Source organism: Zalophus californianus, chromosome 10 (assembly GCF_009762305.2).
Source record: "Zalophus californianus isolate mZalCal1 chromosome 10, mZalCal1.pri.v2, whole genome shotgun sequence".
Classification (NCBI taxonomy): domain Eukaryota; kingdom Metazoa; phylum Chordata; class Mammalia; order Carnivora; family Otariidae; genus Zalophus; species Zalophus californianus.
Window position 1 is genome coordinate 13,736,014 of NC_045604.1, and position 144,179 is coordinate 13,880,192.

General features: G+C 41.8%; 2 protein-coding genes across 4 annotated transcripts; both read right to left on the reverse strand.

Moving 5' to 3' along the window:
- Positions 1–7,510: 7,510 nt before the first annotated feature.
- Positions 7,511–89,917, reverse strand: TGFB2 (transforming growth factor beta 2). Of its 3 annotated transcripts, none has more exons than XM_027610640.2 (8): positions 88,966–89,917; positions 75,381–75,464; positions 39,375–39,538; positions 18,454–18,586; positions 18,221–18,331; positions 16,525–16,587; positions 15,178–15,331; positions 7,511–12,183 (listed from the first exon to the last, which is right to left on the reverse strand). In XM_027610640.2, the coding sequence occupies exons 1-8, from the start codon at positions 89,309–89,311 to the stop codon at positions 12,159–12,161; spliced, it is 1,080 nt and encodes a 359-aa protein (XP_027466441.1). In that variant the 5' UTR covers positions 89,312–89,917; the 3' UTR covers positions 7,511–12,158. The 3 variants fall into 3 exon arrangements, with proteins under 3 accessions (XP_027466441.1, XP_027466439.1, XP_027466440.1); XM_027610638.1 differs by having other exon boundaries at positions 16,525–16,702; positions 88,966–89,894; XM_027610639.1 differs by lacking the exon at positions 75,381–75,464 and having other exon boundaries at positions 16,525–16,702; positions 88,966–89,878.
- A 13,565-nt stretch (positions 89,918–103,482) lies between these two features.
- Positions 103,483–143,377, reverse strand: RRP15 (ribosomal RNA processing 15 homolog). Its single transcript, XM_027610641.2, has 5 exons — positions 143,203–143,377; positions 131,282–131,556; positions 128,721–128,818; positions 125,923–126,124; positions 103,483–104,965 (listed from the first exon to the last, which is right to left on the reverse strand). The coding sequence occupies exons 1-5, from the start codon at positions 143,342–143,344 to the stop codon at positions 104,822–104,824; spliced, it is 861 nt and encodes a 286-aa protein (XP_027466442.1). The 5' UTR covers positions 143,345–143,377; the 3' UTR covers positions 103,483–104,821.
- Positions 143,378–144,179: the final 802 nt, after the last annotated feature.

Genomic DNA, 144,179 nt, shown 5'->3' on the forward strand with positions numbered 1-144,179 from the left:
CTGTGACTGGAACCATCTGAAGCCTTCTTCACTCACATGTGTGACAGTTGATGTTGACTGTCGGCTAGGATCTCAGCTGAGGCTGTTGGCTGGAACATGTAAACATGGTCTGTCCGTGTGGTTTGGATTTCCTTACAGCGTGGTAACCAGTTTCCAAGAACAAGTTCCTGAAGAGAACCAGATAAAAGCTATGTTACCTTTTATGATCAAGCCTTGGATATCATGTAGTATCATCTCCATTACAGTCCCAAGTCCAGCCAGATCCAAGGGGACAAGACACGTACCCCACAAGGAATGGGAAGAGTATCCATTTCATGATGTAGAATGGGCATGTGGGATGGGATTTTTGGTGGCAGCCATTTTCAAAAACTATAATCCACCAGAGTCTGCCCTCTGACTACAATGATTCACATCCCTCCCAAAATGCCACTTACACTCAACCCCCTCCTTCAAAACTTCCATGTCTTGTGCCATAAGCATGAAGTCTAGGATTTTGTCATTTAAATAAAATCCAAATAGGGATGAAGCTCAGGTGAAAATCCTTAGGTACATCATCCTGATTACTGTTTCTCTTGAGCTGAAGACCTGTAAACTCAGCGCTCAGTGTAAGACAGGAAGAATATGTTTTCTTTCCCCAAAGGAGATAAGAGTTTCACAACTAAATAGGAAAGAGATTGGAGGCAACTTGATTAGGGTGTGGAAGATGAGAAGACGACCGTGATCCCATACCTTGGTCAGGTTTAAGGAGCATCCATGCCCCCACTTTCCCAGACAGTGAGTCTCATGTGGCAAACATGGGACCTGAACTGTGGAGAAACAAGGACTGAAGGAGATGTTTGAAGGGATTACCTAAGGCAGCATCGGTGGGTTCTATGAACTCAGCGTGAGTCAAGAAAAACAGGCAAGATCTTCCAATCCCTCTGAAAAAGGCACAGAAATGGGAGAGTCAGCTAACCACAAGAGACAGGGGATTGGGCTGGAGACAATGTAAAGCATGTCTTCCCGACAAACAAGAAGCACACAGCAGGTCGTCTGACCTCAGGAGCACATAGGGCCGGCACAGAGGGTACGGTGGGCCCGGGCCTGTTTGCCCTGAGATTCACTCCTCACTGTTCCCCTACTCTGTCCTCCGACACGGGGAGGCTAATCCTTACAGGTTGCACTTCTCTGATTCCTATCTCACCTGACTTCTTAACTGAGGGTGACCAGGGGAGCTGGAGACAGGACAGAGGGCAAGGGGAAGAAAGAATCTAGGCAACTTCCATCTACTTTGCCTCAGACATTTCCAGCAAGGTTTGTGTGCACGTCAAAGCTCCAGCCCCCAACAGGGAGGCCACTTTGACGCAGCCCCTGAGCTCCGGTAACATGGCTTCCTCGCTTGTCCGTCCGGCTTAGGGGTGGTACTAGCTTTCTGCTGTTGCTAGCCTTTGGGTTGCCCTAAAGGCCCCTGTGTGGTTCCTCATCCCTTCCATCCCCTGGTAACCAGTCCTGCATACCACATTTTTATTTCAAACACCAGTATTTCTTTCTATTTTCCTGTTTTGAACCTCCTCTGATGTAGAAGGCCATGTCCAAGATGCGTTATGATATGCTCCGGGGATCAGTGAAGAGAAACGAGTACCACGGACCAACTCCGTACCGCCTATAGGCCCCATAAGTCTCCACCGGGACCCGAACGCTACTCAGAACAGGGAAAAAGGAGGGGTGGGCAGAGCAAACCCAATGCTGAGGAATTAGCCAAAAGAAACAGCTTTTAAACTGAAGCGACATAGTTCTCTTCTCTTGGCAGGCTTAATTGTTCCGCTACTAGAACAGGATGAGAGGCTTTTAAGTGGATTCAGTCATAGAAATATAAAATTCCTTTCTTCATGTCTGAATACATAGTCTTAAAAAGGAACATCTACCATGTTAAGGATTTTAGATTTGCCCTATGTGCAATGGCAATGCTCTGAAGGGCTTTTAGCAGGGGCTGACATATTTCATCATTGCTTGAGAAAGATCCTCTTGCTGAACTGTGAAGAATGTTTCAGAGGGAACAAGATAAGAGACAGACAGACCTGTTTGTCTTTTTATAACAGCATAAATTGAGGGGGCCAGATGTGGCCTTCCTTAAGGATTTGAGCAATTTGGTCATAGAGGAGGACAACTGTATATACCCTCCAATAAATGTTCCTATTAATAAAGATGACAGTACAATTCCCTTTCTTTCATTGTCAAGTACAAATCCCAAAATAAATTTCTTTAAAGACTTGGAGGAAAATACTAAAAATATGGATGCAGAAAAGAAGCCATTAAACCCTGCTTTCCCACAGACCGAAGACTTCTGAGCATATGGGGAATGACATTACATTCCAAATGCAGTCGTCATTGGGGCCTATATAATAGACACAAATTAATGCAGAATTTGCTTTAAGAGGCCCTCTGGTTGAAGTAAATTTTGGAAATATTCTCACTTTTGCTACCGTGCACCTAGAGGGTCATTTTAGAAACTCATCACAGTTATTCACACTATTTAATAATTCTTCACTGCCTCATGAAACCCATGATAACTAACAAATGTTGAGGAAGTTTTTGTCACAATCAGAATTTCTCAATTATAGCAATATTGACATTCTTTGGCCATCTAATTCTTTATTGAGGGAGCCATCCCACACATCGTAGGGTGTTTAGTTGAATACTTGGCCTTTACGCACCAGACGCAAGTAAGACTTCCTGAATTGTAACAACCAAAAGTGTCTCCAGATCTTGTCAAATGTCCCAGGGGCATGAGAACAAAAGTGTTCCTGGCTCAGAATCCCTGGAACTGGGATTAGATGGGACAAGTTACCCATGGGGGCTATAAATCAAGAAACACACACTTGTAAGTCATAGTGATGATTTTGTAGATGATGGCATGGCGGGTAACAAAACTAAAGATAATGATAGTTTGGTTCATTCTAAGCTGTGAGCTCCTGGGGTGCAGAACTAGTTACTATGGACTTCCAAGGATTCTAGGTAGTGGAATGAACATCAGAAGCCCTGTTTGCTGGTCCTCCACCTGCTGAGATAACATTGTTCCAATCTTCCTTCATTACGAAAAGTTGTTTATCAATTCTTTTGTGTGAATTGGCAGAGTTGGGTTATCTCACGCTAGGGTTTATATCCCAGCCTTATCTCTGGTTGGCAAATGAAAGATTTTGTCCATTGACAGGCTCTGATGGAGAAAGCATTTTGGGAAGTCGAGGCTCTTCCTTCTCCTACACCTATCAAATCAAGCCAGAGAAGCGGCTGCTGATTCTGCCTCCATCAGAGATGGAAACCGTGTCTCTCAGTGCTAGCAACAGGGAAGGTGCAGTGTGAGAGCACATTCTAACATCTTCTTTCAGGTTTTCACTGGAGTGAAATCCCTGCTCCAACAGAATTTGCTGAGGGCAGAGTTTACTTATTTGGCCTGTTTTGTTCACTTATGTGAACCTAAAACCTAAAACAAAATCTGGTATGTAGGATAAGCTCAGTAATTATTTGTCAAATGAATGATGCTTCCTGCCCACGGGTACCAATCACAGAACACATGAGGGCAACCTACAAATCAGAAGAAAAAAAAATTACAAAGTACTTTGTAGATCAAAGCTTTTGTTTATTGAAGAAGGACATACTGAGAATGCTGATTTCCTGGGGCCCCAGACAGTGCCTCAGTAGCAGAGTTGGGGCTCTAACCCTGTCCCCGGCTTTTCCTCAATTTAACAAACGTTCATTACATTTCCATGAGCTAAATTTGTACTAGGTGCTGGAACACAAGATAAATAAGGACTGGTCAGAGGTAGGAAACACAAAATTGGGATGGCTCACTGTTCTGAGGGAGACCCCTGTGGGTGGGATGTGACCATTCTCCAAACCCAGCACAGCAGGACAAAGACAGAGAACAAAGAGCCACTTCTTCCAGTCACATCATTCAGGCAAGCAGCAGGTTGGCTTTTAAAAGGCTCCTACTGAAAGGCAAGAGCACCGTGGGATTCCTCCTTTGAATCTTCTGCTTGAAGTTAAGCCCAGTTGACCAATTTGTTCTGTATTTCTCACCACATTTGCTCGGTTGCTTTGGTATTACACACAGACATCAAGCTCTTGGACTAAATGTGAGCCGCACATGAAGTTAGGGCTCAGTGTCCCCCCTTCCCTTCCTGTCCCTTTCTTCCTTCCCCTTCTCTTGCGCCTTGAAGTGTTCCGTGGTATCATTCTTTCAGATCCCTGAACAAGAGTAAATAAATCAAAATCGATCCTAGCACCTCTGGGTTGCAACTGGTTCTTGTGTTACACCACTGACAATATTAAAATACACACACGCGCGCACACACACACACACACACACACACTTAGGGAAAAATCATACGGGAATAATTCCTCATTGTTGGCCACCAGAGGCTGTAACAAGTAGACAGTATTCAGGGGTATTGCCAGACCTCCTTGGGGCTCCATTATGCCTCCCATAGCAGTTTCTATCTACTTCACCTCTGTAGGAATCTGAACGTGGCCAGTGGTTTCTCGGAACCACAGGATATGAGCGACGGGAAGATGTACACACACATGGTGATGTGACATTTGATACTTCGCAAAATGAACCACCAACGCTTGATTTAAAGTTCTCAGTTTTCTGTACTGCTTAATTTAATTTTGCTTCAAATGAAGAAATTAGTGTTACACCCATATTTGAGGACAAGCCAAACTGCATGACTTCACATCGCCTTTAGAGCAGTATTGGATTACACAACTTCTTAGCTTGTTTGCTCCCAACATCCTGAGATTTGGAATTTTCTATATGATTCAGAATGGAGATTTGGGCCTAAGGAGAGGGTTTCCATCTCTGGGGCTGGCCAGACCTTTATGATGTCACCTGAGTAACACATCTGTGTTCTTTCAGTTGGGCTGGCATCTATAGGAGAAAAAAATCCTACTTTGGGGGAAAAGCCTGAGAGATTATATTGGGCCTTTTTCTTTACCACTAATTTCTTGCCTTGTTCTTTAATTATGCCTGTTCTCTCAGGCTGACTGATTTCCCTAGTTTTGATCACACAGTACAGAGTCTCCCTCAGTACATTCTGTTCCTTTCACTAGGTCTCTGCCCAATTACAGGAACACACTCATCTCTTCTCCAAACAGCCATTACTTGCTTGAAATAAAAAAACCAACTCAAAGTATTTCAGGGAAATAAAGACACCATCAGGAAAAAACCTAAAGCAATTCTTTCGTTTAAAAAAGGCCATTAAGAAGGCATTCTTTTTATAATTTCAGGTAATAACTTCAATAAGTTACTCGTATCTACTGGGACAATGATCAAATATGTATCTTAACAATTTCTCCAATCTCATAGGATCTAGTTTGATGTTTCAAAAGAGGTACAAAAATAACATTTCCTTTATTGTCTCTGACCTGGAATATTAGTGAAACCAGGGTCTTACTTTCCTGTTCAGCACGTAAAATGCAGTTGCAGAGATAAGGGGAGGAGAGAGAACAGAGCAACTGATTTAAACTGATTTAAAACTGATTTTAGCAGATTAGCAATGAAAGATGAAATCCAGTTGTAGCTAGAATTACAAGGTAACAGGCTTTGATAGAAACAAAAGCATGTGTTAGCTTCAAGCCCAGAGGCAGGTTTGCAGTGAAGCTCTTAAAATTTACAATGTCCTGGCTTTTCCCATTTTATGGGCCCATTCTAAGGCTCTGAATCTAATTTTGTATTTGTAATTTTGATTCTGTAAAAAAAAAAATATATATATATATATATACATGTATATATATATGTATATATACACATATATACATGTGTATATATATATATTACAAAAACACAACTCCTCCCTTCTGTGAGTTTCTGGAACCCAAAGCCTGGACATACCCATCTAAGGCCTCTAAGCAAAAGAAGCTCAGCACAACTTACTTACAGATAAAAAAAAGCAATGTCTTTCCAAGACCAGGAACTCAAATGAGCACAATGAGTGTTTTTTTGATTTGTTTCCCCCCTTGAACACAGCAGAAAAAGTTGTCACAGGTATATCGATGAAGATTTTTATGGACTGAAAACATTTAATACAATAATCCAACGACCCTAGAAGTGGGTTGTACTGTCCCACTTAGTGGCTTTGCTGGTACGTAACTATTGATTTTTATCAAGAGTTTTGTCGGTGGGGCTTGTGTAATATTTGCATTGTCATTACCATATTAGTCAATCAGTGCCAACTGTTAGGTTGAACCCTAAGGAACTGCCAACATACAAGAAATCATGACCTACAAAGCCAGTTTCAGAGGGTTTGGCCTAATATTATTCAACCGCATGTTAATTTCAAAAACAAAAGCTGGTCAGATAGCTGAGGGGAAGAGTTTAGACTTTGTTTCTAAAGAGAGCTGCTTCCAAATTCTACACTAGAGCTGTTGAATAAGAATAAGAAATAGAACTTCCAGTTTCTGGTTCTGCATATAAAGAGCTGGGAAGTGGCCACTTCATCTTAACAACTAGCGCTGTCAGCTGAACAAACCGAAAAATCAGTAAGTCTTCTTGGATCCCTAAGAGAAGAAACTTCAGCCTCCAGAACTGGAGAAAGAGACAGGCAAATACAGGCCATCACAACTTCCAAGACCAGAGACTCACAAGCAGGAACCAGTGCAGGAACCATTGCCGGGCTAGGAAAACCTGAAGCATAACTGACAAATTGCGGAAAGCTCAGTGCAAACAACTATGAGAGTTAAGAACTCTGGGGGGACCCAGTCACGCGGGGAGACACAATATGGTTAATATTTGCCTCCAGGAGCTTTACCACATTCACAGAGTAAATATTGGAGAACAATTTCGTAGTACATCCAGCAGGGAGAGGGGGCAAGGAGCCATTTTGAAACATACCCAAGTGCTCTGTTCTTAGCATGGTCCCCTCTCAGTGGACACTCATTAACCAAAGGCTAACTAGCTGGAGTATCAGAGCCTAACTGACCGAGGGAAGGGAAATACCAACTCCAGCCCACTCTAGCCATCCTGTGCCACCTAATGGTGATGGAGAAAAAAAAACTGAAAGGCTCTTGTGAAGTTCATAGTCCAGAGGCAGAGGCGTACTGAGACTGAGACCTCACCAGGAGACTATAGAGTGCTTCCCCTCCCACCTCAACACTAAGCTAGTAAGGCCTATTTGTAGCGGTTCCTTTTACCCAGTATGTCATCTACCAAGAAAAAAATTACAAGGCATACTAAAAGGCAAAAACACAATTTGAAGAGATGCAGCAAGCATCAGAATCAGATCTGGCAGGGATATTGAAATGACCAGATCGAGAATTTAAAACAATTTTGATTAAATGCTAAGGGCTCTAAAGGATAAAGTAGACAGCATGCAAGAACAGATAGATGGGCAATGTAAGCAGAGAGACAGAAATCCTAAGAAAGAACCAAAAAGCAATGCTAGAAAAACAGAACACAAAGTAACAAATGGAAGCCACATATGTAATTTTAAATTTTATGGTAATGGTATTACAAAAGTAAAAGAAACAGGTGAAATTAATTTTAATAATATACTTTATTTAATCCCATATATCCAAAATAGTATTATTCAGACATGTAATCAAGATCAAAAATTAATGAGACATTTTACATTCTTGTTTTGGTACTGTCTTTGAAATCTGATGGGTATTTTACACTTTGTTATATCTCAGTTCAGATTAGACATATTTCAACTGCTTGAAAGCCTACACCTAGAAGCTAGTGTACTTACTGGACAATGAAATTCTAGAACCTTCCCTTACAAACTGAGGGATCTTGGACACATGATTTAACCATTCTGCGTCTGCTCACTTCCCTGCAAAATGGAGCTATATAAAAAAACAAAAACCAAAACCCCTACATCATAAGGTAATACGTGAGGTTAAATAGGTTAACAGAGAACAGGAGCCGGTAGGTGCTCAGCAAACCACACAGTTCTGTCATCATCTTAGGAAGTAGGTCATTCAGCTAGCCACTTTGTCTCTTTTACTTTTAGTTGGTAGACATGAGCAAAGATTTACATGACCATCTCCCCCACTGTTTTAAACAACTTCTGGTCAGACATGTAACCAAAAGTTTAACAGATAGAATTACAGAATATTCTCAGAAATAACTGATGGCTTGATCCATTTATGAGAGAGTCTGGAGGGTTTACACATTAACTCTCAAGACGGGGAAGTATGGGCCCAGGTTACAGTCTGAATATAAACACCTCATTACAATAGAATTGCCAAGAAGCCAAAAACAGAACAAGTTGAGAAATATATTAAGACTACAGTTTACTGATCATCAACTATAGGCCAAACGCCAAGGGAAATACTTTTCATATGTAGATTCACTTAACCACAGGAACACAGAAACAAACGTGCAAACCCCTGTAAAGCAGGTAGTCTCTTCCTCACTTAAAACACAAAGAAACAAGGTTGAGGGTGGTTGACAAACTTGCTAAAGTTGATGTTAGGTGACTCTCTTCATTACCCTGCTACCCTCCATCTCTTACTCATCACATGAAGGTGATGCGGGCTGGGGTGATAGGCCTGGTACTGGCCACTCTGCAGAGAAGCAGAAAATAACTGTGTTCAAGTGAAAACACTTCCTTTAACTGTGAGTTGAGGATAGAAGAGATGAAACACAGATGATCATAGAAAAGGGACCATTTTCTATTCCACCTAAACACTTGCATCGATGGTTTGTTCCTATGTGAGGTTGCGACAATGGGCACAAACTGGTTTTTTTTTTTTTTTTTCGTCAGATAAAGCAAGACAACCAGTTCGAGCCACAGCTACTTTTTTATTAGTTCCATTTATTACGAGACTGGCAACTCACTTGCAAAGCCTGGTCTTGAAGGAAACGGCCAAAGCCCTTTGCGGGAATAAGGGTTTTTCGGTGCAGTGGGCCGGGGAAACGGAGAGGGTAGCTGTTCCCAACACCAACCCCAAGGAGCACGTGGCTCTTGTTATATCTGGCTGGCTCAGCAACTATCCAAGTTATGGGGCTACAGGGGATACTGTCTAGACCAGTTCTTTTGGCCCTGGGGTTGGCAGAACATAGAACCAGAAAGCCAAGGCATGGTTCAAACAACTCTCTGCATTTTTTCTGGTAGACAGTCAAGCTGGATGGAAACTAAATCTCAAACAATTACCAAATGGCAATAAACAAGAGAATAAAAAGACTGCACAGGGCTTTCTTCAGTCCTTGGTAGATACGTCCTGGCTCATGAGCTATAAAACATGACATTTCTGTAGTGAGTATCTTTGAGAATAAAAGCACAACCTTAAAGATGTAGGACTTTTCCAGCTCGAGATGATTCTCAGGGCAGTAGAGGTGTTCTCTAGTCTCAGTGATAATCCCGTGATAGGAAAAACACATCAACATACAATTGAAATAATTTATTTACCACTAGAGCACCACAAAACAGACATACATCATGTTTAAAATACAGCGTAATCAGTCATCAAAATACAAAACAGCTATTCTTATATTCCATTTTTTTTAAACCATGCCAACCATGAAATTGTACTGCTGCTTAACATATAAAAACCGCCGCCCCACCCCCCAACCCGTACACTAACATCTTCCCATTCCCTCCCACCTCCCTCCCTGCCCACGGCAATATTTACTTATGGGAAACAAAGACCTTACAGAACCCCCAAACTAAAAAAAAAGATTCAAGAGATCTTAAAATAAAGCATTTAAAATATTATCAGTGCATTCATGAGGAAAGACAAAATAATACAAAACAAAACGTCATTCTATCTGAGAGGAAAATACCTGCAGAAATAAAAGTGATTTACATAGAATTAATAGAAAATGGAAGGAAAAAAATCAACACACTCAATTTCTGGGATCGGGTCACACCCAACACGAGGGTCGTTTACTACCATGGCATCCCCTCTCTTGCTTTTCCAGTTTTCAAACCTGTGAATCCAATTTGTCATTTCATTAACGGCCAGGAAATGTCAGACAAGAAGTCTACTAGATCAAATAACTTCACTTGGATTCACACCTCGCCATGCTGCCCTTTAGGTGACACTGTAAATATTCCATTGTTTTGCCTATTAATTTTTCTCTTCAAGCTAAGGAAGAGACAACCGGTAAACTGACATCTCCTATCAACCTTGACGGAACGTTACCTTCTCTGCAACGATACGGCCAATCATTCATTTATTAAAGCAAGGTAAATTCTAGCCTCAGATCTAGAGAACTCTCATTCAGAGGGAAAAACAGAATTTTTTGATCATGGGCGTATTTGGCTTGTACCTCTAACAACCGTCAAAGAACATCTATGAAAACCTTAACTTTAGTGAAATCAACTAAGTGACTTACGCTGAGCGGGGCTTTTTTTTCTCCCTTAAAAAAAAAATCAACTAAAATGTCAATCTTTCCATTTCCCCCCGAAACACTAAAAACCTGATTAAAGGAGAAGATATATCCTATGAACTGTCTGATCTCTACAAACCGTAGAATTCTGTGAACATACCGATGAAACCAAGTTGGAGAAAGCTGTCTTCACCCAGCCACGAAGATTCTGAGTCTCAGTCAGATCCTGAGGCCCTTGCTAAAATGAAAATATTTCAGCTCAGTGATCTATACATCTATCATAGTCCCATTTTCCTAACATAGAAGATGGTTAACATCTGAATGGATTAGTAATGATGCTTAGAAGATGAAGGAAGACTAGTGAACTTGAGTCGATCCTTTTTATAAAAGGAAAACAAAAGGACAAGTGGACTCAGGTAGCTTATGTCATAATATTGGACAATGCACAAAGCACACGTGGAGCAAATACTCTAAAACACGTATTTGTACTGCAAGTCAAACTACAGCGGCCTTCCTCAAAGTCCTGGCCAGCTAAAGGAAACACACAGGTCTGAGTGATCATTAAAAAGAGCCCCAATTTAAGTCCAATCGAAATAATCATAGTTGACATTATTACAGAACATTAAAAATATGGTAAAAATTTACACATTACATGTAAAGTAGTTAACGTTCTGATTTAATAGTTTGCAAAAGAGATCTGCAGGTGTGTTTCCAATTATACTGGCTTCTCTCCCCATCTATTATAAGAATGTAGGTGTGGTTACATATACGGAAACGAAGAAAAACCTATAGCATAGCTACCCGGCAATACTTTAAGGTCTGAAGTTGGACCGGTACGTATCAAAACATTTCAACATGTCACTGGTTTACTAAACTGACAAAGAGCCATTTACAATTAAAAAGAAAAAAAAATCTTACAGACTTATTCTGACTGAAAGTTTCCTTTATTAACAGGCTTTTCAGTTTTGAACCTTACAAGAAGCTTCCTTGGGCAGTCGGCACATAGCATGTGTTTTCGGGGTCTTTATCTTACTGCAGACTTGCTTGGTCATATAATAACTCGCTTGGTTTTTCATCCCGTTAATATGACCTCTTCTTTCTCTGGCTCGTTTGAGTTCAAGTTCCTTAAGCCATCCATGAGTTCCTGGCAAAGTATTTGGTCTCCACTTTATACACCTGTTTTATTTTCCAAGGGCAATGAAATGTTCATTATATAGTAACACACAATAAATAACTCACTGTTAACTCTAAAGGTAAGAATGGGAAGGGTGCCTATTGCATAGCAATACAGAAAAATCAAGTGAGGCATGGGGTAGGAACGGTATGTACAGCAACTCCACTTAATGGGATTTTCCTGTTTGTTTGTTTTTTCCTTTCACATAATTAACACTAACAAATTCTTCCAGTGTTTATTTTTTTCTTAAAAAAAAAAAAGGTTTCGCTTCTTGTCTCTCTCACTTACAGAGCAGGTGAAATGTAGAATAAAGCCTTCAATTTGTTTTGTTTTGTTTTGTTTCAGATGCCAGTTTTAACAAACAGAACACAGACTTCCAAAGTGTTTGAACTAGTACCGCTTTTTTCAAAAATTTTTAACACTGTTGAAGCAAGGCTCTCTTATGTTTTCTTGTTACAAACATCGTCATTGTTCTTGCCGTTGTTCTCCTCCTGATCCTCCACCACGGGGTTATCATCTTGCCACTTTTCCAAGAATCTTAGCTGCATTTGCAAGACTTTACAATCATATTAGAGAGTTGTTCAATCTTGGGTGTTTTGCCGATGTAGTAGAGAATGGTTAGCGGTTCTAAATCCTGGGACACGCAGCAAGGAGAGGCAGATGCTTCTGGGTTTATGGTATTATATAGGCTGAGAACCTGAAAGGACATAGGAGAGGAAAGAGAACATAGGGGAAAAAAGGAGGGGGGGAGGGCAATTACTTTAAAAAGAACCATTCCATAGAGCCATAGTGTTACCTTATCCGTCAGCACTCAGGAGACAATTTAAACGAGTTTTGGTTTACAATTTCCTTCTCTTAACCCCCAATTATGGTCAACTTGATATGTGTTCCTAGTAATCACTGAATTCATCATTTTCCTACAGAATCCTTTCCTCCTGCATCGTAAACAAATGATTTTGTAAAGGCTCAGATTGCACAAAATCGCTCATTCAACAAAGTTTACAGTTTCCCCAATAATTCTGGACTTTGATCACTGCCTTGCTGCACACGCTTGCCAGGCCCTCAAAAAACTTGGTCCTCTTAGTATTTGCTCTGGTGTCTACACTTCCTTGTAACCGAGGGTCTATTTCCAATTCCCACCTAGGTTAGAGTTCCATTAAGCTCAGAGACTCTATGGACTTTGTTTCGACCTCATAGCCCGAACAAGGCAATATGAGACTGTTGTGCTCCGTGAAGAAGCGAATACACGGAGGAGTAGAAGAATCACTTCTCCAACTCCCATCAGAGCTTTAATCTACCCTTAGGTATAGAAAAAAAACACCTGTCTGCATGTGAAACCTCTCTGTGCTGTGTCTTTGTGGGCCAAATTAATGTCACCTACCTTTTCGCCTAAAAGAAAAAAGACATGAGTCTTTTCATTTCTTATTGTTTCATAAATACGATAAAACAGTAAGCAGTTAAGAGTTAATTAAGAATGACACTAGGGTGCCTGGGTGGCTCAGTGGGTTAAGCGTCCGCCTTCACCTCAGGTCATAATCCCAGCGTCCTAGGATCGAGTCCCGCATCGGCTCCTGGGGAGTCTGCTTCTCCCTCTGCCCCAGCCCCCTGCTCGCGCTCTCTCACACACACACTCTCTCTCAAAAATAAATAAATAAAAATCTTAAAGAAAAAAAGAATGACACTAAAAGCAAGCTCTCTTTTTAACTATTCACTTTCTTACATTTCGCTTAAGACCACGAGGGTAATAATAATCAACCCTCCATTAGATTCCATGTGGTAAATGGTGGTGTCTAAGTTGGAGGGCTTTAGCCAGTCCCACAGTGGAATGAAGAGAAAGTTTTAGAGTTAGTCCCATATCCTTAACTCCGTTTTATATCCAAGGGGGATGGGACTTTTACCAATGGAAGTATGTAGGTTCCCCAGTGATGATAAAGAGACATTTCCAAGGATGCCATTAATGTGTTAGTCAAACAGCAAGTGACCTTTTCCTCGAGATTCACTGCGATTTTTTCAGCCGAAGACAGAAGATCTGTTCAGTGCAGCAACACTGACTACTTTATTAAGCTACCTCTGGCTTCTTGGGTAACTGTCCAAACCACATATTTGTGACCATGACAGTTATTCTTCCTCTCTCCTTGAAAAACAAGCATGGTCTCAGCCTTCACACACTCCCTCTGTGTATCAGGGAGGGGAATTATATTTCTACTTGGCACTGGGGCCTTGCCCACATTATAGCTACTGTTGCCACAGACCAGTTGAAACAGCCTGGCCAGAGAGCTCAGACAAAGGGACAGGCATGAGCAAGTTTTCCTCACATGGCCAAGCACATGGTCAGCTGGGAGTGCCAAAATCTACAGGGGAGTTGGGAAAACAGCTGAAGGAAGGAGAATCCTATTTGTCAACTTAAAGCCTAGCATATGTAGGCATTTATAAATAAATAGACTTCATGTTCTACTAACACGTGATTTTTCATATGAATTAAAGAGGAATTTTATACTACAGATTGTCTAAAATAATTGATAACCCCCAAACTCTTGACTTGAGCCGAGTGCATTATGTGATCCTTTTGGCAGCAGATCCATTTTCCTACCCTGCAGTGAAGGCAATTTTTCTAATGCCTCTTTAATAAGGAGATTTACAGAGGCATAACCTCAATGTGTAGCCACATTTCAGGAATTAGACTCAGTAAGACAGAGCAAACGGAGGCCTTGGTTATAAAACAAGGAAGCCTGCGTTCCAAGTTTTGGTTTGTCACCAACTGTTTGATCCTGGGCAAGTCACCTACACGATCTAGACCCCAATTTCTTTAAGTAAAGTTAAATGTTTGGACAAGATAATTTATGGAGTCCTTTCCATCTCTAAAATCCTATATTATGAGGTACCAGGAAAAAGCATTAGGACAAGCATTATTACATAGAAAAAGTCTTTGCTGATCTGGGCTACTAACCCATGGCCTCCCACCTAGGACTGGCCCTCTGAATTAGCCTTCTAACCTCACTGAAGTAATTTGACAAATATTTAGATTCTTGTGTACTTTGGGTATATTAAAAAAGATGTGGAGATACTAATTTTCAAATCATTTTCTCTTATTTCATCTGTTTGCTCTTTATATCTACTCTTGAGCTTGGCATTGTTATTTTAAAGATCATTTTTTAACATAAACATTCTTTCTACTGACAAAAAATTGAGGTATTGAGGTTTAGAGAAGTCAAATGACTTTTTAATTGCCATCACTACTGAGTCACTATGCCAAAGCATCAACTGAGGTCCTCAAAGTTCTTTCCTCTATGACAGTCGTTGATGCAGATGATGACGGCTCCTTTTTTTAGATGGGGACCTGCGTCCCTTCACATCCAAGCTGTACATGACCCCAAGTGATATTTTGATTCCAAAAGATTTTTTATAGCTACTAATCCCTTACAATATAAAATAAAGGAAAAAATGAACAAAACGGTCTTCTGGTTGCTTATCATTGAATTGGGAAGGTAAAATCTACTTTTCAAACTGATCAGTGTTACTTCTGATTTCACCTACCCCCTACATTCTTGACCCCCCATTCAAAAGGATTTCTCCAGTACCCATTCATGTGTGATGATGAACGGGCACCAGGCTAATTAGAATCCACTGGACATGTTATCAGCAGGTACACGTTAGAGATCCCAAAATAGAAGAGATGGAGCCAAATACTTACCCTACTATGCTGAGTGTCTGAACTCCATAAATATGGGCACGCTCCGGCACAGAAGTTGGCATTGTACCCTTTAGGTTCATGTATCCATTTCCACCCAAGATCCCTCTTGAAATCAATGTAAAGTGGACGTAGGCAGCAATTATCCTGCACATTTCTGTTAGAAGAAAGAGTGGTGGAGCTTTTACAGCTGATTTCCCACCCACCCCCCATGCCTCATTCCAAGTCAGAAAAATGACTCCTTCACTCATGCAAACAGCATCCAATGAACAAGTATCATGGGCCAGGTTTGAATGGTTTTATAGTAATCTCAAATGACTTTCACGATGGAATGTCATGGTGACCTGCTGGACTACTTTCCATTATGAATTCTATACCCCGTGTCCCTTGGCTGTGACCTTGAAAGTCAAACCTTTCTCTTGAATGACTAGATAGAAGCAGAGAGGTGGCTGAAGAGACCAATCCCCCCTTTCCAACTAACACTGGACAGTTTTGCCAGTCAGCCTCGATTGCCCTTTCAAATACAAAATGAATGGAATACAACAGCCATTTTCAAAGAACCATCTAAGGCATTTGCCTTTGAGAACGAATCCATTATTTCATCTCCTGTCCCTAGACCTGGGAATGAGCCAGAGATCAAGACACGTGGAACTTCACTTCGTGCAACCACTGACTCTGGCGAGCAAAAAAAGCCTTTTTACTCATGAGCTCTTTGAGCACTTTATCAGTGAGAACCCCTTACTGCCCCATAACTCTCAAAATAAAGAAAGAACTTTCCTCTTATGAGGCTTGATAAGAAACCCCAGGAGAACACTCGTACTCTCCCCTCCATGAACTCTTTCAGGAGTGGGAAATAAATTTGTGTTGCCCTCACTTCTCTCAGATTCTGTAGCTAATGACACAATAAATAGCATTCTTCTTCTATTTCTCTCATCTCTGTGAAAAAGGGCATGGCCATGGGCACTCTACCGTGGGGCGGGAGGGTGAGGGCTTCATACAGATGGTGAGTCTTTCCAATTAAGGGTCCGCCATCATACGCTTCAAGTAACCTTATAATTGCTCTGGGGAGCAGGGAGCTCATTTTCTTCTTCAACCCCAAAGCACTTCAGAGGGATTTGGGAAAAAATTTTCTGACTTCACACTTGGTGTATTGCAAGGGGTTGAGGACTACCACACAGAAAAACTGTTTAAAGCCTCTGGGGAGAATGCTCTTAGGAGGTATGATGGCTCTCCTGTACTACACCTGGCCTTAAGCAACAAGTGGAATTTAGGTCAATTTGTAAGAAAAGACAAAGGCAGTGTTAAGAGTTAACAGATGTAATTACTTTGTTTTATTTTTATTTCCTTTACCTAAAACAATAGGCTGCATCCAAAGCACGCTTCTTCCGCCGGTTGGACTGTTGTGACTCAAGTCTGTAGGAGGGCAACAACATTAGCAGGAGATGTGGGGTCTTCCCACTGTTTTTTTTCCTAGTGGACTTTATAGTTTTCTGATCACCACTGGTATATGTGGAGGTGCCATCAATACCTTGAAAAAATGCATTTGGGTAACAAACATTTAGCTTTACCTTCATCAAATATAACCAGCCATTCTTTTTTCCTTTGTATCTTGTCACAAACAGCCGTGATGACCTCACAAGAGCATCATCAGCTGGCTACCGCCATTCCCCACAGAAATAGATATGGCACGAGGAGACAATCACAGGTGACAATGGACACTTCTCACTGAGGCTCTTGGCAGGAGGCAGTTCAGTGTCCAAGGCAGGCCTTGTTGGTTATGAAGGTCACTACAGAAGAAGACTTTGACCATAGTCCAAGGGCAACCTAGGTAGTTTAGTCAACCCTCAGTTCAGGCTGTGTTCAGCCCCTCAGTGACTGAAGGCACAGCAAAAGAACATGCCTTGTCCCTGCCAGTTCACTCTCTTCCTCAGACTCCTAAACTCAAAAGACTTTCCTCATGAACACAACCTGAGACTTACACGAAATTGCAGTGAATTAGGTTCAAGGGAAACAGAAGTCACCCTTACTTAATGCTATTTGGGGAAGCTGTGAAGAAAGGGCTTTTTCATTTATTTTATGGCATCCTCAACACTTTCCTGATTCCATCTGAGATTTAGAAACTCGAGCTCCCCAAAGCATGCTCAAGAGACTGACAGTTTAAGCACTTAATCTCCACACTCTAGAGAATCATGGCTAGGTTAGAGACTGAAAAAAATCTCTAGACCTCCGGGAGTATTTTTCCATGAGCAAGGGCCACCGTAGCCTTCTGCAAGTGGATGGAAGTCCTGGGTGGTGGTAGCTGGGGAGGGGAAATCAGCTCCCTGGCATGCTGGTGTGGAGCCGCTGTGGCACGAGCACATGGCAGCCATCCCTCTTTACCTCTCATCAGTCGAACTGGTTAGCTAATAAGAGAAGCAACTCCAACCCTTGGCATCTCCTCATTCTCCTTGACCTTTGGCTAATCACTAAGAGGTGAGCAGGAACAGGGAACAACTAAAGCCTCGTTATGTCTTTATAAATTATTCCAAAAGTCTGATCAGGCAGCCACTGGAAATACTGGGCACCAGCTGGAAATGGTGGAGTGTTCTGATACATGGGAGGTGAGGTAAGGAGGCTATGGTATGAGGGGCTTCCCAAGTGAAATATGGTTGTAGGCCTCCCGACATTGCGCCTGGGGCATTATCAATGGGTGTCCTTGAATGTATGCTATCTTCCGCTGTAATATCAGCATAGCTGGAAAGTTGGCTTGCTTGAATGAAGAATAAAGGGCTTACCTGACTAATAGTTTGGAAAGTTGATGAATCAGTCAGTTAGTACTGCCAAGTCATCACTGGGCAAGGAGCAGCGTAAACAGGGAACCAATTGCTTGGTCCCAATCCCTTCTGCCTTCATATATCTTTCTCCAACCTTATCTTTACCCAGACAATTACAACTCCCCAGCCTCACCCAATAATCCCCTCCTCACATGCAAACGGACTTCATCCCCCATGAGATCATGAATATAGACCCTTCCCTGCCCCACCTCATATGACCAAGTTTCAGTTACCTGCAAATCTTGCTTCTAGCTCTTCACTTTTATTGGGAATGATGTAATTATTAGATGGTACAAAGGTGCAGCAGGGACAGTGTAAACTTATTTTAAATCCCAGGTTTCTGTCTGGAAAACATTAAGTCAAGGAGGTCATTTGGATGTGTGACAATACCCTTAAATCTGCAATCAACTTACAGTAACGTGGGGTCACTGAGCATCTAGGGAGGAGGACAGAGGGCAGCTGTAACCTTTATGGTGGAGCCATTCATGGACGGCGTCAGTCACGTCAAAGGAAAGCCATTCGCCTTCTGCTCTCGTCTTGACGACTTTGCTGTCAATGTAGCGCTGGGTTGGAGACGTTAAATCTTTGGATTTGAGAATCTGGAGAAGGAGAGAGAGAGGGAACAAGCTCAGCTGGCATAAGGTCAGCATGACTAACCCAAAACCATTAACAGTATTCCAATTCATTATCTAAACTTAGCTCCACTCTGGTACACCCATGTATTGTCATCCCATAGCACGTGTGCATAAAAGCATAACACCAGGCCACATGCCATAAAAAACAGAGCTACTAAGTCAGCTGTGTGTTATGATAAAGGTGACAGGAACCATAAAGCCAAGTGTCTAAGAGAAAGTGACAGTAATTATTTTACTTTGCTGACATAAGCTTTGTAAGATTTCAGCCATAAATTCTATGCTATTAAGTTAACGGTTTTGTTGTTCTGCTTTTTAATCTGCGGAGCTGAGAGGTGGGGAGGGACAGGAGGAGGGGTCCAGAGGACCCATGCTCACCCTCTAAAGGTCCTGACTTATAAATCTCCTTCTAATATAGAGAAAAATGTCCCAACCCTGGTTCCTAAATCCACCCACATTACAATATGTGGCATGCCTCAGCTTTTGAGGTAAGTCTCTAGCTGGGGTTTTTAGTCTCCATGTGACTTGTTATGATTGATAGAGATATTCCATATCCCACAGACAAAGAATGAATTGGGGCAGGAGCAGTCTGGCATAGTGTGAGTGAGACTCTGAAAGCCAATCAGCCTGAACACTGAGACTTTAGAAGGATTCATTTAGTTCAAATATGTGAAGAGCAACTGCAGTAGGTTCTTGGGTTTCTATAGGAAGTGAACACTTCAGGTGGTTTTTAAAAATTCTGTCTGTCTTTAAATGAGAGTGTTTTATGAGCCAGTCAAACCAAGATCTCAAGTCTCCTAGAGCTCTATTAAATCCCTACCCAAACCTGTATCTTGCCTTCCCTCAGTACTCAGGGGCTTATACTGCCCTTCCCGACATTGAGTCTAACTATTCTGGGCTCGTTTCATACAAGTGGGCTGGTCTTTCCAACAAGTTCCTACGCTTCCCCAGGGCAGTGATCACGTCTTCAATTTGACGCCATTCCCAGGCACAGCACTCAATTTAATCAGTGTCGGTTAATGACTGAATATCTAGAAGCCTTACGTACTCTTCTTTCAACCCTGCAAAACAAAAATGCATAATCTTCCTGCTGATTTTAAAAGGACTTTTCTTCCATGTGCATACACGACTCGTTCAGATAATTCAGCAACAAATGCTTCCTAAAATATTTGGCATTAGGATAGACGTTTTTTCTGGATGAAGTAAGTTTAAGAAAGGAAAGAGATTCTCACAATGGAACTTTGGGGGGCCCTCAATGAATTTTAGACAAAACCTACTCTCCAGGTCTTGCCCCTGAGGGTCAGCACACCCCACTAAGTGAAGGCAAGCTAGAGGCAATCATGATTCTACCACAGGGGAGAGATGTTCTTGGTGAATTAAAGGAAGCCGGTAAACATGGCTTGAGGGCTGGGCGCACTGGGCTCTGGGCTTGGCACACATTATTTCATTTCATTTCATCCTCAAAACATTCCTGTAAAGTAGATTAATGAAACTTTAGTCTCGGGGAGGTTCAGTAACTCACTCAGTGCCTCGTGGTGAACACATAGGGAGAGAGGATTCAAGGCAAACCCCTAATTTCCCCATTTCAGTGCTGGATTTTGAAGCCAAAGAGTTATGGGGGTCAGATTTGAATCACAGTTCATCCTTACCCCCTTCCAGGTAACCAAAAACCATTCAGTGATAGAAGTAAAGATTTTTAAATAAGAATAAAATAAATGTTGGTACAAGATGGAAATATAACTTGTGGAATGTATACACAGTTAATGCTCATAAACCTGTAACTTTAAAGATACAGCTTCACAGCAGCCCAATCCTCTGGAAATAAAACCTTGCCTTGAAAACACTCCCAGTTGGACAAATAAGACACCATGTATCCAATTCATAATCAATGGTATAATTAACCTAACCTAGGATAAAAATTATAAAACAATGGTTGCGAAGTTTTCAGGCAGTTCCCTCTGCCTCGCTGCTTAAAAATTGGTAGCAAATCCAGAATGCATTTTTCTGATTTTAAATTTTTTCCCCTAGTGTACCTCCTATATTGATGCATTATTTCATAATGCTTTTATATTTGCTTTGCTCCTAATCAGCACAGTGTATGTCTTATTTATCTTCTTATCCCTAACACTTAGACATAATGTCTAGAACAAAACATTGCTTTCATTGTTGTATTAATTACATATTATATATATGTATATATAATATATCAAATGTCTATGATATCTATCTGTGATATAAATATCACTGAAGATACAGAATTTTTTTAATGACTGTATTGACCAAATGGGCAGAAAAAGCACATACCAGCAAATCTATGGAAATTTTTCACCTCAGAGAGAAGGGGTAAATTTAGATGATCTTGCTTTAAAAGCAGACCAAAAGGGAGCAAAAAGATTCTGAAACTTTTTTATTTCTTAAATCTCATCTTCTAATAAGTGCTTCCTCAGCCACAAAACACCAGTAGGTTCTAACAGTGGACAACTTCATATTCTCACCTGACTGATTGATTCTCTATGTCTTTTTGCTAGTTCAAGAACAAGCCCATTTAAACCACCCAAGAACGACAGCTAGTTAGTTGCACAATTCTGAAACAGAGAGGTGGCTTTGGTCTTGTGGGTTTGCTGTCTCAAACTTTATGGCCAAGGAGTTCTTAAACTCACTTGTTGCAATTGAACTCCATTCTTTCTTACCAAGTCCTCAGTGGAAACAGGAAACAGCTGCTTTCCATCACTCAAAGACTATCCTTCATATTCTTGGAGACTATTATTAAGTCCCCCTCAGCATGCCCACTCTCTCTCTCTAAGCTAAATAAACCCTGTTCCTTTAGCCCACATTTAGAGGGGCAATTTCCCAAACCTTTAATCACTTGGGCCACTAACTAGGATGAATGATGCTCTATAAAAGTACTCCTCCTACAGCTTCGTGGTGTTGTCTCAGAACTGCCTAGAAAACCTTCTAATCATATCTCAAAGCCTGAAGTCTTAACTTGAAAGGTAACTTCTTTCTAAGAATAGGCACAACCTCCCTATTCCCTGTTTATCTTCCATTTATCACCCACAAAAAATTAAACTGGAAGGGAAGAAAATCAACCCCCTGCTATTATCGATTAGGACTTCCTCCAATTCAAGAGTTTATACAGTCAGTCAACTTCCCACTCCATTTTAGCCTTTGCTGTCAACTTTCTCCAGTCTCCCAACAAGTGTATTGAACATGAACAGTCGTGGATATGCAGCTGTTTTTTTCCAGAGTCAGAGTCGCTTCTAAATTCCTCTACACATCATATCATGACAAAGATAGTTTAGTTGAAACTAGAAGCTCTCTTAACTTGCTTCCACTTAACTAGCCAGATTAATCGGTATTCTCCATTTGTTCTGTAATATATATTGGTTTATGCTGGGGTTCATTGCTGGAAAACTACTCTCTAGTATGTTTCGAGAACTTCTGGTCTTATCCGTTGAGTTGTATGCTTAGCAAATATCAACTGTATATGTTTCTCAACCTGTGTATGCTAGTTGGACTTGATATTGTAATTATCCAGGGGAATCAAATGGTCTAGAAATTATAAAATGTAGGCCCGATATTTAAGAGAGCTATTGCTTTTGTGAAAACCAAGTTGACTGCTTTGTAAAGTCTTCAGTACAAATTGCTTTAAAAACACTTAAAAAAAAAACAACAGTTTGGTGGTTCCTCAAAAAGGTAAACATAGAATTGCCATTTGATTCAGTGATTCCACTCCTAGGTATATAACCAAAAGAACTGAAAGCAGGGCTCAAACAGATACTTGCACCCCAATGTTCATAGCAACATTACTCACAATAGCTGAAAAGTGAAAACAACCCAAGTGTTCATCAATAGATACACAAACAATATAAATAAAATGTACTGTATACACATAACAGATTATTTAGCCATAAAAATGAATGAAATTCTGACACATTACAATATGGATGAATCTTGAAAACATTATGCTAAGTGAACTAAGCCAGACACCAAAGGACAAATAATATATGATTTCACTTCCATGAGGCCCCTAGAATAGGCAAATTCATAGAGATAGAAAGCAGAATAGAAGTCACTAGGGGTGGTAGGGAAGGAAAACGAGGAGTTGCTATTTAATGGGTGCAGAGTTTCTGTTTGGGCTGATGGGAAATTTCTGGAAATAGTGAGTGGTAGTGGTTGTATGACATTGTAAATGTACTTAACGCCACAGAATTATATACCTAAAAAGTGGTTAAAAGGTTAAATTTATGTATATTTCACCACAACAAACCCTTTTTCTAATTTCAGATGTCAGAGAGACAGCTATAGAAGAAATAACAACAGGAATAATATGATAACAACCTAGAAGGATCCCGGGGTGCCTCGGTGGCTCAGTTGGTTTAAGCATGCAACTCTTGATTTTGGCTCAGGTTGTGATCTCAGGATCATGAGATCGAGCCCCACATCAGGTTCCACGCTCAGCGTGGAGTCTGCTTGGGGTTCTCTCTCTCCCTCTCCCTCTGCTCCTCCCCCTGCTCACTCTCTAAATAAATAAATAAATAACTTAAAAAACAAAGAAACATCCCTAGAAGGATCCTCCACTCGGGCTGCTCAACAATTATCCTGAAATTTCTTCTTCAAAGAAATGAAAAACTAGAAATTTTAGATGATGCATAATGGATGTGGTTCATGCAAAAAATACAACATTGATTGGCAGTAGTCAGAGCCATAGAAAAGTCCTTGGCCTTTTATAAAACACTCAGCATGTAAAGAGTGTGTGTGTGTGTGTGTGTGTGTGTGTGTGTCTTTGCGTATGCATACGCATATACATATATATGTTTTGTTAAGATATTTATTCCCCTCTCTCACTCACTCACTCTCTCCTGTTTCTATAATCCCGTTTTGACTTTTTTCTTTAACAGATGAACAACTGTTTCTGATTGAATTAGAAAGGAGAGCTTCTAAATATATTGAAAATGAAATTTAGCTGCCCCTCGCTTAGCTACCACCCACAGTGGTATGAATGTTACCTTCATTACATTATTGATATACACACATTATCTATAATATGTGCAAAATACCCACATACCGCCTTTGGCAAGGCTCTAAACTCTTCACTGAATTACAAAACTCCCTACACAGAAGGATCCATTCATCTCTCTGCCACTGGAAAGCAGCCAATCAGGAGTGGATTGAGGCAAAAGTCACTGATGTTACCCAATAGTTCAGGGCAAAAAGAAAGAAAAAAAGAAAGAAATAGAAGACTAGATGCAAAATTACAGCCAGAGGAAATCTTAGGCTTAGAGGAATAATGTTGTAAATCAACTCAGGTTTGGCTTAGACCCCAAGGGCGATACGTACTCCTCTCCCATGAGACACTAGAAAGAGGTATAAGAAAGCATTAAGAATTCCATTTTACTTTGCATATTAAGACATCAACGGACCTAAAGGAGAACCAGGGGGCCAATTCAACCCAGACTTCTAATGCGAAGGTAAATTTAACAATAGGGCTGTAGAGAAAAACCCAACACCAGGTTAACTAGTTGTTTTTAAATGCATTTAATGTTTTTATTGTACTTAACATTTAAATGCATTTAAATGTTTGCGGTTACTGGCACAGAGTGATTAGTAAATGCTGAATTAAGCACCTACTCTGTGGGCCCTCCCTGAGCACTTTGTCTCAGATATGCTTTAACTTCCCTATCATGAAATATCAGTGTCAGAAAGGGACCAGAAGGCCATCGGCTTCAACCCATACGATTCATTCATTGACATCTCGGTCTCTGTCTGAAGACTTCTCGTAACAGCGGACTCAGGACTTCTTGAGAAAGGCCCTCTCACTTCTGAATAATTTGTATGTTGTAATCCTTTCTTCTCTTGGATGTAAACTCTCCAACTAGTTCTACTTAATAATATCATTGCTTCATATGCATACTATCATTTCCAGTTTTTCAAATATTTGCACATGTTCATGTTTTTTTTTGGTCTTCACAAAAACCCTGTGGAGTGGACATCATGGCCCTTATCATCTACAGTTTGCAGCCAAAGGGAAAGAAGCCTGAAATACGTACCTGCGTGACCACAGCCCTGTAGGAAAGGTCTGGACTAACATCCTGCCCTCTTCATTCCAGAGGAGAGGGGTTCCTCATATTGTGTTTTGTTCTCTGGAACAAGATATAAAATTCTCTTTCTTTTCTCTGTCAGGCCCCAATCATAGGAGGCACCTTCTCTCACCTGCCTCTTTCAGAACAAGGTTTGAGGAGCTTCACCATCCTTGTCAAGCCCCCCTTCGATGCTCCTCTTGTAATTACTTCCTCAACATACTCAGATGCAGTCTAGCAGGATGTGGAGAACATTACAGAATGTGCCACATGTGGAAAAGAGGGGCTGTGGCTTCCCTTGTTCTGGTCACTATTTTTAATGCAAACTATTTACTTTTGGCAGTAACCACATCACACCATTGAGTCATAGTAAACTTTTTATAAAATAAAACCTTTGTCCTGACACAAACCATTAAGTCAGATTTTCCATCCCAAATCCTTTCTGGAATGACATGGAATAAAGAGAAAGAAATGAAGGGAGGCAAAAAGGGAAGGGAAGGTGGTTTATCTAGCTGCGTGGTTCTCTAAATTCAGCCTGCGTTAGAAACATCTGGAGGGCTTATTACATAAGACACAGACTGCTGAGCCCTAACCCCCCAGACTTTCTGATCTAATAGGGATGAGACTGCGGCCCAAGAATCTGCACTTCTGACATATTCCTAGGTGATGCACAAACTGCTGGTCGACTCTGAGAACCACTGCTCCAGTCTATGTTTATGTAATTCATTCTCGAACCTAAATGCAAATTACGCATGATCTTTGTTAATTTTGAACTTCTTATTTGGCCCTGACCTTGGATTTTAGCCTTTTGGGAGCTCTCCGAATCCTGTTTGCTATCAACACATATGCTATTCTTCTTAGCCACATAGTACCAGCAACCGTGTGCTTCGTCAGGGTGACGGTACCAACGTTAAATCACCTAGGGCCAAAACCATACCCTCTAGCTGGATCCTTGGGTCCTTCTTTCCCGGGTGGCCCTGTTTCTTTGGTCAACACTCCATGGTTATGTTATATACAGCAGAAACAATATAGAACTTCCCTAGCGTGAGGTGTGAGGCCCAGTTTAGTCCAGGAGTCTTGTCCATTTTCGTCAAGTGACAATTCAATCCTGTCGTCCCTCAGGTTTCTTTGAAGAACCCCATAGGGCTTGCCAAGTGCCTCTGGAAATCGTTAATGTAGCAAAAATTCTCATAGGCTTGGAAGTCAGGCAAACAACAAAAACAAGCACTTACTGGATCTGTGATTTTCTTATCTATGAAATGGGCTAATAAAACCCACCTTCCATGGTTAAGAGAATTAAATAACACATGAGTAGGGAAAGCATCTATCACATTGCTGGTATTCAGGTGAACGTGAATTATTATTATAATTACGTTCCTTATCTAGTCAAAATCTTCCAGAGGCTTCTACTGTCTAGTGAATAAACTCCAGATCCTGCAGTTTAGTATTTAAGACACAACCTGCCACCAATCTATCATCTTAGACTCGCCTCTCATCCCGAGAAAACTAATCTAAACACTATCCCTAAAACATATTCCGTGTCCCAACTCTGTGTTTAGACTAGTATCCCTAACAGAATGTCTTCCCCACTCGCCCAGTTTTTACTTAAAAACAAAAACAAACTTAACAATAGCAAAAACCTTTCTATTCTTCAGCCCCACTTTTCAATGAAATGGTTACTTTCACTCTGAAATCCCTTTTCTTGTCCCAGTCTCCCAGCAATTACTGTGTGTGCCAAGCATTCAGCCCCTTGCACATAGTGGCCTCACGGGTAATCCTGCCTGTGCATAAATGTCCATTTCTTCCAAGGGAATAGCCAGCTCCTAAAAGAGAGAGGGAAACATGTACTTATTTACATCTCCATAATCCCTATACTCTAGTTTGCAGACACTGGAGGCTTCATTGATTTAATTTTAGAGAGTTGACTCTCCGGGTTGAAATCTTGCTACTATCAACATTTCCTCTCACACAAACAAACAGAGCACACTCCTGAAGGTGTTTCTTGGCTTCTCTGCAGGAGGAACAGGTGGTTCTCCAAAATATCACTTGCAGAACCAACCTATAGGTTCTGAAATATTTTATATGATCAGTTCATTGGTTTGGTTACTCATTCATTTGTTGAATAATTGCTGGGCATCTTATATATGCCTGAGTCCTCATTTATTCATCTGTTCCAATTTATTTTATAGCTCACTTCCTCCAGTTTAGTTCAACAGCTATTAAGCACTTGCTGTGAGCAAGGCTTTGCCCTTCTGTCCAGGACAATAAGAGGGTCCCTGTTCTTAAAACAGCGCACACTCTAGTAAGGGAACGAGGTCTCCCAACGATTGAAAGCCATGTATTCACAGGCCACAATGAGGCCACCGATGCAGCTTGACTGGGAGCAAGGAGATAACTATCAACAAAGTGAAAAGGTAACTAACGTCTGAAAGGTTGGCAAGAATAGTGGGCACTGTGAGAACACAGTCCAGATCATAGAGATGTGCTGGGTCATTACAAAAGGGGACAAATAAATGGAATCTTCCTTTCTCTGCAGGGCTCCTTCATCCATCCTAAGCACCGGAAGCTTGAACTTAGAGTTTGCTTGGTAAGTGTGTTAGACTCCCAGGGGCTGCCTGAACAGAGCACCACAAATTGGGTGGCTTAAAAGAGCAGAATGTACTCTCTGGGGTACATGGTTCTCGGGGCAAGAAGTCAGAAATCAAGGTGTTGGCTGGGCCATGTTCCTGGGAAGCCTCCCATGGGGGATCCTTCCTTGCCTCTCCCAGCACCTGGTGTTTTGCTGGTAATCTTTGGCATTCGTTGGCTGGAAGCTACGGCATTCTCCCTGCGTGTCTCTGTCTTTACATGGTCATCTTCCTATAAGGACACTGATCATACAGAATGAAGGGTCTACCCCCTACTGCAGTAGGACCTCATTTTGACTTAACAGATTGTATCTACAATAACTCCATTTCCAAGAAAGGTCACATTCTGAGGTCCTAGGGATTAGGATTTCAACATATCTTTTTTTGAGGGAACACAATTCATACTATCAAAATAGGTGTTCGTAGGTTACACTGGGTTGAGTATGTTCTAAATGCTCTGACCATGAAGTCCTTCAAAACAAAGGATGTTCTGGCTCTTTCTTATTCTTCCACAAAGTCTTTGCACAGTCCGTTCTTGGTAAATGCTTGTTGACTAAGAGACTTCATTAGAAAGGAACACACAATAAAGTGACAAAGAAGCCCTTAAACAATCCATCTTTTATACTATTAATTTGGTATTTTATGCACACACATCACAGAGATTATGTATGCGTGTGTGTTGTATGTATATGTTTGTGTGTGTGTGTATATATATATCATAGATATGTATATGACAAGGAGGACAGAAAGAATTATTAGTGTAAGCAACTTTATACTGGATTTTACCCTTTCTATTTAAAATATTTCACTGTGGAATGAAAATAAGGGAGAAAAAGCAAGAAGGGGAATTTTCAAGGAACAGAAAGCAGGGCTTTACGGAGAATCAGAAGTAGGCGAAATGGCTTTTCTTCCCCTGAGGCATAAATGTAGCTCTCTGTTCCTGCTCAACTGCAGCCTCCTCCAACAATGCTGGGTCACTCTGGGTGAGCTTAACACACCGACACACTGCCTGATTGTCCTTCAGAAGTGACTTAACAGACCCAATACTTATCTTGCTTCTCCCATTGGCCTGTGTTGTAATTGCCCTGGCTCCTTTGAAATTGCATCCCTCTAAGAGGCTGTAGTAATGTATCCCTCACGAGAGCTTTGAGAGAGCCTGCAGAGTAGACTCCCATGGAGTACGGATCAGCTTCAAAAGAAAGACACACATAAAAATACAGTCTCTCTGGAGCTCAGAGATCTACATTATTATGTCATTATATTAAGTCTTTCTCTTTATGGTACAGAGTTCCTGTATTAAACGTATCTGTGTGCAGTTAGGATAAAGCATGGCACATATAGATCTTTAATGACCTTTATGGAAATGTCACCAGATATATCTTCAAGCTACAAACACACACACACACACACACACACACACACACACACACACGAAAGCCTTTCCTCGGTGATGTCAGATGTCACAGCTCAAGGGCAGTCAGAAGACCATCATCTATAAATCACACAGCAGAGAAAAATATTCAACTGGGCAAAAGTCTCATCAGTACAGGCAAGAAAAGATGTGTGCAATACAACATTCAGTGACAACATCTGAAGGGAAACTAAGTCAAGACCTCAAGTCACGTCGGTCCTTGAGGCTGGACCGCACAGCCTAGTCCTATGAATTTTGATAATTCCAGTTGTTTCCTGCTATGGGGGGAAGGAGTCTCCCCAACAGGACTGCTGCAAGCTCTCTGGGGCCGTATCTTCTGATTTTCTTAATTGATCTCCCTTTCCAGTTCCACTCTGACCTGACACCAACACACTCATACTTGAAAACCACACTTCCAAGCCCCTTTCCTGCTTCCTGACTACCAATAACACATACGGCCGACATTACAATTGAAGGCCCTTCTTATATTCAGCTGAGAACTTTAATTTAGGGGGTGAGATTATAAAGCAATGAGTCGAAAAATAAAGTAATGAGCCTGGTTTTTCTGCAAATAAAGTTTATGGATTACCTAAGAATATCAGTTTCACGAATCTCTTATGTAATTTTTTTTTTTTTACCTACATCATTATTATCCACTTAACCAGTGCTAGCTCTGAATAAATCACAAAAAATGGGTAGATATATGTTTCTTTCTTTCTCAATAGTTAGACAGATACCTTTAAAACAAATATAGCAGAATTTCCAAATCCAAATAAAGGAAAAATATTTCTCAAAAGAGTCCCCTCGTGATATTGCATACTTATTTCACAACAGTTCCTCGTACTTGAATCTCATTTTGAAATGTTTCTTCAATTCCCTGGAAAATATTTGTTGAACGCCCACTATGCACCATGCACCGTTCGGGGAATCTGTCCCTAGGGGTGGAGGTGAGACTATAAACCAGATAGAGATGGGGCAGGAGATCAAGTACAGCAAAATGATGAGGGGTGAGAAGAGAAAGTGTGCAGTGGAGAGTAGGGGTAGGAAATGTTGGGAAGAGGGGCCCTGAGATGTTAGGGTAACCACGAAGGCCTCTCTAAGTGGGTGACATCTGAGGAAGTGCCTGAGCGAATGAAGAGAGTGGGAAGGACGATGTGGGAGGAGGGTACAGGGGCCTCAGTTTAGGTGGGAGTGAACGCAGGTGTCTGAGGTGTAGCCAGGAGGTCGGTGCAGGGGAGGCACCTGAATGAGGGCAGTCAGGCCGGGCGCTGGGGTGTTGGAGGGCTAGTGAGAAACAGGTCCAGGCACAGTAAGGACTTTGGCCTCTTGGCGAAGTGAGGTGAGAAGCCATCACAAGGCTTTGAACAGGGGATTTAGATCTGACCAATATCTCTTAGCAGGAATCACGCTTAACTACACACACTCTCTAAGGGAACTGGGGGTGGGGGGTGGGGGCGGTGGTGTAACAGCCAGACCAGCCAGGACGCCACTGCAAAAGCGAGAGGCAAAAATCCCTTGGACGAAGGTGTTAGCAGCAGAGATGAGAAGCGGCTGGATTTCAGATCTATCTTTTAACAACAGCGATCACGTAGGAAAATTAATTACTTTTCAATTTCCTCTTCACCAGAACTTTGGCAGCTTTCGAAAATTAACACCGCCTTTCAGAAGTTTGGATTTGTTTCCATTGAAGGAATTCGAAGTTATGTATTTGTAGGCTCTGAACACAGTTCTAGAAGAGAAGTTCCAAAAAAAATCTGAGCACTGTTGATATCAAGAAATAAACACACATCCTCCCTCGGAACCATTTTTTGCCCTGGTGGAGGTTGTTGAAGAGTTGGCAGACATGAATAGTATTTTTTATTTTTATTTTTTTAAGATTTTTATTTATTTATTTGACAGAGAGAGACAGCGAGAGAGGGAACACAAGCAGGGGGAGTGGGAGAGGGAGAAGCAGGCTTCCCGCTGAGCAGGGAGCCCGATGTGGGACTCCATCCCAGGACCCTGGGATCATGACCTGAGCCAAAGGCAGACCTTAACGACTAAGCCACCCAGGCGCCCCAATGGTATTTTTTAAAATGGAGCCTTATGAAAATCAATCCAGGAAGCATATATTTCACGCCTATTCATGTGGTGGTGAAGCAGGGAGAGGTAGTCACAGGGGCCGGGGACGAGGGAAAAAGACACCCCACTACGGTCAGTCACTCTATAATCATTTGAGAAGAAAAGCAAGACACATCACGGCCCCCAGCCCACCCCTGGTGCCCTGAGAGTTTTGATAAAGCAAATACACAGAGTGCCAAAACCACAGCTGCTCCTCACAACCCCACTCTGCCCCACTGGTACCAGGAAATCAGCCCAATGAGTCCTCGTCCAACCAGAGATGACTGACAAAATCAGAGTGGTTTTATAATCACAAGCCATCTCTAGGGGAAATATATACCATGTTCTGGATGATAAGAAAAACCCCAATAATAATGCACTCCCTATGCATCCAATGCGCGCCAAACCCTTCACATGCATTCTCCTCCCCGTGACTCATTAGACAAGAACCATTACCTCCATTTTATGATGAAAAACTGAGGCTCCGAGACATGAGTGATTTGTAAGACCAAAACGCTTATAAATAAGAAGAGGTGGAAGATGAACCCAAACAACCCCCTTCCCCACCCCTGCAAAGATTCTCTTCTTTCCTGCCTGGAGCTGCTCATCAGCAACTGAGTGAGACGGCCAAGAGCAGAACTGGTTGAAAATAGTATTTCAGGAGGCTCTGAAGCAACCTCCTGGGGCAGCCACCAAGAGCCTGACTCTGCAGCAATGGAGATGGGGTGAGTTCTCATTTTTAAGAGATTGTGAGCATATCATAAATTGAAGAGACTGTTTCTTACAAAATTCAGACTCAATGCTTTGGCAACTATAGTAAAAATAATGAGAGTAACCACTGAGTAGAAGTACATTGTGCTAGGCGTTTCCATGCATTCTCTCCTTGCTTTACAAAGTCCGGGCCAAGTAGGTGTTCTTACCCACATTTTACTGATGTGGAAATTGGCTCCGTGACGTGACTTCCTCAGACTCTCCAGAGGGGTAAAACCACACCTTGAACTGCCACCGGCCCCACTCCAGAGCCTGCGTTCTTCCTGCTAGTGTGGGCAAGTGATCCACAGCATGGCCCCTGGGGCCAGACTGCCTGGGTTCAAATTCTGCCTTTGCCATGGGCCTGGGCAAGTTGCTTAACTGCTCTGTGCCTCAGTCTCCTCCTTTGTAAAATGAAGATAAGAACCCACCTCAGATGGTTATTATAAGGATTGAATGAATCAATCTATATAAAACTTAAAATAGTGCCTAGGATACAGTGCACACTGTGTGTTAGTGACAATTATCAATATTGTTACACAATCATATCACACAAAAAGAACATGGAATTAGTTACTATTGTATGACTATCAACATTTCTTTGAATACAGTGGGGAAGGACTACTGTTCGCACGACTTTTGGGGTCCTGTCTGCTCACAGGGTTGACACTTAGTAACGTCATGACAATGCAAATGATAACGATCCAGTTTCCTTATGAGGGAAGCCTGTCATTCGATCATTTTGAAAAAACCTGAGATATTAGTAGCCTTGTGTAAACAAAGTGTTTATTACACATACCTCATGGCTTTTTTTTTTTTTTTTAAGTGGGTTACTCTACTGGGTGTCTCCAGTGTGGCACTGGAGAGAGGATCAGCATTAAGGGGATTGTATGCTGTAAAATTCTGCACAACAAGAGCACAGTATAACTTTTTTTTCAGTAGCACTTTTTGCAAGTCTCATTTAACAGACAGTTTTTTTGGCTGACCTCTTTTTCTTTTACACACCCTTGGGCAATATGAGAAGAGAAAACTGAACTCTGTGTGTGTGTGTGCGTGTGTGTGCGTGTATGCACACATGCACGTGCATGTGTTTGGGGTTCGGAAAAGGGGCAATTTTTATTAACCCTGTTAGTGCCATGCTCCCTATAGTGACAGGAACCTCACCCTTCATGTTACAGCATTAGAGTCCCTTCAAAAGCAGGCCTAGGCCATCAACCTTGAATTTTCACTCTAAAGCCTCAGGGGTGTGCATAGTTTAAAATCTTCTGCAGAGATTATAACATATACGTGTGATATCTATCTACATCTATCTATCTATATATATACATATATATATATTCTATCTATAGGGTTCAGAATTCCTCTGAAATCCACCTGAGCTTATTTCATTTTAGTGCATTTATCTTCTACTGACCAACAGGGGCCCATCAGCAGATTAAGTATTCTACCAAGCTGTCGGGCACAACACTAATGACCTCATACCAGTGCTGTGCAAGAAGATGACATTTTTCCTCTGATGTTTTATGATGTATGAACCCATGACATCACACTGTCTCCCAAGGAGTTATTTTGCATGATTTTATTAGTGGTCTGAAGCTAACAAATTGATCTTAAAAATAATCTGGCAACTGACTTTGGCAGGTAATTCTGTCGGGGGCTCTTCCTCTTTGAGGAATCAAAGCCTTTGAAGCCAAAATCTAGGAGATGACATGGAAGGAAGTGAACTAGGGTATGTTGAGTGCCCACTCTCCATCTGGCAGTTAGAGACATTGTTTCATTTCGCCTTTACAGTAAACATCAAGCTAATCGGGAATTATTAAGGAAACTCGGGTCACGATGCTCATGCCCTTGAACCCTCCACCATGTTGCCTCATAAAGGGTGAACAGGGAGCGCAGATGGAGTCATCAAATCCCAGGATGTTCGTGCACACATTGAAACACAATAAAAATAGTTCCAACATGATTAAATAAAAGGCTGTGCATATTAATTAACCAAACCTGCTCCGATCTCAATCCGATTTATTAAGATAGCCCTCCTGTAAATATTGTTGGGCTCAAGGGAATCTCTTGAGTCAGACAGATGGCTCTACCCAAGGAGACCAACCAAGATGGCAGGCTTCCCCCTGCCCCTAAATTCTCACAGCTCCCTTTCTAGAAGAAATGAATTCTGAGACATTTCTCTGGATCCTCCAACTTTTGCTTTAAGAGTACTTCGCGTATATGTCTACTAGTGGAAAGACTGTACTTTTGAGACATGGTGTCAAATAGCGGATTGTTATTTGAGGCCATGACATTTTGGGGTAGCTTGTTATTCAGTGAATAGATTGTCAGAACAGTCACAAAGGTACAAGTCTTATTATCCTAGAGGTGGTAAAGTTTGAAATGAGCAGTTAGTGTGAAAAGGGTGTGAGTTAGCGAGAGGAAGCTAGCAATATCTGAAAGCTCCAAGGTCCTCTGAAGTCAGGGTAGCTAATGTAAGTATGGGTTGGTGGTCTCATGGGGCCATGAAGTCATGACTCCCCTTAAATATGTTATTAATTTCTTGGGGCCTCATTTCTTCACTTGTAAAATTGGGAAATTACCCCAGCCCAAGATGGCAGGTGCCTTTGCTCATGTTGGTGATATTCATTTTGAAGAATATTTCTCTTCCCTATTCTCTCTCTCTCATAACTCTGGGCGTGATTTTAATCATAAATATAGGAGCAAGTTAATCAAAGAAAGATGTGTTCAAATTTCCAAATGAGCTGAGAGCTATTCTAAATATTGTAGGTTCGAAGGCATTCCCAGAGCACTGGCACTTTATCTGATCATATTCCAATAAAGGCTGCCTTTGGCATAAGGCTTTAAAAACATGGTAAGGGTCATTCCCATTTGGAAAAAGTTCAGTTTTTATCCTTTTTTTTTTCCCTCTTCTTTTCCTCACATATCAAAGGGCTTTATCCCTCTCATATTCCCTCCAGTATTGGTGTATATTTGAAGTCATTCCATGATCACACTAGTATATGTTATTTAGAGTCTGTCAACATCACAAAAGGACAGTGAGGCTTTATTTTACCACCATTCATCGAAGTTCTGACAGACTATTCTGTAGAAAGAGGAGAGCAGTGAGAACTCCCGAGTTTCCTCGCCAAGCTAAATGTGACTTCCATGGAAGCCTGGGCATCTTAATGCGCCCAGGCAAGGAGAATCAACAGATGCACAGCCCTGGACAAGATAAACTCTGAACTCACTCACAGAAAAGCTATCTTAGGCCCTTCCAGCCTGGTATTCTGACTCAAGAAAGAGTACCTATATACATCCTATGGGACAGAATGACCCCCAAACCCTGCCTGAAATCGGTGATTCCCAATGGAGAATGAAGAATGATCATATCCAAAGATCTGAGAGCCTCTGCAAACTACACCTGTCCAGAAGCAGTTCTTTTTTTCTCTAGGGAGAATCGGAATCTAGAGAGAGGTACTGAGGGCAGTCCTTATAAAAGTTCCCACGGGGCTTTCATACTTGGGGGAGCCCTGGTACCCACATATGAACTTGCGTGTGCACTCACATATACACACACACATTCTCCCCCTGCTTAAAACAAATGCCCTGAGGAATTCTGATAAGTTACCCATTCAGCCATCTGAACAGCCTGAGAACCTATTCATAGTCATCCTACCGTTCTTCTAGGGAGTAGAATGTCAATGGCGTGTCAAGTGATACAGTAATCAAAGAGCATCTAGAAACTTCAGAGGCTTTGTTCTTCTGTTCTTCTGAATAGTGGAGCTCTCCAAATAGCTAAAGATCTCCCCACTGAAGCACCAGGCCTTTTTTTCCCCCAAAATAAGATTTCAGCAATTTTGGACATGAAACTCTCTGAAATTTTATTGCATGTATTCAGTTTCCTGAATATAATTCAACCTCACCTTCATAATTCAAGGCTCTTATCATAAGCACCAATTTCCGTACTGGGGCTAGAAGAAGGAGTTGATTCCTGAAGGCTGCAAAGACCACCAAATGGCTGCTGAAGGCAAGTGGAAAGTCAGAGAACAAGCCAAAAATGGGACTCCAAATAAAGACACCATGGCAGATGTCAGGAACCAGGTGGGATGCCACAGCTATCAGGGCTGGGTTAGCTATAAATTGGGCAAGATTTAGAAAAAGCATCTACAACAAGCATTGTGTTCGTTCTGTGACCTGATTTTCCTGGCTAGCATCACCAAGGTGCATGGGCAGAATCCTCGAGTCTAACGCATCATCTGCTTCTGTCAAAGTGTCTACCTCCAGCCCTCCCCTTCTAATTCAGCACTTCTAATTTCTCGTGGTCCTAGAGATGACCAACCTGGTCACAAGTGAATAAGGGGCCAAAGGCTGCTTTTCTGCTAACTCAGCTGGGGGTGTGCTCTGTGTCTTCTGTGAGGGTGGTCAGGGGTCTCTGACGTCCTTCCTAGTCGTGTTTCAGAAGGTGAGACTGTTGCCTCACTGAGCTCCAGATTGATAAGGAGTTGTTGCCTTCCTTACTTTCCCTCTAAAAGTATCTTCCTCCAGGTTCCTGTGTTCAGTGACAGTGAATCAGCCCACGCTCACCCTCCTCATACAATATGCTTCCATCGTAGGCTGTACCTTTTCCAACTGGAGACTTCAAATCTGTGAGGATCTGGCTGCCCCAGCGATGGGAGAGCCGGTGCGGCAATAACCTCGGAGAAGGTACACAGCCACTAAGAAGTCAGTAAGGAAGAAGTCACTAAAGGTCCTCTAAATTACCAGCCTCGAGGGACACATCCTTTCCGGGCGATGAGAGGGTCTCCGAGAGTAAGGCAAGTGATCAGTAATTCTGCTATCATCAGAGGCCACCCCTTGGAGCACGGGGTCAGGGGCCTAAGAATAACAGTGACTTGGCAGCTTATCTTAGAGGCAACAAGACATAAGAAATCTTGTCTTCAATTGACTGAAGTCAGGCAGTTGAAAAGGAGCCAGGGAGAACAATCCATGATGCTCCTATCATCCATATACAGAGACATATAAAAGCAATTCAATTGAAAAAGAAGAAAAGAGAGAACACGGAATCATGGTTTTTTTGTTTGTTCGTTTTGTTTGTTTTTTAAGATTTTACTTATTCGCGCGTGAGAGAATGAGAGACAGAGGGCATAAGAGGGAGGAGGGAGCCCGATGTGGGACTCGATCCCGGGACTCCAGGATCATGACCTGAGCCGAAGGCAGTCGCTTAACCAACTGAGCCACCCAGGCGCCCACGGAATCATGTTTTTGTTTTTATTCTTTTTTTTTTAATTACCTTGAATTATATATCTGGCTACCTTTGATCTAGCTTCTTTTTCAGAGAACCCAGTTTTTGCTTTCCCTCCAGATATCAACCCACCCTCTGACTGGCCTAGTTCCTCTTATTTTTCTTCCATTCTGGCTGGTACTGAGGCAAAGAGGAAGGGAAAGCACAGGATGTGGTGAGGAGCGAGCACCTGGGAGTCACAACTGGATTGGTATGACCACCCTGCCACTTCCTAGCTGTGTGATCCTGGCCCAGTGACTTACTTTCTCTTTGACGCAGCGTCTTGCTCTGTGAAAAGGAGGAAGAACTCAGTAGTAGAAAGAATACCTTCAATGGGTGAATGCGGTCAAAAAGGTACAAACTTCCAGTAGTGAGACAGATAAGTCCTGGGGGTATGATGTACAGCATGGGGACCGTAGCTATAACAATGCTGTAGCGTATATTTGAAAGTTGCTCAGAGAGTACATCTTAAAAGTTCTCACCCCGGTGGGGGGGGGGGGGGATGCCTAAGTATGTGAAGTGATGGATGTTAACTGAACTTATCATGGTAAACATTTTGCAATATCTACATACCTCAAATCACTATGTTGTACACCTTAAACTAATATCATGTCATATTGCAATTATATTTCAGTCATTTTTGGAAAAGAAAAGAATACCTCATCATGCCAGCCTCACAGGATAGTTGTGAGTATTAATGGAGACAATACTTATAATACGCCTAACGAAGTCTCTGGTACCCAGGAAGCTGACGCAGGCGCTACTCTAGGTGGCCGAGAGCAATGGCTGCCCTCACGGTGCTCTCGGAACATGCATTGGGATCTGAGGTCCTCCAAGAAGAGGTCCTTGGGGATTCATTTTAATAAGTAAGAATTATTTTTTCATGAACACACAAGTAAACTGGAAGACTCTTTTCTCTTTTTATAACTTTTAAAACTTATTCTCTGTAATCTCATATACAACATTTATGAGTATGGTAATCCCCCATTCTCATAAAAAATACAAAGAAAATTCTCATCCAAATTGTCAACGTTTCCAAATGTTTAGAATCCAGAACAACCAGAAGTTTCTGCAAACAGATGTCAATTCCTTTCTTTTCCTCAAGTAAGCCCCCTTTTTATTCATATAGTCGCCCATGCCTCCTCCTTAGCATCGTGGTTCTCTTGGTGTTTTCTTGACACTTTTTAGTTTCCCTCCATACGCTCTCCCTGGAGGGCAAGCTTCTCCCAGTCTCCCCTCACCTCCAGTGTCTCCTGAGCACCATCTATGTGGTGCCCTCAACAAGCCCCTTCAAGGTTCTGGTTTTTTGTTTTTGTTTTTAAGATTTTATTTATTTATTTTTGTGAGAGAGAGAGAGAGAGAGAGAGAAAGAGAGAGGAGAGAGAGCATGAGCCAGGGGGAGGGGCAGAGGAAGAAGCAGCCTCCCTGCCCCACAGGGAGTCTGATGTGGGATTTGATCCCAGGACCCTGGGATCATGACCTGAGCTGAAGGCAGAGGCTTAACCCACTGAGCCACCCAGGCACCCCAAGGCTCTGTTTTTGCAAGGGTTGCTCCTCTGTCAAGAGTGATCATCCCTCATCCTGTTTTAACAGACGCTTCTTAAGGCCCTGCTCAGATGTCAACTCCCTGGTGAAATCTCTTCAACTCTGCTCTCTACACGCACCGTTCCTATGACGCGAAGACACACGTAAGTCACTCATGCACAGTTCTGCCTCCCTCCTCAGACTCAGGGCTTTCAGAGCAGTGCCTCAAAGTGTGTACGAATCGCCCAAAGGTCTTTTGAAAAATGTAGATTCTGCTCTACACTTTGTGAGTTCTGATTCAGTGAGTCTGGGATGGGGCCTGAGATGCTGCAGCTCCTGAAGCTTCTCGATAATGTGGATCTACTGCCCTGTAATCCACTTGAGAAGCTTTTAAGAACCTTTCTGAAATGTCAGTGATTTGGCACTTCATCATCATCATCATCATCATCATCATCTTTTAACCAGGCTGCCAGCAACTGTACTTAGGAAGATGAAAGAGACGTCAAGCCTGCCTGAAATAATGCAGGGCGGGGGCAGACAGGGAACGGGGGTGAGGGAAGCTGGACAGAGCAGGTAGAACCAGAAAAAGGAAAGGAGAGAGAATGCGGTTAGCGAAGAGGCAGGAGATAGCAAAGAGAGGACGAAAAAGGAGTGAAAACTACGGGGCGAGAGAAGACAATAGGAAAGCCCACATTGTCTGACTTTCCAGAGTGAGGGGGAGGACTTCTGGGTGCCATCCCTCCCAAGGGTGGGTACTCCAGCCATTTACGCCACCGGAGAAATGTGCTCAGAGCTTCCCCACTTCCTTCTAAAGCTTCTTCCTTCCTTCCTGATTGAGGAATGAGCTACCGATGGCAGAGTAATGACAAATGAGAGCCCCTCTCACGATTGTGAACGGACAGCATGGTTTCTATCAGCTCACAAAATTGATAATGGCAGAAAGTATTTTACTCTTAGACTTCAAACTGACTGTCCACCAAAACAACCACACAAAAGTTACCTGATACAGTTCGATCCGTTGTTCGGGCACTCTGGCTTTTGGGTTCTGCAAACGAAAGACTCTGAACTCTGCTTTCACCAAATTGGATGCATTCTTCTCCATCGCCGAGACGTCAAATCGGACAATTCTGAAGTAGGGTCTGTAGAAAGTGGGCGGGATGGCATCTGTAAAAAGTTAGGGTAATCATTGAAAATGATAAAACCCATTGTTCTCTCAAAAAAGACCGTGAGGCATGAGATCGTCTCAAGAAAACATCAGGGAAATATCTACAGAATGATTTCGTTTCCAAGGGCCAATTTAATACCATTAACAATTTAACCAGAGGGGGGGAAAATAAATAAACATGTGCATTTGGTTACAGGAGTCGCAGATTAATAGAGATTAACAAACCACTTCCAACTCCATTTGAGGGCACGCAGTTAACCCTATCCTTTGAAAGTTGACAAAGCAGTGGAAAATCCTAGACGGTTATGAATTGGAACAAGTTCGTGACAGTTGATGCCTAGAGAGAGCTGTCGGGCTTGCATACACTTTAATCAGATGTGCCAAGAAAATAGCTCCTAATGGCAAGCAGTTTGCCCATGTATTTTTTTTCCTTGAAGTTTTGGCATCAGAATACTCTACTCTATCCAGGTTCATGTATTGCATCTTTTTTGGCTTCAAGAGTTTGGTTTTTCATACACCTATGACCAAATACACCCTCTAGTGAAGTTAGGGTGAGAAAATCTGGATTAAAAAAAAACAAAAAACTACACCCACATACTGGTTATCCTGGCTAATGACGAGAAAGAGTCAGCCCCAACTCCCTCAGTTCGAAGCCCCGGAAAACACAAAGAGACAGATAGTACACAACAATTTCAAGGTCATGGGTTGCTAGAGGTTTGCTGTTATTTTGCAGTAATATGCCACCACCTTTGAATAAACACCTGAGCACCAACAAAACCAAAGCAGGTCATAATCCCAGCCACATGCTTCATATGTGGCACCCGTTTATTGAGCATGTACACTGGGCAGGCCACTTGTTCCAGATGTTTCTACAATTCTCCTCCCACATCTTCTGCAAACCTTCTTTCATTATTCTGGAATGCTCTGTCCAAATCGGGTAGCTCCAGTACTGTCTACCCTCTTCTCAGCTATGTAGCTTCATTACAACATAATCATTCACAGTTGTTTATGGCTTTTTACAAGTGTTTTTATTACTTCTGCATTATGTTTGTTTATTTTGTTTTCCCCCGTGAAATTTTAAGAATCTTGAGGGCAGAGACCAGATTTGCCAGGTCTTCCTTCCCCCTGCCCCCACCCCCCCCATCCCTAGGACAGGGCCCTGCACACATGGAATTCACCAAGGATCCACTGTTTGCATAGTTGGTCATCAATGGGAGGCTTGAAAGACTCGGCCATCTGGCTATTGGCAAGACTAACTTCTTATTAAATAAACAAGCCATGTTGCCGATCTTAAAATAGAAATAAATACCTTTCGTGATTTTTGGGGAAGCCCGTGCCCTGACAATGAGACTGGAAAAAAAAAAATGCTAGGAACACACCGCCATTCGCTGATCTTAAGAGCTCGGCAGTCTTTTCCCTCAAGGGGGCTTACCCCCATCCCACCCCTTTGTCCTGTGACTCTCAGAAGGCTGCTTCTGAGGAAGCGGTGAGTTCCTCCCAGCCACGCTCCGCACCCAGGGTGACTGCCTCGCAAACGACCGACCGACCGACTGTGTGAATGGAAGCTTTGTAGCTCGTGAGCCAGGCGTCTCCGAAACAAACAAACAAAATAAAAACCCCCAAAAATCTAAAGCATCCAGGTGTCAGAGAAAAGAAAGTATTCATGCAGACACAGTGATGGCCCAGTGCATTACGACTGTGAATGAGCCGGTGGACGGTTTTCAGGCAGACAAACATGCCTACAAGTAGCCAGGTTTCCCAGAGCCCCCTGAGCACTGCGATTGAAAAAGGTCGCTGCTAGGAAGAAATTGATCTTTCTCTCCTCTGGAACATGCCCAGCCCAGGTGATTGGACAAGCTGGTCCTGGCCTGACCAGCTCAGCTGCCAACAGGCCAGATGCCCAGGCAGAGAAGCTGGGGCAAGGCTGGAGCCAGGCTCTCTGGCTTCCTACATCCTAGAGTTTGGCCAGAACCTTCCGCAAGGCCTAGTGGCTGCATTCATCTTCACACGGCCTCCCCATTAGACAGCAGAAGCTTCAGACATGCTCTGAGAGAGCATCCTGCAAGAGCAAAGCTGATTCAGTGCATTTCCTGTCATTAGGCCGAGTAAACATCTCGTGAGCTGTTTGCCCCTCTTCATTCAGCAGAACCCCCACAGGCCAGTTCTCCTTCCCCAAACACCCATCTTTCACACCCACCCGCCCCAATCTCATCCTTCCATCGAGTTTGTAAATAAGTGCTCTTGAGATTTATTTTTATTCTCTTTTGTGTTTATGAAACTTTGAGTGATTTTTTTTTTTTCCCCTTTTCTGGTCTTCTGCCCAAACTCACTCTTTCTTTTTATGGCTGCTTCTGACCACGAGGTCAATTTTGTTTCCTCCTCTTCTAAGCAAATCGTCCAATGATCCTGTCCCAGGCTTTTGAGCTTGGAAGGGGCGTCTGCAAATATTTACAGGAGGAGCTTGACGCTCAAGTGCCACTGGGCTCTGCTCCCTACACACTGGCCAGCAGCCCTCCTCCCCTCTGGCGCCTCGAACCCATCGGCGAGCTCCATGTCAGGGTCCGATAACACAGACCCGCGTCTGGGAGCTTCTTGCTTTAGAAGCACAAGGAGTTCAGGCACGAAGGGAAAAGCCCACGGAGCAGCCTCTACCAGCAACTCTGCTTCGGTCTCGTCACCACAGTGCAGGGATCCGGCCAAGAGGAAGCCGCAGCCTCCCCCCACACCTCTGCTCCAGCACACCCGAGCAGCAGAGCCCTCCATAAAGACTGTTGACCAAAAAGAGCTGACGACCGCTTCCAAGGGCTGGTTGCAGCTATCCCCTGCTGTCATCTGCTTTGGGTCACCAGCCCCCTGCCTGGCGGAGGAACTTGAGCGACTCGGCAAATGTTTCTGCATTTGGCGTGGGGCGGGGGGGGGGGGGGGGGGGGGGGGCGGGAAGCGTCACAGCAAATTGCTCTGGCCTGGGCTGTGACCCTACCCTTACCTCATCAAAGCTTTGGGAGGCACGGTGCGGGGAGAGCCGACCGCAGCCCATCGACACCCAGCCGGGGATGAGGCCGGCTAGCTCCCCGGGCACAGGGCGCCAAAGCAGCAGGGTAGGTATTTAATGGCTTGTGCAGCCCTGATCCACCCCCTTAGCCTTGGAGGGATGGAGCTTTTTCCTCTGCCTTCTCCAAGAACTCATTTCCCCCGTTGGAATGGGAGTTCTCCCTCAAGTCCTCTGTAATTCCAATCCCAGCTCCTACTCCATCGCCAGGTGGTCAGGTACTTGGGCTCGACCTTTGCCAACTTATCCACACTCACATCCTCATTGGCTCCTGCCTCTCCATTTCTGACCCACTTTTTTTTTTTTTTTTGGTTTATTCAAATCGATTTTCCTGCAACGCTTTGGATCAGACCATCAGGCTGATTCCGTGCCTCGTCCCGTGCTCTCTCCTGTGGGCCTGCCTCTCAGGGAAAATCTTGCACATGGGAGATTCCAGAATGACATCAAGTGAGTGGTGTCCCCCTCTCCTCAATCCTGGCCACACCTCCCGGCTGAATCAGATTTGGGGGAATGGACAAGAGGGAAAAAAAAATGAGGAAATCTAAGTAGTTATCACCTTACAAAGTCAGTGAACAGAAAGCCTAATTATAGCAGTTAATCACAAGCTACTTTTATAAGCATTGTATACTGACTTGTTATCTGTTCCAATAATGTAATAATAGCTCATTGTATATTATCTTCTCCCAAAGTAAACACCTCCTGTCCAGGAATCTTTCCGTCCAGTTCTTTGGTTCTCCAGAGCCCGGGGCCCGCTGCAGGGACGTGTGCCCAGGGCAGTTACACAGAGTCCCTGTGCTCAGCAAAGCCTCATATTTGAGATTAATGTTCTACAGTCACCATCTTGAAATCCTTAATAATTTCATCTTTGAATTTAGGCTGTAGAAGGGAAGTCTGATGGGACAAATGAGACGTGTGCAGGGGGCATAAACCCTTGGCTCGTGAGCTATTGAATCTCTTGTTACCCGCGGGCCTTCCGAAGATTGGTCCTCAGCCCCCTAGCCCTGCCCCTCTGGTGCCCCCAGCCTCACCGGGGAGAGTCAGGGTCAGGCACACACCAGTGAAGTGTGTCAGAATGCATTTGGAGGGCAACTCTTGGCCACTCTTGATCCAGGTACCAAGCATGCTGCAGAGTTTGCAATCTTATGGGTTGTTGTGGCAGTCCCATGGGAAGGGAGATACCAGGCTCAACGTGGCATCAGTCTGGTGGCTGGAGGCAGGGGGCACCCAGCTACACAGTCCCAGGCTAGAGGGCAGGGCCCCCGGGGCCTGCGAGTCTGCTCCTACTCTGGGAGGGTCCCCATACCCAAGGGAACACGACATCAGAGCGCACGTGAAAACACCGCACCAGGTCAAGACAGAGGAGAGGGAAAGGAATCGTGGAACCAAAGGAAAGCATTTTGTATTTTAGAATCTTTGACAGTCTATGTTCCCTGCTTTTTAAACAAGAGGCCCCACGTTTTCATTTGGAAAAGCATCCCACACATTTTACAGCTAGCCCCACCCCAGTGAAATCTATAGGAGCTTAATGCCACGCGGGACCTGCAAGGCCATCTGAATTTTAATTCCAAATCATCCAGCGCTAGCTAATGGCAACAGTTTCTCCATCTATGCAATGATTTAAATAATTCCCTATATAATATGCACTGAATCATGTGGTCAGGATGGCATACCTAAGCGGATGGAACATTGGAGCACTGGTTTAGCACAGATTTCCCCTCAGAAAGGTCCCTTCCTGTCCCCCTTCCTATTCTGCAGCAAAGCCGCCAAGTGGTCCTCGGGCCTTCCTTGAATATCCTCAGGGAGAGACAACTCTCCTACCGCCTGACGAACTTAAATTAGAGGAGGAGACGGGAAGGAGCAGAAGCAGCTAAGTGTACTGGGGCAGTTTATAAACGACTCTATGAGTCAACCAAAGTTCTCTCAGGTTCCCCATCACTGGCCTTCAGCAATCTGCCTCAGAAAGGGGCCGAGAATTCTTTCTTCTCACCAGACTTCTCTGTGTCAAGCTATTCCACCTCCCACTACGATGCTCATAGTAGGACTACTTACCAAAAAAGGCAGCAAAAACCAAAACCTGAGGAAAGTCTGACAACATCACCAGTATGTGATGAGCTCTGACAAAGAATGTGGACTGGGGGACTGAAAGAAATACCCCCAAGAATGTGCAGAGCTCAGCCTTTAGGAAGGCAATGCTTCACTCATCCATCTGTTGCTTACTTCCTACTAGGTTTGTCTTCTTGCCTGAGGCATTCACCGTTCACCTGAACCTTAAATACAAGTTAGTATCCCTTCTTGGGCTCCTGGTGATTAGTGGATGTGTGGACCCTCCATAGCAGGGGTTCCCAAAGCGTGGGTGTGGGGTAGGGCTGGTCTGCATTTCATCGAACTCCTTGGGTGACTCGTACCTTCCCTAAACCTCAAGAACCACTGAAATAAAAGACAGAAGAAAAGAAATCCACAAAGACAGACAGCCAAAGGCGCTTATTAATATGCTTATCACCTGGCTCCATCCCAGACCTACTGGGTGAATTTCGGATGATTTTTTTTACAATCAGGTCTGATAGCATCTGCCCTAGACTATGGTCCAACCCCCTATGACAGACTTTTTTTTTTTTTTTTGAAAGCACTGATCGTCTTCCAATGGACTACTGAAGTTGACAATACTAATTATTTAATTAGTCTATTGCTTTTTTATTGTCCATCTCCTGCTGCTAGAATAGAAACTCCACGGAGGGATCTTTGTTTTGTTCAATTAAGTATCCAAAGTATCTAGGAAAGTACATAGAACATAGTAGTCATTCGATAAGTAGTTTTGAATGATTTTTTTTTAAAAGACAAAGGAGTATCTAAACTTTTTTTTTTAAGAAAGAAAGTTATTTATTGGAAGCATCTAAAATTGTGATCAGGCATTACACATAGAAAAAAGAGTAGGACCGAGAAAAGATGAAATTACAGCAACACGAGACTCTGATAGAGGAAAAATAGAATTTCCCCATGATTTGCACTAATTGTCTCCCTTGACTCCACATTTCAAACTAAAGACCTTTGAAAATATGAATGTCTGGGTCCCAGCCCCAGAGATTGTTTAATTAATTGGACTGAGAGTGCCTTTTCTAAGCTCCTCAGCTGATTCTCAAGCAGAGAGAATAGAGACAGTTCCTTAAGAAGGAACTGATAACACTTAGCTTGAAGAAGAGACAACTTAGAGACACCAGGGAGACTCCAAATATTCCAGGAGCTTGCATATGGGAAGTTCTTACTTTCTAAATGGGCCAAAGAGTCATATTTTGGCTCAATATAGCAATAATTTTTCTAATAATTTAGAAGAGTTTAAAAAAATGCACTGTCCTTCAAGGTTGGGAGTGCTCCCCTCACTGAAGAATTCATGTAGTTTTGAGATGAAAGATGCAGTGGGGTGTCCTGAATCGGGTTGAACTAGGTGGCTCACTTGGAGCTCATCTTTCTCGTTTTGATGTTCTCCATTCATGAAACCCCCCAAAAATGGTTTTCTCCCCTAAATCCCACATTAGATGATTGTCATTCACCACCTGCATGGGAATTACCTGGGCAGGGGAGCTTACTAATATGCTTATCACCTGGCCCCATCCCAGACCTACTGGGTGAATTTCAGATGATTCTGTTTTACACTCAGGCCTGATAGCGTGTGCCCTAGACTATGGTCCAACCACAACAACATTGGCAGGCTTCCCTTTCCATTACTCAGTGTCATGAACTAGCCAAGGATGAATTAAAAATGTCCATCCACCACCCACACCCTGAAAAAGAATGGCCTGGTGTCACTGCAGCTTCAGAATTCTACTTCATGACCCCCTCCCATTTTATACTAGCTTCATATACTTCATTTCTGCTCAGAGGGTGTTTTTCAACCCCATTTCACAGATAAAGATATTAAGAGCAAGGAGAGTGAACTAGCTCTTGGCTAAGGTCAAGGCGAGCCTGGCCCTTCAATCAAAAGCTCTGGCTTTTTACTATAATGCCTGCCTTCTGTGAAAAGGAGCCCCTTGAACAGAAGGCGTGAATATTATCCCGGGCAGAAATACTGACCCAGGCATTGGGACATTGTTGCAAAACCCAACACGAAGTGGCTTCTTCTCAACTAGGGATCAGCTTGACCTCGCCTTAAAGCTCAACAGAGTTCAGTGCAAGATCAAGTATTTTCACCAATACTCTTTTTTTTTCTTAAATGTTTCATTTATTTATTCATGAGAGGTAGAGAGACAGAGAGAGAGGCAGAGGCAGAGGGAGAAGCAGACTCCCCGCCTAGCAGGGAGCCCGATGCAGGACTTGATCCCAGGACCCTGGGATCACGACCCGAGCTGAAGGCAGACGCTCAACCATCTGAGCCACCCAGGTGCCCTTCACTGATACTCTTGGAAAGAATGACCCCGATTTGGACATCTGGGGCTTGTTCAGTGTGAATGTTTCCCCATGAGACGCACTTTGCCAACATCAGTATGGTCCAGAACCCTATGGCCCCCCCCACAGATGTGCCTGGTCGCCCTCGGCCCAGTGGCATCCATTGGCTCCTAGAATGAACAGAGCTAACTTCTCAGCTCCCACTCCAGAAATGACCACTTTTCATGCAGCTCTCCAGTAATTGGCATGGACTTTTGACATGCCTAATGAATGTAGCCGCCCCTTGTTCCTGCCATCCCCAGCTTTGAGGGAAATAGTTTGGGGTTCATTAGACATCCCCCAGAGTGCGGCAAGACAAGCAACCCACTGAACGGTTGGAGGGCAATAAACTAGCCTCTATTTGTGTGTGCAGAGACACAGCCAGCAAGAAACCAAGACAATTGTGTTTTGGGGTTTTCTGAAATTTGTCTTGGCACACGGGCTATGGATTTTATTTCACTACCACATCCCAAACACTGCTGACATTCAAGTCACAGCAATTTAACCCAAAATGACTGAGAAATAAACAGCGCATCAGCAGTGGTTTCTGATGTTCTCTCGGGCCATCCCTCCTATTAAATGTAACACTGCACCGGAGCATCTGCCATTGAAGGGGGGTGGGGTGGGGCGTCTCCAAGTCGGGGACAGTGTTGAACTTGACATGCTGTTGGCATCTGCAAGGCTAATTGTGTCAGCATCAGCTTATGTGACTTGGTCTTCAGCTCACTGCTATTCGAGACTGTGCATGCTGTCCGCAGGAGTTTCTGGGCCCCTTCCCGCACAGAGAAAATGCAGTAAAATAACAGTGGGGCCGGCCCCTGGCAGTTGGCTTTCTTGAATTGTGACAGACACGCGGTTTCTAGTGTCTGTTCCCAAGTTTCCATCGGGCTCATAAAACCCCACCTACATGGAAACACCTCTTCTGGCCCAATTCCTCTAACGTGTCTCCCTCATCACGCTCAGGGCTAGGTCGGCGATGTGTGTAGGGTGTGCTGGGTTTTAGCAGCACAATCTGTGGTTGTGGAAAGGGGCAGGCCAAGCCCTGCTGCTGAGAGACCAGTGGTTAACTGAGAGAGGGTCAAAGGCGGTGAGCGTGGTGAGGGTTCCCGGACCCACCTCTGTGGGCAGGTGTCCCCGTGAGGGTGGCATCTCCCTTTCCAATGCCCTCCCAGCAGAGGGGTCTTCTCATGATTGGAACAGGCAGCTGAAGGCACTCTTCTCTGTCACTGTCTCATTCTCTAAAGCACATAAAAGCTCTCTTGGCTTGGGTTTCTTTCTCTCTCCCCATTCTTATCTTCTCTCCTTCCTTTGCTCCATTTTCTCTCTCTGTTTCTACTCTCTTCTCTCCAATTTGTGCTTTAGTCTCTCTATGACATCTAATGGGGCAAAATAGTCATGATTCGGGTCCACTGATAGCATTTAAAGAGGCCATTGACCCCATGACATAGCTATCCATACAACTATTCTAGAATTCAGAACGGCTCCCAACAAGGTCAGTAGAAAAAAAGGCAATATGTGTTGATTTCGCTGACAAGTTAAACTTGAAAACTTAGGATGTCATCCTTAATCTCTTAATGGAGTAATGGACTAGAAGCACACTTCATTTTTAATCTCTTTTTACAGGTTGAGAAACTGAGGAGCAAAATCTTCCCAGGATTACACCAAACATTGCCAAAATAAGGCTTCAAATGCACAGTCTGAGACATTTCTCGCTCATCCCTGCAAAGAACGCATTCTTATCCCTACACTTCCAACAATCCCCCTTTCCAGAACCGATTGCACTTTCCCTGCAGCTCTAGAATGACTGGTGTGGATTTTCGACATGCTTAATGGGCATAGTGGCTCTTTACTGGGCTGAAAATCTTCCTCTAATCTTTCTGACATTATGGCAGTGATGCGTATAATGGCCAATGCGTGCCTGGTACTGTGAGCTTCTCCCTGTGTTTGCTGTAAGCTTCTTGCTTGTGGCCTAACTTCTTTGTCAGGCGATTGCCTAATCACTTGGAGGTACTGGGCTGATCTATAGCTCTGCCCTAAAGCTAAGCTACTAAGCAGCAAGGCACACCCTGCTAGGACTGCAAGCTATTTACCAACTTAACCAAGTGGCAGGGGCTATTATTATGAACGTATTAAATTCATGACTTGGGAGTGAGTAAAGACGAAGAGGAATGGATGGTCTGGATTATCCAGTTTGAGAGAAGGAGAGCAAATACAGCCCACATTCGGTCTCTCTGAAACTCTACACTGCACTTAGAATTGAGAGCACATCAAGGCATTGCCTGGCACCTAACAGGTGCTCTTCTCAGGGTTGTTGGCAACTAATTCCTCTTACTGCAGTTTTCTCTACAACAAGAGAAGACCCGATTATTGTCTCTTCCAGAACTCCTCAGTGACAGAGAACTCAAAATTCAGGTAGCGGGTCTCCTACAATGTCTGACAGCTCGGGGTTGCACAAAAGCTCTTCCCTATGCTGCGCTGAGATGGGCCAAGCTCTTCCCTACGCTGCGCTGAGATGGGCCAAGCTCTTCCCTACGCTGCGCTGAGATGGGCCAAGCTCTTCCCTACGCTGCGCTGAGATGGGCCAAGCTCTTCCCTATGTTGCGCTGAGATCGGCCTGCTTGCAGCCCTTCCCGCTGGGTCTAGTTCTGCAGCACGGGATGATTTACTCTCCCTCTGCTTGACCCTGCTCGGAAATTTGGAAACCAGTTCCTATGTCTCCCCACCCCTATTTTTTTCCTAAGCAAACATCCTTACTTCCTTTCATTATTTTTCAGGAAAGTCTTTTACTTTCGCGTTATCCTCTTTGCTCCAGTCTTAAAATCAGACCCTCAAGTCGGAACGTAATTCTCAAGGCAGAAGAGATGGCACTATGACCTCCCTGCCTGTGCAACTTATACTTTTTTTTATTAATGCAAACCAACAGTAAGTTATTCTCTCTCTTTTTTTCACCTTTGCACTCATATTTTCTATGTCTTTTGAATGCATATTACATTTCAAGTCTGAGGTCTTTTCCATGCAAACTATTTTACAGATGCTACTAGCCTATGTCTTATACCCCGAGGCTTTTTTGGGTGCAGATTTTATAATGATCAACCCCTATTCAAATGCCTCTACTTATGTGACTTCATTCCTCATTTCAGATACGCTGAGATGGATTTGCAATCTGATTTGGTAAGTGTGGACATTCATTTGTTAAATGATATTGCAGAGGACAGAATCTGAAAATCAGAAAGCCACTTAGTACATATTTCATTCAATCCCCTAGACTCCCAGATCATGAACCAAGTTTCTAAATTGTGTTTGGGTGACTACAGAACTGAATCCATACTACAACTTCTTCCTCTGAGCTGTTTCCACTCTGGCAGGCACCAGCGCGCACCGCTCATCTCCGTGGGGACAGACAAGTCCATGGGAAGGGGCCCCTAGCGCCGCGCAGTTACACACTGGTTCCCCAGTGAGGCTGCTCTTTGCCCAGCGGCACGCTTTCTAAGACAGATCAGCAGGCCAGCGGCATCCTACTGCCGGGCATCAAGGAAAATGGCCAACAGGACAAGGCTGAGGAAGTGTCCGGAACCCACCTCACCTCAGAATGCCTGTCCTCTATGAATCGACACTCTGAGGGTTAGTTTCCAAATACGCTTCCTTGAAAACCTGAATGAAAGGTCTGAATTGTTCTTTGTGATGACTGCTAGCCCTGAATCTCAAATGTAAAGATGGCAGGGAGGAAGAACTGCTTTGAAGGAATTTTTAGTTCGCAGATTTTTTTTTTTTAAGATTTTATTTATTTATTTGACAGAGACACAGCGAGAGAGGGAACGCAAGCAGGGGGAGTGGCAGAGGGAAAAGCAGACTCCCCGCGGAGCAGGGAGCCCGATGCGGGGCTCGATCCCAGGACCCTGGGACCATGACCTGAGCCGAAGGCAGACGCTTAAAGACCGAGCCACCTGGGCGCCCCAGCAGATATTCTTATTAGCATTTCAGGAGATGGTCATTCAGTACCTCGCAAAGAATATTCGAGTTTCAAAGGATGGTGCTTTCCTGGCGTTGGTAGATGTATTCAGTAAGGGTGTGTACTCTTCCCCCATCCTGTTTGTACTGGCAACACAACTATGGGCAATCAAGATATGGGACCATACAGGAATTATAGGAATCCAGATTAACTGTGGTGTGAACGTGTTCTGGAATGGAGCCGTGGGTGTTATGCCTGTTTTAAGAAATCATGTTCATTTGGGTGCTAAGCAAATTTCATTCAAGGTGGGGCCACCATTTGTGAGAGGAGAAAAAACAGTCTTTAAAGTAAGAATCTTCATGGCAGAACTAGACCACAGCTGAGTCCTTTAAAATGTGCGAATATGGTTAGCTTTATTAAGTATCCTAGAGCAAGCCCCATGGCTTAGCATCAGTCTCATGAGTTGGGTGTAGAGAGGCTATAAAATGTGTGCAACTTGATCTGCTCTTAGGGACACTGGGATAGACAGCAGCCAGGACATCCCAAAGAGTGATTCCAACCTGTCCCCCTTTCTCCTGTACCCCTGCAAAGACCGAAGGCGCTGAGATTTTGAGGCTAGACAGAATTCTTAAGAAAAAAAAGAGTTTCCCTTCTTTGGGAAAGTGTAAGCTCTGTCTTACGGCTCTCTCTAGTTTTTTCTCAGACACCTTCAGAAGTGTTTCGGACAAGGGGTCAAAACTCAGGTGGTTTCTGAAGCTTTGACTTCAGAAGCTCCATTTTCTCACGGGCCAGCATGCAGATGACACACGACAGATGCTTTTACTTAGTCCCAGAGAGTGGCTCTCCTGTACTTCCTCAAAAGCATTTCCTAAGTGCTCTTTCAAGAAGAGCTCTTTGAAGAAAGCCAGTGCTTTTTAAATGTGTTAGGATAGAAGCAAACAGAAGACCCGGAGAATCAGAGTGGTGTCTACCCAGGTACATAAGCAGAATCAAATAAGCAGCAGACAAAGGTAAAGAACAGCCTGGTGCACCTTAAAGTCAGCGGAATTACTTTTGCCAGGTTACGGTGACTGAATTATGCCTTTTTAGATGCCTCTTTCTTGCCATTTTGCATTGATCTCATTAGACTGTTTTTGGTTTTTTTTCTTTTTTAAATGATACGGAGGACCATCTCATGTTACATTTTTTAAAATGTTTTATGTTTAAAGATTTGATTTATTTGACAGAGACAGAGACAGCGAGAGAGGGAACACAAGCAGGGGGGAGTGGGAGAGGGAGAAGCAGGCTTCCTACCAAGCAGGGAGCCCGATGGAGGGCTCCATCCCAGGACCCTGGGATCATGACCCGAACCAAAGGCAGACGCTTAATGACTGAGCCACCCAGGCGCCCCTGTTTTTTTTTTTTTAATTGAGATATAATTGACATATAATATTCTATTCGTTTCAGCTGTTTCATCAGACCATTTTAAAAGGCTAGACAACATATCTGAAAGGCTTCCCTGTGTCAGAAAAGTGAGAAAATAGCCACTTCCATAATCTCATCTGAATACATCAATTTAGCTTTTGTGTGTACAAGTGAACGAAAGGTCATCAATGAAGAACATACACATTGTGCAGCAGAGCACCCACGGGGTACTGGCTTGAGTTCAGTCACTGCCAGAGGAGCTTGGACAAGGGGACTTGGTAATTCTTTTCAAGAGCTCTTAAACACCTTGAGAATTCTCTTTTAGCAGGGAGTGAGCTGTGTCTTTGCATTCGGCAGCCCTAGATCAGAGAAGGCTGCGAGGCAGCAAGAGCTCTGCTGACATCTGGTCTCTCCAATGAGCTCCTTGGTGAGTTCCCTTTTAGACCTTCCTGACCAGGATGCACATTGAACCAGCCCTGGGAGCACCTGCACTAGGAGGACAGATACTGGGCACACTAGTCCTGGGAGCACAGACACTGGGAGGTTGGGCTCTATGTCGGGGGAGGGGCCTTTGTAACTTCCACGAGCACAGGGCCTAAACCTGTTGCCTTCCCACTCCTGTGTCCTAGCTCCAGACCCAGGACAGGGCCACCCAGCACGTAATAGGTGTTTCAGCATCATAAGGCAGAAGGAAGAGCACTCTTTTCTGAAAAAGCTAAGTCCCGTGATGCCAATGAATGCTAATCACATCAGCACAGGATTTGGTGTTTCACGATACACTTTCGCATCTATTACATCATGGGAGCCGAATAACCTACAAACATTGTAACATGATTCCCAAACCACAATGGAGAGGCCGAATGGTTTTCTTTAAAGGGTTCTCCGGACTTCTTAGTGCCAATCTAATGCTCATCTCCTGACACCGGGCTCAGGAACTGCCTCCCCTGTATGATGTAAAGCAGCCACGGATACTAAAGAGAAGGGTCAGCAGGCTGAGAAGACTGATTTTGAGACCTCCATGATATTCCCACTTGACGAGATACAGCAGCATGGAAATAAACACGCTGTCCTTTCAGCTGCTCTGATGTCCCGTGCGAGGGGTTTGTCCTCACTGTTATTGGGAATAGCTACTCTCATGCCAAGAGCAGAAACACCTTCCCCTAAAAGCACAGCAAGCTGAGGGTGACAATGCAGAGACGGGACCAAGATGGAGAAAGGGACTGATGGTCCTTTCAGGCAGCCACCTCGGGGACCATGATCTACCATGACTGTGTACTTTAGGAATGACCTAGAAATGAGAGAGAGAGAAGCAGGGAGAGAGGCGGGTGCCCCAGTTTCAGCAGGAGAGGTACAATGTCTTTAGAACCTTCTGCTTTCTTCCGTGGTGGGGGAGGGAGAGCCTGGGCCACAGCACCTGCCTCGGTGGGCATAACAAAGAGTCAGAGGCGCTTTTCGACCATCAGCCTCAATGACGAGATCGTTTTGCGGTGTTCAAGGACAGTCCACGATGGCCTGGGAGTTTACAGCACTTTTAAATTTTCCCTCAGGATGTGGAGAACCAGCTGTAGCTGGGACATCTCTTCCCCCCAAGACGGCCTCACTGAGGTCATTCTGCTCGGACAGGCAATCGGTACAGCCCAAACACAGATGGACTTTTACAAATTCCAGCTGATCCCTTTGCTTTTTTTTTTTTAACCAACTGACCATACATTATGCTTTTATGAAGGAAGCTGGGGGGGGGGGCGGCTCAAAGAGGCAAACATGGCTTCTCCAGGGCTCTACTATAATTATACCCTGTGTTTAATCCCACACCCACTGTTCTGTGGGTGCACTGGGTCCTCTAACTATAGAGTCTAATCTTTTTTTTTTTTTTTTTTAAGATTTTATCTATTTGTCAGAGAGAGGGAGAGAGCACAAGCAGGGGGAGTGGAAGGCAGAGGGAGAAGCAGGCTTCCCACTGAGCAGGGAGCCCGATGTGGGGACTCGATCCCAGGACCCCGGGATCTAGACCTGAGCCAAAGGCAGACGCTTCACCGACTGAGCCACCCAGGCGCCCCTAAGAGTCCAATCTTGCCGAAGACAGAGAGGCATGGTTCTGCTCTCAGCGGGCCTTGCAGGCTCCATCCATTTCTAGGAAGAGTCACACTCATCAGGCGGGTCATCGGGGGGTGGGGTAACACGGACAGAGACGTGAACTCCATGGCATGTTCGGCGCCCTCAGATATCTCAGAGCAGGACGCCAGAACTGTGAAAGCGCTTCAGAGAGAGACACACAGAGAGAGAGAGAGAGAGAGAGCGAGAGAGACAGCCTGCACGGAGTCGGTGCTATTCTCACAGCCTTCCGCAACACCACCTTTTCTCGGAAGTCCGGGGCAGCGAAGGGAGGTGAAAAGGTCACATGGGAATGGGTCTTGGGCCGTGGCCACTCAGGCCATGAAGGGGTTTAAGGCGGACGATGCAGGAGGGGCTTTTCAGAAGGAGCCTGAGGAGGGCGGACGGAACAGTTTCCCCGCAGAGTCCTCACTGGGGCGGGTCAGCAAACTCTCCGGGCCTCAGTGCCCTCACGCCCAAGACAACATTGGGCTTGGACTCCACGCGTCCATCTAAGGCCGGGAGAGCTCCGGGCTCCTGCTGAGGTTCTGGGGCTTCAGGTTAGAAAGTACGGACTCCACTATAGCTTGGTGTCCTTTTCTAGCAGGTTTAGGTGCCATGGGTGCTAAGCAAGCCCCCTTCCATTCTTTTTTTTTTTTTAATCTACTACTTTAAAAAATTTTTGATTTAAATTCAATTTAGTTCACCTATATATAGTGTATTATTAGTTTCAGGGGTAGAATTTAGTGATTCATCAGTTGCATATAACGCCCAATGCTCATTCCATCAAGTGCCCTCCTTAATGCCCATCACCCAGTTACCCCATCCCCCCACCCACCTCCCCTCCAGCAACCCTGCTTGTTCCCTCCCGCTGAGTCTCTTATGGTTTGTCTCCCTCTCTGATTTTATCTTCTTCTATTTTTCCTTCCCTTCCCCTATGCCCACTTCCATTCTCAACCATCCTTTCCTCTCTCTTAACCTCCAACAGTGAAGTCTCCACAATCACTTTCAATCACCTCAAAGAAACAACCTCAGAGCGTTGTGTGCTGTGACCCCAACCTACCTTCCCAGCTTCGTGGGCACTCTGCCATCTCCCCTCCCTCCCAGTCTTGCCACAGTGGACTCTGCCCTAAGGGCACCCTGTCATTTCCAGACTTGCCAGGCACCGACACACCACCACACCCATGCCCCTGCCACATCTGGCAAACTTCTACTCATCCTGGGAAGCCCAGCCTTAGTGCCTCCTGTTTTCAGAAGAGTTTCCAGCAGAATCAATTTCTCCCTTCTTTGTGCCCCAATGGCACTTATGTATTATATAGGTATTATAGTCACCTCTCTACATGTTTACCTGATTGATGTGGGCAGCACCAGGGCAAGGACTCAGACTCATTTCTGTGTTTAAACTGTGGTAATGCTGGGACACCTGGGTGGCTCAGTCAGTTAAATGTCTGCCTTCAGCTTAGGTCATGGTCTCGGGGTCCTGGGATCGGGCCCCGAGTCAGGCTCCCTGCTCAGCGGCGAGTCTGCTTCTTCTCCTTCTCCTTCTGCCCCTCCCCACCGCTCATGCTCTCTTTCTCAAATAAATAAATAAAACTTAAATCTTTTAAAAAAATAAAAAAAATAAGATGTGATAATGCCAACTCTCGCCTCTAAGAATTGCTATTAAGGGTTAGATAAAATAATGAATATGAACATAATGAGCACCAACAAGTGTAAGGTTGTATTATAAATGACCGCTGGGAGCAGAATGGGGAAAGCTGCACCCACTCATGGAGACTGATGTCAATAAGACTCTTCTACCCAGGAACAAAGAAGAGGTCCCATATGTCAAAGCTGCAGAGTGCCTGAAACCCTGGGGATGGGAGCACACTTTCCTCTGCCTTATAGAATCAAACACACACACACACACACACACACACACAGAGCACAGTCCTTGGATTTACCTCTGTTACTCCATTTACAACTACTAGAATCCGAAACCAGTGGGCACACGTGAGCCTGATTCAGTAGCACATGTCTTAGAAAACCAGTCTTGGATCCACCGGATTTGCTGACCCACTGCATTACTCACATATAAACCAGGTGCAAAAGCAGATTTCAAGTGATTTTATTATTGAAAGTACCCACACTTACCTACAACTCACAAAGCACGTTCTTGAACATAATCTCATTGTTGAACCCAGTGGCAGTTCATATAAGTGCTGTCTTATTGACAGTGTCCACTCTGTGCCAGATCAGCCCCCTCTCCTCACAGCTCCCAGTACATACATGGAAGGACTGAGACTTACAGCACGCAAGTCACTTGTGCAGACAACAGAGGAGAGGGCTGGAAATTGCAAACCAAGTCTCTCTGTTCCCAAGTCCACACTCTTTCCATGGCCCCACGTCCCCTTCTGATAGAGGTTTGTTCTGTAGCACTTTAAGGACCAGGGGATGGAAAGTCCCAGAACAGCCCAAGCTCAGTATAGCCTTCTCTGGGTCAGAGCTATCCACAGCAGAAGCTGGTAATTTGGGAACAGTCTTATGACAGATTCAAGGAGAGAGGACAGAACCAGATGTCCTTTAAAATGCCACCACCCCGATGACCTAGACACTGTGCTGAAGCTTATCAAACGAGTCTGGTTCTAGCAGTTTGAATCTTCCATTTTCCTAAAGAGGACAGAGGGGAAGGAGTCAGACACATCAAGAGTTCAGAGACTGAACTTATAAAAAGCCTCATTTAGGTTTTGAAGGAGTCGCTGTGAGGTCTGAGCTACATACAGCTCCTTCCCACCAGCCGATGACACATTTGGTGTGTGATTTGCTAGCCCGTCATTCAATGCTATCCATTGTGATTAAGTGAGGAGACTTTTGATCTTACTCTTGACATGTGATTTTATTAAAACACTTCGGTAAAAACTCCCAAGCCTTATGGGTAAGGGGATGGACGGTTTATGCCAAGGACTATCATTTCTTAGTAAGAATTCCCATTTGTCCCTGAAACTGTGTTGCCTTGGGGAAGACCCTTTAACCTCTCTGTGCCTTGTCAACTTGTGACTGCTTCATGGGGCCCTAGTCAGGCTCAAATGTGATGATGTCCGTGAAAGCACTTTGTTTGATGCAAAGCAATAAACAAGCATCAGGTGGTACAGCTGTACTTAAACTTACTCTCAACTGTCCTTGAAGAACAGGCTATCCACACACCCCGGGAAGTCATTCAAGGATAACAAGCATTTGTTCACATTACCTTATCTAATCCCCCGGAAATAACTTTGGAGGTAGATCCCTCACTTTGCAGAAAAGGAAACTGAGGCTCAGGGCTTGGAAACAGAGAGTACTAATAAGTGATTATCAAACCCAAATCCTGACTCCTCACAGGTGCTCTTCCCATTACCACATCACCTCAAACCTGGGAAGGGTTTGTGGCAGATTTCAAGGCACCCTCAGGATGGTTATAGCCGATCCCTATGACATCAGTCCCATGAATGATACTTGCACGGGCCTCGGCATGCACCTGGGCAGCCCCACACACCTGTATCCAAGTCTGGTTTGTTCTCCCAGTTTCGGTGAGCAGCCTCACGGGTCACCCTCGCAGGTCACAGGTCAATGTAACCATCATTCTCAACAGATCTGAATTTTTCCTTCTGTCCCTTTTTGACCAGACCCTAGGGATGTGAATGGACTATCCATGGCCCCTGAGCTTACAGAGGAAGAAGAAGAAGGTGAAGCAAACACATGGTAAATCCACTACCCAGAAAGTCAGCCTCTCAAAATGGAAGGCACAAATAATAATACCAGCAGCCAAGAGCCTTCTCTGGATTCTGTCCTCTGTGCCTCTCCAGGCATCTATGAGGTAGATCCTATTTTCAATTCCATTTTGCAGATGAGGAGACTAAGGCTTAGGCAGATTACATACTGTATCACTGGTCGCACAGGTAATCAGGGATGGAACCAGAGGAGAAGTGTCTTACGAAGGACTGTGTGTAGTGCATCACTTCAGAATGCAACATCAGCCCAGACGACACACAATCCTGTTCATAATGCATAATGGAGTATCTAACGTACTTGCTTTTTCTCAGCTTCTCAAATATCCCACATACCTGCAATGCTTTTCCATCTCAGGTTATTCTAACACACACAGCAATGTTGATTATCTACACGAGGAAGATTGTAACTTTGAATCCTATAAACTAATGAATGACAAGATACAGTCATTAAAAATAAGAAAAGTACCCAATGATATTTAATTCTTTTTTTTTTTTTTAATGAATTAAGATGTTCTGGAAGTGGGGGGGGGGACTCCAGTGAATTACTTTATATTATTTAAATAAACTTTCTCTAGATCTCATCTCTACAGAACTGTCACACCACCACAAAATCCACCATGTGTGACAAAAACTCTGTGATGCCAAAATGAAGGAAAGGGTGGAGGGTAGACATTCTTGGTCATCTCACAATGTTCGGGAGGCTCCAGAATGTGGTACTTTTTCATCAGTATGTGTTGACTCTCTACCTTTTTAGGTGGGGAAATCCAAAGGCAACATTTCTTACTTGAAAATGCCTTTAATGGAAGGTTCTTCAGAAGCTTGTGGTTAATTTTGTTGCAATTTCTAACTCTTTGAAATCTGACTCATGGAACAGATCATCAAATTTTGTGAGTCCTCCAACATGTCGTTTTGTTAAAACTCTTCAGTAAAAAAACTCTCAAGCATCATAGCTAAAGGGATGAGCGGTTTATGCAAGGAACTCCCGAGTTGCCTACAAGGCCTATAGGAGCCAGTGACTCCCCTTTCCACAAGCCCACCTGCTTTCCCATCAAAAAGAAAAGGGCCCTCCAAAGGACAAAATTAACACTCTTGTTAGTGCATGTCAAAATATTCTTGTGTTTTTCTTTTTTTTTAAAGATTTTATTTGAGAGATAGAATGAGATAGAGAGAGAGCATGAGAGGGGGGGAGGGTCAGAGGGAGAAGCAGACTCCCTGCTGAGCAGGGAGCCCGATGTGGGACTCGATCCCGGGACTCCAGGATCATGACCTGAGCCGAAGGCAGTCGCTTAACCAACTGAGTCACCCAGGTGCCCTGTTCTTGTGTTTTTCTTAATGTAGATTTATATTTACAATAAATGATACATTTTTCAAAAAGACACATGCTTTACAGCCTTGCATTTTGGAACCTCCTAAAGTTCACTTACAAATCCCAGGAGGATTATACATTGAAAAAACAGGGATTTCAGATGCTAAGTGTGGGTTCATTTGTGCTCATGGTGTTCCAATTAAACCTCTGTTTACACCATAAATCCAGTTCTGCAGCTTTCCTATAATATCCAAGGGCAGAACCCAAAAGTTTAAGACTGTCATAGTTTTCTTTTCTCCTGGTTGAGACTTGCCTTTCCTTTTGCTTTTCATGCTTCCCTGTAACCCTTCTTTATCATCTAATGTTTAATTTAAAAACCCACTTATTTCCAAGACTCGAAAAGCAGTTTACAGTAGGTTTGTGTCATAGAACCACCTCCTCAGCCCCATAAACATTTCTTTTCAAAAACTGAGTGAGTGACCAAAAGAGAAACCCATAACCATACGAGCTCCCCAGGGGACTAGAGGTAGCCTTTGCAAATGGTCTCAGCCCATCTGGGGAGCAGGGCTTGGTAACTCTAGTCCTTGCTTCCCTAATCCTGACTCCTTTACCACTGGCTGTTTCACTACAGACAAGTTACTCTACCCTCTTCTGCTTTTCGATTTTCAAATGATGGATTCACTTTCCTGTATCCAGATGTTCAGCAGGACACAGTGCTATGGGACGCCAGTAAAGGAAAAAAAAAAATCTGAATTTCCGCAGAGAAAAGAACCTGACTCCCTACTTGAATTTGGAAGTGAAACCAGGTGCTTCCAGCCAGTCCCCGTATGAGCCCTGCATCAGCAAAGCACCTTGAGAAATCGGTGCCCCTTCTTAAATCTCACTCAGTGTGTGTCTCTGAGCACCCTTTCTCTGTGCCGGGGGTGATGGTTCTTCCACCGACAACACTCAACAGAGAGCTTTAGTTCATACCTTTGCTTTTATAATTTTCCGTCCTCAGCTAAAAATATTTCTTTTTGAGTGAGATTCAACCAAAGCATAATCCCCTAGAGCAACAGGTGCGGTGGTGGAATAAAGGCTGTTGCAAGAGGCCTCGGGGCAAGAAGGTTTATATTTCCAGCCTCATTGGAAGACAGCGCTGAGCACCTCGGAGTGGGGGGTCTGGGTGGGGGGGGCTGTTCCCCATGTGATGGCTTAATTTACACACAAACATTGACCGCCCCCCACTCCCCTGCCAAATTACAGCTCCGATGGGGGCTCTAATGACAGCCCCCATCTGGTAAAGGCAGAAAGAACTAGAGTCAGCTTTCTCCATCTCCTTTTGCCGACCTAGGGGATCTTGTCACCATTTACTCATCAGATGAAGCGATAACGAAACTAAAGCCCAGGACATTATCCATGTACTTCTCTGGCAACTGCTGCTGTCTTCAGTTTGAGAATAATGCTCCCCTGCTCCAGCCTGCAACTCCCCACTGGTGCACACATGAACCCACACACACGCACACGCACAGGCACGCCTAATAACAGTATCTCATTTACTAGCTCTGCTAACTGACACATCGACTAGCTCTGTGCAGTATGGGCTGTCTGGAGCTCTGCCTCAAGCCCCTTCTCTTTCAGGAACATTCCAGAGAGCTGTGCTTGCCCAGAGCTTTAGGGTTTGGTTTTGTTTGGAATCGAATAAAGCCTCCTACTTTAGCACAGAGCGATGTCAGGGCTGGGATTCAGCGGGCCCGCAGTCGGCTCCCAGCTCTGCCACTGGAAAGCCAGCCTTGGGGAAAAGCTCTTCCCCTGGTGAGCCCTCAGTTTCCTCGTTCCTAAGATGTGACTAGCACCCGCAGGGCAGGGTGGTTGCAAGGGTCAGAGGAAGTGAGAGTCAACAGAGGAGATGGGGAGCACTCTGGCTGCGTGACCCCACTCAGCCGCTCCCCTCGCTCGCCCTAGACCAGTCTCACTCAAGTAAAACTAGAGATAGACCTTGGAACAGAACCTGGGGAAATCCACTTGAGCCTTGGAACCACGCTTTCCCCAACTGTAAAGTGGAGATGACACAGCGTCTCCCTCCGAGAGGCAGGAGGGTAGCAGAGGGTGGTGAACGAGAGAGCTTTGAGCACCGCGCCTGGCATAGGCCAAGCACCCCAACATGTTGGCCACCGTTACTTCCTCCTGGATCCCAAGTTGCCAGCTAAAGGGCTGTTTCTGGCAAATGTTTGTTCACCTTCCCAGCTACCTACTCATTCAGAGATTCCTCTGAACACTGAGCTCCCTTCCCGGCGGCCCGCCCCGCCCCCACTCTGCTCAGCTCTGCTCTTCATCTCCAGATGAAGCAAAAATCTGGTAAATATTACACTTACAAGGTAACAGGTCTGGAATGCTTGGCATCTCAGGCGGAGTGCGATTGCTTCTTGGCACCCAGACACATATAGGCTACAGCCCAGGGCCAAACTACATTTGGCTGCTTTGTGCAATTCAAATAAAGATATTAAAAATCCTCCAAGTCTATAAACATTTGTACTGTTTGCTAATCAAAGGGGATCTTTTTTTTTTTTTTCCTAAAGCCATCTGAAGAGAACTTGGCTCTTTTCTGTTTAGAACCTAAGGAGTGCTGCATATATATGCGGTACCACATAGGTTTCTAATCTATGTGAATGATTTATATGTTTTAGGCCAGGTGGACTCTCCTTGCAGAGTGGACTGCCTTTTCCCAAACAAACAGACTTAAGCAATTTTCATTCCGGAGTCTGTGTCTGTCTCAATGCTGCTTTTATGTCACCAGAACCGGTGACTGACTTGAGCTTCCAATGAAGGGGGGTGACAGCTATGGTGGGTATGTGTCCTGGCCCCACCTCTTAATAGCTATGGATCTTGGGCAAGCTATTTAATCTCTCTCTGTGCCTTGATTTCCTCATATGTGAAATAAAGACAATAGTAATACCTATCCATTATTGCCAGGATCAAATGAACCAATATCTCTGAAGTGCTAAGAAAAGTCCCTGGAATCTAAGAAGCACCACACAAGTATAAGTAATAAATATTATTGTTGTTATGGACCAAATACCAAGTGTAAATAAAAGACAGTAGATGCAGCTCCTTAGCAAAGGGTAACTTGTTCCTTTGGTAGAAGAAGCTAAATGCAATTGGACTTACTTAGGCCCACCTTTCTCCACGAACTCACAGCAAGGAGAGAGGAACGTGGTGAAATTAAATTATCTCGCAGCCAGTGATTTAAATGTGGACTTCACCAGTTCAGATGTCAGGACTGAACTTTCGGTCGTAAGAACAGGAAAAAAAATACCATTTTCAATTGGCTTCCTCTTATCTTCCAGAGAGCTAACCTCAGACCTTTTCAATGGAACCCCCTCCCATGGGCACCTGGGTGGCTCAGTTGGTTAAGCGACCGCCTTGAGCTCAGGTCATGATCCTGGAGTCCCGGGATCGAGTCCAGAATCCCGGCTCCCTGCTCAGCAGGGAGTCTGCTTCTCCCTCTGACCCTCCCCCCTTTCATGTGCGCGCTCTCTCTCCCTCATTCTCGCTCTCTCAAATAAATAAATAAAATCTTAAAAAAAAAAAAAAGAAACCCCCTCCCAGACTGCCACCTTGAGAGAGCACTGGAGAGCGGACTTTGAGGGGTCGGTAGGAACAAAGAAAGGGGCCACATTTTCGTAAGAATCAAGGAAATGCAGCACACTCTCTTGGCTGCTTTTACAATTAACGGTAATAGTGAGGCCTGACTTCCCCTGTGGGTGACAGGAGATCGTGTTTCAAGGACAGCAGGGATGACAGCTAGAGCTGGCTGCGAGACACCCCTCTGGCTCGCAGGCCCTGGACGGTGTCGCTTCAGTCAGTGATGGCCACAGGCCCAGACAGCAAGCAGGTGAGGGCTACCTTGGTGCCCTTTGTACACTTGTTTCTCTCTTACCCTTCTGCCCCCGCCCCCACTGCCCCCTCCACCCCTCCCTGAGCATCCACAACTCTCACTGTTCCCTCAGGTCCCTTCTGGGTCAGAAAAAGAAGGAAAAAGCACTACAACATACATAATGAATTAGAATTAACGAGATGGTGGCTAGCGGGGGTGGGGGGTGCTCATCTCAGGATTCCCTTTACAGAAGGTACAGGAAGAAGCCAGTCATAGCAGTGAGAGAGACAGAATGAATTTTTATAAAGTAAGACCCTCTGGGGCCTCAGACTGCATCCTTTGGAGGCATCTACCTTGCATCCCCCAGAACCTGGGGCAGAATTTCTCCCTGGCCATGGCCACTCAAGGTACAAGACAGGACTGGGGGGCCTTCCCGGGGGTCGGCACGGGCAAGCTATGCCACAAAGGGGCAGGCAGCCAGCACCCGAACAGGACTTCTGTTCTCTGTACTTGAGAAGCATAAGTCTCTCTCAATATAAAGTATATGAAGGGGAGGAGCCCTGAATTGAATGAATCACAGTGCTGATTTGGGGGTGGGGTTGGTGGGGAGGGATGTCCTTGTGGTTAACCACATTTTACTGGGGTTTTTATTGATTGCAGTTGTATTGAAAGAGACATGACTCAGACATACCATATCCCCAAGCCACGTATAGCACTGGGTCCTAATGGAATTTCAGTGTAGGAGAATGTCACGAACTGTACTATGAAACGTGAAAAGCTTTGCTATCAACATAGACTTCCGTCCTTTAGCAGCTCAAGAATAGGCTGATTTTTCTATTTCCCTTTTCACTGGAAGGCCATGGTCATTCACGGCTCAGGTACACACATTGTTCTGTGTACATTATGGAGCGCTTCTCTTGTAACGTGGTTTTGTTAACCAACCACCTTGCCTTGGTGCTCCCATTGTCCTTTGCTTATAAATATCATTCGGCAATTTTCTATGCTTCTCTTTTGTACAGGGTTGTTAGTTTACAAATTTGTCTCCACAAGTAGGCTGTAAGCTACTTGAGGGCAGGCATTATATAACCGTAACAATAAAACAATTACAACAACAAAAGCAATATGACCTGTTTTGAGGGGTGTAGCATCCGTCCTGTACCCACCAGGATTATCCCATTTTGGTGGAAGATAAAAAACTAAGGCTTAAAGAGGAAGCATGGCCAACCCCACAAATGGAACTAGAAATCACGCCACCTCGACTATACCCGGGTTGTGTGATCCCAACGCCTTTCTCTGGGCCGTCTGCACTGCCTCTTCCAGGCAGGGACCCCCCCATTCTTACTGAGCTCATTTCTTATCCACCTGTGTGGTTCAGACACCACACCCCGGAGGCAATATATGTTCAGTAAATATTTACTGAATTAAACTGAATAAAATAAAATTTTCCACATCAGTATTTCCAGAGACAAGCCAGGCAGGGATCGAAGAGACAAAACAGGGGAGGCAGAGAGACCCACTTAGTTGCAGCAATAGCTACTAACACACGTAGTCCTTTTTAGGCCAGTTCTCAGAGTTTCAAGCCCTCCAGAGAAGACAAAGAATGTCATTCTGCCTTACACTCTTCCATCGATTTTTAAACAGTATCTCCAGTATTATTTCCTCTTTACAAAAATTGGTAGCACTTTTTAAATGTTTTCCTACACTTTAAAAAAAAAATGTCACTTGCTTTTCTCAATGTATGGAAATTTGATATTAAAAACATGGGCCAGATTTTCTGGTTTCCCTGTAATTCTCCATATATAAAAGCTAGAAAGTTAAAGACTTCACCGATCACCCTGAAATGAATCAATGGATGGATGGATGGATGGATGATGGTTTATTTAGCCCCTACCATGTGCCAAGCATTTGTATGTACTAATTTCTTTTTTGGAAAGGACGATTAAGCAGGAGATTTTTTTTTTTTTAATTAGTTCTCATTTTTGTTTTAAAGATTTTATTTATTTACTTGACAGAGAGCGATAGAGTGCGAGCATGAGGGGGGGCGGGGGAGGGGCAGAGGGAGAGGGAGAAGCTGACTCCCCGCTGAGCAAGGAGGTGGGGCTCCATCCCAGGACCCTGAGATCTGTGGCCTGAGCAGAAGGCAGATACTTAACCAACTGAGCCACCCAGGCGCCCCTAATTAGTTCTCAATTTAGAAACAAGAAAGATGAGGTTCAGGGAAGGTAGCTGACTTGCCCCGTATTACAGTCAGGATTTTATCCTGGGCTCCTTTAGGCAAAGCCTGTATTTTCTTTCTATTATATCATTGACTGAGTGTCACACTCCAGAGTCATCTTTGGCTCATGTGTGAGTCACTTTCTTGGCTTATCAACAGTAGGTTAGGATCAAAAAACCAAAGGCTGACATCTTCACAACTTTAAAGGAAGGGACCACCGTCAGTTATAACAAAGCAAAAGAAACAGAGAGGCCCATTATATGAACCCGTCTGTCTAGACAGATGACTAAACAGGGGTCCCTCCAGGGTTAGACTTGAATTTCCTCCATTCGGCCTGTTGGATATTTAGCAATAAAAGAAAAAAAAAAAAAAAAGAAAAGAAAGAAAGCAAAAAAAAAAAAAAAAAAAAAAACCCTGCTTAAAGGCTTTAACGCTGATGCAACCCTCCTACAGTACCCCGAGAGTAGTTTCAAAGTCGTTCCAGTGCAGCCTGCATGTGTTAAAGTCTCAAGCAGAAATCAGATTGAGACAAGAAGAGCCCAAAAATACTTGTGCAGTCTGGCTGAAGACCTAAGAACACACGCCTAACTGTTCCCTTCTAACTGCGGAACTCAGACGGAGCAGGGGGCAATCCAGGTGTCCCTGCAGGACTCTCGGTGGCTAGACTGCATCAAAGTGGAGCTTCTCCTCTTTCCCACGGGCTGGCAAGTAGCTTCCCTTCCTGCTCCTCATGTGCCCCGGGGACTCTGCACTTTTTCTAACTTATAATATGAAAAATGCTACTTCGAGCAAAGAAAAAGTCAGGATCCTTTCATCAAGGCTAAGAGAGATAAGCAGAGGCTGGTGACGTGGGGTTTTTTGAAAGCCTATTAATATTGCTATGTTTCGTGTACAGAAAGGTCTCCCAGGTAGGCAATTAGGAGTTGGCGAACAGACAAGGCGGCCCCAGGCAGAAACTGGGAGCTTACCAATTAACTAAGACCTTTCTCAGTTCCCAAGAAATCCTTAGCAACATGCAAGGCACTATTTCGATCATGGCCCATATTTGCAAAATCCATTCACTCCCTCACTTAACAAATATTTACCGGGTGCCTTGATCTGCAACATTCTTTCATATCTATGGGGATAGACAGAACCGCCAGGGACGGGCGGGTGGGATTTTTAGGGCCTTAGCCTGGGACCATTCCGGACTTTTAACAGGCATTAAAGGATTAATGCAGTAGTTGGAGTAAGTACTCAGATTTCCCAGCCTGCAGAAAAACAAACAACAAACAACAAAAAGGTTGTTCCTATCCAGGGAACAAAATGAGAAACACCCGGATTTTGTATTACACGCTCCAGTGATTACAGTCTGAACAAGAGAATAAACTGCAAGGAGGCACCACGCTTCCTATCAGTTCACGTCAGAAGAAACCATTTCTATTCCTCAAATGGGGAACACAGAACACAGACGAGCTAAACTCAGAAGTCGCTGCCTCATTCCCACATCCGCGTGCAAGCCCTTGGGTTCTGCTGCCTGCCTTGAACTTTCCTAGGTTTTGGGAAGCGAAATACTGTATTTAAGGGAAAAAAGAGAAAGACATCCAGACATATCAATTTCTCCTTTTTCATAACAGGATGATTTCCTAATAATACACATACATAGTATTCTCAGTGACTTCTCCTTTTCCGATATCTCATCCCTTCATCCAAAATTTCATAAAGTTTATCATCTTAGGGGTCCGACTGGTAGGATGAGCTCTGAAGTCAGAGAGACTTCAAGTTCAAGTTCTGGCTCTGCTACTTATGAGCTACATGACCATGGGGAAATTACATGATGTCTGTAAGCCTCGGTTTCCTTATCTATGAAACAGTGATTAATAATTACATTTATCTTATAAGGTTAATATAGAGATTAACACAGTGTCTAGGGGCACCTGGGTGGCTCAGTCAGTTAAGCGTCTGCCTTCAGCTCAGGTCGTGATCCCGGGGTCCTGGGATGGAGCCCTGCATCGGACTCCCCACTCGGCAGGAAGCCTGCTTCTCCCTCTCCCTCGCCCCCTGCTTGTGTTCCCTCTCTCGCTGTGTCTCTCTCTGTCAAACAAACAAACAAACAAAAAACACACAGTGTCTAATGTAACTATTCAATAACTGACAGCTAGCATTATCTGTATCTTTAATTGATTATTACTGAAGACAGAATCCACCCTCTCCCTCTCTCCCAACACCCCCACTCAAATATATACCTTTTCTTCATACAGAAGTTCACTCATATTATAACAAGGATAGCCGGACAGAAAATCATCGTTTTAACAAAAGCTATGGAAACCCCCGAAACAGAGCTTCTCAACTCAAGCCGAACATTAGAATCACCTGGGGCTTTTTTGAAAACCAAAGATGCCACACCACCCCACCCCCCACCACCCCCTACCAACTAAGTCGAAAATCCCCTAGCACATTAAATGCTCCCCACCCCCCGCAAGGCAGCTTGATGCACGGTGAGGTTAAGAATCCCAGCACTAGAGCCGACGGACCATGTCGCGGGTGGTCCCGTGCTTCCGGTAAGGGGTCTGAGCGCGGCAGTTTCTGCAGCCCAAGTCCAGGTCCCTGCCGCCGCGCAGGTGCTTCCCCTGATTCGTTTCTGAAAAGTCTCTCTCCCTAACACTTGCACTCAAGTCAACAAGCCCTGAAGCCTCCGTGGCCGCAGTCCCACAGGGAGCTGCTCTCCTGCTCTCCTGAATGTGGGCAGTGGACAAGGTAAGTAGCAGCCTTGGGAAAACAAGCAACACCAGGAAAACAGAGAGGCCAGCCATGCTGCCGCATGAACACAGAGTCAGCTCCACTTCAGAGCAAAGGTCCGATCCAACTGCATATTAGAAAAACGTGGTCTGACCATTTAGATTTCAGAGGATCCAAAACCAATTTTGACTCCAGTCGGTGGACAAAGTTCACATTCAGCAAAACAGCTCCAGCAGTTGCATCATGCACACAGCAGGGCGATTCAGAAACACAGATGTCCGGCCATGTGCAAAACAATGCTTTCATTTTTGCTGCTCTTTCCCACCACTGACCTCAAGGGCAGGTTGGGAAAGCTCAGCATCGGCAGCTAGGAAGGATACTAAGGAGAGGCCACGGAAATGACTGGGAGCTCGCGAGCCCAAACCACCGAGCCCAGTCAGGAGCCATGGGCACAGATGGTTGGCCGTCACTGCGTTGACAGTCCCACCGGAGATGTCCCACGCCAGCAGGGTTTCTCTCCATTTGCTCAACTGAACACAGCAGGAAGGAGCATGAGTCTACACAGCCTATGGGGTAGGTCATTGTCAGGAGACCAAGGTTCAGGTTAGACAGGATTCTAGGGAACCACGTGGCACGTGATGTTTAGATTGTTAAACTGGCATCGAACTCACACAAGAGAGAGAAGAAATGGGAAAGTCATGCTCCCTCCAGCAAACGGTGAAGCATCTGCAGACGTCTACTCTCCTGGAACTTAGCCTTCCTGGGGACAACATCTGTCAGATAGGGCTGGGCATGTCAGGACTGTGGGGACAATCTGAGACCCACCTAAGGCTAAGGGATGTCACTACATGTCTGGGGGGTAAGCCTGAGTTTCAGAGTGTCCCTGACATACATAAATTTCACATACCACATCAGGACTTCCTTCAGAAACCCCGTACCACCAACCGTTCCATTTACACCAGATACATTTGCCTCCGTCGGAGGAACCCGTCAAATATAAAAATGGAGAATGACATTTATGTCTGTTATAAAGTCAACCTACTAATTATTTAGTAAATATCCATTATAAAGCTCCCCATAATTCCATAGACAAAGAAACAGAGTGGATCCAAGCATGTCAAACACACAATATAGAAAGTTTTTAACATGGATGAAATCTTTCTCCCTTCCCCAACTCCGTCACCTATGCAGTGGTAAACTGTATCATCTGTTCAAAATGTCTGTCCCTCTCTCCTGGGCCCACTGCCACCTGAACCCCCACCTTTGCTCTCCCTTCTTGTCCTCCTGAAACCAGGTGTGGCCAGTGGAATGTGGGCAGGGAAAACTGTCCCATCTCATGGTCTGGCCATGAGATCAGCATGCCCGGGTTAGAGGCTGCTCCTTTACCTGGGTCCCAAAATGAGGATGTCATGGAACAAAGCCACAGCCAACCCACAAACCCATTATGATATGAGTGAGAGATTAATTTTTGTGGCATGTCATCGAGAGGGAGAAAAAAGCTTTAGATAGTGACCTTGAGCTTGTAAAATAATGCCATATTCCACAGAGTCCCATTACACCACAGCACCACAGAGAATAATGGATTTTACATGCAACAGACAAATTATATCTTCCGAATGTATCAACTCTGAATAACAAATACTCTATATAAAGATCTTACCCTCCAACCTCAGTATTTCAGACTGGGTCTCCTGAAGGAACACCTCAATTTTTTCAAAGACCACACCAAGAGCTTCTGCTGTTTCATGATTCGTCAGGATGGTAGTCATGCAAGCTCAGAGAGGAAGGAAACAACGCGAAGGATAGATCTTCTCCTTTCAGAAAGCATAAGCAGCCGCCTCTGGCTGCTTGAGGGTTGCCAGACTGCAATTGCAAAGGTTGTTTTTCAAGCAGCAGATATCACCTCTCCCAGGAAGGCCTCCTTCACCTCTCCGGGACAAGTACAGCAATTCTTCCAACCTGTCAGGACTCTTACTTAGAATCAACCACACAGTGCTGGCTCTTTTGGTTTTGGTTGGTTGGTTTGGTCTGCCCGACTTCCTCACTCAGCTGCAGGCTCCCTGAAGACAGGGTCTGCACTATATTCCTCCATCTGTCAGACGACCTAGCACAACACCCGGCGCACAGTAGACTCGATAGATACTTCTTGTACAGATGAAGGAAGGACTAAAATCCACATTCCAGTCTTCCTGTTCCAAACTTCAAAGTTAGAAAGCAAACTCTGGTCCGACAGAAATGTTTCTCGACGAATAAGAGACATAGTTTTACAAATTCCCTGGCTTCTGACCTCATTTCAAAGCTTAGGCAAAGGCACTAGGCACATCTGGACAGATCCAAATACGCTCTGAAGCCCGACTTTTTAGTTTCCACAGGGAAAGGTAGTCTGTCATTCTCCTAGGCCAACACATGGTCACCAATGAGCTTAGGGGCACATGTCCCTGCCCACCAAGTCACAGATGCTGTGAGGAGGCCTTACAGGAAGGACACCTGTCACACAAAACACAGATAGCTCCTTTCTAGAAAGGAAAGGGGGTGAGTTGACAATAACTCAGGAATATTAATTTAAAAAAAATTTCAAAAACCATATTCTACATACAGAACCCACTGGAGCTTTTTTTTTTTACAAAGATTATTTACAGATTATTTACAAAGAAAGAACTCAGCACTATTGGAAATTCTTGATAGAGTGAAGTTTCACCTGGAAAGGCAGCTGCAAAACGCATTACAAAGACCTCCTCACCGGACTTCACGCTCTACGTTAGTCACCCTGTGTACTATTCTCACCTTAACAGCCACCAGAACAACCTTGACTAAACCCACCCTTCTCCCTATTTTATTCAGAGGAAAAGCCACAGACAGACTTTATGTTGGCCCACAAGGCGCCACCTGATGCGTCTGACATGATCTCTCTCCAATCTCATCTCCTAGGACATTTCTGATAATCCCTGAACATGTCAAGAGCAGCTCCAGCTGTACCCTGGGCCAAAAATGTCCTTTCCCAGAGAGCCCCAGGCTCCTCTCTGACCTCCTTCAAGCCTCTGCTTTGATGCCACCCTATTCCTGTGCCCTCCCACACCCAACTTCTTTGAAGTTGCAACTCACCTCTCCATCCCTAACCCTGCTCTATGTTTTCCCCTCTAATATTTTCAACTTCTGCCATCCTTATTTAATTTTTTAAATGAATGATTTACCTTCCTCCAATGCATGGACCTCTCTAAGGACCAAGGGTTTTGCTGTTTTATTCACTGATGGCCTCACACAGTGCCTAGACGCCCAGTAGATGCCGCTGAATGAACTAATGTATCCTAAGAACATTCTGTTTTTATCTGCATCCTCCCACAGTCTCTGCATGCATTTGACATTTATCTTAAAACTGGATCTATATTTGTAATTAATGTAGAGATCTTGTCATTAAAGGCTCTTTGGAAAGTAGAATTGACATTACCCACCCTTCTTTTCATACTTCAATAGCCAAGCGGGATGGTTAGTGATACAGACCACGAAGAATTGGATATTTCTCTAAATAGTTTGACAGCCCAAAAATCCTACAGTAGGTATAGAATATCCACACTGTGGGGCTGGATTCAAAATTCTCATGGTTCCAAAATAACCAAAATAACATCAGCATAGCAGGTGGCATAGGATTGCACAAATGCCAAGTAATTTATCCTTAACTTTTCTTTTTAAAAGCTGATCAGATTTGCACCTGCTCTAATACCTCTGGTTGAGAAAAACCTCACTTGGAAGCAGAAAACCGCTGTTACTCAAAGCTGAGTCTGGCTGAGAGAGTAGAGTTTACATTCCATTGTCGGCCAGATCCTTACCCCATGGAATGTCTGAGAACAGGATTCAGGCCATGAAGAGGTCGGCAGTGCTTCGACCAAACACAACCTCAGGGAATTAAACCTTATACATCGACTTATACATTGTGTCACTTACACATCGTACCTTAGTTTTCAAAATCCCCTTCCCACTCACAGTGGCCCAGCTCAAGGCACCTGGGTGGATTCTCATTGGCTTACACACTCACTGCCCCCTCTGTGGTGAACAGCGGCCAGGGGAGATGTGTGATCCTGCAGACAACCGGTCTACCTCGATCTCTGTATGCACTTGGGAGAAGGGAAAGCATGGGGCCAAGACTCTGTTGTGCTTTGGGTGAAGGGTCCCACACTCGCAGAACCAGTTGATCACACAGAGGCCCTGCTTCATCTGAATCCTTCCATGCTGGAGGACTGTGGGTAAACAGACCTGCATCATCACAGCATCCACTGCCTTGAGCGGCCGCAGACTACGATAAGATCAGAATAACCATGTAGAGCCCGCTTACAGGTACACAAGCATCAGCTCCACCCACCCCGGCCATTCGGACTCTGCAGCTCTGGGCCAGGGCTGGGGAATCTGCTCTTCAGGACACCTCGGGAGACGCACATGCAGGCCATGCTTGGAGCAACAATGTCTCGCAACCACCACAGAGTTCCTTCAAAGCCTCTCACTCAGTAAAGATGTGAAAAAAGACAAAACCCAAACCCCAGAACCACCTGAATTTGCCTTCACAACTTTTAATCCATGTACTCACAGAGACTGTCTCAGTTGCTGATCTTCTAGATTCTTAGGTCTCGGTAGGAAAAGCTTCAGGCAGGCTAACGTTATCTTAACCAAGAATGTGGGGGCTAATGAATTGAAAAAAAGAAAAATGATTCAGCAACCACATGGGCTGTGCGGAGCAAGGACCATTTCGTCCTCCAGGGGATTTCAGTGAAATCATGGGTGTCAGAACACGGAGTTATCAACTACACCCAGGTTAGAGAGTGAGAACAGCAAGAGGCGCCACGGGCCCTGGGCTCCCTCCAGCCGCTCCCAACATCTCCTTGGAATGGAGAGGCGGTTCACACAAGGTGACAGGGATGGCCCTCGAGCTGCTTGGCACAGGCCGGCCTCCACTTAACGAGTGCTCAGAATCACACTCAGCATGGAGAAATTCACCCTGACCCTGGACACTTGCCCCCTGGCATCCACTCACTTACATTTTTACTCAATTACTATTTCTAAGAACAGAGACAAAAAAAAAAAAAAAAAAAAAATGCAGAGCCCCACTGCTTAGCAGTCTTCCGTGGAAGGTCTGAAAGGGGTCCGCAGAGCCTTCCCATGGGCCTGGAGGCTGGGTGCGTGGAGGAGCCCCGCACTGTCCAGGAATCTCCGTGGAGCTTGCACAGTCTCTCCCTTCCACACCCTCGGAGACACTCCTGATTTTCCCAGACTCACTAAAGAGCAGGGTGGGTTTCCAGTGTGTTTTCACCAAAGAAAGAAGGAGGCTTGCAGCAATGAAATGATCGAAAATAACCCCAAGCGAGGAGTGTCTGAGAGGAAAAACCACACAGAGAACCAGGATAGCCCTCTCAACTTGTTTACTATGGGAAGAAAAGATGAAAAGGAAATTAATCCAAAGTAGTCACTGAGACAATTATAAAAATTAATGGGGCAGGACTGCCAAGGAAAAGCAAAAGGAAGGCCAGAAAATCTGGGGGCTCTGTGGTCTGGTGGAGGGCGTCGAGGCCAGACCTGAATTCAGATTCTGGCTCTGCCCCTGCCTCTCTCCCCGCCCCTCCCCCCCCCCCCCCCCCCCCACCGCGAGTGTGCTATGACCAAGGACAAGGTATTTTCCTCTCCAAGCCACAGTTTCCTGACACGTGGGGATGGTCGCCCCGGCCGTCCCCAACCTACCAACAGGGGAGGACCAGGACGCTGTGTGTCCCAGTGCCAGGGCATAGGAGGGACTCAACAAATGCTTTCCTTCTCTTATTCCCTTCCCTTTTCTTTTCCAAAGAGCTAGTGGGAAAAACATCAGACAATTAAATCCTTGGTTTAGATAGTGAAATAAAATACAAATGTAGAGGTTGAAAACAAAATATATTCTGTCTCACAAAAGGGAAATTGAAAAGCATGGATTAAACCTTTTACTCTCTATTCACATGGCAGCTTCTAGCCACTTTCGTACATGAAAATAAATGTATATTCTCAATAGAATCAGTTCTTTTTCGAGGAAACCCGGCTTAAACCACTGTAAATAAACTACTTCAATCCTTCATTCCTTGATTCCTAAGAAGCAAGGTTAGGCATGGTAAACTGCAGAGGAGGCTATACCAGTGAACCCGATTATCTACTAAGGTAACAAAAACATTTCTGTTGTCCGTATCTGGGACCCCTGCCCACACTGATTATCAGTATAATGTAAACCTTCTTGGGGTCCTAAACATGTGAGTGAACTAACGCTAGGACTGTGAGTCTATTTCATTTCTTCCTGAACATGGATCAGGGACAACTGGGCCCCCGTGTTCTTAAATATCAGGACCACCTAAGTCCTATTCTTTGCTGTGATCTCACTGCTCAGCATACAGTAGGCTCTCAATAAAAGCCGATTGAATTGATTAGTGTTCCAAATCAGAAAGCCCTGAGACCTCAGTGCTCCTCAGCCTGACATGCAGTGCTAGCTCCGAGGGGTTTGCACTTGTGCTGAGGGTCAGGGCTCAGTGGCAAGCTCCCAGGGCCAGTCAGCCAAGATTTGACCCATGACAACCCATTCCCATTCTCATGCAACCCAGGAATGACAATAGGAAGGTCACAAATAGTGGCGACTCTCCCACAGGCCTCCCTCCAGAACTTCAAAGGAAAGAAAAGCTCCTTCGTCCCCTTCAGGTCAATACAAGAAACATTAATTGAGCGACTACTGTATGCCAGGCGTGAGAACAGAGATATAAAAAAAAAAGACACCCCAAAAGGACCCCTGATATTCTGGCCATACGGCTCAACCCTCCAGAGGGCATCAACCACGGGGGTTAGCAGATCTGGATTTCAGACCACCGTGTCACCCCCTAGAGCACAGATCTCATGTACCCACAACCCATTCTTGCACATACGGCCATCAAATCATTTACGGACTAAAAATTGGGCGCACCTTTGTGGCTGTTCAGCTACAAGGCTGCATGCCAGAATTCTCTCTGGCCTCTGACAAGTTCCCCCACAGGAGACAGACACTAAAGATGGACTTGATAACACTATGTCAAATGAGGTATAAAGCAGACAAGTGTACTCACCAAGGTACCCACAGAGCACCTGGGACTGTCTGGAGCACAAGCTGCCCACTGAGCCAGAGGGTGTTGTAACAACTGGGCAGACAGCTAGGAGTTTTAAAAAGCACAGTCATTAGCTATTTTACTGAGGCGATGCCTTGCACAGAGCTATACAAAGATTCAAAGTCGAAGCGGGCTCTCTGAATGTATTTATTCCCCCACACATATAAGGTCACCGCTACTCGGGGACCAAGGCTCTAGAAGGGATTCTGGATTCTGTTCCCAGATCTCAGGCTCCTGAGTTCCGTTTTCCCTTTAACACGCTCTAGCGTCCAAATCACAATGTACAGTTTATACATGGAAATGGTAAAATAAATACCGTGACTCATGTCAAAGATGAACAGGAAAGGCCTTGACCTCCTTTGACAAAAGACAGCCTACGCGTTATGAATAAAAATCAATGTTTCATTTGGTTGGCCTAGACTTCAGGTTCCTTAAATATAAGTGTATCTTGGTTTGGTGCTGCTCCGCTGCAGTTTAAAAATCTAGGGCTGCTCGGGATGGATTAAACATTCTCTTCCATGATAGTTATTACATCACGAAATTTTAAACTTTCATTTCTTTAAAGTAACAGCAACGACATCTTGTATACCACCCGCCATATTCTTATAAAAGAAAATATACCAAAAAATACCCTCAATGGAAGAGAAAACACTGCTAAGTGTTCTATCTGGGGTCGAATCAATGACAAATACAGGATTTTTGCGTAAGAAGACGTAGGTTGAAACCCCTGCCCTGTCACTGGTTTCCTGTGAATCTCTGAACAAGTGGCTGGATTCACCCAAGCCTCAGTTTCTATACATGAAGCATACATCATGCTACCCCTGAGGGTTTTAGAAGCTCACGAAGAGATGTTATATTTAAGAGACTGGCAAATAAGAAGTGATCAAGGGACGTAATAATATTAGTTATATAACTTATTTGACAAATGAATCCCTGACTGACTTCCAGGCCTGGGGTGAATATATTTCTTTCCTAGCTCCTCACATGGATTTAACATCCATGTCCCTGCCATTCGTCTAGGGCATGTCTTCCAGAAGTAGCCTGTCACTCTGCAAACCGGACTTGAAAACTTCTTTTGACAAAAGACAAAAGGCCTTGTGGAGTCCTCTCCCCCCCCCCTTTTTTTTTTGGTCAGATTTGTGCCTTTTATCTCTCAATTTGAAAATGGACAAGGAAGCCTTTTTCCATCCCCTGTAACTTACCGTCTCCAACATTCAGCCCACTAACAAGCCCCCCGTGACATGCTTTCACGCTTCCGTGGGACACACCTCCCAGTCAGAACTCTGTGTCACTGGGATTATGGGGCACTGGAGGACCCGCAGAGGCATGGACGAGGAAGGTCCCCTCAGAGCTTTCTGCAACATACTGTTTTCATGTTGCCACCATATGCTGTTACCAGTTGCCATCTGCTCACATATGTTCTCACCAAGAAGCAACCATGTTGTTTATTTTTAGAGGCTCTCCACAGCCTTAACCCGGAGCAAATTCCCTCAAAGAACCAGTCAGCAAAGACAAGAAGCTACACTGGGTATAAACTGTTTGTCACAAGATTAGCAAGTCAAACAAAATCTTCTCATTCATATCTGACCTCTAACAAGAGATGCTGAAAGTTATCTTAAATAAAAATCTCCAAGAATGTAACCAGGGAAAGGCAGAATATGCAGAGGAAGTTGCTTGGTTAGCAATACTTTTTCTTCCAACTATGGCCCTGTGCGGGTTCTTGGGGGGATTTCACTCCTTTTCCTGGGAAACAGCACCTTCTTCAGGCCAGTGGATGTTGTGGTGCAGAGGAGGGACAGTTCTAGTAACAGAATCCAGATCCCTGAAATTGCTCCAGGTCACCCAGGTCAAAGGAAGTCTGGATGGGACCAGGGAGAGGTCACTACTGTCACTGGCAACTTCCAGCAAGCAGTCCGCAAGTATGCCCCTTTGGTTTACTTTTACTATGCCATAAAGCTGCAGTATTAAAATCCTTTCTTTCCTTTTTTGTTCTGTTTTGTTTGTTTGTTTTTAAGCAGGGTCAAAAAAGACAGGCACTCTGGTGCTGACCCAGGGCCCCAGAAGTAGAGACCATGAATTGGGTGGAGATATAAGTGATGCTTCCAGTGATCATTTAGGTCAAAGAAAGCAATGCTTAGTTTTTTCAAAAATCAATTTCAACAGTCTGTAGGGGTCAAGTGGCATAGGGGTAGGAATACACTTTTGTAGAGCAGTGAGGCTTTGGCAGATGTGAAATGCTCGATAAAATGTGAAAACCTATAAAAATCCAAGACAATTAGTTTTAGAGAAATAATCCTCTTTAGAAGTACCTGGGCATTCACTAACCGATCGTGGAGGACGACCACTCACATAAGTTGTAAGATAGAAATGGTCCTGGAATTAAAGTTTTGCCTGGGTAACTTACAAAGCTTCTAAAAGACTACAATGTTAACCATAAAACTTCATTTTGCCTGGGATGACCCAGCTAAGAAATAAAGCAACAAAACAAAACAAAAATGCACAGTGTTTCCAGAGCGTCTTTCTGAACTCCTGCCTAAGAATCACCTGGCCTCCTCATCAAGGTGCAGGTTTCTGGGGCCCACCTGAAAACTACTGAATCATAATCTGGATGGAGGCTACAAGATGAAGATTTGGGAATCTGCATTTATAATAAGCACTACTGGTGATACAGGGAATTCTTTTGCATGGTAAAATTTGAGAAACTTTGGTATAGGCTTTTGTTTGGTATAGGCTACAGTTTCAAGAAGGGCCTTTTATTAAGACAAAATCAGAGAGGGAGACAAACCGTAAGAGATTCAGCTATAGGAAACAAACAGCGGGTAGCTGGAGGGGAGGTGGGGGGGGGATGGGGTAACAGGGTGATGGGCATGAGGGAGAGCACTTGATGGAATGAGCACTGGGTGTTATACGCTACTGATGAATCACTGAACTCTACCCCAGAAACTAATAAGACACTATATGCTAATTAGTCTAATTTAAGTAAAATGAAATAAAATTTTTTTTAAAGAGGCCTTTTACAAAATCTCACTTGGCCTCGAGACTATCCAACCAGGTGGATCGTTCTGAGTAAGTAGGGGTTTTGTGTAGTGTGAAGGTGTCTATATGATAAAGACTTTCTCCCTGCAGTGATATCATAAACATAATTAAATGCCATTACAAATGCTCCAGTAAACTCTGTCTGATTAGTCTCCTCCTCCATCCCTCCGAACCTTCCCTACAAACATTCCTCTCAGGATTGTAGCAGGTCCATCAGTGGGTACTATCATTTCCTCTTAAGACAAACTCCAGGGAGTTTCTACTTTACTTAGAGAATTCCCAACAAATGTTACTGAGAAAGGGCAAGCTGCTGATCCCAAATATATAATGACTCGGGGTCAGTTTGGCTCAGGACCCTCTTTCTAGAATCTGGACACTAGTGCCAAAGAATTAATGAAATTAGACATGACTCTCTACACATAGTTTCATTGTTGATGGTGATATTTTGTGACCGTGGGCTTCCTCTGAAACACAGCTCTCTCCAAGACAAACTAGCACCAGTCACCTCATTGTATGGGGGAGAAAAAGCACAAGTTTAGTGGGTGAAACAGCATCAGTTCAGGATTTAGTTCATAGGTCTGACCAGTAACTTCCATTAACACACTTACCAAGCTAAGGCTTTCTACTATGAAGAGGTACAAATGAATGACTAAATTATTATTCAAATCAACATGATTTTTTAGCAGACATCTCTAAAGGTGAGAACAGGTGCTTCAGAACCCGAGGAGCTGGCCAAAATTCAGCTTTGGTTCTACTCAGCTACTTCTGGTTAAAGCCAGGAACTCTAGCCCGCTCCCACCTCTGTTCCTTTCTCATTAACATCCAGAGCCCCAAATGCCCAGGTATGATGAGCTGGATGTGGAAACATTTCCCCGCAGAAAGCCCAAACAGACCTCAGTTCCCTTACCAAATCACCTATCTTCTGGGGAAAAAAAAAAAAAAAAAAAGTCCTCCATCTGTGATTTTTTTATTTCTCCTTCTTAAGTGGTATCTGAATAAGTCATCCATTCTTTTGGCTGCTTGGTCAGCCAGCAACTTACTTATAAGGGTTTATTATAAAGCAAGTAGCAACAACTTCAATGGTATTGTCATTAAGATATCAAAGCAGAAGTGAAAATGAGATTAAGCCAATGGATAGGAAAATAAATGACCAAAGAAGAACCAAACCCCCAAATGGAAGGAATGACAAAGTCCCTGCTGCCTCTGGTACAGAGAGAATAATCACTGATGAATTTGGTCTAAAAAAGCATTGAACTGCCAATGCTGAGATGAATCCAAAACTTAAAAATTAAATATTTTCCCGGAAATTCCCATTTATGTTTGGACAACCATCAATATTTTCATGCTCTCAAAAGACACACACACAAAATGTGCAGTGTTCTCTTCTAGATGGTGATTCCGTATAGATTTGCAAAGGTCACCGGACCTGCAGTCATTTCAGGGTCTTTCTCAAAACCAAACTTTGCATTCCTGTTCACAAGATCAAGTAACAAGTAAGGACTCTTACAACAGCTTCAGGTTATGAATGAGCAGTTATTTGTGAACTAGCTTTGTCAAGACAGATGTGGTATTTGTCAGTGTGGTGTGGGTTAGATAGGGAAAGCCAAATGAACAGAGCCAAGGTCTAAGTCACATTTTTCTTTTTCTTTCAGGAGACTGGAAAGATGCTACAGGATTTCCTGAAACAAACAACATTTCCAAAAAAAGCAGTCGGAGTCTCAAATGGCGAGAACCCAGTGTGTCCACTTCAGGAATAGCCTGCTTCCCGATCACCAACACGTAGGCAGCCAGGAGGGCCTGAAGGAAGAGTGGCACTGTCCCCGTGTAACGCGGGGAACGTGCCAGCAGATGGGCAAACAGCTGCCTGAGGAGCTCAGAAACACATTCGGGTTATTTTCAGAAGGTTCGAGCTTCACAACCTGCAGAAAGCATTTTCCATTTGCCTTGAGTTCCTCAAATCCTTGTGGTTCAAGGACTATCTAAGCCCCACATTTCCAGCTTATCAGGTGGTAACGTTCGGAAGGGCTCATTTGAGAGAATGAAGGGATGGTCCTGGCCCACAAAGAATAGCTTTCTCAGCACCAGGAGGCTTCCGCTCCTTCTAACAGATGCTAAATCCGGTAAACTCAACTCCTCTTGGACAGCAATGTTTTCTCACACCAGTGAATGGCCTCACTCGGCTGCCCCAGGAAAGCTGGATGCTACCTCACACGGAGAACGCCTTGCACTGTTAACAACCACCCAGGGCCTGGTGCGGCCTCTCCTCTCTGCTATCACCTCCCACGTTTTCATTTCCTCCTCAAACCCTTTGCCATGACACTTGACCACGCTCTCCTCTTCCTGTCACATCCGTCTTCCTCTTTGAGACTTCTACTCCCTCATGTCATTTTGTTGCTAAGGCTTTTAAAAAAAAAAAAAAAATGAATCACCTGACAGCCAAGAAACTGTTGTGACCAGTGTTTGATTATGGAAGTGAAATGAGGTCCACCACAGTCTAACTTTGGCTGCCCAACCTGGCTCAGCCTTAACTCCAAATGGCCTGGCTTCCTTCTCCACAGACCCTCACTGGGGGCGGGGGGCGGAGAGACAGAAAACCCGTGAGGAAAGGCTGAGCCAGGCCCAGAAGCACATTACCCAGAAACACCCTCTGGATGTTAGCATCTTAGGAACAACATCCCCTCCTTCCTTCACTGGACTTCAAACCTTATAACCGAGCAAGAGAAAGAGGTGAATGCTGTGTGAGTCATATGCATGTTTTAATACCACTGAAATATAGAGCCTCTCTACCAACTAAAACAAGACCAGTTTTTAACAATTGCCATAGGCCTGGAGCTGGGCTTCTTGTCTTTGGTGCTACTTCTTCCCCTTCTGTCTCTGAGACTCTTTTGGTGCAATTCCGTTTTATTTATACTCCTTCTTTTCCTTATTGGGTCTGTGTGGCTCCAAAGCCCGAGCTCACTGCACCACTACCCTTCCCAAATAAATTAATTGCCTTCCCAAATAAATTAATTCTCTGAAAGAGACAAGAGGAATCCCCCATCAATCAAACTTATCAGAACTCTTGTGAAGAAATGGTTGCAGTTAATGACCAAACCCAGGGACCTGATAAATCATAATTTTTTATCAACCAAAATGTAGTGAGAAAAGTCGAATGTGTTAAAGGCAGGGAAAAAGACCCAGGGTCGTATCCAAGGCTTCAGGGGTATATAGCCTTTTGTAGGGAAAGAATTCAGAGCTTAAGGATGTAATGGCTGGGAGGAGAGGACAAGACACCACTCTTGCATGGATGCCCTACATCATTTCTCCAGAGGGCAAGGAAAGTCATGCTCTCCATTTCCTGGTCTCTATTGTAGGGCCTCTTTTATTTGTGGTAACTAAGAGCCTTACTTTCAATAAGCCATCCCTGACAGAAGTAGCTATGCCCATGTCCTCATACGTCACAGGGAAAATGCTAGTAAATACTAGTACGGATTCTAAAGGGTTGCTTGTAAGGATCAAATAAGGACATACAGGTAAAATATTTAAGACTATACTTGACACAGTCAGTACTCAGTGAAGGTTAGCTGCCATCACTATTCTCACCATGATTTTCTTCATTGTAAAACTGGAAATGGGAAATGTATGGGTATGAGAAACCCAGTGTTGCTGTAACCACAGTGTTATGATCCATCAAGCATATTCTCCCTGATAATGAAGGTGAGTAGATTTCATCTCTCTACATCTCCTGGTCCTGATACTTAGGAAACATAGAGCCTTCATCTGGTGGTTCCATCTTATTCTCTAAAGGGAAATGCTCATCCATTTATGAGGCATGTATTGAGCAAATACAATGCACTGGTTCTGTAAGAGTTAGCTCCTGTTCTGAGGCAATTTACAAACCAGCGAAGAAGACAGCTGGACCACAACTAGATTTTATCAACAGCAAAAGAAAAGAGGCTGCTTTAGAGATGAGTATCAGTCTTGTGGGAATGCAGGGATGAACTGATTCACATGACTGGGAAAACCAAAGGTTTTGGCATCTGAAGAAACCTCAGAGGATGTTTAGAGGTGTTAAAAGATGGATCTCCAATGGAAGAAACAGCATAGACAAAGGCCTGGAGGCACGAAAATAAATGACCCATTTGGATAAAGACGAAGAAGGTGATGTGGCTGGAGTGTAGCTTGTAGCAAGAATGGGATTTAGCAAGAGGTGGGGCTGAACAAGGAGGGACTGGAACCCGAAAGGTCTTGGATGTTTTCTTAAGAAGTCTGAAATCTTACCAAAGAAGTCTAAATTATCAAGGACTTCTTATATGAGCACAGAGAGTACTAATAGACATGGTGAATGACCAGCCCTTCCAGTCTCTGCTCCCAGTCCCTGAAGTGGCAAAGGTCACCTAAAGACCAATCCAAGAGAGCAAGGGAAATAGATCCACTGAGTAGAACTTACAAAGAAAAGAATGAAGCGCCATGAGATTCCAGGCCAGTGGGAGTGGTTCCCAGGGCATCACTTTTAATCACATTTTTACTATCTCTAAAATACCTCTCTTTAATGTGTCTTGCAATCGATGGCATGTTATAATAGTGTTATTCTTTGCTTAGTGGCACACAAAATAATGGCGCCGTCTGAAAATCAATGATGTTTGAGATTCAGTGAACGATAGCTGCCAAGATCGCCTACTGAGTGCCACGCACAGAGCCAAGTGCTTCTTTAAGACTCTCATCCTGGGTCCTTTACAACCCTAGGAAACAGCTACCTTCCTCATCTTGAGAAGTGAAGCAAGTGAAGCCTGGTTAAGTGAGGCGAACTGCCACGCATGCAGATATTCCAGAACAGTGAAGACGAAGGCAATTCGGAGACTGTGGGCTAGAGGTCAAGGGGGAGTCTGATGCAGAGCCAAGGCCATCAAACCCACCCCAGGACTTAAAGAGGTGGAGGTGTTCACGGTGCAGAGCAGCTCCACACCCACTTCCGGTATCAGAGGTTAGAAAAGAAACAAAACAAATGACAAGCAAAACCCCTCCGCGGTTGCTGCGCGAGGAGAGTTTCTCCTAAACAAATGACGGAGGCAAGCTTTCAGTCTAAACAAACCCATCAAAGAGTCCTTAGCCTGTTATTAAATTTAAAGTACCTGGAGAACACTGAATTCCTAGGTTTAAAACGATCTTTGTTTAAAGAATATTAAAAAACAAAAGCACGCCATATGGTTTCAAAATGACAATGGAAACGTTTGTTTATCTGGGCCAGAGGCACATTTCATCAAGCTGTTCCGAGCCTGCAAAGTGGAATACACCCTGCAGCAGAAGGGCTGCCTGCGTAGAGCGAGCACATCTGGCAAATCCAGAGCCTCTCTCCAGGATCCGTCAGGACCGGAAATGCTACATCAAGACAGCTGAAAGGGCTGTTTTCCGAGCTCCTTCACGCAGTCGCTCTGCCCTAAGGCTGCTCACCTTTCTGCCGGGAGCAGAGAGGCGGGGGGGGCGGGGCCACAGGGGAGGGAGGAGGCTGACCGACTCCCATCCGGTGGTCGCCAGCACGCTCTCTCAGGGCCGGGCTTCTCCACTCGGTGTCCCTAACCTTCTAAAAATGCAGCCTGGAGTGTGTTGTAATCTCTGGGCGAAGGCCTAAGAGTCAGTGACCTCCTCAGTGCTAACCCAGATTTGATGTGGAATCAACAGTGAGTCATTAGCCTTTTTTTTCGCGTCTCCGTTTCCTCTAGGAAAAATGATCTGTCATTCTTTCATATCTTTATATGAAAGATGCTGCGACTAGGTTACATCAGCGTGTTCTCACCAGGGGAAAGTCGGAATTTACAAAGTGCAGCTCCGTAAGTGGACCCCAGGGGTCGCTGTGGAGACACAGAGGGTGCCAGGTCTCTCTGCCAGGTCAAGGGGTCCCCACCTGCCCCTCTGCAAAGCCCAGCCTCCACGGGACCGGGACTCCTCAGGGGAGGCTCGCGGCGAGCTGTTCTCGCTTGGCAACAAAGCCTGCCCAACTGCTTCAGTTATAAACAGTATTTACTTCTCCTAGTCTTTGAAAAGTAAAAGAAGGAAAGGAGAGGAAATCCTGAAAGAAGAATGTGACCCAAGTTTACTGGAACCACAGTTAGGCACTAGAGTTAGTACAAGCAATGACACAATAAAAATGCAGAAATTGAAGTTTGGTCTGTTGTGTATTAATAACTCAATCATTCTAGAAGTCAAGGGGTCAAATCCGATTGTCTCTGATCTTTCTCTTTTTCTTTCTCAGGCATCCTCACACAGAGAATCTTAAAAAATAAAATCCCTGGATATAAAGCAAAAATACTACTATGTTCCAGCAACTGCTAATATTTTCCTTCATTGGGCAACTGGCCAATAGTCCAGCAATCTGTATACAGAAGGACATGTCCATGAATAGAATCTTAAGTCGAATTCCCCAAAACCATAGTGCTATTAGTATTCATTCTACATTCCACGATTTCACTTGGAAAATTACAGGGGAAATAGAAAAGGAGATTGTTTGCTATTAAAGATTTAACATTCGTGTGAAACAATTACAAAGGAAACTTCATTGTGATGTCTCAGGCTGTATATTTTGGTTTATCTAACTCAATATGATAGAATAAACCAACACAATTATTTACTTTCTTTGGTTGTCTAGGCTGGAGATCCCACTCCTCATTAACATGAACTGCTTATTCTCCTTGCAAGGAAAATCCAAGACAATTCCTCATTTCTTTTTTCTCTGTTCTGACTAACATCACATTGCTGCTGACTGAAGTTACTGATGGGTGGGGCAACATCATTATTTAGGCTAAATGAATGGGAAGTTTTGAGGTCTCCAATTTAGGTGCTTTAGGATCATAATAATAAAGTATCCACCACACAAAATGGTCCAATTCAAGCTCCCATCTCATGAAGATAATTTTCTGATTATCTTTCCATTCAATGCTCTCATTTTAATCTCCTTTTGATCATACAGATATTTGATTTTTAGGGTTATTACTTTTAAAATGGGACTCCTCGCAAAATTCAGTAACCCAAAATCAATAGCAGGGTTACGAGGGCTTCTCAACATGCGCATTACTGGCGATTCTTTGATGTATGTGCTGGTGGTGGTGGGTGGAGGGAACCTGTCCTGTACATTAGAGGATGGTTAGCGACCGTCCCTGGCCTCTACCCATGATATGCTCGTGGCATGCCTTCCCTAAGGGTCATGACAGCCAAAACTCCAGACTTCGCCCCAGGTTCCCTGGGAGGTGGGGGCCAGGGCAAAATCACCACCTTTTAGAACCCCAACACTGCCTGGTTTGTTACAATTAAAACAAGTGAGAGGAAAGATAGAAAATGAAACTTACTGTCTCTTTCTTTTTTTGACTGCCCAAGCCTCTACAGATTTTAACTGTCAATCATCTGGATTCTCAGTCTAGTGAACGGAATCACTCTCGAGATTTCTAAAGCTTTGTGCAGTGTCTTTCCAACAGATATGGCTTGAACTGCAGATGGCTTGTCAAAAGGACTGGAGAGTCCACGAATTCCCACTGGGTAAACTATCGGTAAACCTTAGCATAACTCCACTTTGAGCCTTAAACTAACAGCATGTGAAAAGATCAATATGAATAAATTCAAAACTAATCAGACCCTTTCTTTAAATGTTGACACAGTATTATTTATATCCCATAAATACCTTCTTGACTAAAATTCATCCTAGGAGATTGGCACCTGGCCAGTTCTATTCATATTTACTGTATTTATACAGTATACCGGGCCAAGGATAATATTTAAAACAAAATATGCCTGAGGGCATATACAATATCTCTTATATTTTTACTTTTAAATCTCCACATTGCTAAAAATATGTAGTCTGAATTGTATAAAATGTCCCACAAAGGGCTATCAGCGATCTGTAATGATATATAGCTCATTGAGTATAATTAGAGCATATTTGTAATATTTGAGCTGAAGTCACTCCCTGAACGCTAATAAGTTGATGGTAAAAAATGAACCAGTGATCTTTCCCATGCCTTCATCTCTGGGGCTTATGACCCTTGCCGGATTCACTGCAAGAAATGACAGGCACACTCCCTCCCTTCAGCCACTTCAGTGACGCCTGAGTTGAGAGTTGGGCAGAAAAGTCCTGAAGAAGGAAAGCTATAGTATATAAGCCAATGCTGTACTTTCAATTTGCTCTTTAAAAATACGGTGGAGTGATTTCTTCTTTTCTTCCTTTTTTTTGGAAGGGTTCACTATATTCCAGTATAACTAGAAACTGCTGGAAAATCAGTTAACCTACTTTCTATAAAATTATCCACAGTTCTTGCACAGTAGTATCCAATCTACTCTTAATATGCTTCTCTGCCCCTAAACTTCCATAGAAGCTGGTATTCTCTGTATGAAAACTGATAGTATACTTTTTTTATACTGCACCTAGCAGACCTTTTATCTACTTGGTGGCTGGAGGTGGGATGGAGTAGAGAATCTCCACACTGATCTGAGCTGTCATCCTCTGAAATCCTAACGTTCTGAGAATTTTTCCAGTTTGGGGATGATCATTTTCCCAGGTTGGATCACCTCGGCTCTTTGGACTGAGGTGTGCCGGAAGGAACAAAGAATCAACACTCTTCTTAGGTAACTGGTTCTCCCCACACCTGTCTAATGATGAGGAAGAAATCGGACCTCCTGTCTGTTATAAAAGTGCTGGCAATTCATTTGAACTACTGCTGGTAAACCCGGTTCGGATTCTATATAACCCACTTTACTTGCCCGCCTGCCCAAATACCAGTAGACCGGATACACGTGCTTGAGAAAGCAAACTGACTCAAACTCTCTGTTTGGTCTCAATCATTCTGGACCAATTACAGTGAACTTGTTTTCCTAATATCTCCTTGGCTCCACCCCAGGTAGAAAGCTTTACTTCCTGAGGGGAATAACCAGGGCGCTGTGTATTTATCACCACTGTTGTGGATGGTGCCTAATTACAATAATAAAATCATCCTGCTTGCCAGGATCTCCCGTATCTACTCTGCTCGTGGACAAGAAGAGGAGGTGCAGCAAAAAGAAAGGTGGCCAGGAAGACCGGCAGGAGATCCATGGGCTGACATTCTGAGACTGTCAAGTACAAGACATGGCAAGTCACAGAACTAGGACTTGTCAAACTAAAAATAAATATTAAAAAAGAGAAGTACCACCCTGCAATTAGAACCTCTAGGAGAAAACTATCAAGATGGCCATATTATCTATTTAGGCAAGACACAGAGACTTTGTGAAGGCAGCCAGCAAGTATATAGGGCATGGAAAGGGGAGGAGAGAAATGGGCAACCAATGAAAAAGTTTATGACTTGGGATTTGGAATACGCAAATGTTGAAGCTTTTTTTTTTTCCTTCTTCTTCTTCTTCCTGGTATTTAACCCTCTCAGGTATCACTGGATGCTGCTTCTCCTTTTCTTTTCTTTTTTTTTTTTCCCTAAGAACTTGGAAATCATTCTCAGCTAACTGCCCTCTTCCCTTCCCCCCAGAGGAACTGCGATAAATCACGTCACTCCCGCTGCTACTGTATGCCAACTGGTTTTGAGGACGCTGCCCTCGGAGAAGCCAGTTGAAAAAAAAAAAAAGGAAAGAAAGAAAAATCGGCTGTCTTCTACCCTCTGTGAGATTTAGGAATGCACCGAAGTAACTGCAAGGAAGCCTAAGAGAGCCCAGGGAGCCGAGGGCGGCTCAAGAGTGAGAAAGATAAACGGTAAACCCGTAAGGAAAATGATCTGCTCCACCAGCGATCTTAAGAAGACAGGTCTGAGGGAATACTGAAAAATAACGCGAAGTAAAACACTTTTTTAACATCGTCAGAAACGAAGTTGTCCTTCCTGCCACTCCAGGTGACATCAAAGGGGGACGTGGTGACAAGATCTCGCCTTTGCGGGGTGTAAGCACCCAGCTGTGGCAAGAGATGCAAGAATTGAGGGTTCGGAGGTATTTTTCGAGGGGTCTCCAAATCGGGTTTTGCCTTGGCGATGCTGACATTTTCAGGGGCGTTAGAGACAATAGGGAAGGCTTGGAGAACCCGCTGATAGGTCGGCCCCGAAAGGGGCGCCTTCCGGAGAGGCTAGGTTTGGAGCCACTTTTTTTTTTAACGCTTCGTGCGCCAGTTCAGCAGGCTCCACTCTGCCCGCACCAAAGAAAACAAGCCCACCGAGACGTCCCGGGCTAACTCGGCCCTGGGGAGCGCCTCTCATTTGACAGAGGAGGGGGGCTGAGTCCTGGCTGGTGGCCGGGAAGATATTTTCAGGGGCCAGAAGGAGAGCATAACGCCTCGTACGGGACCGAGGCCTTGGGGGAAGGGAGACATGGAGAAAATCAAGTCGAAAGTGGCGGACTGCAAGCCTAACGTTCTCAGGCACACAACCAGCAAGGAGGTGGGTGGGACGGAGGACCGGAGAGGGGGAGCGCAGACCGGGACCCAGAGCGGGAAGGGCCATCCCTGGAGTCGTGGCGGCCCCGAGAGCCTCGGGCAGCGCTAAGCCTCAGGGAATGGGAGCGAAAAAACAGTACTTACTTTCCGAGGGGAAGAAGGGCGGCATGTCTATTTTGTAAACCTCCTTGGCGTAGTACTCCTCGTCGCTCCTCTCGCGCTCGCAGGCGGCCGCCCTCCGGCTCGCCTTCTCCTGGAGCAAGTCCCTGGTGCTGTTGTAGATGGAAATCACCTCCGGGGGGACTTCCTCGGGCTCGGGATAGTCTTCTGGGGGGCTGGTGAGCTTCAGCTTGCTCAGGATCTGCCCGCGGATCGCCTCGATCCTCTTGCGCATGAACTGGTCCATATCGAGCGTGCTGCAGGTAGACAGGCTGAGCGCGGCCGTGACCAGATGCAGGATCAGAAAAGCGCTCAGCACACAGTAGTGCATTTTTTTTAAAGGTGGAAAAAGTTAAAAAAAAAAAAAAGTTAAAAAAAAACTGAGAAAAAAAAAGAAACCAACAACTCTCAAGTACAGATCAGGTAGATTTTTTTTTTTTAATGCGAAACTTTTGCAAACAATCGAGAGTCAACGTCCAATAGAAAAAGGTATCTTGCTTGAATTCCTTTAAAAAGAAAATGCAAGTCTTTCCAAAAGTGGAAATATTAACACACGATGGGCAGGGGGAACCCTAACTTTGGGGAGTAAGAAAAAGTTTTCTTGGAGCGACGAGATGGGGGGAAAAAAAGAGGCGAGTGGCTATTAGGCAGGAATAAATTTAAGAGGAAACGGAGTTCAGTGTGTCAGTTTCGGGTGCGGAGTGGCGGATCTGAACTCGGCTCCTCCGGCCAAAAGGGAAGAGATGAAAAGGTCCCGGGGCTGGCAGCTGGCGAGCTGGCGGGAGGGGCGCCGGGAGCGCTGTGCGGGGGGCCGCCGAGGCTGGCCGGGCGGTAATTTAGGTATTTAAAGAAGGAGCGGTTCGGCCCTGCCTTCCACTGCGGCGCTGAGAGCGGGAGCAGCCGCGGCTCCGGAGCGGAGAGCGCACACGTGTGTGAGTGTGTGAGTGTGTGAGTGTGTGAGCGGGTGTGTGAGCGCGCGCGCGCGTGTGCGCGCTCTGGGGGCGAGCCCGGCGCGCCGCGGGGAGGCGGGTGCGCTCCGCACGGCGCTCGGGACTCGGTCGGGTCCTGCGCGGGCCGCGGCGGCGGCGGCGGCAGAGGCGGCGACGATCCTGCTCCCGGAGCTGCTGCGCGCGGTGGCCAACACCCCGGCCGGCGCGCGCCAACCCGCCCGGCTACTCCACGTCGTGCCGCCGCTAGCAGACGCGTCCAGCCTCCACCTCCCTCCTTCTCCTGCTCCTCCTTCTGCTCTCGCTCCAGACGCCAACCCGGCAACAGACGACCGGCTGCCGCCGTTGCCTTCAGCCCCGGGGACGCGCTACCTAGGGAGTGTTATTCCTGAGGGGGCTGCGAGGGGGTCCCTTGGACTCCCACCCTTTCCCACCCTTTCCTGGTTTCTCTCCCACTCGGATTTCTCGCGGCGAGTAGGTGGGCACTTGGCACCCTGCAACAGACCCTCTCCTTCGCCTTCTGCCGCCGGGCACCCCCTCACTTTGCTCCCCTGGCTCCCTAGACCGTTATACTACGTTCTCCATCCCTTTCCCCGTGTCCTCGTCACTTGCGCTCCTGCTCTTCTCTGTATTCCTTTCTCTGCCTCTCTCTCGCTCTACCTCTCCTGTCCGCCTTTCTCTCTTCTCTCTCTCCTCTCTCTCCCTCTCTCTTTCTTTTCTCTCTCTCGTCAGGAGCTTCTGGAGCTCCCCTCGGAGCGAACCTTCTGCTGCCAGCAGATAACATCACGATCTTGCCTGGGAGGAGAGATTTATAAGTTCTCTCTGAACCACGTGTTTGCCTTCAACAAAGTGACGTGCTAGGATTACAGTCAGAAGTCCTCTCGTTTACTTAGACCACGAGCTCTCCCTGAACCGTTGAGGGGGTGTGGAAATGAGGACGGCTGTGGGGAAGGGAGGGACGAGGTGGAGTGTGCGCCCTGACAACAGTGATTTATGATATTTACTTTATATAGTCATTTTGGACCTGTCTGTTGAAGGACAAGCTATCAAGCCTCCCGTTTTTACTTAGTGTGGCTCACTCACAGCCTCCCAAACTGAATCACTTGCTTTAGAAAGTCTTCCTTCTGTTATTGTACACACACACACACACACACACACACACACTCATGTGAATGGGCATCACACAGTTTACTGAGGATACCCCCAGCCCTGACACATGCTTCCAATCTAAGATTCACTTCCCACCTTTTTAGTGGAATCATTTTCTGAGATCCCGTAACACTATGCTATACCTCTATCCTGAAGCTTATCTTACTACGGTTTGTTGTTTACAGTCTAGTCCCCCATTTGACTGTGAACAGATGAAAACATGAAAACAGAGCTCAATCTTTTTTATCTAGAGAATGAAGTACATTTACTTGTTTCACTGTTTGAATGAATGAATACCTTCTTAATTTGCTGCATATGCCACTTCTTCATATGGCTTTCTCTTCCTCAGCTTCTTCCCTAGTTAGACATTAGCAACCAACTTCATTCTTTCCATAGCATACATCCAGGAAGCTGGAATTTTAAAGTGATGTCTACTGTTATGCACTACACATTACTTGACATTTTCTATTTCAACCTAGTCTCAATTAGATGAGTCCAAGAACGATTCTTGCCACTGTTCACTTTTCCCTTTGTCTTTTATTTTACCTTCCGTTACTCAAAGTCAACATTTTCATTTCATCATGACTATGGCCATACTGACTAGAAAGATGATTTAAAGTGGAAATTCTGTTGAGTTTCCCCCAAAACTCAAAGCCTCTCTGTTATTCCCTAGTTCAGATGTTTCTTTTCCATAGTATGTGGTAGAGCTGCATTTTATAGTCAGGATCCATTGTCTGTGGACTTCTAAGATGCCGTGTGTAAACTGGTACAAGAACATGTCTGATAAATATGGATTCCATAGTGAAGTAAATTTGGGAGATAATGGGTCCCTATTGCTTCTTATAGATCTACAATTCCCATCATCATGTTAAAAGCTCTGAAAATCTTGCAGGAAAAAAAAACAAACTGTTCAGCTCTTTTAACCTAGCATATTCTGAACTCCCCTTGAACATGGAGTTCTTTACCTATTAGGGCACATTGGAAAGCTCTGAAATAAAGAGATTGATCCAATCCACTTCTGAAAGTTATGTATAAATCAGCATTAGCAGTTTCCTTTCCTTGAGGCCACTTTCAAATTGAAGTGGCTTGAAAAGAGTTGGATAACCAGCTGCCATGCTAACGGCCAATGCAAAATATAATCAAAGAGGAGCTCCTGTGGGGCTAGCTTTCCCCCAGACTCATCGAGCTGCTATCCTTTTAGTTCAGTTTGACAACTGCAAAAAACCAGCTCTACACCAAGGGGGCAAAGTGAATATTCGTATACCTGAGGCAATTCTCAAATGTAGAGGACTTGCAAACTAGAGCTAGTGACTGAAGATGCTGCCTTGGAGTATGGCTGGTTACCTCCATCATGATACTCTGCTGAGGTCATAGGTTCAGCCTCCCCGCAAACCAGGGAGATTACCTTCCTGGTATAGACACCAATTTACCTGGGAGGTTAGAGTATGTATAGATTAGCCAAAGTCCACCTACATCACTTTGAGGAAAACAATGTAAGCAATAAATTCTTCTGATAACCCTTCCCAACATAAACATACACACTTACGTCCGTAATACTTAGTTTGTTGAGCACTTACTGCTAACTTAACCCCTTAGACCCCCTGGCCTATTCATAAGAGACTACTTCTAATTTCCCCAAAGCCCAGGAAACTAGGGCAAGGGAGTGGGTGGTGAAATGTGGCATGGGCAAGTATAGTAACTCAGGGCCAGCAGAAGTGGAGTACCTTTCTACCTCTCAGGTAGGAACCCTCTGAAGATGTAAACAGGTGAAGACTATAAGAGATGCTTCCACAAATGGATCCTTTCTTCTATTAAACTCTCCTGGAGACTTATGGAGCCTTTTCATCTCTATATTCAAGAAGTAAATATTCACTAAATTTATTGAGATCTTATGTGGGAAGGACTTCAGACAGTCTTCATGGTAAAAGGGTATTTAACTCATATAGATCATCTTGATTACCTTGGAAAGGTATTTAACCTATATAAACCATCTTGATTACCTCAAGGAGGCAGAGAGAGCATAGTGGTTAAAGAACAGGCTCTAGAGTCAAGTTTTCCTGGGTTCAAATTTCGGTCACTTTCTGGTTTTGTGATCCTGGCCAAGTTACTCAGATACTATGTTAGTTTCTTCATCTGTGAAAAGGGGACAACACATAGTACCAACAAGATTATTGAGTACGGAATTACACAAGTCACACAAAACACTTTCAACACACCTGGCATTTAGTATGTGCTCATTAAATGTTACCCACCCTTTTTATATCCTCTCATTTCTTCATTTTTGTCAGAGATTGTGTAATAAAACACATGTGGTCTCTACTCTTTCTCAGATATAAATAGAATGAAAAAGCTAGGGAAGATGCTAATAAGACTTTGCTTCATGGTTATGCCTCCTAGCAGTTTTGGTAAGTACATTCCCATTCAGTTATTTTAAACAGTCTGGTATTTTGCTCCCATGAATTGTAGGAAGACAGGACAAGAATATATCCTTCTGGTGAACAGAACTCTAAACAACAGAAGCCCAGTTAAGTAGAAAGAATTATTAAGGTCTCTTATTATTTAACACCCTAAAACGGACTTCTTTGCTTTCCAGATCAGAGAGGCAGAGGGTGCGGCCGTTTCAACCACTAGCCCTGCTCTGCTGATTAGTGGGTCTATTCACTTAAGTAATGTGGAATTCCTACAAGATGTTAAACAAATGTCTGATACCGAAACTACTCATCCCTGTCCAGGGTTTTACCCTGTGGATCCTAGGCAAGAGTTTATGATGTAGTAGGTCCTTCCTGACTAAAGAAAGAATGACTTCATTTGCAACAACCTTGAAAGCTTCCTGCAAGGGCTTCAGGCATCAGAAAACCAGGAGGTAGGGAAAAGAAATCTATAGAACTAGTGACACTTGCTAAATACAAAATAACGCTTTAATGTGAAAATATATCAAAGCCTTTTAGGTTCTTCTAATTTTATATTTGATGCAATTCAAAAACACTCTTTGGTCTATAAAAAAATTTGTCTCATGTTCTGTTATGTATTTCTGTAGCTAAACAAACTTCTGCTCTCAGAATAATGAAATGGAAAGGTTAGTGATTTCCCCATGAAAAATAATCCAATTACTAACTCCACTTTGTATCTGTAGGTTAATCTAAGACAGAAGTGATAAGGAGGGGACAATAGGCAGGAAGGAGAAAGCTTAAAGAGAAGATCAGAGGTGCTAAGAGATAAAGGGATCAACTCAAGAGATAAGGGCTAGAGAAAAACAGCACAGTAGAGATAAACTCACACTTTAATGGTACTCCGCGGGAACATTTGTCTTACCCTTTGGAATTATGATTAGCGGATGGATTACTGCTTGTGGCTTTTGGGCACTTACATCCCTACATATCACTACTTTTCTGCTCTGAGAGTTCCAACGGGAGGAAGTCTTTCTTTGGGAGGCAGTCTCTCCGTGGCCTGGGCTTTGTCAGCCCCAGGGTCTACTGAAATCTGGTTTCTTGCCTCTGGTGAAAGTCATCCACTAAAATAGCATTTAGTGACTGATATAAATAAATGAACATATGGGGACAGTTGTCATAGAGTATAAAATGGATACATGCTTCATCAAATGCTAACGTTGATAAAGAGAAGCCAGCAGCATTTTCCTCAGTCCTGGCCCTGACAGCGTCTCTACCACCTCCCCTTACCCCAGCACCCCAGCAGTCCAGACACACTGCACAAAGCAAGAAGCCAGAATTAGGCTGCTGGGGAGAAAAGCAGAGAGAGAAATATTTCAACAAAGTAAAAATACAAATAAAAGATGAGTAGGGAAAAAGAGAAGGCAAATGATAAAGACATGATTATGTGCCCATAATTTAAAAAAATGACTATCACAATGTAAGGTGAAATTTTCATTTTTTAAGATATGTATTCTTTGAATGAATTTGTCATCATCTCGGTGAGTATCATTGTGGGAGAATCTGAATGTGCACATTTTCATTAGCAAAGTTACCAACCTCTATTTCAAACCTTCTTGCCTTTCTGTGGCCTCAATTATCCTGCAATTAGAGAATGAAAATGAAACAAAACCAAAAGAGGATAGTAATTGCACATTAAAAGAAGAGCTGAATGTAGCTTTTTATGTTAGAAGGAAAAACTAGTAAAAAAATATTTTAAAAAGCAAAGTATACTTAATATTTTAAAAAGCAAAGTTAATATGGGTGGTTTATAACCTATACAACTGGAGACTCACAGCTACAAACATTTCCTGATGTTTGAGTCTTAGAAAAGTAAGCTCTTACAACTAGGGTGACTGTATAATTTATCACACAAACCTGAGCACTTTCAAGACTGAAGAGGATGATATTCGTAAATACATTATAAGACAGAAGGGGTAAACTGGGACTGTCCCAGATAGTCACCCTATTTTGAAATGAAACAACTTTAAAATCTGAATTGGTTAATGTCAGACATTCACCTGTTCTTGGTTACCATAGTGATATATTTTGCATATTTCCAAGCCTTTTTTTTTCCTTTGTGCTTCAGATTCTAATAATCACCATCAGAGCTAAAATTTGAAAATGCTTCCTTATACAGCTTTAGCATTGATATAAACATGCATCACCCGAAAACTGAAGCCTTTAAGAGGCACTTGGTCAAGATTCTTTTGAGCTCCATGAAAGCCAGTCTCTCCCATGGACAGGAAGAAGACAAAATATATTAATAATAGGGATTAACAAGCATTTCATATATTCTGTGCACAAATTCGTTTTTAAATTTTGGAAAATGAACAATTGATAAGAGAATTTCAAAAGTAAAGATAAATTCTGTCTTCTCATTTTAGTATACAGAAAAAAAAGAATGTCATCTGGTACTTATGGGTTACCTAACACTGACATTTTTTACATGTTGACCTTCCCTGCTTAATAAACAGTAATGGCTTCACAAAACTAGAACTTAACTCAATTGAAAGGTTGTTTTCCTGTTAACTTGAAAGTTGTTGTGATCCAAATTCCTACAATTTCTGCTTTATCCTTAGATTATTTCAGTTATACACATGTGCCCCTTTACAAAGGCAGTATCTTTACAGTTTCTATCAATGGCAGGCTATTTACCATAAACCAATGAAATAAATTTTAAAATGGGTGTGTGCTATGACCCAAGAAGGACTTCAACAATACACAAACAGGACTTTGGTTGTTTGGTCAGTACAGATAAGATTTGGGGTTTTGCTTCTTTTAGAGATCTTTGTCTTTTTTTTTTTTTTTGAGATCTTTGTCGTTTAATGTTAATTAAGGTTATTAAACAACAGACAATGACAAAGTCAACCTAGTTATTTGAACAGTTGTAAAAATTAAATCTAATCAATGCCACATTGTATTGATTCAGACTAGGCACTCATCTGGTTGAAGGGGAAAAAAAATTCTACCAGTCAGCTAATTCAATGATAGCCTAAGTCATGCCACCTAGAGGAGAGCAGTGGTATTTCGCACAACTTCCTATTTGGAGAAAACCAACATGCTCAATTTTCTCTATTTTCATCACAGCTTAATAAACAATCATACAATTATCATTTTGCTGTAAAAATCTTTTTAAAAACTAATCAAGTGTCACCTCAAGAGTATTTCTTTCCCATTGATCTGTTGTTTAATTTCCAGAGGAAAAGCACTATATAACAGAAACTACTGCACAAGAAAATGAAAGCTACAATTTGATGTATTGAAAATGTATATTTTTCAGGAAAGATCCTACGTCAGTAACAATGAAACTTCCATAATTCTAGTTATCTCCTAGCCAATAACATCCTAAGCTAAAATCTAGTCTTCCTGTGTAAAGCATAATTTAAATATCTAAATTCTTAATAGCAAAAATGTCAGCACTTACATTTTTATGAATCATCAAAATGTCATTAAATAATAAACAGAAGCATATGGGCAATATATCGTATCCTGGTCATGAAAGGAGCAACAGAGTTGTGTTCTAAGAGACAAAACTATGGGATCCCACTCCAGTAGTAACACAGTTCCGTTTCTGCAGAATCCAGATAATTAAAACATTTTCATTACCAGACCTATTCAAGACCTAAAATAAACTCTCCAACGGTACATGGTATTATAAACAGACAGAGGCAACCAAAATGAAGCCTGGGAAGACATGCTGCTTGAAACTCTAACTTGCCATTGCCAAGGTTTTCACTTTTTGTTACACATTGTCTCCTCTACCTTCCCCTGGCCCTAGGTTTATGTCCTAAGTAAATGAAACTGAAAAATAGAACATGTCCATTTATTTTTCCAGAGCAAAGTTCAATTTCTAGAATCTCATTTTCTTTTTTTTTTTTTTTTTAGAATCTCATTTTTGTAAGACATTAATACCACCTAAACTTAGGGAATTACTGTTGTGTATAGCAGCTCTGTTGATTCAAGCTTGGACCTGACTGTATTAGCTGTGTGACCTCGGCAAGTTATTGAATCTACTACCTGTTCCCCCAACTGTTTATTGGGGACAATAACAGCACCTACTTTATGGGGTTATAGGAAGACTGTGTGAGCTAAGGGCATTATAAAAACAAATAGTACCTGGCATATAATAATTACTGTATAAATGTTTGTTGTTATTATTACTTGTTCTGTTTCAAACTAAACTTGAATGATGGATGGGACCTATCAAAATAAGATGGTTGAGCATGAAAAGGTAATATTTTAAAAATAAATCAAGGAAATAGAGATACTCATTTCAAAATAAATTTCTATTAATCAAGAGACACAAAGTGACACAAGGGGGAAAGAATCCAACTTTTCATGTTCAATGTTCAAAGCGAGGTAACTATTAAAATTTAAAAAGGAAAAAGTGGGGCGCACCTGGGTGGCTCAGTCGGTTAAGCGTCTGCCTTTGGCTCAGGTCACAACCCCAGCCTGGGATCATGGAGCCCCGCGTCGGGCTCTCTGCTCAGCGGGGAGCCTGCTTCTCCCTCTCCCTCTGCCTCTGCCTCTGCCTATGGCTCCACTTGTGCCCTCTGTCAAATAAATAAATAAAATATTTTAAAAAGTAAGTTAAAAGTAGGATTCTAGCAAACAGGACTCTTGATATAGTTACCTCTGCACTTCTCCATATCAACCTTTAAGAGTGTCCTAGGTAAGACAGTATTTAGAGTCTGAGTTCTGGAACAGTCTACGTAGGCAAAAAATGTTTTAATATCTCATTAAATGTCAGGATCTTTTTACTCAGTGTGAGACTAGTCTTGCAAACTGTCAAAATTATCTTCTTTAATAAAGAATGTGTTCTTATATTCATCTAATGAATTTTTTTGGCATTTAAAAAACTTATCCTATCCATGGTTATAATCTTACCTTTTAAGTTAACATTATTGACACGTGTTTTCATGGGTCTTCACAGCCATCATTTCTAAACGGCAGCAGAAAAGTAGAAGTACCAAAGTTTATGTAAATGTTCTCTTATCACTGAAGTTGTAGGTTGTCCAAAATTTCTTGCCATTAAAAACAATGCTATAATATAATACCGTTCACCCAGCATTTTTGTAATCAGTCTTTTCCTGAGGAGGGTTTCCAGAAGTAGGGTTACTGAGTCTCAATATGTATCTACTATCTGCAGACTGTAAACTTTTGTGGGGAGGCACTGTGCTAGGTAGACCTTGTGGATATATTATTCAAATTCTTATTATTTGAACAAGTGTATGCCTATGCCAGATTTATATGCCAGTGATAAACAATTTCACCTATCACCAAGTGTATTTGGGAGTCCGTGGAAGAACCAAAATATGGCAGTTGTGGGTCCCACAATTGAGTTATTCCTAGTGTTTATAGAGAAGGATAATATCACCTTGAATCCTTTTAACTATGAGCTTTCATATTTATAATACATTTAAGAGAGCCCAGTGTTATTGTACAAAGACAAATACTATGTAGAAACACCCCTGATGTTCTGCTTGGTAATTCGCAGTATTTCAGGGTGACTGCTGAGTCTGGACGCCTTGCTGATGTTTTGAGAGCTGATGTCAATCTATTGTTTATGTCCATTCCATGGGAGGGGATACATTTTTACCTCAGATTGAAGTCTGGTTCTGCAAGCGCAAAAAGGCAACTGTCTAGTAGCCTGAGGGTGAATCGACAGCTGCAAGGCCACCCACGCGTTAAGGACACGGCTCTCAGCTGTCTCTCCATTCAGAGCCCCAGTTGGTCCTGACCCCATACAAATTTGGTGTTCTTGCTTTGATGTTTATGAACCGATTGCATTCAAATGCAGGATAATGATTCAGGGGTTAGAGAAACTGTTATTTATACAAATGTGGTTAACACCTCATCATTTTAAACTGGCTGTGCTAATAATGCTCATTGTGCTCTTTGTTTTTTTTTTCTTTTTGCCCAAATCTGCAATCTACATTTGCTCTGGCAGGATGTCGAGTGTGTGTTGGAATAGACTGGAACGCTGGACAATTCTAGAGGCCTGCGACTGAAGACACTTCTTCAGGGAACCTTCTAGCGTACATGGTGCCTGGTGTCTGTGGGTCTGGCAGTTCTCCAGGTGTCCTTGCTCACGTACCATAAATCTATTCTTTCAGAGAATCAATAAGACTTAAAGTTGGATGTATTTGTTCTGAAAGCTGCAGATGATTACACTAAAAAAATGAAATGCTATTTGTTATTCTGGCCTCACATTTAAGGACCATAATTACCTGAGGAAATAATGTAATTACAAAGCAACTTAATGTATCTTCTTCAAAATACAAATAGTGAAAAAGAGAAATTGACAATGACTTAATCAATAAAATTACACCAATATTTGTACATACTTAAATTGTATCCATAAAAGCTTATCACAAGAACTCACAGACATGATTTCAAAGTTTACTGATATATTATCAGACTAAATATATGCTAACTTTATTCTCTTCACAGTTAGATAGACCACCATTGGCCACGTGTAGCTTTTAAAACTTAAAGTATAAAATTAAGTAAAATTTAAAACTCTGTTCCTTTGTATCACTAGCCACATTTGAAATATTCGGTAGCCACTTGTGCTACCACATTGGACAGTGGAGATACAATGTATCCAGCAACACAATCCTATTGGACAGTACTGACTTGGACACTGAAATTATAAGGAATTATGCTCACTCCTTTAACACACATCTTTGCTTACATCCTTGGTTGTAAATGCTGCTCACAAAGAGCATTTAACAGAAAGCTCAATACGTACCCCTGCAATTGGAGGGAGGGGGAAAAAAGAGGGAAGAGGTGAGCAGTGCTGGACTAGTTATTCTTGACAAAATAAAACATGTTCTGTAACTGTCTCTGAGGATACCTCTTCTGAGCACAAAAGGTTCATCACACATCTAGATAAAAAGCCTGAAACTGTAACTCCCTGAAATTACGCTTAGTAGCCTGGATGAAAAATATTCATGTGGTTCTCTAAGCTAGAAAGCACTCTTCAGAAAATCTAAAATTATTTAAAAAGCATTAGAAGATACCTTCCATCTATAAAATTCTGATTGGATTCATTACAATTTAGTATTTTGTTAAACGTCAATCATGGTTCTAAATGTCTTATCATGGACTTCAAAGACCATCTTACTTCCAAATCTGTTCACAGGTCTTCTTAATACATTTAGTCAAGTTTCAGAAAAGTTGCCCTAGTGAAAAAGTTCACCAGGCCTAGCTTTGCTGCAATAGTCCCTAAGATTCAGCTATCCAGCTGGCCAAAATTCAGACCCCTGTTTCCTTGCCCTGCAAACATCTGCAGGGCTTAACGGTCTCTACCCGTCACTAACATACCGAACAGACACAACCGGCACATTAATCCTAAGAGATGAATTTAAGGAAAGAGCAGAATGAATTCTGCTTCCTTCACTTCACTAATTTTAATTAAAGAAACGATAGTTATTTCATCTCTAAGTTGAAAATGTACAACGTGCTATTTTACACACTGCTATAGACTGAGTATGTGTCTTCCCAAATTCATACCTTAAAGCCCTAATCCCCAATGTGATGGAATCTGCAAGTGGAGCCCTCTGGAAGGTAATTAGGTCACGAGGGTGGAGCCCTCATGAACGGGATTAGTGCCCTTATGAAAGAGACTGAGGAAAGATGATCTCTCTCCTCCCCAAGTGGAGACACAGCCAAGAAGTCAGCTGTCTGCAAACCAGACAGAAGGCTCTCACCAGACATCAAATCTGCTGGCACCTCAATGGTGGGACTTATCATCCTACAGAACTATGAGAAAAGTTTGTTGTTTTAGCCACCCAGTCTACGATATTCTGGTATGGCAACCTAGGCTAAGGCGGACAGATTGTAGACACAGATACATACATGCTTTTCTTAAGAAATTACAAAGGTCCACAAATATATCTACTAATTTTTTAAATGTTTATTTTATTATTTTTTAAAGATTTATTTATTTGAGAGGGAAACAGAGAGTCTCCCGAGCAGGCCCTGCACTGAGCGTGGAGCCCAACACGGGGCTCGATCCCACAACACTAAGATCACAGCCTGAGCCAAAACCAAGAGTCAGACACTCCACCAACTACACCACCCAGGTGCCTCTCAGATGTTTATTTTAAAAGTGAAATTCATGTTGCACAAACACATCAACATACTAAACACAATAGTCATTAAAAAGCCTGAAGAAATAAAACTTCCATCTAATTTCACTTATGACTCTTTTCAGCACATAGATTTATTAAAATCTATGACAAAAATAACAAAAAATAAGTAAAGATAAAGAGGGAGCAAAAAAAATTATCCAAAGTTTGCCAAAGTATTGCCTTGTTTATTTGACCTCCTTTCTCTTCCATAGAAATACTTACACTCTTTGGGGGTTCCGTTACAGGAATTTTCTTAGGCCTTACAAATTCGTTAACTCCTTAGCAGCACGATTTATATCTTCAGTTTGTCTATGTTTCTGTTCACACTTCGAGCTTGGGAAGTCTCGGCTACTATATGTTTAAGTAGGGTACCTTCAGGCATCTATGGACTGCAGTCAAATGGCTTTGCAATGAAGTACCGTATTCTCACTGCCAGAAGACCAGCACAGGAGGCAGGAGTAGTTGGTGGCCACTGAATACTAAGTCTATTCATAGATGCAAAACACAATGATCAAGAGCCCTAAGAGGTTTCCCAGAATATAAACATTCCCTTTTCACTCCCTTGTAAAACACACAAAATATTTTAAAGAACTTGGGACTTACCCTCAAATAAACCTTCCGGAACCTCCTCCTGAGTCATTTTCAGCTCTGAGTACTGAAGGTGAGCCTTCAGACCATTCCATCTAAAGGGCTTCCACGGTATGCTTTTCAATGAGTAGGATAATACTTGATCTATGTAGAATTCTAAGTAACTTGAAAATAAATTCAGTACTCCAGCTCCAAGCTAAAGTGCTAAACTACTAAGATGATTCTAAGTGTTTTTAGCCTAAAACAGATATTAAATTTGACTTTGAGAGATCAATGCCTAGAAACAATTAATAACCAATCCTAAACTATGCTAACTACTGAGAACACTCACCACAGCCATCTAAATATCCAGATAAGGGGACAGAATAATACCTAGTTACGAGTTACCGTTTCCCATAATCTTTCTAAACAAATAAAAATAACCTTTTTATTATTATATTACTCTAGTTAACAAAAATAAAAACCAAATATTGTTATATTGAGATAAAGCAGGGAGGATCTAGAAATGTGGTTCTTTTTCTTGTCTCTCCTTAACTCAAAGACAATGTAGGAAGACAGAATAGATGCAGATTTATCTGATTGATGTGAGAAGAATTTAAATGCTGTAGGTAAAACACTTAGGGTAGAGGTGACAGAGCTAGAATATTTAAAACATTCATCTCAAGATACATATTTAGTTTCTAAAATAATAGGCTCATCCTTGGATTTATATTAATATGTGATGGCATTTTGCCTACACAGTATATAGCTAAGATGCAATAGTAATACATATAAAACATCCCATTTTTATGACAGAAATTATTTCATGTACTTTGAATATGCTTTATAGTGTTCTAACATAAAGGATAAAAGTTTTTCTTATACTACCAACACATCTTTATTTTGGAATAAAATAATTTCTGAAAGAAGAAAATCTGCTTAAGTTCTCTTATTTTCAGTTGAAAATTTTTGCCCAATTTTTCTAAATTAAACCAAAAACTATGTGAGTTTATGTTTCAAAAACATTTTAGTAAATAAAAAGTTATTTACCCATTTCTATCATCCAAATGTACTATTCAGAAGAATTCTACAAAGCTTTAACATGATCCAGAATAAGATTAAGAGCAAAAAAGAAGTATAATCTTTAATTCTGGGGAGAAAAAAGTTTTTAACTGCTCAAAGAATTTTTTTTCAAAATTATGTATGTGTTCAGTTATAATGAAATATTCACCTCTGTTAAGTTATATCATGAGAGTTAGCACTCTTATTATCTGAAGGAGTACTTGTTCACATTTATTTATATTACCCTGACAAAATGGTAGTTCTATAATTTAATAAAACACCGAAGTTCAAAAGTTGGGATAAATACAAAAATGCATCACTTGATATCTTAGGTGTACATCTTCCTTTATGATAACAAATACCAGGTCATGGATTAATTTAACCTTGGATATGTAATACTTGTAACACTCAAATGGGTTTGAAAATATAAACATCTCTGCTTCAGCATAAGTTTGAGGGGAGGATGCAAGTATGTGCAAATTAGTAGAAGGGAATGACTTTTATTATGGAAAGGTGGGAAAAGGAATGGATCCCTTTTTTAAAAGGAACAGATCACATTTATTAAACAATTCCTTTATAAACTTTAGATCTTAGACCTAGTCGCAAAGAAATTTTGGAATTATATTCAACAGTCTTATTTCTTTTTGTTTAACATCTAGATCCTAAGTCACCCAATTTAATCATCTTTAAGGGAACAATAAGGAACCAAAGCTACAAACAGATAGGAGTATTCTGATGCAGACTACCTGCAGTCTAACTACCATTTCACTGGCCAGTCAAACCATAAAAGAGAATTTAAGCTAACTCAAATATTAAGGAAAAGCTGGGGGAGGGGGAGAGCCGAAAACATGTCAAATATGCTTTCTAAGAAATTATGCCTCACTGCATAAGTTAAAGATGAGAATTTCCACCTCAGTATATTTCTCATACAAAAATAACCTAACACTTATATATGTTTTAGCATATAAAAGGACATAATACAAAAGTAGAGATTTGGTGTGTTTCTCAAATCTTATTTACCAGGAGTTCTAAAAATGAAATTATCACCCTGAATCAGAAATACTATCATTTTAAATTTCACTACATAGGTTTCCCAATAGCTCACCAAAACAAATACCAAAAATTCCCCTCACAAAAGCACAAACACACAGGACCAGTAAGTTGGAAAGCTGAAAAATATTAACTTCAGGGAGTTCATTTTAATTATGAAAAGCACTGCATTTCTAGAAACTGGTGATACTGAAACAAAATACCAATATCCATGACCAATATGTAAACTTATAATGATCCAGGCAAAATATGCATCTCGCTGGTTAAGCAGAAATACTTCTTTTTACAAATGTTTGAGAAACAATGCTTAAAATTATATAAGGTTTGAGAAACCTAAATTAACAAAGTTTTCATGAGAAGAGAAAAAACCAAAGTTGGTAATAGTAAAAGGCTTTTGGCTTTCTTACAAAATGATAGCTTCATAGCCACAGAACTTTGAAAGCACAAAGTATTTTTCTAGGAAAAACAGAATGATTGTATGCTGTTTCCTCTACAGTCTTTATGTATCCGAGTCGCTCCCAGACCCTGGCTCACTGTTATCCGCACCATCACTTTCTTTGTCCCAGTCTTTCATGGACGCTCCCATCATGAAATCATCACGTAAGATTGTCCATCCAGGGCCCTCTTCTGATTTCATTTCAGTCTGAGGACAATTACAGACAGAAACATCAAAAGGCAATTTAATCATAAGGAAATAAAAAAGCCCAAGCTACAAAACAAACTTATCAACACTTAGTTTCATAAAAGGAATGAAAACAAGTCACAGTTTAATTTATACACTATGATATAGGCACAAATATGTATTAGGGCTATATGTTAATAAACTACTTTTAACCCCATAAAAGAATCATGGAAGCAAAAAAAAAAAAAAAAAAAATTTTTTTTTGGCAGGGGGAGGGAATATAGTAAAATCTAGGTTTGCTATCAATTTTTAAAATCTGGAAATCAATACAAGACTTAAATATAACATTTAGTGATGATTTATTAGAAAAATTCTGGCAAATTATTTTAAAACAAATAAATATTTAACAAAGGCTTATCACACAAAAAAGAGAAAAGGAAACTAACTTGGTACTGCGCTAGGTTTTTATAGATGTTATCTCATTTAACATTTGATAAAAATGTGAACCAAATGTTATTTAGGTTATGATCTCTGCCTGACCTAATCATGTAATCAAAAGACTAATCACATGCTAAAATGATAAATAACTGAAGGAGGCAATAAACATACCAGGTAGTCAATTCATTTTGCTTATCTATAGGATTTATAAAACTATATGACAGCCTAAGAATTACAGCCTTGCATTTCATGGTACAACAGCACCACCTTGTGGTATGAAGTATTACAGTATATGCAGAACTCCTAAGCTCCAGGATTTCTTTCCTTCATTCCACAAATAGGAGAACTGTGCATCAAGCACTGTTCTTAGTGTTGGAAATGCATTCATGAACAAAACAAAGTCCCTGTCTTCCTGGAGCTAGCAGTCTATGCCTTCCTATTTATATCATTCATAAAATACAATGTTGGAAAACTCCCCCTAATTATACAAGAACCCATGATATTTGGCTAGAAAAGTGCTATCTTTATGGGAACTATTAACCATATAAAAAGCAATTTTAAAGAGAAAAGATATTAAAGACTTTTTCTAGGTTACAAGAGATTATTTATCTAATTCTGCTGACGGTACCTTTTATTTAAAAAAAAAAAAAAAACATAGCCCTGAAACAGTCACTCCATTTAGAAAAAAAAGGACACTGGTACAAAACAGAAAAAATATCCTATTGGATTACCCCTGTCTTCCTGGGATCAAAGAATCAAGCAAAGCTTGTACCTAAATAGAATCTAAAGACTGGAGAGTATATAAATGTGAGCAAAGATTTCAGAATTGACTTAAGTCAAACAGCACGCTTTGTACTATAATTTAACCAACATGAAGAAAGAAAAAATATCTGTGTTAGTTAAAAACCAACAGTAAAACAATTGCAAAGCTTCTCATCAGCCACACTGATACGGGAGTAAGCAAGTAAGAAGGGAATTTATAACTCTCCTCATGGAGTATGCTAACACCTTCTCATCCCTCATTTCTACAATATCAAACCTACCTTGCTAAAACTATTCTTGCTTCTGTTAGATTTAGTTACATAACTTGATAAAAGGCTATTTTCTTTGATTCAACTCAAGTTTTCTTTGCCAGTCTCCTCATCTTAAGAGAAAGAGCTGTTCCCTTGAAGAGAACCACTTAGATGCAACAATCAAAACACCTCTCCTGCCAAATTAATCAAAGTTTTCAAGTAAATTCTAAAAAGTGTATGCTTCCTGGTATAGCCATATGCAAGTTACTGACTAGTAAAGACTTAACCCTGACATTAACGTTTGCGTTTACAAATGAATATGCACAATCTCAGGGGTAAGCTTCCATGTTCAGACAGCTGCACCCAACGCGCTATCAACGTGCCGCCAACCGCGAGAAGGCAGATCTCTCATGCCTGAGCTCAATGCAGACGGTTTCCACATGAGAGCACATCCTGACAGCACGCTTCTGCGGGACTCTCAGTTACTCCTCTACTAGGCAGCACCATAAAAGCTGTTAGTACCAAAAGAAAGGAGGGAGGGAGGAAGGGCAGAATAGGGACAAAGCCTTCAACAGATAGTGCAGAAAGAAAGAAAAGATCCATAGTGGACCAAAGGAAATGACTCATTAATTAAAATGTTGAGGCCAACTGCCCGGCACGCTTGTCTTGAAAGATAATTACGATGTTTACATGTTTAGTATTTCAGGCAAAGAGAAGCATCTCTCAACAGTCTGATTTGAAGAATAACAACGAAGTAAGGCTTTGCTGGGGGATTTTGGTGGTACCATTTTTGTTTTTTCAGCAATCGACTGTATCAGTAATTTTCCAAGTGTGGTCCCCAGACCAGCAGCGCTAGCGTCAGTATCACTTGTTAGAAAATGAAAATCTCAGGCCCCATTCCAGACCGCCTAAATCAGAAACGCTGGGGGCTAGAGGCCAGCAATCTCTTTTAATAAGCCTTCCAGTGCTTCTGATACTGGCCGCCGTCTGAGAACCACCAGTCTATAAAAGAACAAATATTTCTTAGTGAGTTTCATTCACTGCTACAAGACCAAGTACACATTATGGCTGAGAGAGGAAAGATTTTAGATTCTGGAAATCCAATGTTAAGACACCTCACGGGATGTTTTATAAATTGCCATCATCCAAGCTCTCACATTACAGTGGTATTTTTTTTAATTTTTAAAATTTTATTATGTCATGTTAATCACCATACATTACATCATTAGTTTTGGATGTAGTGTTCCATGATTCATTGTTTGTGCATAACACCCAGTGCTCCATGCAGAACGTGCCCTCTTTAATACCCATGACCAGGCTAACCCATCCCCTCACCCCCCTCCCCTCTAGAACCCTCAGTTTGTTTCTCGGAGTCCATCGTCTCTCATGGTTCATCTCCCCCTCCGATTCCCCCCTTTCATTTCTTCCTTCCTACTATCTTCTTTTTTTTTTAAACATAAAATGTATTATTTGTTTCAGAGGTACAGGTCTGTGCATTCATCAGTCTTGCACAATTCACAGCGCTCACCATAGCACATACCCTCCCCAATGTCTGTCACCCAGTCACCCCATCCCTCCCACCCCCCACCACTCCAGCAACCCTCAGTTTGTTTCCTGAGATTAAGATACGGTGGGATTTTTATACTGTGAAGGAACAATATGGAGATAAAAAAAACAAACAATAGAAAACTTAGTACAAACAAGTATGGGTTAATATACTTTAAAAACAGGTATTTTTTTATAATATTTGTCCTGATGGCAGCTCAAGAAAAACTCTGTTTTAAAGGCAACAGGATGACCCTTTACTTTCTATGCCTACACTTGCTAAAGAAATACACAGCCAAGAAAAAAGGTTGGGGGGAAGGGGGAGAGTCCACAGAAGATGGCAGTTTGAACATAAACAACTAGTCTTGCTCAACTGCAAAACTCAATAAAACAACAGAAAAGTGACTTATTATTTTAAAGATATAATCCACAAGGAAAAGATCCAACAGCAACAGTCACTAGAAGAGATTGTCTTGGCAAACCCGAGAAAGCTGACTCCTAAGACTGCAACTGTCAAGCTGTAACCAACCCAATTTACATGGCAGAATCTTCAAGAAACCAACCAACAAACCAAACCCCCAGGAACTAGCATTCACTGGGTACTTTTGGAAGTGAGGGTAGGAATAGAAGCATCAAAATAAAGAGAAATGGGTGAACCTTATGTTGAGAAACAATCAGATCTCTGGATCCCCTTCCCCATTCCACACTAGCTGGGTGGAAGACTGAAGGCTTAAGCTCTGGAGAGGTAATGGGCTAAGCACCGATGAAGGCACCGGTATAGTACCAGAAACAGAAGATTAAGTTATACCCCCTCCATCCCCCCGCCCCGATAATGAGTCCCCACCCTCTTCTCACTTTGGGCTCCCAAAATGCTGGGAGGCAGACCTTTTCCTTCAGGCAGGAGATCAGGAATACTCTAGAGAAAATCTGGCCAGTTGCTAATAAATAACCCACGGAGAGAATGCTACACTAAAGCTCCTGTCACATGGACAACATCCACATGCTCACAACTTCACAGTCTCTTTGGGATTATTTGTTCTAAATCATGAACAGACAACTAAGGACTATCAGAAAGAAAAGAGAGAATAACAAACACAAAATTATATTAGAAATTATATATTAGAAAGCACCTTGTAGGAAAACCAAACTGTTCAAAGGGAAGAAAATTTAGGGGAAAATACCATTAATATTCTCAAAGAGTTAGGAGATTATAGTGCATCCACAAAACAAAAGCAGTTGCTATTTAAAAAGAAACATTAAGAGAATAACAGGAGCTTGAAATTAAAAACATGATGGCAGAAAGAAAACATCAATACAAGGGTGAGAAGGTAAAGCTGAGGAAATCACCCAGAAAATAGAGTAAAAAGAAACAAGTGATGGAAAATAGAAGTAAGATAACTGGAGGACCAGTCCAGGAGGTTCAACTACAATAACAATTATGCAGAGAGAATGCAAATATGGAGGGGAGGAAAAGCAATGAAATACTTCAAGAAAATTTCCCAAAAGTAAAGGATACACACATCCAGAATAAAAAAGAGCCCTCTTGAATGTCCAAAACACAAAAGAAAAACCGAGTCACATGAAGGACATTGTGTAAAATTTCGGAATAACAGGTACTAAAAGAATATCCTATAAGCTTTCAGAAATAGAACAAACAAGTCACATACTTAGAGATGATCAGGAATCAAAATAGATACAGATTTTCCTATGAGCAACCCTAGAAGCAAGAAAGCATGAGACCCATTCTTTCAAAATGCTGAAGAAAAATAATTTCCAGTTTAAAATTCAATACTCAGATATGCCATTATTCACGTCTGAGGACAGAACAGAGGTACTTTCATACATATAAGGTACCCAAAAGTTTACTTCTAATTAAGCCTATCTTGGGAAACTGCTAAGAATGTCCTCCACAAAAACGAAGAATAAACCAAGAAGAGAAAGACACAGGATAGACAGAGTAGGCAATCCAACACAGGAAAGAGAAGGGGATTTTCAGGGTGAGAGTAAATGGAGACTCCAGCATGGTAACTGAGCATCAGGCATATAGACATTCTGGAACATGGCACCATCGTTTTAACCTGAGAAAAACACTGGAAGATATGCTTTACCAAAACAGTGGGAGTAAACCAAGAAAGAAGAAATGAGATCCAGTAAATATGAAATCCAATCCAGGAGAAATTCCAAGGATCACAAAAAATAGAAGGCCCAGGATGACAACCGTGAAGCAGCCCAAGAGAGCAATCAGCCCAGAAAAAGGAGAATGGGGGACTCTAGGAGAGAACATCTAAAAAATATAGTACCTGAGGTCATTTGATTTTGAAAAACTAAATAAACTAAGGAAGTTACATATGAAAATCAAGGCAATTATTAACTCAGGGAAAAACAAATAGAAAGGAAACAAGTTAAGAATACAGAGATGCATAAATGCCAATATAACCAGCTAAAGGAGTAAAAAGTGGTTATTCTGGGGTAGGAGCCATGAAGAATAGGCAGAATAAGGCAGAAAACCATTTATTAATAATCCTTTTGGCAAAATCTGGCCTTTTAAACCACATGGATAAATAAAAACTAATTTAAATAGGGAAAAAGAGGACAGCAAGTAATGAGAAAACAAACTATTCCTTGATCGTTTCCACAAATTCTAAGTTTTGTAAGCCTCCTCTAAGATCTTCCCAAAAAAATCTCCCCCAAGATACCCTTCTGGTTTTATTAACTATGACTATTTCCCTTTCCAATTTATTCAGATGAAAAAAATGTTAAAAACATGAATTATACTATGAAACTATTAGGTACCAGAGTTTACATAATACGGCCTTATTTCTAATTCTCTCAAGATTCCTAGCCAGAAAGCAACTGTCTTTCTCATCTTATAGAAGGAAACTAAGGCTCAAAGAAGTGAAGCAACTTACTCAACTTCAATTAATAAATGGCTAAGTCAATACTCAAACCCAAATCCAGGATCCCAACGTCTAAGTTCTTTCCATAATATGATACTGCTCTAAAACTTAGAAAGAATACTATATACTACTACATCACCTATTATAACCTATAAATTACACAGTAGAATGAGTACTAAAATACACTGAAAATGACTGATTATGTTTAAGATAATTTCTATAAAAGTCAGAACTTGGCGGGGGGGGCCTGGGTGGCTCAGTCGGTTAAGTGTCTGCCTTTGGCTCAGGTCATGATTCTAGGGTCCTGGGCTCCCATATTGGGCTTCCTGCTCAGCAGGGAGTCTGCTTCTCCCTCTCCTTCTGCTCATGCTCTCTCTCACTTTCTCTCAAATAAATAAATAAAACTTAAAAATAAATAAATGTCAGAACTTGGGAAAAGTGTATTAAACAACAGATTTACATAATATCAATTTACTGTATCTTTTCCATAAAGATGATTTATCATTAAGTATAAAAATTTTCTGAATACTTGGGCCATCCAAGTGGATCAGAAATTAATATAAGAAAAGGTGGATCAGAAATTAATATAAGAAAAGAAGAAGGCTGAGGGAAATTCCAAATGTGTCATTCAATGGAAACACTTGCCTAGGGTGATTCCTAAATAGATTTCATTACGTGTTAAGACATCCTGAGAATTAGGATTTTTTGTTTTGCTTGTAAAATGGAGGTAGTGGTAATTTGATGCATTACTTTTATAAAAGGAATGAAAACCAACAGAGTTCTGGATTTGAATCACAGTTAACTATTGATTACAACACTGAAAATCAGAAAGTTCCGAGGTCCAGGTTTTGAAAGAAATTAAAGATACTTCCCTTAACCCTGGTATAGATATACTGCAAGATACAGTTAACCATACTGTACAGGTTAGGCACAGATATTTACCATCATCAGATGGAAGTTGTATTAACGTTAAGTATAGACTGGAATGATCAAAATTGAGCAGCTTGTGAAGCCTGTCAGTGTTGTTGCAAAGCAGTACTAATTCAATGACCTAAAGCAACCTACAAGATAACTCTCTGGGCCTACATCAACTGAAAAGTAGAACTGATTAAATGCAAAAACTTAATGAAAACCACATGATGCAAGGAAATAATATAGTCCCTACCCTCACTGGCCTGGTTTTATATAAATATTTAATCAAGATCATACAGAAGCAGTCTGTGTCAATTCTGAAGATGAAGACAACCCTTAAAAATGTTAATCAGCTTCCATTTCAAGGTTCAAACATACACTGGCAGCTATTGAAAAGAAAACTGAAAACAGAGTTTTGGAATTATTCATTAGTCTAATACCAAATAATTAAGAGCTTAACCTCATTTCAATTCTGAAGGGGAAAATTAAAGTCAAATCCTAAAACAATAAACAGTATAATCACATCTATATTTAGCAATCAGCAATAGTTGTGATTTCATTGCTTTCCCTAAGAACGTTCCAGTTTTCATTTTAATTTAGTTTCACCTAAATTAAAAAAGGTTCTTAACACACTGGCTAAATTCATCTTAATACCTTTATTGTTGCAAATTTTTTATAAAGCTATTTATAGTTGTAGTTAGTAATCTCCCCTCCAACTGATTAAAGCCTATCTGAAAGTTCTGCTGGAGAAATGAAGGACGTATGGGAAATCCCTTTATAAAAAGATTTATTCTGGTAGAAAGCAACAGAACTGAACTACAGCCCCATATTTTTAGAATTTGAATAAGAACATCCATGATTTTCTCATCATGCCAGACATTAAAGCATCCCACTAACCATAATGGATTGAAATTTATTTATTTATTTTTGTTTGTTTGAAAGAGAAAGCAGAGAGAGCGAGAACACATGGGGGGTGGTAGATGCTTATTCTTTTCACCTTTCTGTAACTCTGTAGGAGTTTTTATACTTATTTATTTTTTAAAGATTTTACTTATTCATTTGAGAGAGAGCAAGAGAGAGAGCAGGAGCAGGGGGAGTGGCAGGCAGAGGCAGAGGGAGAAGCAGACCCCGGACTGAGCAGGGAGCCTGATGCGGGACTCGATCCCAGGATGCTGGGATCATGACCTGAGCCAAAAGCAGACACTTAACCAGTTGACCCACCCAGGCACCCAATGGATTGAAAATTTAATCAGAAAGGGTTGAAATTTTCAATCTGGAATGTACAAGAGTTCTAATGAAGAACGTACAGATTCAAGGTTATATGGAAGATCCCCTATCAGTACAAATTCAACTTTTCTCTGATTCTCAAAGGATTCTTAATAAGCAATTCCTAATTGTCTCGATCAATTTGTGCCTTCTTCATTTCTTCACACACTTGTTTTAGTTCGCTGTAACTGTTTTACTAGGACAGTATTCCAGGCAACAAGCCCATTTGGGCTTTGTTTTTGTTAACTATTGTATAGTATCCAGATTCCTGTACAGTTTACAAACTTAAATTAAGGGTAACTTGTAAGATCCAAACAAGCTAGAAAAGCATTTAGTATCCAAGGAAAAAAGATCAAGATGCTGAAATTCTGTCACCTTTAGTTATAGTCCAAGCACATGTTAAATGTGGAGAGTTCTCTAAGAAAACCTAATTCTGTGTAGCTTTCCAAGAATTCAGGCCTAACATTCCTAAAAAATATGCTTCTTTGATGGTTTTTTTTTTTTCATCTGCTGCACTATTTTTTGTTTTAATTTCAATGCTGCCCTGGATTTTACCATGTACCTAATACTTATGCCTTTGCTCAATGTGGATCTATCTGGTGGCTTCCATTCTAACTTGCTATCTATACATCTAAAGTCACAAAGTTAAGTTTGAGGAAACATTCAAGCAATCCAGATATTCCTCATTGTTTATAATCTCTTACGAATTGTTAATAAGTTAAAGTTGACTAAACTGCCTAAAAGACAAATGTAACACCTCAAGGAGCCTTTTGACACAAATGCTCTACATATTTTTAGGCTCAATTAGGCTTGAAACATTGAGAATACACTCTGCCAGTTCGACTCTTAAAGCGTATCTTTGTTCTTTTATCAACCTCGTTATATACTACACAGATGAGAATTTCAGACTTATAGACAAATTAGTAGAGCTGCGAATTCATCTAGAAAATAGACACTGATGTTTTAATATAAATTTGTTAAAAAGCTTAAGTGAGAAAACATATGTAAAAGTTCTCTGTAAAACTATGAAATGTTATATAAACAAAATTGTTATATCTAGTAAAAATATGCATACCATCAATCTACCTATGAAAATCAACAAAAGATTTAAAAATAAATGGATTGTCCTCACTAGAGCTCCCTGGAAAAATGGGTGAATCCAGGTCTGGGCCACAGAAAGTACAAGGTTCAGTCTGAAAGCTTGTATCCCAGAAAGCTAGAAAATACCCCAAGGAAAATGAGGTCATGTCAAAAGGGCACAAGAAGCTACTTTGCATTGGTTCCTGTCATCACGTTTGTGAATTTAAGCATCAAAAAAAAAGCACAATGACTCTAAAATATTGAACAACTAGACATTCCTACGTCCACGATATTAAACAAAGACAAAGACAAAAAGGTGGGGGTGGGCGGGGGGAATGTTCACTTGCCAGCACTGCGGATGACTGTTAAGCCAACTCCTTACTCTGGAAAGTAGTAATTAAAAGGAAAGGTACATTAACCCCCATCTTTTGGAACTTAAATTTAACCCTAGAAAAATGGAAAATAAACGAGAAAACCACCATTCTGTAAATTCCAATAACATTTAACTGGTTTAGGCAAGGATCATCAATTGATGATAAGAGGCAAAAGATAGATGAGGAAAGGTCTATTTGCTCCTTTCACATTATTCATCCCAGGAAATTACTTTCTAACTGTAGAGGGGAAAATGCACCTTTACTAAGGAAACATTTACTACCACTTTAACCAAATGAAAAACCCCCACCACCAACGTGGGACCTTCTGATAATGGGTCTCCTGATGTGACAGCATACAAGTATTATACCTATGAAACAGTTTATGCCAAAAACAGTTTAACCTGAATCCTAGCCTTTCGTTCTAACTTTCCACTTACAGTAAAAGGGCACAGAGGAGCAAGTTGAAAGTCATGATGAAACAATCAGACAGATTCAGAACTGGACTCATTCTTCAAGACAACTGGTTTAGTTATAAACGAATCTTCGGAATTGTATGATATGTGAATTTTATCTCAATAAAGCTGCTTTAAAAAAAAGAATTTCCTGGACAGTATGGGTATTAGCACCTTCAAATCATCACCCCCAAACAAACAAAAACTAGATGCAGATGAAGACAGGCAGACTGCTCTGTAAAACAAACACATGGACAAGTGTCAACAATTTTAGAACCTAGGTGATAGAAATACTGGTCTTCCGTACTTTCTTCCTGTTCCAAAATTCCTATAAAGTAACTGGGGAAAAAAAAAACAAGGATTCTAAAGTTTCTATTAGGCAAGCATGATTAAATACAGGATGCATTTGATATACAATAAATTTTAATTAAGTCCTTGATAAAAGAATAGAAAGACAATTCTAACAGTGAACTTATAAAGAATCCCTTAAATGAATTTAATGAGTTTGTTTCATGATTCTGAAATGTTTGACTATGGTAATATTTTATCTTCCTTAACAGTTCTGAGAAACGAGATTCAAAAATTTATCAGTCTCCACACGCTGCTATGCCTCCAATGAAGGGGCTGTGAGACCCAGGGAAACTCAGACTGCAAGCCAGCTCTCTCATCATTCTCCTTCGAGCCTCAGAGGGTGACACTGTGGCTCATTAGCCAGCCCCACCTCTTCTAGCTCACAGGTGAGAGAAGGGAGACCCAGTTTTCAGTTCTGCTTCTCATGAAGAATCTTTTTAAGTAGCAGGTCCAAATGGCTGATAGTGATTCTGGAGCAATGTGGGTTGGGTTTTAACCCAGATTCCACCAACTACTATCAATGTGACCTGGGGCAAGTCACTTAATATTTATGATTTGGGGTTTCTCACCTCTAAAATGAGAATTTTAGTATTTCTTAAAATGTTAACTACATAAAAACACCTCTCAGAGTACTGGCACAAAGCAAACACTAGCAAGCCCCCTCCCAGTCCCTCTACCACCATTCCTACTTACTAATGCCCCGAGTCGTCACGTATATGCATAGAATCCCCAACTAGCGACATCTGGAATCTTCTAAAGATGTTTCTACATACTATCACAAAGATGAGAACATTCAAATATTGTAGTATGAAAGCAACCATTTAGAAACCAAACTTTCCTTGGTAAGTAAAATCTTGTAAGTAACAGAGTTAGCTTAAGCATAGCTTAAAATGGGAAGAGAAAGTGGACAAATTTCTAGGTCCTCAAAATCTAGGTTCATTATTGTGTGACAATTTGCGTCACTAGACTAGATGCACCTAAAATGAGAATCTTCCAAATCTAAGCATAATTTTTATTCAGTTATTGGATATTTTTGTAATTCATAAATAGTAACAGGTTCTTTTCAAACTGGTTTCCAGCTTTAGATTCATCTTTGACTACTATCTGTTAGGAAAAATAGAACTAAATACAAGGAACACAAAATAAAAATAACTGCAAACATTTATAGAGCACTGTGCCAAGCACTGTTCTAAGTACTTAACCCCCTTGACTCTTACAGTTATCTCTGTGAGGTGGTTATTGCTACCAGAATGATTATCTTAAACATTAAAAAACTTGAGGCATGGTGTGGGTAAGTAACCCAAATGCAGTAAATGGCAGACCAAGTGTTTTCAACCTAGGCAGTCTGGTTCCAGAGTTTGTGGTCTTTGCTAACTACATAATATTTCATACATTCCCCATCAACATTCTCATCTGCCCACAACTCAAACAAGAAAGACCAACTAACTCATCCTCTTTCAATTTTTAAAAATGCACCATCTAAGTGTAAGCATGCGGTATAAGACTCACTCTGCGCAGGACAAAAAAAAAAAAAACAAAAAAAAGCCTGAGCCTCACTGATGAAAATCCGATACACACATCCATTTCAGCAACTTCAAATAGCACATTTCTTCAAATAGAGCCAGGAGACCTATGGCACCATTAGTAATTATTTTAACAGTAACTAAGATTTCTACAGAAGCTCCGTAATTAGTTCTTATGCTTCTCTCATACCCATATTTCCCCCATGTCAAAATGGTGTATGCACCACAGTGCCAAACGTAAGTTTGCTTTGATTACAACTGCTGTCCAAATCCGAAACCACTCGACATTAAAGCTAAACAGCCTATTTTGAAAGGAGTTGAGAAACGGACTTTAAGCTGTTCCCATCAATAGCAATGTGTAGAATCATGCTCATTCTCATTTCAAACTTTGGAGTCTCTCTTTTGTCTAAACTCTAATCTATTTAGGCCTTTTCAGTAAACAAACATTAAGCTGAATTATTTACAAAGTTAGAATTCCACACATTCCAGCCAGAGCTGCTTTTATGTGAGAGTAAAACACTGTTGGCGTGCAATGCAGGGGCAATTTAAGGACAGTATCGTTCTCTACCCCGTTGCCTGCCTTCCATTTCCCCAACACCAGCTAAAAACTAAATCCTGACAACTGCCAGGGGACCACCTAGGGAGCTGTGTGCAGAGTCCCTCCATTCCTAGGTTTCCTTCTTTGGGAGCAGGAATTCAGTAGGTTTCTGAACCCTACGGAACGTACAGTTTTAACAGAAGACAGCAGTGCAGAGTCTAGGTCTATGTTACTAACATACCAAAGAAGCCAGGTATTTCAAAAGTATTTCCACCACTAAATACCCAGCTATAAAGGAATTGTGTGATGGCCATTAATGAAAAATGTATGAGAAACAAAGCCCCCTAAACTTACCTCTATGTTTGACATTTCAAGTAACTGCTCATTATCACAAAAATCAGGAAAAAAAATACACCTTTCTCCCCCAATAACTTGTTCTCCTGGGGATTTTTCACTGAAATTTGTTGTTCAGCAATCACTAAGAAAATTACTTTCTAACAGAAACTAGCTAACATTTTCGCTTACTACGCAATTATTATTTTGGCTTCATTATAACCAAAGGTGAATGTGATACATTGGCAATTTCAAATAAATGAAAACCGTGCAAGTCTGTAATTCAAGAGTTTGCGTAACATATAGTCAATGCTTTCCTAACAGCAGCTAATATATTCTCTTTTGAGATTCAGATTTAAAATGCATCATATGCATATTTGCTTCAGTCCCGCCTTTAAGGAAATAGACTCTTAAATTCCAAGAAATTTGATTGGATTTAGTCAACTTTTCAAGAAAAGAGTAAAAGGAATAACCACAACTTTGGAAAGTAAGGGGAAAAAATAATGGCTCTACATTAAATCCTGATTATTCAACATATCGGGAAAACATCTCTCTCTACGTGTTCTGAATGGGGTAAGGAAAGAACTATTCCTGAGGGATTAAAACTGAAATTTTTTATGAGAACCTTTCTTATACAAAATATAAATTGTTGTTGCTTCCTTAAACAGAGTGTCCTAAATACAATTTAATCTTTTTAAAAACCACTCAGGGTCAACATCACAGAATACGTCAATGTGCCTTCTTACATGATGGTATGTAGTCGATACGCGGCCTTCCATTTATTTGTCCAGGAGTGGTTATTTACAGGTTCTGGATTATAGAATTCTCTCCAAATAATTGAAAACGAATTCTTTAAACTTAGAAACATTTAAATTTAATTATGTGAAAAAAACTCTAAAATACATTATGCACCTTCCCTGACTAGGTAAACAGGTAAATTGTTTTAGGGCCCTACAAAGACATACAGGACGCATGAGCTTCGGCAACAAGGGGCTTCATACACACTGCTATTCTGGGAGCCCGCTCCTCTGTGTCATGTCTCCTGCACTGACCAAGTGCCTCACCCCACACCTGCCATGTTTAACCTGCTCTTTATGGTCATTCTCATTCCTGATTACAACTCCATCTTATACAAGTCTTCATCTCTCGAGGGGAGGTAGGTGAAATAGGAGATGGGGATTAGGAAGTGCACTTGTGATGAGCACTGGGTGATGTATATATGTGTGGAATCACCATATTGTACACCTGAAGCTAGTATCATACTGTAGGTTAACTATACTGGGATATAAAATAAAATAAGCCTTTATCCCCCAAACATGTTCCGCCTTTTATAGTTTCAATTTTGTGAAAGCTGTCACCATTTCTGGATCTCCCAAACTGTAAACCTCGCAGTCATCACAAGTCCCCCCTCCCCGAGCCCTCCGAATCATTTTAGTTCCAAATCAAATCAATCTATACCTTAAAACTACCTCTCCAACCTAGTTTTCCTTTTCCATCAACCCCCACACCATCACACCCTAGTTCAGGTTTTCCCCTCTTGCTTTATGGCAACTGTCTCCCACTGGTTGGTCTTCTGATACCCTTCCATCCTTCAGTCTTCTTTTCCTTAAAAATAATCAAATCTGATCATGTCACTTACCTGATGAAAATTACAACTGGCTCCCAAATGCCTAAGGAGTAAGGTCCAAGTGCCTTAACAGAAGACTGAAGACTTAAAACTGTGAGGCCAACCTACTTCCTCAGGATCCCTTTTGCCAGCCCCCCACCTAACAGCAAACACCAGATATCCCAACCTCTATGAAAGAAGAAAAAGGAAAGGAAATTATAAAGGATGTGAAAAACTGAGAACTGGTAGGCTTTCTTCCCCTACAGCAGCACAATGATTGCCCGTTGCTTTTCCTTGGACTACTACTTGTGAAAATACCTACTCATTATGACTTCATTCTCTGACACTTATTTCATTTTTTTAAGTGTTTTCAAAGATTCTATTTCAAAATAGGCTAGTTTCAATAGCACTGAACACTTTTTCTAATTTATGACTTTCTTCATGAAATTCTTTAGCTTGAAGGTAAACATTTCAACAGAAATGCCACTCAGAAAGGGTCCTTCTTTTCCTGTTTATCATCAGAATTCATATTATAAAATGAAAACGCTTCTTTAGATACTCAAAGCACCTTTACCCACAGACTGGTTAGTCCAGTGAATGAACAAGTGCCTTCACTATGTTTGCTTCACGACTTTTTAAAAACTAAAGCTAAGTGTCTTGTATTCTCCTGAAGCACATTCCTCTTGAGAGTCATGTTTTCTATGAACATCCTCCCATCATAATTTTTCCAGCTTCACTACCTTCTAATTTCATAAGCAACATACCATCTATACTACCTGGAACACTTGCTTAAGCAATTGTCAAGTGGTTTCTCTTCTTGTTTCCATATGAAATATTTAGTGGACTGCTTTATTCCAAGAACCAAACCTCTACTGAATTTAACATTTAATACTTTACCCCAAATTTCTATTTTTTGGATAAGAATCACTCTTTTCTTAGGCTTTCTCACGTCCACTAACAGCATTCTTTGTCTGGCCCTATTTCACAAAATATACATAAAATAAAAAAACAAAAAATTAACTAAGTCTCTAATACTGATATAACAAGATTTATTGTGACATGACATGTTAGTGAATTGAGGGAAAACAATGGGCAATTATTGAGAAGTAGATATTGGGCAGTGAACTCACAAATAGTGACTTACTTCTGCACATAAGCTTTTGCAATATAAGGAATTTAAAGAAAAAAACAGATCGTTAAATTTGTGAATGACGAGAGGTATAATCTGTACATTTATTAACGTGATGTACATCCACTATACAAATGACCTGATTTTCCATGATGAAAGAGATGTGCAACTGCTATTAAGAGAAAAAGTTACCCCTTACCTATGTAACAGAGGAAACAGCTCATTTTTTAATAGACAAAAATACTTAGAATACCTCTCCCCCTAAGTTCTAGTGAAGGCTTTTTGATTTACAAATGCTGGCTGTTATCTCTTCTGAAATGAGCCCATCAAGTACTTTTTTGTTTTTGTTTTACTTTACAGTATTTGGGTTCAGCTCCAAAAAATAAAGTATAGTAATTAATGATTCAAATGTAATTTAATATATCAGTCCGACAAATACTTATGTCTTTTCAAAAATCTCTTGCCTAAAAATGATCTTTAAAAAGCGATTATACCTTTTTTTGCCTCTAAGGAAGGCCTTCCCAACTACTTTATTCCAGAAATAATGATTGCATACAATTAAAATAAGACAAAACAGATTAAAAAAATTCTAGGGCAACAATATAATCCAAGTCAGCAGAATCAGAAAGTTAAAAATACTCTGATAAACAGCTAATGATGTGAAAGGCAGTCTCTGGAACATACAAAAAACTTGCTCCAATCCAGGCACCAAAGCCTTTGAAGAAGATTATGGTTTTTAAATGGAACAAGCAGACTTTTGAACAGCTGAAATTGTAGCTCACAAAAATAGTAAATACAGAAATATAAAATGAAATGAATCAAATGTAGATATGTAGGGCACAATATATGTGACGCTTAAAACAGACTTAGAAATCATAGCTACATGTTGTATAAGAAATGATTTTAGTAATTCTGCTTATCTATGAGATTAAAAATAAACATACTTGACAAATTTTTAAAAGATCATGCACTCTCTTTTCTTCTTTACTTCCTAAGAAACAATGTTAACCACAGATATGCCAGAACATGAATCCAAATATCTGAAGATCCTTAAAGGATAGACATGATCACAAAGCTGGTTTCCAAGAAAACACAAATCCAGATAAATACAGGAGGGGCACATATCTGCTTTCAGTGGACATCTTCCCTCTTCATAAGGCTAAAATTTTAGAAAAAAAATGTCTATAAACAAGTATTTTTTTAAAATAATCCACTTCAAAACACTAAAAATGCCCACTTTCAAATACTGAAAGATTTACTGCTTGTGAAATACCTTATAATTAATTAAGACTCCCAATAATTCCACTGAAGCAATAAGAAGTTACAATAAGATTAACCTTTTTTGCTTTTAAAATAAAAAGGAAGTCTTCCAATTAAACAGCAGACATGCATTTATCTCTAATTCTTATGGAAAGCCCACTAAAATTAAAAGTATCAAAAGTTATAAACAAACAAGGAAAAAATCAGATGGGAAAAATAACTACAGATACAATATGCCAACAAGTTTGGGGACATAAATGAAAACTGGGTAGGGCAGTGATAACCAACTGGAGAGAAGGAAAGCGAATGTTTATGTGAGAGACTGGATCCATGCTCAGGAACTGGAGGCAAGCGGGAGGTGGACGGGAGGGTGGGATAAAAATACAGGATTGGCTGACAGTCTGTGTAAGAAGCACACAGACTTTTCATTTCCCTTCCTGGTTTATGGAGGCAGGTGACAGACATGACCATGGACACGTAGTTTAGTCTCTGAAGACTTTAAACCAGAAAAGTCTTGAACTCAGGAACAGTGATTAATACAAAGAGACCGTACTGAGTAAGCCTACATACTGAACGCTGTTTGACTTGCGGCCACATCACCCAACCTCTGCGTCTGTGGCTACTTTGCCTTTCCACTTCTGTCGAATCTCCCCTGTGCATCTCTTGTGAGGATACTGAACACTGGATTCAGAACCCACCCAGATAATCCGGGATAATCTCTTCACCTCAAGATCCTTCAATTAATTATATCTGCAAAGACCCCTTCTCTAACTAAGGTACATTTTGTAGGTTCTAGGAATTAGAACACAAACTCAGCATTAAAGGGGCCACTGTTCCATCTACTACATATAATTCAACTAAAAATGAAGATATCCTATACCCTTTTCCGGACAGCAACTGGTAAATGTGACCTTATCAAAATGAGAGTGAAAGACAAGAGATAAGAAGACAGTCCAAGAAACAGAGGCTACTGCAAAGGGAAGAAGCAAAGGGAATTCCCAGGACAGTGACAGAGCAAAGTCCAAGTGCGGACCAGGGTAAAGAACCGCCCGTCCAGAGTGCAGCACCATGACCACGGAGAAAATAGTACTGAGAAGGGTTTAAAGAAAAAAAGAGAGGCAACTGTTAGCTCTAGGAACACAAAAACTGTAAGGAGTTAAGTTGAAGAATAAAGAAGTATTATCTTACATTACTTTGTTCAGGAGTAAATGATGTTTACATTGAATACTGATTTAGCTAAAAGCATTAATATGCTTACATTAGAAGGACACAGTGTGGGAGGTATGGCAGCAAAGGAAAGAATGACAATTCTTTGTCTTCCATAAAAGGTATCTAATATTGATTTAAAAAATAGTCTAAATATTATTTAAGATACAGAGGTAAATACCACAACAAAGATCTAAGAATTGAAAATCTTTACCTTGGAAGGGAGCACAGCAAGGGGCAGAGAGGGATGGGGAAGAGTACTGGCAATTTGTTTAGTCACAAGTTCCCTTCTGGAACCATGCTCCTATTGCTTTCAAAATAAAAAGCATTTAATGCCAAAAAAAAAAAAAAAAAAAAGGTTCTCAGAAAAGTATCTTGTTCAGAATCATAACACAGTTAAGAAACATCTGTCACAATGCCTTAAAACTTCTTATATCTTGCAGGAGTATAGAAATTCTTGAAAAGGGGCTCTTAAAAATAAATTTCCAAGTTCTGAGTGTTCCTAAGGAATAAGAAAACAAAAACAAAAACCAGACACAACCAAAAGCACCCCTAATGTATGTTCACAGAATGGATCCAACCTCTAGTTTATATTACTACAATTTTATCCAGCTTTCTTAATATAAAACTAATGGCTCTTTTTTGTTTTTGAACATAAGACATTAATGTCACAACTACAAATAACAGGCGTAATAGGGTAAAGGAGCTGAAGACATAATGAAGGTATCTCCAGATTGGTATCCTGATAGCTGCCAGTGAATCCAGTTTATACATGGATGGACTCTAATGGTAAAGATTTCATAATATTAGGAACACAGGATAAAAAGGCTGTGTTCTGACCCTTTATGCCCAGGAAAGGGACAAGAATTTCCCTAAAGCTCTTCTCTCGGACTGTCTGAGAAGGGAAGGAGCATAGAAAAGGTGCAGTAGCAATGGTGCTAGGAAAAGGTAAAATATGAGAAAAAAAGAAAATTTTATTTTTCTACTTAATTAGTATCCTTCTTTATCCATTTCGTTAATCCATGTCTCATTTTTGAATCATGTTTTGGCATACTACTCCCAACTTTCCCTTCCCTCCTTCTCTTCAACTGCTTTAAAAGTCCACCTATTCCCGGTAACTTACACCGGTTCACTAATCTGTCCTAACTGAATATGACAGTCACATCACAATCCCCCCCCCACGAATAGGGCAGCCTCTTAATTTACTTCTTACTGTACCTAATATAACTGATGATCACATGCAGTCTAGACATACTAATTTAGAACTTTTTAATCTACTTATTTAATTGAAGTCATCTATCTATCTGAATTGCAAGACTTTTTTAAAAGATACATGGATAACACCAGGTACAACTAGGCAGATATTTTTGATATTAATAACTGACCCAATTACAAATATTATAGTACTTTTATATTATTCAGATGCAAAATCAAGTCCAATAAAGAGAGTCTGGTGGTTGTTCTATAATATGAAAACAAAGTGAAAGCAACATTTTTAAAAGAAATGTAGCAAGATGTTGTTAGTATGGGGTAAGAAGTTCTAGAAACAAATTACTTTTAGAGCAAAACCACTTCAGTTTGACAGTGAAGTAGAAAAAAACAAAGTCAAGGGCAAAAGTGCAAATGGTAAGAAAAAAACGCAACAATGGTATTGGAAAGAACCCTTCATATATTTCCGTAACTCATGAAAAAAATAATACCAAAGCAAAAACAAATGCTTCTATTAAAGTCGTTCTGAAATGAATAGAAAAAAGAAAAAAATAAGTCTTCTTTTTCCATCTTCCTACTCTCTCATTTAATGCTGCTAGATCTTTCTCCAGTTTTTAGAATAAAATGTCCCTCATGAGAACACAGCAGGTTAGATTTTTTAACTAAAAAGTAATGACCCCCAAACATAGTATTCATGTGTTTATAATTAATTCTGACACTTTAAAATAGCTACACCAGTGAGTAGCAGTATTACGTAGATAATTAAAAAATAATTTGAGGGGGCACCTGGGTGGCTCGGTCAGTTAAGCGTCTGCCTTTGGCTCAGGTCATGATCCCAGGGTCCTGGGATTGAGCCCCACATCGGGCTCCCATCAGGTGGGGAGCCCGCTCTCCCTCACCTCCCTGCTCGTGCTCTCTCTCGCTATCTCTGTCGCCATTTCTATCTTTCAAATAAATAAATAAAATCTTTGAATAAATAAATAAGTAAATAAATAAATAAATAACAATTTGGGTCCTTTAACATGCAAGAGATAGACAAAGTTAAATAGCTTAGAAACCTTTTGTCTAATTTAGGTAAAATGGCAACTCAATCAAAGGACTTGAAAAATACTTCAGCTCTAGGTTAGCATGAAATTCCTAAATGCTCTTCTTGCCAGAGTTTCAACTGGCAAACCAAAAGACAAACAAAAAACTTACAACAGAGACTCCTGATTAAAGTACTTTTTGTTGGCAATAGAAATTAAGCCATCAAACACACCAGTACTTTACTTAAGAAACAAAACAAAACAAAACAGCCCTTTTCAGAATAAAGCACATTTCAAAACCTTTCACCTGGTACCTTTTAGAAAGGCAACCTTTGGAGTCCACAGGTCAAAAGGAGCAAGGTTACCATGCCGAAGTCCGGAAGAGTATTTATACTCTTCATCTTCCAACTAGTCAAATATCACCAAGCAACCTCATGCAAGAATGACCTTCCATTATGTTCCCCAAAGCTCTGATCCTTCAAATTTTAGAAGTTATATGCCATCACAATTACCTCTGTGGGTCAAAGTCGCAAACTGAAGCTGTATCCCTCACTTAGGTTTCTAGTCTCCAAAATGCACAAAAGGCAGGATTTCAGATGGGAGAGACCTAGTATCTCTAAAAGATTTACCCAAATCCATTGGTTCCTGAGTTCTAACAGCAGGGGTATGTATGTCACCTATAACTGGCAACTTCTATACTGAATAAATCATCATGAAACTTAAGAACACAAACTTTTAAATTTATAGTGTGCTTTTTCACCCCAAAACTTTATTTTAAGAACTAAAAGTCTGATGCACTGAATCCTATATACAAGTCTCACCTGTTTGGCTTTCAAGTTCTTTCCAGTCGAACTTTTCTCACTTGTACTTGCATCCATCCCTCTCAGAACACTGATGAAATCTTTCTTGGAAACAGTCGATACCAACTTAGCACGTTTTCTAATAGAGCTTCCAGCTTCTTTAACCTTTTCATCAACATTCTTTTGGTGCTTTTGAACAGCATTAAATAACTGTACCACACCTCTATAGAATATAAAATGACCAGGGTAACACAGTTAAGTAACAGTTACACTAGGATACAAACTGTGAGGATAAGAACAATGTGTTTTTACTGCTTAGGAAAGAGGCAAGCATTTAATAGGCACTCAAATGAAGAGCTGAATCTAAAAAAATGAACATACATTTCAATGAATGAGTACAAATTTCTGAATAGAAAATAAATATATGTGGACTGATATGTAATTTTTCAGTTTTCATCTTTCTAAATCAACTTTTGTGCAATTAGAACTAAAAATTACCTTTTTTTTTAAAGATTTTATTTATTTGACAGAGAGAGACACAGCAAGAGAGGGAACACAAGCAGGGGGAGTGGGAGAGGGAGCAGCAGGCTTCCCACAGTAATTGAAGACATCACAATGCAATGAAAAGAGAATTAGCTGTCTAACCATCTGACCCTAGGAAAGGTTTTCTAGATTTCAGTTTCATCTCTAAATGGAAATAATAATACTCAAGTGGCTTAAAAAGTATTGTTATGTTATCTGCAACTCCTATGATATAAAACTAATTTTTTTAAAAAAAATTATTCCTTTATTTGACAGAGAGAGCATGTGCAAGCACAACCAGGGGGAGCAGCAGACAGAGGGCAAAGCAGGCTCCCCACTGAGCAGGGAGCCCGATATGGGGCTCTCAATCCCAGGACCCTGGGGTCACGACCCAAGCCAAAGGCAGACGCCCGACTAAGCCACCCGGGTGCCCCGATATAAAACGAATTTTAAAATCCTATTTTAAAATGAAATACTTATTTAAATACTTTGGTCTATAGCTAAGTTCATTCCAAGAAGAATTCTGAGGATTAAGACCTGCAGTGTCCATCACAGCAGCCATGAGCCACATGTAGCTAGTGAGCCATGAAATGTGGCTGGCTAGTCCAAATTGCAGTATGTTCCAAGTTTAAAATACAGACTGAATATATTGAAGATTTAATATGAAAAAAGAATTTTAAAATCTCATTGGTAATTGTTTTATACTGATTATATGATAAAATAAAAAATAATTTGAATATTTTAGGTTCAATAAAACACATTAGTACCATTAATCTTTTTTTTTTTTGTGTATTCAATGTGGCTACAAAAAAGTTTTACATTATATATGTAGCTCCCATTATATTTCTACTGGACAATACTGATTTAAACCATTACCATCCTTCCCAGCTCTAAAATTCTATCACTGGGAGAGGCACTCTGCCATGGAACCTGAGTATCCCTGCACACTCTTGCTAGGGTTTTCAAGGATGCAAGGTCCTGACTGTTGGTTACACAGGTCATTTCTGAGTGTTGAGTTTGTAGGATGCAACCTTGAAAGATGAGGTAACGTCTCCCCCCCCCCCAGGCAAAGAGCACGCTTGTTACCATTCACCAAAAAAGCAGAGTGTTCTTCTGTAACACAACCCACTGCATGCTCAAGCATCCATACGGGGCACCTGTGTTACCACTGAGGGATAAAGGGAACCAGTGGAAATGTGACGCTATCGCTACTGCTTTGCCAAGAGTAATAAAGTCTCTGACCCAAAAGTCTCTTGTCTTCTGGCAGTATCCAGGAAACTAACAGACTAACTTATTAGTTTATACGGAGGGTAAAATTCCATACCCTTTAGGAGCAGGGCTGGGACCAAAGTGAGGTGTCTCAGGTATAAAATTTAAGGAGGCACTTACTCTCATGCACCAACCATGTACTTTTCTAAATTCTTTATATGTTTTTAATTTATTTAATTCTCAGAGAAATCCTGCAGGGTAGTTATAATATTCTGCTGTTTTTATATGTAAATATACTGAAAAGGAAAAATTAGGTAGCAAGCCCAAGGACACACAGGTAATAAGTCAGTGCTGGGATTTGAACCTAGCAGTCTGGCTCTATGTATCTCACTATAGAACACTCATATGGATTAAAAAATGACCCAAATAATGTAGGTAACTAGAAAATAAAAAATAATTCCACTAAGCAGAACTGCTATATTCTTCAAGTAGCCGCTCAAATGTTCTCTCCTCTGTGAAATCTTCCCCAACTCCCCTGACAATCTCCTGCTTTAAGTTCCCAACACACAGGACGTACCTCTAATCTCAAAGAGACTGTAATTCCTACCGATGAGCAGGCAAGGACCACCTGGCAGCCACCAGATTCTATTTATCTTTGGACACAGAGGGCATCAAATAAACATTTGGTGCCAATGATAAAAAAAAAATTCAGAGTGAAAGGACGGCATAAAGCTACTGTAATGCAAAACTGGTTATGCCCTAAGTACAATGTAAGATAACAAAAATAATCTATTGCCATAAACTCAGACAACCATGGTAAGAGAAATGCATGTCTAATTACACTGTTCTCCTGACTACAAAAACAATATGATTTGCAATAGGTTCAAACCAAATATACACTGAGGACGTTATATTCTTGCCTCCTGAGACCTGTAAAATCTTTGGTTGAATTCAGGATTAAATAGGCAGGTTTTGATATAAATCACTTGGCTCTGGGAAGGCAGAGTTTAAGAATCAGGTCAAGTCAGAAATGGATCACTATCAAAGCTTTAATATACTTATTTCTTAAAGGGCAAAAACAATCTTACCTTGTTGCAATTCTCTGAAGATTTCTCTCTGTTTCTTTGTCTTTGACAACATCTGGCTTTACTCTGCACATCATTTCCCATTCCCGCTTCTTATCAAGCTGTGTTATAAATATTGTTATGTGAAAGAATATTAGGCATTTTTGAAAGTGCAGCATACTTTGATATGATACTCTGTGAAAGGACAAAGGTAATAAATCATTCTGGCTTAGTTTGTCACAGGGACTGAAAAAAACCCCACACTTTTAGGGGTTCAGCTCAGGAGGCCTGTGGTTAGCACTCAGCATGTCATGTGAGAAGCACAAAGTGAGTTTCCGTCATGCTCTCTGACAGCAGGGGCCTGGAGAGCTGCCAGGATACTGAGGCAGGCAGGACAAGGTAAGGTGTGAGAGAGCCACATGCTGGCCTGCCACCACCAGATCAGAGGTAAGCATCAGGAAGATCCCAAACTACTGTCTTTGATAACCACAAGTTTAAACAGTGTTTGTTTTTCAGAAACTGTCTTTCTCAGCAGTCAGAATAATTAAAAAAATTTGTATCAGCTTTTAAAATAATAGCATTGTATCCAGGAGTACTCTGGTCCTAGGCACCTGACTTGCCACACCAATACACTGCATCGGTATATACTGCTGTCTCAGGCCAAAATATCACCTAAGATCAAATATACTGAATATGATGAACTGATCACCAGGAAGCTAGTGAGCATCAAAGGCAGTAATAAGAATCAGTGGGAAGAAAAAAAAAAATCACCTTTTATCTATTCCTTTTCTGCATCCATCTAATCTCTTATTTTTGTATTAATGAAAATGTCTATCACAGTAAAATCAAATTCCTGCTCACTATAAAGATTAGCCTGATTCCTTTCTAAAAAGAATAGATTCCTCCCAAATCAGATAATTTACTTTGTCATGAAATTCACTATCAGATTATGCCAGAAATTTAGAAATCTTACTTTTAGGTTTAAAACAGTTGATTCTTCATTATCTGTAGTACCCAAGGTATGCACAATCCCGAAATATTTTTTAACTTTGAAGTATATTTTTATACTTATGATCAGAAATAAGTACTTGATATTCTGGAAACTGATAATATCTAACAGTAAAAAAACAATGATAATTTACACAGACTCACGCAGGAATATATGATAGCATTTGTAGCAGCTGTGTCCTGTTTCTGGTATCAACATGTGTGTTTTCATGCATTATGTGAACAGTATCATCTCCAGCACTCAAAGGACTGGCCTAGAGTTACAGACTCATTTTTCTTTGCTTCAAAATGTTCTTACTTTGACTAGAACACTGGGACTAGAGGTAATTAAAGATTCTGATATTTTTAAAGCTTCCGTCAGCTTTTGCCAGATGACAAAGATTCAAATTTTCAGTTGAAAAGCTATCAGTTATCTTAAAGTAAAATGAGAATATTGAGTAGCACGGTATGTTCTGTTTCTAAAAGCAACACTTAAAAAGTTCCATCTCCATACAGCCTTTTGCACAGAGTACTAGTATTTGGAACAAAGAAAATAATTCACCTTGAAACAAGATAAGGGGATGATGAAATTAAAAGGAAATATATGCGGGCGCCTGGGTGGCTCAGTTGGTTAAGCGACTGCCTTCGGCTCAGGTCATGATCCTGGAGTCCAGGGATCGAGTCCCGCATCGGGCTCCCTGCTCAGCAGGGAGTCCGCTTCTCCCTCTGACACTCTTCCCTCTCGTGCTCTCTATCTCTCATTCTCTCTCTCTCAAATAAATAAAATCTTTAAAAAAAAAAAAAAAGGAAATATATGTCAATCTAAATCTATTTTCCTTTCATTTTACCTATAAAGTACCTCTTGGAAATAGCTACTTTTATATTGTCAGTATGATCATAGAAAGTTATTTTTCTTTCATTAAAAAATGGTATTTATTTCACTAACCAAGTATTTTATTTTATATTTATTTTTTTAGACACAGAAATACTTCATCAAGTGTAAGGGATTTAAAAACCTTATTATTGTTTCTTTATTCTTATAAAACACAACAGCAAACTGAAGTCCAACTTTGGCCTTGAATCAGCAGACTGTCCTAGTCTAACTTCTAGCCGTGATTTAAAAGGTATAATGAATTCGAGTTTATTCAGCAGTGAAACAGTCTGTTTTCAGAACTACAACCAATCCCTGACAAGGACATCTTCACAGATTTGTATTACAAAATAGGTTGTTAGTAAAAAGTAACTAACATGATTCTACTGGTTCAGAATCTAATAATGTTAGCATATGGACAGCTAAATTGAATATTTAGACCCAGGAGTCATGGCCACATGTATAATCTACTTGAGTTTAAAAGGTTAAATTTCTCAGTAGTTTAATTTCTATTTCTTTGCTTAGATGATTAAAAAGTGAGCATGCTCAATGGAGTAATTTAGACTAGGCCTCTGTACAAAAGCTTGGTTATTCACCCTACGTAAAAAAGCAAGTTAAAAACTGGAATGTTAATTGGACAAACACTGCCAGGAACAATTTGGTACAGATAGGAATTAGACTAGACTAGGCAAACAATCTAATCTACAAAACAACTGGTAAGACACACCTGTTTTCTCTTCTCTAGTCTCTCTTGCTTTAATTTTTCTTTTTCCTTTTCTAGCTCTCTGTTTTTGACCAGAATAGTGGGTTTACTTTTAGGAGTTTTTTTGTTAAGAATTTTAGCCATGGCATCCGCCCAGCCCACGTTAGTTCCAACACTAGCTTCAGCTGCATGTTCATTTCCATTGCCACACGGTTCAACTTCATCTTCATTGTCAGCTTCCACTGCTTCATTATCTGAAGAAAAGTCATCCTTTTCTGATCCACAGCTTCTTACAGAACCTAAGAGTAGAAACAAATTAAACTTTAACACTGGAGGAAGAGGTTGTCAAGGCCATGCCAGACCCCCAGGACCTGTCAAAAAGCTAACAGTTCTCCATCTGTCTTCATTTTCACAAGAGGGGAACTTTGTGAATTCCACAGCTACAGTAATAGCAGAGAGCAAAAGGGCCCTGCATCCTACTGCCATCAGCCCCCAGAGACCTGGCCCAGCCATGCTAGGCTTCAGCATCCAGGACCCAGGACCCAGGCAACAGAAACAAATCCAACAGCCCACACCACCTCCTATTGTCAAGGGACCGGCAGATGCCGACATGGGAGCAGTGTAGGGTGTGTTCAAGTCCATGGGCCTTACTTGTGCCATTAAACTACTTAAAGAGACTAATGAAAATTATTTTTAATTTTCATTAACAAAATGAAAGTTTTGTTTTCATTAACAAAAAAAAGTTTTTTGTTCATAAACAAAAAACTTTAATCCATCAAGAAAATGTTTCCATGGTACAGAGAAGTCAGAATAACCTCTCTGGGGATTTGACCCAGATATTTAAAACTCTGAATTTGTGTACAGAAAAGTCTAAAAAACAAAACAAACAAAAAACCCAGCCTCCTTTTACAGAATTTGCATATAACATTATAAAATTAGGTATTTACCATTCTTGAAAAATAATAAAGTAATATCTGCCCAAGAAACTAAAGATTCAATTGCACAACTGGGTGACTGAATGACACTATCAAGTTCTGAGTTGCAGATACAAAAGTGTACTTTTGGAATTGTATCCTGCACAACCTCCGAAAAAAGCATATACAGGTTATTTCAGCTAGTTCATCTTATAAGGTTCAAATAACTGGGGTCAGCAGCTTGGCAGATATGAGTCTAGTCGGTGGCCATGCTTGAAAATCAACTCATTGAGAAGCTTTTGTAGTTTAAGTTTTGTGGCCTTTCTCAACTTCTGAAGTTCACTGTACTTTACCAACAAGACCACAACCAGCCAGCACAGTCCGCATACATCTATATGGTCCAGAGCCTTTTGGACAGCTTCTGTTTTGTTCTTCAGAAGCCGATGGAACTTATTAGGAACTACTTCAAAGGAGAAAATCGTCCAATAGCTTAGTAACTTGGAATGTTTCTTAGTGAGGAGCAGAGGAGCTAACAAAGCACTTCCCTTCAGGGAGCCTGCGCTGGGTCCAGCTGCGCATACCAAAGCTAAGCATTATAACCACAACCTCTGCTTCTACCTCTGAGAAGTCTCATGGTTTTTTGTTGTTACTTAAAAATAATGTACCTGCTTGTCAGCTCTAAGGCCCCCTTTCTTCTTTAAATAATTTCAACGAAATGTACATATTCTGCTTTCAAGTAACATTTCAGCCTTTTTTTCCCCTTAATTCAGCTTCCTGCCATGACCAAAATGAAAGGAGCTGAAAGTACAGTCAGCTATTAATGTCTGAGTGATCCTCTCTAGTCTCTCAACTGTAAACCATGAAGTAAGAGAGAACTGCCAGAAAGATCTGACTTAGCTAATCATTATAATACCTGCAATTTTGCTATTACTTTTGCATAATACCTTTAAGTGTTGGAAATTCATGAAATGAAAAATATGTAAAACTTAATATTTAGTACATTAAGATAAAAATTTATAACCTTAGAAAACAGCAAATAAAAACATATAAAACATTTTATAGGTATAGAAAAAATGAGCCTCAAGCAAACAAGTAAAAATAAAGTATCTTCAAAGCGTGATAAAAGTGTGTCAGTGTTATCAAAAAGTAACGGAAATAATAAAGGAAATTGCTAACAATTCCACTGCTTAATGTGCTACACATTTCTCAGTAAAGAGAAAAAAGTTTTAAATAGAAACTCATTTGCCACATATTTAATTTGAAGTCTTCTATATATCCTGCATGCTGGGGAAATTTAAGAAATCTGTGGACATGTGATTCTAGGCTTTGACATGCGAATATAGGTGATTTAAGAACTTTACTATTTATAAAGTATTTTTAAAAGTATCTAGATTTTGGGGTGCCTGGGTGGCTCAGTCGTTAAGCGTCTGCCTTTGGCTCAGGTCATAATCCCAGGGTCCTGGGATCGAGCCCCACGTCAGGCTCCCTGCTCCACGGGAAGCCTGCTTCTCCCTCTCCCACTCCCCCTGTTTGTGTTCCCTCTCTTGCTGTGTCTCTGTCAAATAAATAAGTAAAATCTTAAAAAAAAAAAAATCTAGATTTTGCCAAACAAAAGCTGTTAGTACTATCATTCAATTCAGTGAATCTGAGTGTCTACTATATACCAGATTTCAGAGTCACACAATTTTTCCCTCAGAAGCACCTCCTCAGACCAGGGTTTCTGGAAAGTACACTGAGAAGCAAAGTTTGGAGAATGTAATTACCTGAAAAATAAAGATGTTAATACTATACGTCTTATTTCTCAGAGTTAGCAGCATTGCACACGTATTAGTAACAAAATAAACAATTATTTGACAAGTGCTTCTTCTAGTACGAATTTCTCTAAATGTAAAGAGGCATAATGTTTTAAATGTTTGTGTGACTGAAGAATACCTGGGTGATCAAAAATAGGTTTCACCAGCCCCTGGTACAATGTCAGAACTACAATACTGACATCTAGTGTTCTGTCCTAATGCATTCGCACACAAATGGCAACAATTTCACTTTCTCAGTTGCACTGTAGAGACAGCCACAAGACTTTACAACTGTATGAGCTACTCCGATTCTCCACTTCCAGACTTTGGCTCTTTTTCTTAGTATGTTTCTTACCCAGATTGACTACCACAATATGCATATTACAGGCACATAATACATCTGTGAAAAGTCTTAGAATACCATTTTATACAATCTGCATAAACCAATTCAACAAATTCTAAAAGAATCCACTAAATTCATAATTTTTATTTGATTTTTTTAAAGAAGTTCTAGCTGAGAAGTGTCTGGCGTTCACTGCAAATGGAAATGATCACATTTTATATAAATAAAAAATGCCAATGAAATGAGGTCCTCCAGCATACTAAAAACCAGGATTTACTTCTAGGATACTAAAGATAAATCAGCAGAACTGGTTCTTAAAATTTTACTGTATCCTATGAAATGAGATTTTTTAAAAAATTTTCTACTAACTGATCTTTAACAACAGAAGCTAAGTGCATATATCCAGGGCACCAGATAAGTAAAATTCCTTTGAAGCCTTCTGTGTTATTTTAAACATTAACTCTAAGTTTGCATTCTATTTTTGGAATCTGGAAATTAAGGAAGGGCTACAAAGAACACTTACTGGAAGCAATAACTAATGGTTCCAATATAACTTTCCGCATTCATGGAAATGTTCTATTATCAAAGCTGCCCACTAGCCATTGGGCATCAGAGCCTACTGAATACTTCAAATGCAGCCAGTACAACCAAGGAACTGAATTTTTCATTTTAATTACTTTAAATTTAAAAAGCTCCATGTGGGGGCACGTGGATGGCTCAGTCGATTAAGAGTCTGACTGTTGATCTCAGGGTCTTGAGTTCAAGCCCGACATTGGACTTCATGCTGGTTGTGGAGCCTACTGAAAAAAAAAAAAAAAAGCCACATGTGGCTAGTGCTACCAGCTACCATACTGGCAGGGAATGGTTAGACTTCCAAGATTCTGTGGTAGACGCAGGCATTTCCCATCTCCCGCTGCCTTTTCCCCAAACTTCCAGCTCCCTTTCAAATTTATCTGTCCCAGATACGGTTAGTTGGCTAGAAAGTAGGATAAAGTTTTAAGAAGACTCACAGTCCTTCAATATTTACTGAGCACTCATGAATGATGGGGAAGGGGAAAACAAAAAATTTAAGTCTAGGTTTCTCTCCTTGAAGATGGTCCTACGTTTAGTAGGGTAGATAAATCAGTTAACCAACCACAAAATTTGGTTTTACAATATGCAAAATTTGTCAGTGCTCTTCTGAAAAAAAAAAAAAAAAGGCAACGAAGAAAGAGTGACTGTTTGGGGGTGTCTTTTACAAAGATGATATTAAAGTTGTTTCTTAGGTAAAGCAGGGGTTTGAATGACAAGAGAAGGGAGGAGGCCAAAGAAGTAAGATTCCACAACCCAAGTGAATTCAAAGATGCAGGTGGGGATGATCACTAAATCTACAACCAAAAACTCCCTAGATCTGACTGAGTCAATGCCCTGTATAAAAATTAAAATTATGATAATCATCATTATGATGGGCATTCCATCATAATGGAATTCCAGGCAGAATAAACCAGTATGTCCATAGGCATGGGAATATGAAAGAAGGTGAGATGTTTATGAAATGACAAGAAGTTCAGACTGGCTGAAACTGGATCTGGAAACTGGATAATAAGACCTGAGTTTTAAAAGCTGGCTGGTTTATAAAAATGCTGGTCTGATTTATGATCCAAGAAATAAAATATGCACATTAACCCCCAAATTAAAACCAAGCGGTTTAAAATTACAGCATTATAGGTGTGTGTTTCCAGTAAGAGACCAAACTGCTAGTGCTTTTCTCTTACCTTAGGCCCCTACTTTTAAAAAGTTTCTCTATTGGATAAGAAGGTTGTTCTTTTAAAATACAAATACCATCTGGGAGCATTAAGGTTATTGGTTAACATTTAACTTATTTCACACCTTTAGAATAACTCTAAATCAAACAGAATTCCTCATAAAAACTTGGTAGAGATCAGCTAGTAGTAAAGAGTATGAACACAGAAGTCAGGCTGCCTGAATCCAATCTCACCTCCAGATACAAAATCCCCATCTGTAAAAATGGCAATAAAATAGTATTGACTTCACTGGGGTTTTGTGATAATTAAATGAGTTAATATATATTAAAGTTCTTAAAAGAGTGCCTAGCCCATAGTGAACATTTAAGTGCTGATTACATACCACACACAGAGACACACACGATAAGAATTTTAATGTCATTGTGGAGGGGAAATAACAAGAAGGAATACCTCTGGTAGCTGGAATCTGCAAGAAGTGTGAGGTGCTGAATGGGAAGCTTTAGTTGACCAGCTAGTTAGAGCAGAAGGGTGAAGAGCTCAGATTATAAAATCAGACAGACTTGGCATTACGTCCTGATTCCACTACTTTCCAACAGTATTAGCTTGGGTGAGTTACCTAATTCTGCTTTGTCTCAGTTTCTTTGTAGCAAAATAGGCATGAAAATAGTTATCTACCTCACTGGGTTGTTATGATGATTAAATCAGATAATACATGAAAAGAACTTAACACAGACCTGGTATATATTAGACATGAAATAAATGACAGACAATGATGCTGAGAACCCAGATGACAGACCAGGGATGGGAGATCACAAAAGACTAAAAAAGGATGCCAAAATAAAGGGGGTAAAAGGAATTTCACTTCCATTGTAATTCTATCTACAGTTTTGGTTATAGCCTATAACGCATGTCCAGGGAATCATCAAGTGCAGGTAGGCTACCTTTGACTTTATTTTAGAAGTGATCAATGTTACTATACCATAATTTTTTTTTTTTAAGTAAGCTCCTCACCCAACGTGGGGCCTGAACTCATGACGCCAAGATCAAGAGTCACATGCTCTACCAACTGAGCCAGCGAGGTGCTCCATGTCCCTCAACTTTTCAAAGTACACTAAAATATTGACAATACTAACTAGCTAACATGTAGTTATATATAAAACACTTTTTATGCATTATCATTTAATCCTCACAACACTCTATGAGTTGCTCTTATTTATTTACACAGGTAACAATTCTGAAGCTTAAAAAAAGTTAAAGAAATATGCCCAAAGTCACAAAGTTAACAGAGCAGAGCAATAATGCTGTCTGACCTCTGAGGCACTAGAAAGCTTTGAATCAAGGATTCAACTAAGACTAACATGTACTGAATGCAGAAAATATTCATTAAATGGTTTAAGAAAGCTTGAATTAAAAAGAAATTTCTATGTAAGCCTCAGTTAACCAGAAGAGCCCATTCCTCAGCCCCATTCTGATTTTGCCTAAGAATGCACATTGCCCTAGTTATCAAGAGCTCTGTAACTACTGTTCCCCATTCCAGTTATAAATCATTTGTTCTGCTCAAGCCACATGATCTTTCTTGCCCATTACTACTAAATTTAGAATATTCTGGGGTGTCTGGAGTGTCACAGTAGGTTGAACGTCCCACTCTTAGTTTCAGCCAAGGTTGTGATTTCAGGGTTGTAAGATCAAGCCCCATGTCACGCTCCACACTCAATGCAGAGCCTGCTTGAGATTCTCTCTCCCTCTTCCTCTGCCCCTCCTGCTTGTGCTCCCTCTCTCTCTCTCTTAAATAAAGGTATCTTTTTCTTTAAGATTTTATTTGACAGAGAAAAAGCGTGTGCACACACAAGCAGGGGGAGCAGCAGGAAGGGAGAGGGAGAAGCAGACTCCCCACTGAGCACAGAGCCTGACGTGAGGCTCAATCTCAGAACCCTGGGATCACAACCTGAGCCGAAGGCAGATGCTTAACCGACTGAGCCACTCAGGTGCCCCTAAATAAATACATCTTTAAAAAAATAAAAATAAAAAAAATTTAGAATAATCAAAATTGATGTTCTAAATTTTATTTAAAAGCACTTACCTTTGGAAAAAAAATGAAGTTATCCCAGCTTTCCATAAAAATACTCACAATAAAAATTAAAGTGCTACTATGAGACAAATTAAAAGATGTGACTACATGTGCCATCTAGGCAAGCCAAAGAATAGAGCCTGAAAGTAGTCTGTTTCCTGAGTCTGTCCTATAAATTGCTAAACCACTCAAGTAGGACTGTGATATATTTCATTTCTTAGACATGTTCCTTTGCTATTTTAAGTAACTTAAATGATGAAAGAGGCTATAAGGTACAGTTTGATGAAAAGGACATTTATCTACTGCATTATCATATCTAAAACACAGCTTTGTAGTTTATCAAAAATGAAGTGATAGCTCCTAGGACCTTCTAAACTGGATTGTTATCAAGTCTTATGTTAGAAGCATATGGCCATTTTTCATGTATGTGAAAAGAACGACTCAGAAAACATGAAATTACCATTCTTCTCTACCAGTTTATAGTCATATGGGCACAAGCTATGAGGAAGGGGTTGGTCATATCATGGCACTGGATGATGACCAAGGCTTTTTCCATCTGGGTTGATTTACTGACTACACTTTTTTTTTTTTTTTTTTTTTAAGACTACAAGCTTAAGAATAAAGTCAGCATTGTGTCTAAACCTTCAACACTGCATCAATTCAATAAATCTGAGTAGTTCAAGGATAACTCAGAGGTAGAGGTTATCAGCCTCTCCTTCATAATACTTGACACCATCAACCAGTTTACTTCCTCACCTGAGTTGATTCACTGACTAGGGAGGCTATGCGTGCCTGTGTATGCTTTAAGAATACAAACTTAAGGGGCAGCTGGGTGGCTCAGTCGGTTAAGTTCCGGCTCAGGTCATGGTCTCAGGGTCCTAGGATAGAGCCCCGCATCCGGCTCCCTGCTCCACGGGAAGCCTGCTTCTCCCTCTCCCACTCCCCCTGCTTGTGTTCCTTCTTTCGCTGTGTCTCTGTCAAATAAATAAATAAAATCTTTAAAGAAAAAAACAAATGCTAACTGTAGCATTTTACCTTCCACATATCTCTGAATCTGTGATCACTTGTGATATTACTATGACAAATTTCAAATCCTACTGAAGAGTATTACAATTTACTAAAATTCAGTCTGAACAATTTCACTATCATGTAAGTTTACATTATATACAAGTTCTGTTAATTTTACCCTCAACAATACCTAGTACATGAGAAAAGTGTAAAAATCACATTAAGAGCAATTCCAATTTATTCAACGACTCATGGATATCAAGTACTATACCATGTATCAGGTTCTATTGCCAAATTCTGATACAGCTGTTAGCAAAGCTGACAAAGTCTTTCTTAAAAGAACTAGGAAATTTCTTTTTTTTTAAAGATTTTATTTATTTGTCAGAGAGACAGAGAGAGCTCACGCACAAGCAGGGGGAGTGGGAAGGCAGAGGGAAGAGCAGGCCCCCCGCCTGAGCAAGGAGCCTGATGCAGGACTGGATCCCAGGACCCTGGGACCATGACCTAAGCCGAAGGCAGACACTTAACTGACTGAGCCACCCAGACGTCCTAAGAACTAGGAAATTTCTGCAAAGTCTGACAAACAGTACTTGAGAGCTTTACACTCGTAAAAAGCATCGTTTTTTACACACCTTTCTTACATAATGTATCAAAATAAATTAAAGAGGAAAAGTTCAAACAATGCATGGGTTTAACCTGTGTGTTTTCTATGAAATTTAAGTAGTATTTGTTAAAAGAATTTGCTTTTCAAATGATCATATGATAAGGCACATCCCTATCAAGTTTTAGGATCCAATTGGAAATTCAAAGAGAAGCCTCTGATTCAATTTCCTGATAAAACGAGCCAGTACACTTCACTTTAATATAAGCCTGTAATTTGCCCACTGGATTCATTGATGTGGTCTGAACCAGATTTAATCTTCTCTCTTTATAGTTTCTCAGCATCCATTCTCTGAAATTTTCTGAAAATTTATTAGTTCTGTCAAGGCCACATATACACAAATTCTGAACTACAAAAGCTGTTTCCACTGGTCACCTTTCCAGAAATAACTGATTTCATAAGAGGAAAACAGCAGATTCTTATATTAAATAACAAATTCTGAATTAAACAAAAGGAGGATGTCCCATCTTATAACCAACGGACCTACATTATTGAATTTATTAAATAAAAGGCCCTTTATAATTATCTGTCACAGAGCTACAGTCTAAATCCCTGAAGGAAAAAAGTGGATGGAGACAACTAAGTGAGAACCTAAAGGATACAGACAAGAAAGTGAACAGAAAAAGGGTAGTGGTCAAGAGTACAGGTGCTACAGCCAAACTTCAATAATGGCTGTGTCATTTATCAACCTACTGAGCAGCTTACGTATTGGGGTGAGCAAGTTACAACCTTTTTGGACCTCAGCTTCCCATAAGTAAAATGAGAATAATAGAATCTATCTCATAGGGTTGTTGTCAGAATTGAAATGGCACACAGTACATACTTAAAAGCTCAAAAAATATAGCTCTTATTATCGAATACTCTTAACAGTAGAGCACACCCAAAATTTATGGTGCTATGAGTTTTTTTCTTAAGTCGGTTATTTGGAAAACTGAATGTTTTTCTTCTGAAAAACATTTCAAGTGGAGCCCTTGTGTCTCCCCGCAGTCCTGCACCAGTGCCAGTTCCGACACAGTTTTGCCACGGCCCACCAACGGTTCTGGCACTGCGCGTCAGCCACCATACAGCCGCCAGTGGTATTTATAAACACGTGTCTCTCTCTTCCTTAAAAGTTCTCAACTGTTCCCTACTGTCCACAAATGGAGACGCCAATCTCCTTCATTTGGCACACAAGACTCTTTACAATCTGGCTTTACCCTCTGTTCCTGGTTTCACGTCAATAACTTCTCTGGAAGCTAGAGCCACAGCAGATAATTCACTGTGTCCTAAATAGCCCATGCATTTTAAGAGACTGCATGCCGTTGTAGGTGCTTTTCTCTGTAGGTCTGAGAAAACTGTCTTCTTGAACCCGCAGACTTAGAAAATTATTCACCCTTCTAAGGCCTAGATGAAATGCCACCTCATTTATTTATTCAGCAGGAAAATGTACTTAATACTAAAATGTGCAAGGAAGGCCCTATGGAAATAAATAAGACATAGTTCCAGCATTTGGGGAATCTATATCTATTAAGGAGAAAGGTATGTTAAAATAAAATAATAACATAGCATACTATGAGTAATATGTATAAGACAGAAAAAAAGCAATGCCTAAGCTGGTTCTACAGGATATGGTTTCTCTGTTTCCATTTGTACCATTTTAACTGGACCATGATTGTAATAACTACTTTTACAGTCCTGTGCTGAACATCTATCTTCCCTAAGACTATAATTCTAGGGTGGAAATTTATTTATCTTTTGTTCCTCAACACAGGGTAAGTTATCCACCTAAAGGATAATTAGGTTTCCATATTACCCAAAACCCTTAATCCACAATGTAACTGATCTATAATAGGAAGAGAACCTTAGGACCTGGTCAGCATTGACAATACTGCACTGAAAAGTCAGAACAGCTCCAACTTGGAATTATTCAGTACTTAAAGAGATAAATCTAATTTCCACTTAAATCTGTAAGCGGTACTGGTATTTTGCTTCAAATGTAGTGCTGTTTCTTTCCCTGACAACCCCACAAGAACTAGTCTATTGAGTTCAAGAAATAGCAGAATCAGAAATTCTAATTCCTGCTCAACAAATTGACTGTGTTTCTTAATTACTCTGGAAGGGGATGAGGACTGTAATTACCTAGGGACTGCAGTAGCTAGCACATGACAGTTTCTTCTTGGATCTGGAAGTCCAGATTTACCCATTCATTTACTTAAATTTCTGTGAAAAATCCACTATGCAGCAGGAACTGTTTTAGATACTGGGAGACAGCCATCTCTACTCTTACGGAACTTATATTTCAGCTGGGAGAAACACACAGCAATTATATAACATGCCAGATGATTTCGGAAACACTGAGAAAAATATAGCAGGATTAGTCAAAAAGTGAAGGTAGGGAGGCAAGAAGAGTAGTGATGGTACATCAGATAGGGTGATGAGGGTCAAGTCTTGCAGATAAAGCACTAGATCCGAGATTGAAGGAAGTTGGGGAGAGAGAGCCATTCAAGTATTTGAAAAATACTCTAGGCAGTGAAGCCAGCAAGTGATGAAACCCCGGTGTGGGAGCCTGTTTGATGTGTTAAACCCCAAGGATATCAATGTGGTTAGATTACAGTTAGTAGTTAGTAGGGGGCAGAGTAGAAAACTATGGAGAAAAAAACGACCTGAGCTACATCATACAATCTAAGGGATTCTGGATGTTAATCTGAGATGGGAAGCCACAGGACCATCTTGAGCAGATAACTCTCATGATCTGAGGTCCATTATAAAAGAATAGTTCTGGCTGTTACAAAGCTCTAGCTAGTATTAAGGAGCAATAACTGGAACATTAGAAGGTCAGGGGTCATCTCAAATTCCTTGTAACCTAAGAAGCTAATGCCAAGAATGATGGTAAAGAGGAGCAGCATGGTCACATCATGGCTGAAGGCCTCAAAATATCTTTCCGTCCTTCAACAAGCGTCTCTGAGAGATCAACTGATACTTTTATTTATTCTACTTTAACCACGTCCTCTTCTTTCATTCACTGCTATCAGGGTCTCTGACTCCCAGAGTCACGCACGTACCACACCAAGAAAAGTCCAAGTATACCATTCATCTTCCCTCTTAGCTCTTTTGGCCTTTTGCTCCTCATTCCCTAAGAAACTTTTCCCACTTTTGTAATTTTTAAATATCCCCTCTATTTTGCCTTCTATCATTGTAACTTTTTGCTGCTTTCATCCCTTTTAATAAGTAACAGTGACGGTGACAATGTCTAGTAAAAGAATGTGGAAGTTCACAGCGTCCCTTCCCTAAACACCACCTCCAAGCCTTCTCACTGGGCCAAAGTCGCCCCTTCGACGCCACCCGAGATAAAACTTGCAGCAAAGCCAATCGCGTTACCTGCTTCCCGCGAATTCAACCCGGCCTTTCTTTTCAGCTCAACCCTAGTACGTTACCTCCACTGTTGGCAGCGTCTTTGCTCTCATCTTCCAACTCCAAAGCTACTGCCCTGGCTACCATTTTCATCTTCTTCTTCTTCAGTGAATTTTTCAGCTTTTTCCCTGCACCCACACGTGAGTCTCGAACGGCCGCGGCCATGTTTCCTCACCGGAAGCGACCCGTAAGAGTTGCGACCGGTGGTAACAAGAGGAACTTCGGCATTTAGTTCCGGCAACACAAGGTTCCGGGGCGGGGCCATCGGGCCCGGAGCCTCAGATAGTGAATTGGAGGGAGGTTGAAATGGTCGGTGTCTCTACCTGAAGTCCGCTCCAGTGCGGGGGTGGGAATTAGTGAATTTACGTTCTCAGCCGACTCCTCGGCCCGCTCACTCTTGCCCCTGGACCGCTGCCGCAACCCGGAGCGGTCCACTTTGATTTCCTCCCTACGTAGGGCCGATTCCCTTCTGTGCTGCCTTATTGAATGTGGGTTTAGGTTGTTCCTCCAAGATCCCTTACTGGCCCACAGTCGCACCTACAGCTGGGAGGCCAGGAAAGCGAGTGCGGCGTCTCTAACGAGAATACGAGAATGTCATCCTCTGTCCCCAAAGTACCAAAGCATCAAAGATTCAAAACGTAACATACAAGATCTTTCTCAAAAACTTTATCACATAATCTTCCTCTGATTAACCCTTTCCGTGGCTTCCAATCGCAAAACGAATAGAATGTCGCTTTCTTCCGCTGGGTTCAGGGTGGAACGGGTCCGGCCCGGCTGCTTCTATCGCGGACCTAGCTCTGGCCCCAGCTGCGCAGCGCCGACCTGGTGGGCGGATCTCTGGCTTCCACGCGGTGCTCCTGCCTCCCTCCGGGGCAGCCCCTCCAGGCACCTACAGCCATCTGCCTCTTCCATTTTCCCCCTGAGTTGTTGACTCTTTCAAAGTAGGGACCAGATCTCATTCACCATTCTACCCGTAAGGCTGGCAAAGTTGGCCCAGAGT

Excerpts from the sequence above, each read along its gene's own strand:
- RRP15 (XM_027610641.2), bottom strand. The coding sequence starts at position 143,344 with ATGGCCGCGGCCGTTCGAGACTCACGTGTGGGTGCAGGGAAAAAGCTG. Across the intron at positions 126,125-128,720 it reads CTTCAGAGAATTGCAACAAG|AGGTGTGGTACAGTTATTTA; the intron begins GTAAGATTGTTT and ends TATATTCTATAG. Across the intron at positions 104,966-125,922 it reads AGAACTTGAAAGCCAAACAG|ACTGAAATGAAATCAGAAGA; the intron begins GTGAGACTTGTA and ends AATTGTCCTCAG.
- TGFB2 (XM_027610638.1), bottom strand. The coding sequence starts at position 89,311 with ATGCACTACTGTGTGCTGAGCGCTTTTCTGATCCTGCATCTGGTCACG. Across the intron at positions 18,332-18,453 it reads TGAATGGCTCCACCATAAAG|ACAGAAACCTGGGATTTAAA; the intron begins GTTACAGCTGCC and ends AATGTTTTCCAG. Across the intron at positions 12,184-15,177 it reads CAGACACTCAGCATAGTAGG|GTTCTCAGCCTATATAATAC; the intron begins GTAAGTATTTGG and ends ATGTCCTTTCAG.